This window comes from Pseudoliparis swirei, chromosome 16 (assembly GCF_029220125.1).
Source record: "Pseudoliparis swirei isolate HS2019 ecotype Mariana Trench chromosome 16, NWPU_hadal_v1, whole genome shotgun sequence".
Lineage (NCBI taxonomy): Eukaryota > Metazoa > Chordata > Actinopteri > Perciformes > Liparidae > Pseudoliparis > Pseudoliparis swirei.
The window spans coordinates 14,811,839-14,956,017 of NC_079403.1; the positions used below are offsets into that span (position 1 = coordinate 14,811,839).

At 42.0% G+C, this 144,179-nt stretch overlaps 1 protein-coding gene across 1 annotated transcript; it reads left to right on the forward strand.

The window, feature by feature from the left end:
- Positions 1–3,052: 3,052 nt before the first annotated feature.
- Positions 3,053–81,813, forward strand: ofcc1 (orofacial cleft 1 candidate 1). The gene is given in 16 exon segments (XM_056434709.1): positions 3,053–3,128; positions 7,655–7,721; positions 10,989–11,093; positions 11,714–11,797; positions 14,340–14,390; positions 28,351–28,392; positions 34,160–34,251; positions 36,032–36,140; positions 36,143–36,182; positions 47,647–47,898; positions 50,458–50,710; positions 51,157–51,320; positions 54,759–54,918; positions 73,299–73,496; positions 78,806–78,926; positions 79,149–81,813. Coding segments are annotated over 16 exon segments (1,830 nt in total). The 5' UTR covers positions 3,053–3,110; the 3' UTR covers positions 79,223–81,813.
- Positions 81,814–144,179: the final 62,366 nt, after the last annotated feature.

The following is a 144,179-nucleotide window of genomic DNA, read 5'->3' on the forward strand; positions in this document are numbered from 1 at the left end:
GCAGTTGATAAAAGGAGCTATTTCACGACTTTGATCGTTGTTTTGAACCCCCTAAAAACTGGTTTATGCGGAAAGCAGTTCTAGAAAGCGCCATGTGCAGGCATATTGCTCAGATAACAGCAATCAATTGACAGCAGTTGTGTCTCTCTGCGGTTAAACTCGAATCGCAGACGCTTATTCCTCGCACGTTGCTGGGATCAAACGAGGAAGCAGCTGTGGCGGACACGGGTCAGAAACAAATATATTTCCAAGGAAAGCCTGTATTGTGCTCCTTGCTGGCTGGTGTTGGCAGTGCACACCTGGTTGTATTGTTTAGTAAGTCTGTGAGAGCATTTCACACAGCAGCTAACGCAAACATGACTCTCTTTGGATTGGTACCAACTGAAGTCCAGCAAGTCCATCACACTGTGTGGGAATTTGGGGGGTTTGTTGCACGTACTGTAACAATCAGGCACGTGCACAGGTAGAGCCCTAGTGGTGCTCAAGCACCAGCCCTTTTGCCCTGGATGAGAAAAGTGCCCTTTTTGCTGGAGCCACTTTTTTTTCATTCATCAGTATTTAAGAATAAAAGTTACTCTCTCTGTAATCAATTCCCCTCAAATGTGTTTTGATATCCGACGGGGCATTTATTTGAGTTCTAGTGAGAATTTCGCCCCGACATGCTCCGCGACGCTCACAACCCCTTCCTCCCCCCGCCGCACTCCTCCCTTCTCCTCCTTCTCTTCCTCCTCCGCGCAGTGCTCCTCGCGCCACCAAACGGGTGCACCTCCTTCTCCTCTGACCCGCAGCATCAGACACACAGGTCATGACGGTGTTTGTCCCCTGACGTTGTTTTGTGATAAATCAACCACAACATTAGCGCTGCTGAAAACATGACGTCACAACTGGTCCGACGTTTCCTAAAAAAACAAAACAAATAAAAACTCACGAAATCTGTGATTTCAAAGCCTTGCAGCGTTTTACTGACGTCATATTTAATAGAGAGAGAGAGATTCAGTTTATTTGTAGAGCCCATTTTCACAAATTACAAATTTGCCTCAGAGGCCTTTACAATCTGTACACATCGACATCCCTGTCTCAAAACCTCACATCGGATCAGGAAAAACTCCCAAATAACCCTTCAGGAAAAAAATAAAATAAAATACACACACCAGTCATCTTCTTTGTGTTGTATAAATGCCGTTTAGACAATTTCGAAAGTATGTTGAAAGTATGTTTATAAGTCACGAGAATTCACAGCTAGAAAATAGCAGTTAGACTATGCTAACAATGCTAGCTCTCGGTGTCATGCTATCCTTGTGCCTCATTATTTTATGTGTTATGTATCTCTCTGTTTGGTCTGTTCCAGTCTTACAACGACCAATCTTGTAGAAAACGGACAACACGGCTGAGCAAAAATACATCTTAATTTTCAGTAAAGTAACATCACAAGTAATCCAAACTATAGTTTCTCGTATTCACTTTCAATAACACATTTTCGCTGCTTCTGAATTTCCTCTTGGCTGTTGACGACGATCAATATCGCTCATTTTGAAAATGACGTCAGAGGGCATTACGGATTTGTATCAGACCGGCGAGGAGGGCGATAGTGGCTGGCATGATGACCCATGAGCCAATCAGAACACTTGTACTGTTGTGGCCATATAATAATTCATCTTTATTCATAAAGAAAATGTAAGCTAGCGGTCTGATGCTGCCCAGAGGAGATGCAGGTTGAGGACAGCTTCATCAGTGTATTGCTGCTTATGCTTCAACTCTGTCAGAATTTTTTTTTGGCAATGGGTGCCCTTTTTTGGGGTTTGAGCACCTGCCCCCCAAAATGTCTGTGCACGTGCCTGGTAACAATCCTGCGAACAACTTTTTGACAGAAGGCCTGAACCTCCAGCTGAAAAGTGAGTCAGACATTTATGTGGTTAACAATGTTGTTGGCAATCTTATAGGTTACGGAGCTAGTATTTGGCAGAAGGCATGCCGTTTTAACAAGTAATGTACTTATTTTTCTCACAACATTTTACAGCCAGTATAAAACATTCACACACACACTCACACACACACACACACATGCTGACACATCCCTATTTAGCAACCCGGTAAACCAGTGAAGCGAATTAAAAACAGGAATTTAAGGCTTTCTTTAATTCAATAAAATGCAGATGTAAAGGAAATGCTCCAAAGTACCTCTTTATCTAAAAGTATTGTCCTTCTTTTGTGTCGCTGGTGATAAGCGCCATTGGACACAAATAGACACAGCTGGAAATATAGCTACGGCGTTTTAGTCTCCACAGTTGTTGACACAATCAAGTTTCTCCGTGGGCCGCGATAAGGTGCATGGATATCCTGTGGTCTTTGCCTAGTTACTGTGTACGGACCGCACACTGGCTCTGCTTTCACTGAGTTATTACGCAGAGTGTAATTTGAAACAATTACAAAAACACTGGCCCACTTGTTACAACACTCATTTCCCCCTCACATATACAAACCACAGATTCAATAGCTTTACATGTTTTTCAATCACACCCAGTGGAGCAGTGTTCAGTGTGAAAAAGTATAGCATTTCATCGTAGCTCGCATGGTATGGGATAATCTTTCACATTTTGCCTGGGGTTTGTTTTGCTATTTCAGCAGAAACTTGTGCTAGCCATGTGAATTACCATAGGAAAAAGACGATAAAAATACCCAATGATATTGTATCAGATGTAAATGAATAAACTATTTGAATAATCAGGGCAAATAATTTGTTATCTGTGATAATAAATGGTGTTTATTGTCCCATATTCTCCAAGATGCATTGCAGAGATAACAGGTTTAAACACACAAGCAGGGTAACGCTGCACGGAAGGAAGGATTTGGTGCTTCACAGAAAGCCATTAAAAGAGCTCTTTTGCTAATTCTAACTCTAATTAAATGAACACACTGTGAACAATAAGGCACATTTCAAGTGTGGGTTTTAAGTCGATACCATATTCTCCTCTAGAGCAGTTAAAATCATTGGAAGCCATAAAACATCACATTTATCTCCTATGTTTTTTCACACATTTTGTTTTGCAGGCCTTCTGGTCATTGTTCAGCGGGCAGACTCAGCCGGTGACGATCGTTTGCCGTGTGTGGAGATGGACACCGTGAGCAGTGTGAGTACAGTTTCACTTCTGGTCCCTCTTAGCGGGTGTAGCTTAGCGCTGAGAGGTCAGGCCTTCTACACCTCCGTCTCTATCACTGAAGGTGCTGGTGCAGTCTGACCGTTGACATTTAGCATTCCTCTGCGCTGCCTCTGGGATCTCAATGGGGGATTGAGGGGTGCAGAGGCCAGAGCCTGGTTCTCAAGGGTGAAAACAAAAAGGCTCTTGAAAATCCCAAGAAGTTCCCATGATCCCAGGAAAGACCTTGATCCGACCTGTGTTAGATTTCCATTCTGAGGATTAGGGCACACAAAAAAATACATATTTAACTGATATATTTTATCCTTTGCTCTGGATTTCGGACAATGAATTACAATGTTTTCCTTGACTGGCACTGACACATCTGGCATGGGGATATTTCCATAATGAGATTTTGTAATTTTCAGTTAAGTTCTGCTTTATTTTTCATAATTATTCTTCATTCATGGTCTTCACTGACATTTTAAGTCAGTGCAGAAGCTTGTTGTGACATTTTATGGTGGAAAGTTTTCAAAGTCATTGTTCAAGGTTCTTTTCCAGTAACATAATCTGTTAGCATCAAAGGAGCACACATGCATAAATAATTGACTAATTCACTTAAAGGGGGCCAGTGTAGATTAATTAAGCTTGAAGACTAATTATGTTTTCTGTCTACACAAACTGACGCGGTTGTTGTTTAATAAGAAACTGTTTGGTGGGTCACAATTACCGTGCACATATAAGGCGGCTCCATAAATTCAGGGTTTCACGTTTTAAGGGTAGAAGTGGCTTTGTGTGCCTTTGAAACAAAACGCTGACCTTATCTATCTTGATTTAAATAAAGATGCTTTGTAGATGTTTTCATTATGCCTATGACATTTTATTGTTATGGTCAATTCCATTATGTTGAGAGTAAAAAAAAAGACTTTAAAAGGATGAAAACAAAATCCACTTTTATGTCTCTTGATTTAGCAAGGCATTCAGGCTTATCTTTTCTATGTAATTCATCATTTTATTACTTCCCATTATGACATTTAGTCATGCATATATTTATAGTAGGCCGAGATGATTATATTCCCTTACACGTTAATTGACATTCAAATTCTGATCAATGCCACTCCACGAGCAGAAAAGTCTGAGAACAAACACAAACCAAGCGTGTTAGTTTTTTCCGTTTGAAGGAAGAGACAGAATAAGTGCATCTCTACGTAAAGCTCTTACAACTCCCGTCATGTCCAGAAACACTTAAGTCCTCGACTCCTGTGCCTTGAACGCGGGTCCAGAAACGGTCGGCGTAAGTCGCTCCGTGAGGACGAGGGTTTGCTGTCTGCACAGGGACAGAGGGAGGCAGCTCAAAGCTGGGGCCTTGTTTACAGCTGCGTGGGGGAAAAAACAGGCAGACGTAAATGAGGGTTGACGGTTTCATGAAGCACAATTGGTTGATGGCAGATTCAATGTGACTGGGCTGAACTGGGCGATGATCCGTACAGTATGCAAAATTCACTTTCGAGCTGGTCTGTGCCCACCAGCCCCTAGCAGCGAGCAGTCTTCCCCAAGCCCTTCTAGCTATGCCTTTGAATGCAACAAGAACTGAACAAGGCATTGTTGTGCTCAATTCCTTTTGACAACAATCACATTTCTTTTTTTTCTTTTTTTTTAAAGAGACAGAAAAGAAAGTCATGATTATTATTATTATTATTTTTTGACACCAGTTATAAATGATTTTTGTTCTCATGTTGACTGCAAAAGAAGCAGTCTGTGCTGCGCACAGTGAAGCGAGGGAAGTGAGACATCTTAAGGGGGCCTGCATGGATGCCGTCAGATGACACGAGAATGAACTCAGGGGCGATGGCGTTGTGCTACTGTATATGTATGTTGTAATGTACCCACATTTCTTGACACGTGATTTTGGCACAGCACCACACATCTAACATTAATGTGCAATGTTGACAGGGAATTTAAAAATGTTAGCTTCCACTGGGTCTGTCCACACTGCTTTTATCCCAGTGGCATTGGACTGCCAATGTTACCTCTGAAAATCTAGTTTATTGCATGAACATCTATGATCCTATTTTTTTTTCTTCTCCTCAGGATGGAATTGTTGTTTATCTTTTCAGAAATGCAGCATCTGCATGTTCCATCCGGTTATGGCACATTAAACCACAGTCCGTGTATTACAAGGAGCATGCTGTCAATGTCAGTGGGGTCTAGGGAACAAGATGAGAACCAGGCATTGTTCTTAGCGCTCTCTAAACAGAGAGGCTCACATGGTGCTGTGTGGATTAGATTTTTAGTGACAATGACCCAAAGCTTTGGGCCTGGGGTGTATGTACGGTACTCCTTCTGTGTACTTTCCTTGTGGGTTTTTCTTTTCTCTGTAACTGAACTTAAGGAAAGAATACATTCAGAGTAATCAGATGACCTATTGGCATTTGCAGGACATGGAGCTAATTTACTTTGCATTGTGAGAAACATGGGCACTGTTAGAAATGAGGCCACAACACAAACTGTGTCTAGAGGAGAACTAGTATGAACTGATATGAACATTACATAAGCGCAAACAAGAATAAAGAGGACTACAAAGTAAAACATCTTCATGAAATATTCTTTAATTCTGTTTGTGAGCTTTCAGGTTGAATTGTGTGTACAGCGATACGTAATACTTTTAAAGAGGAAGATGATATTCTAGATTATTATGTGCAGTAATTAGGGTGATAAACAAAATATATTTGAATAGCCTCAGATAAAACTTAATATGATTTCTCCTTTGATCTCTCCATAGGGCCTTTAGCCCTAAGGCCAGAAGCAATAATTTACGAAATAAGGAGCGTTATCCTCCTTCATTGTTCTAATTTGATGATTAATTACTTTGGCAAAATAATAACTCCAACAATACCTTTCACACAGTATGCTGTTAAGTGACTGAGCAACAGCAGTAAACATAGAATTTATTGTCGAGGAACATTATTTAAAATGTATTCTTTATGGTTTTTCAATAATAGTCAAACTTTAAATAACATTTAATGAATGCAAATGTCATGTAGCGTATTTAAATAACTGCTCCAGTTTACAACACAGTCGTGTTAAATTGGCTTGGTATCACACAGAGCAAATGGTGATTGTTTGTATTTTTTTTACCTGATTAATTTTCCTATAATTGTTTCAGGGAGTTTCTCAATTTGCATATGCACCCAAACAATATTCGTCTCGCAGAAAGGTGTGTCTGATGAAATTAAACAAAAAAAGTGAAGGAAAACAAAGGGAGACAATCACCACTGATGTCTCATGCTCCGCAGTATGTGAAACTCAGAAAAACTGATTGGTACCCAGTCAAAAAAGAAAATGGTTTTTAAATAAGTTACAATTAGATAAGCATTAATCTCAGTGGTATAAATGAATGTCTTGCTGTAGGGCTTCTTGAATGTAAAAACAGATTTACAAAAACTCCTCTTACCAGATTGGTCTGGAAGTAGTCCTTCTCCATTTTAATTGCTCTGTCATTTAGAGTTGAAATAAGCCCCCCACCCATTCTGCCCCTTGATTTTGCCTTTGAAATTAAATATTGTATACAAATACATGCTGTTCACGGGCATGAGCACAGTTCATCATTGAAATCTGCATAAAATGATGCTTAAAAAGCTCCATACGCTTTGAGCAACAGAGCTCTTTCATATGGTGCATTCTTATATAAACATATCCATAACAAAAACAACTACTTATGCCTTTTACCTCAGCTTTCTTATTGTTCAGCTTGTCCGTGGAAATGAGAGAAATGTGGGACTGCAGAGTTTGTTTCCACATACTCTTGATTTTCAAAGGAACCGTACTTGCTTTCATTCATTTCTCCTTTTTTTCTTTCCATTCATGACAATTTAGACCACCTACAAATCAAAATAGTGTTGACATAGCGTATCTATCGATATAAATAAAGATGGAAAGATAGATAGATGGATTGATTAATATTGACAGATAGATGGATGAATCCGTTATGTCCCACTTGTTTTAGTCATGCCTTACACGTGAATTATATATTGAAATGACTATATCCAAAATCCTCCAAGCTTTATATGATATAAGGAGGCCTGACACAGTGTTATTTAAAGACTATTTTTGTCTCTCCGTTGAGATTTTTTAGGTTGAGTTCATGTGAATGGAAGTAATGAGAAGTGTGCCTGGATTTCCATACTCATTTGCACAACAAGACTGTGTGCTTCTCATGCAGCCTGTGCAAAAATGCATAATTTTCCAGGAGAGAGTGTTGTTGCCCATTCATTTTTGAAACAAGGAGGAAGTATTTTAATGTGACCTTCATTACACATTCATGTCAACTTTTCTTATCTATTTATGATTAAATTCTTTTCCACTCCTGTTGTTCAATTAGTGCTTGACCCCTTTAGCGGCGATGTAAATTAAATGACATTTTAGTGTCGTCCCATATTTAAAATACTGCGTTAGTTGCGGATCATAAATGATGATCTTCATTCTGCAGCTAATTTATTCATTTAACAATTTCCCTCCAGAAGTTACAGCAGAAGGCTCTGCAGCAACCTAAGCAGAAGAAATCCAAGTCGGCTGAATTTCTGATGGGTGAGTCCTGCTTGATGAGTTATTGCTCATAATTTGTGTAAGGATTAATTAACTAATTACAGACAAATGGCTTTGGGCTAAATTTTGCTCTTGCTTGTCAGGGCGCAATTTGTAATTATTTTAATCATTTCTTCTTCTCATTTTTTGCTCCTCCTTTGCAGGATTCTGATTTAATTTTAACCTTAATTGTGTTTTAGTGTCATTCTAGGAGGATGCAAGCCCCTGCCAAAGAAAGAGGTGAAGCTTCATTCTTCATTAGCCTCAAATTTGTTGACAGTAGTTGTGTTCCGGATCTAACCTTTCTCTTGCTCCCTATTTCTTCTTCTTCTTCTTCTTTTCTCTCTCTCTCTTTCTCTCGATCGGTCTCTCTCCATTCGTGGGGCCCATGGTCCCTGCATTCCAAAGCAAGCGTGTCCTAACAAGCAACCTTCGTATAACTTCTTCCTCCGCTGGAGTACGCTACAGTCGTGGGTGTTCTATCTCGATCTAGAAGTACCCTCGACACAATCAGCCTTGACTCCCACTCTCGGCTACATGCCTTGTGGTGGGCTGGAGTCATAGGAGAGTGCATTTACATACGCTTCTCCGCTACCGAGCCGATCCACTGTCTGTGTGGTGTACTCACACCGCCCCCGAAACGCGGATTAAGGCCAATCAGGCATACGAATATGCCCCCTTATAATTCAGTATGTCAGAGAGAACTCTTGAGGAATGGGATGGTAAATTAGGATGTGTTCAAGGTTGCGAGCGTGCCAGTTTTCTCCGGAATGAGTCACATGTAGGATTTTTTTTAATTTAATGTGGGTTTTATTTCGCTTTTTGCTGCGCATGGCGAGTAATTATTATTAATTGTCATTATGTTTTATGCACCAGAGGTAAGATTGCCCTACATTTTTTCTATCAGGTAAAGAAATTCCTACCATAAACATATATGATATAGGAGGCTCATGTTAAATGTAAATCAGGAATAAAAATATGTTTTTTCATTGGCTGAAGATAATGGATAATGCAAAGCAATCAGTCATTCCAGAAGTTATCATCTTTGTTTCTGGTTTGTTTATGTCTGTGTGTGTTTTAAAGTCGGGTTCTATGAGGTACTTTTCCATAGTGTATAATCTGCAGTCAAGCACACTTCTCAAAAGTTTGTCCAACGGTGAGATGAAGTGGTGAAAATATTCTGAATACAGCATACACTGAAACATATTCTTTTCTTCTATAGTTGAGCCTTCTCTTTTAGGTAGCTACAAAGTTTAGCCACCGCCCCCCGTCCAAATTAGTATTTAGCTTGGTTCTAGTATTATTATCTTTTTCTGACCCTTAAACTGTAGGCATTGCACTGGTTATGGATATGTACCTCATACAACCCCACTTCCACAGATTAAAATAGGAAAAGTGTTCATCAAATGAAGAAAAGACAGGTTAGCCCAATTCTCAAAAGTTAGTTTTATTGGGAAAAGAACTGTCTCTTGGTGCACCAATATAGACTCTTTTCAAACATATATTGACATGCAGATGCTGATGAGGGAAGTTACAGATTTTCCTCTCTTCTTTTTTGTTCTATTAATTGGAAATGCTAATTAGGCCACTTACCATACCCTTAAAGCATACCAAATTAACTTAACCATATGGTAGTTTAATGATATTATAACTGAGGAAAATATGAAATATTTCATATGAGCACAGTCACTCTGTCATGTGTGTTTGTTATTAACAGGCTTCTGTCAAGTCCTTGTACACACTCTTATGACATGCATGTCTCAAAGGGTATTTTAAATATATCCCACAATGTGTTTTACAAGTTTAGAACCTAATTTGTTTGTGGTACTTACACTGAATATATGATTTACACAAACAAACTATGAATCACAAGCACAAAATGAGCAGCCCCTCTCCAGAGTGTGAATATGCAGTTCAGAGACTCGTGGGCCTTTATTGGAAGATCACAAAGGGAAATTGTTCCATGTTTGTGACACTTCTATTTGGCCACGATCAAAGTCTTACATTATCTTTCCTATTCTGGCTGCCAATAAGTTATAGTTACTGATAATGTGCATATGAGAACATAGCATGTAAACGTTCATTACAGGGATGAACTGCAGGACAGCCAGACTATTTAGGTAAATCACAGATATGATTCAAAAGGCGATCCACGAAGTCACCACCATTATGCAAATTTGTGTTTGAAAAAAGGGTTTCATAACCTCAGAGCTATTTGCAGAGAAATTGTTCAAATTCTTTGGTAACGATGTAGAGGGATTTAACGTGCACATTTCACAGTCAATTTATGCCGCTGTCGAGGATTTTAATAATGTTTTCAGTCTGAATCTTTAACTTAGAGTAAGGACAGTGGAAACCTCCTGCAATATACTTAATGTGAGCTTGAAATAATCCCAGTGAGCTTTTTTGGGTAGTGGCCTCGTGGGTCAGTTTTGCTGCTATGCAAACACACTTACTCATATTGTTATGCACGCGAGTGCCGATACCCACAGACTTCTATAAAGGCTATCTTTGTGTGGAATATATGACATGATATAATGCACCATGCTTCTTCTTTTTTTTTGCCCCACAACCTGAGAAATACAAGTAAAGCAATTTAGATTGGAGTGAAATATTCAAGGACTGTAATGAGAATGATTTGGGGTTAAGAAAGCTGCTTGGTGCGGTGTACCCTTCATAGAAAGAGCCCTGGAGCCATTGGATTCCCATAAACGCTGCAGAGCAGACTTGATACCCATAGGTCAATGATCGCTAATAAGAAGTCAATGAGACATGGGCTCAGGTTATTTTCCTTTGGATCTGCTCCTCCAAACTTGCCCGGTCCTCTGGGCCGCTGACCTCAGAGTATTTAGAAGGTATTGTCTTTGAAATTCCAGGTACTTTTGAGCTTGTAGACTTTCTCATTAGTTCCTTTTGAACACGGCAAACATATGGCAGTCGTATTTAAGAGATTGCCTGCCGTGACCTTTTGCGGCATGCTAATTAGGCCCCAGAGCACCGCAGGCCGGGGTAGAGTTGCACTGAGAGACCCGGCAGTGTCTTTCCCAGTTCTCTCTGTCTGCCTCTGTGCTCCCGGCTCATCATGGCTCTGCCTTATCTGGGAGCAGCCGCTGCCCCTGCCCTTCGACAGTGTGGGTTTCAAAATTAACATTTCGCTTCATGTGCTTCTAATAACCACTAACCTGAACCTGTACAACCCCCCCACCCTCCCCCTTAACAAACTCCCAAGCCCTCTTTCTCTCATACTCTCGCCTCTCGCACCTTCCACAGGAAATAGACGTGCCCAAAATGACTTTGACCCGGCGTCGGCTGAGCAGACACACCCAAGGCATTGCAGGATGACCGGGGTCAGCGCTGAAGATGAGCTGGAATTAAGTACGCCATTCTCCGTCATAATAGTTCTCCTCGGTTCATTAAAGTGAGGTGAGAAAGATCACCGGTAGCGGGCCGCCATTTGTGACGGCAGGACAGTCTATGTAAATACACCAGGTGATGGCGTCGCAAGATTGGCTCCCCGACTCGCTGTCATTGACGAAGGTCACGTATCATTGGTCAGCCTTCATTTCGCCATGGGTTTTTTCTTTCCCGTGTCAAAAGACACACGCAGAGCCACATCAATAGTTTGCAGCCCCCTCCTAAAGTAGGCCTATTAAAAGCAAGCTCCTGGGAGCCAAGTAATATGCATGTTATAATGAAACATGGCTATTAATGGAGAAACCATTTCACCTGTATCTTTTGGATATCACTGCCGTGTAATATCAAAAGATTGGCCAAACCAAATCTCATCACATGATGTTAATGCTCCTATTTCATTACCTCTCTGAATACACTTGATTTTCACCCCTCTCCAGCCACAGCTAATATCTCTGGTTTGCATGTTAAGCTGTGATTTAGATTGACTTGACTTATATGTAGAAAGTAATTTTTAAGCACACAAATACATGTTATTTTCCCTTTAGAGGCTGTACTCATTTTATAATTGTTTTGACTTGTAGAAATATTGAATGCTGATGAAAACCACCTGTATCAAAGAATGTCTGCATTTCTGGATGAGGAGGATACCTTTATAAATATACCTGGTATGTATACCTATATTAATATCCTTCTGTATCTTGGTCTATTTAAAAATAGCAAATATAGGATTTTTTTACCACTAACTCATAACAATTATTTTAACGTTACATTGCATTACTTTAATTTAGAATATTTTGTATCTATTGCATTACTTAAATTAAGAATAATAATTTATTGATTTTACATTTTTGGACATATGTTAATTTGATTCCTTGTGAGCATTGTTGACATATGGATAAATGTATCTGATTTTAAGTAAATTTTTCCCATATCTGGTCACTGCAAATGCTGTTAAGATTTCGTGTATTATTTACATTTCCACACTTTAGAACCAGATGTATATATTTTTTTTTGCATGGTTATTTACTGATACATTATATTAGCATTATAAAAATGGGCGTGATCAGAGTGTGTTACTGAACTAGACTGTTTGCTCCACACACACACCTCCCTCAACTGTTGCTAGGGAGAGATAAAAGGGGCACATACGGCAAAGTTAGTTTTTTTAATAACCATTGTGGCTAGCCAGTCGCCCAACGTCTTATTTGATTCGATTATTGTATGTAAACGCCCCAGAGAGCCGGATGAGTCATCAAACATTTGACACCATAACAGAAACCAAAGACGCTCTAACTTCCGTTCAGGTGGGATTTTAAGAGATAGTGTCTTGCGGTTAAGCTCAAGAGAGTGAAATCATAAACAACCCAGACACAAATAAGATGCTACTCACACTGAAAGCAGCACTAACTTAGAACAAATAACGAGACTAGAAATGGACCTTCACTTGAAGTCAGCTTTCCAAGCACAGCCATTGTCTCACAGTAGGCGTGCCTTTTCTCATTAGCTCAGTTTCAGTTAAATATGTAGCCAACCAGGCAACATTGAGGTGGTTTAAGCTGAGCATTGTTCTGGTGAAGACAGTCACACCAGATCCTGTTGACACGACGCACATCTTCCTTGTAATTCCAGCGCACAAGTGATGGGTTTAGGCCCGCTTCAACGCGGTAGAATTTAGTCAGCTTGTATTATTTGCCATTGTCTTGGATTTAGCTGTACCACCGAGATTATCAGCCGCATCCATTGTCTTGGAATGTTCATGAAATCCCACTGAAAAAATAAAGAGGATCTTGGATTACCAGTTCCTCCATGCAATAGGCTGAGAGACTGGGTCGAGAAGAGAGAGAGAGAGAGAGAGAGCTCTTACTTGTGTACTGTAAGAGTCCGACTGCGGTGCCTGCCAGTAAGCACTTCACCAAGCTACAATAGGCCTCATGACAATCACCTTATGCTGTTGTATGAATATACATGGGGCCTCCCACCGGTGGAGGCCCCATGTCTTCTTTGCAGCTGCACAGCCAGGACAGTGTCTGTCAGAACTGATCCTGATATTTTGTGACTGCTTCTCAGGCTTTTGTCTTCGAGTCTATAGCCCGCCATAAAGCACCACGCACATTTCACAAGAAAGAGCATGAATACGACAATGTATTAATGAAATGGACAGTGGCCAGTGCTGTAGACATTTTCTCAAAAAATAAAAGATTCCTCGAGAAATCCTTTCTGTCTTTCTAAGATCTTCAGATGTTGATGCGTTGCACTGCTTTGGCTTGAAGATGAATTAACACAGAATGGTATTCTTTTCGTTTTAGTTCTCGGTAAGACGTTAGGCATTGATGTCAGCTTCTATGTGAAAAGCATTAGTCAGTGGTAGCAGCTTTGGCTGGTGTGCATATAGACTGCACACGTTGAACACACAGATGCTCAAAGGAATGCCTCTTGCTTTCTACCTAGGCGGTGCAGCTAAACTGAAAAGACACAAAGCAAGCAGGTTAGACACTGTAGATTATGGTTCCCTGCTTCAGGTAATTAATTTAAAACTGCATCACATTTGGTCCAAAAGACAAACTTTCAATCAATGTATGGGCCCTTGCTCACAGTTTCATGAGCTTTACAGCTATATGCAACAAAAACACTGCATCTTCCTCTTGATTCCTAGTAACACATAAGATATCCATTCTCAGTTCTGCAGCCTCAGTTCAACCTTATGTATTTTAATATACATCTGCTCTTGTGTACTTCATTATTGCATTTGGTCAAAAATTATTGCCTAATTTCAAATAAATGTTCTGAGATATTTCTACTTAAAAACACAGACTTTTCTTGAATAACTAACTGTGTTCATATAAGCGAAACAATATCCAAACAGGCTATTGTGGTTTTTGTGTAAAAGCCCTTGTAGAACGAAGGTTGTGTCTCAATATGAACATTTAAAGATCAGGATTGAATGCATGGATGCTTTAGGAGTGGGCTTGAATATGATACCTCGGTTTTGTGAAGGTTCATATTGTGTTCTTGTGAGTTGCTGTCCACTGTCCACCTGCACATGTCTTTATGAACATACTCATCTCTGTGAGTGTGTGTCTGTTTCTGGATGTGGTAAGTATGCACATCCATCAGTATGTGTATGCATGTGTGTGCGTGTGTGGGTGTGTGTCTGTGTCCGGTTGTATGTGTGTGTATGCGCACACCCACTGATGCGTATCTCTCCAGGTACGCTGCCAGCCTCCAGGGATGAGGAGGTGTTGGAGGTGAAGGCGGGTGATCCGGTGCTTCAGCGGCGACTGCTGCTCCACGGTGGTGGTGATGCCTCGGGCTCCGGGCCCTCCCAGGCCCAGGCCATTGCCAAAACCCAGGCTGAGGCTAGTGCTGGGCTGGGAGGAGAGGCTGGACTCGAAGCAGGGAGGATGGTAATGGCCAGAGAAAGCACTGTAAAAGGTAATGCTATGCTATTATTGATGTTTTATATAAAATCTCCTATTATGTTAATATCACACTATTAAGTTTACTATCATACTCACATGTATTTCCTTTGAATATACAATCATTCATTTAAAAAACACTAGCAAGGAATCTTTCCAGGAAGTTGGATACATTTGTGTGCAAATCTTTGTCTCTGGACAATATCGTATTCCCTCTTATATTTATTGGTGGACACGATAAGACACATGACATTTCGATAAATATGATAGAGTTTGTGATGCCACTGTATTATGTCTTACAGTGAGCACAACTGAGGAGGTGATCCCCCACTACGCCCAGCAGCTGAGGGAGCGTGTGCGGCCTGACATGATCACGCTTGGCAGCCTTTCACTGCAGCAGGTCAGGGCTACAAAGAAGAATATCTGTGTCATCATCCCATATTCACCAGCACATCAGCCATGTCCATTATGCTGTGTATCAGTAGCTTTGGCTAATGGACATTGTGTGCATGTGTGTGTGTTTGTGTGTGTTGTGTGTGTGTGTGGTGTACGTTTATCCATTTTGTCTGTTTTTGTGTATGTGGGTGTGTTACGTACTCGCCGTAATACTTCCGTCTTTATTCTTCCATATTTGTTCGGCTTTCTGTGTCCCCAACCTTTCTTCCCCCACCACCGCTACCTTTATAAAAGTTCTGCATTACATGTTCAGTGCAGATGAGCTCAATCTCAGCTGAATGCACTAATTTGAAATCGCTTTTTGTAGAAAATGCTTTCATTCAACGTTAGATAACTCATTGATCATCAGCTCAGAATGTGTGCCTGGATTTCAAGTGTATAATCTATGCTACACGTGATATCCTCACACAATTAACTTATTTGTGGAGACAGTTTTGTTCTGTCTTTGAACTTTGTTGTGCATAATTATGCATATTTGTCTCTGACAGTGGCTGATTTCCTTCTTTCTTTACACGTCTTATGGTCTTTTCAGGAAAAATAGAGCGTGACTAGTTTTTATATTCCAACCGGGGAATAGGGGTATTGTGAACTAGCGTTAAGATCTGAAGCTCCTTTCAGAACAAGTGTTTGTTATCCATCAGAAAAGAAATGGGAGAGGACACAGAACATAGGGTTTCCCTTGTGTTGGCAAATCTAGATTGCAAAGAAACCTAAACATATGTGTTATGAGAATTCAAAACTTCTATCCACAGTATTTTTAGGTATAATCTCAATTGAAAAGAGACTCGGAGTATCAAATTGTATGAATAGAAGGTAAACATATTTTGGGGGAGAAATGGTTCAACAACATCTCCCCATCACTTAGAAGCCACAGCAACAGTTGTCTCATCCTCACTGACTCGATAATACCGTCTACTGTGTACTGTATCACTATTGGGATCAGTGTTATCTTATTCTACCATGATATGTATGCGCTCTCCTACTGTTTCCACACCCACCTCCCATTGAAAGCACATTATCCACCAGAGATTTCACATCTATTTTAAAAATAATCGTGTTTTTCTTCTTTCTCTATTCTGCCGCACAAAGCCTGTACAGGGCGAGACGCTGTCACTTAGCAGTGTCAATGCGTCTGAATGGGGAGTGTGAATGTGCTGACTGAATGTAAAACCGGCAGAAATACTCATCAAACGCTCCATGTCTTTAGGGCCTGGCTCAGTATCGATTGCCTGCAGATTGCATTACAGTTGCTCCTTGTGCTTAATTCTGCCATTATGGTGCACTGCACTGTTTCATCAAGCGGCATCCAAAGAAAGTGTGCATGTGTGTTTACACGGATTTTCAGCAAGTGGCTCAGAAGGGACCACTGAAGAGGAGGGAGTGGGCAAAGAGAAAGAAGAGCCTAATGGCCCTCTTCTCTGGGAATGTTAAGGTAAAGACCCATAGCTGTATTTATGCTGTATGAAGAATTCCTAGTTTTTTTAGTTAAAGGCAAAATAACCCACAGGACATTAACTAGGATACGGTATGGTGTTTAGAGATAATTGTACATGCTTGACATATTTCTCAAATTATTTTCTTTCTTCCCACATTTGTCCATAACATATGCCCAGTCTTATTCCTGAGCGCACATCTTTTTAAATGATTTCAAAAAACATTAATCGTATCTGACATTGTAATTTAGAGTGACGCAGCGTTTGCATGAAATTGTCAATTAATATTAAGATAATGCTAATGATAGTTAGCACAGTGTTTGTTAACATATCAGCTTTAATATTTAAAAGGAGCCTCAGTCACAAAGAGACGGTGAGGAGGAGGTGGGAGAAGCGCCGCAGCCCCGGCTGAACACACTGCTCCAGTGGTAAGTCCCGCCCTTTCCTTATTTCTCTCCATACGTACAATTGATGTCACATGACTGTAATCTTTAATTGTGTGAAAGGCATTTGTGATTCCACTGAAATTGGAGAAGGAATGAAATTCATATGTCCTCTGCGTGGCTTCCCCAGTTGATGGGCGTTGCATTGTGGGTAGCATGGCTCGAGGTGACAGAAATATGTCCATGTCATTGGGCTCCGAGGCGCATCAATTCTTGTTCCCTCCACTTTAGTCGGAGATCACACATCAAATCTTGTAGCGAGAGCGCCGCGGGCGATCAGCTTAGCATGTTTAAGTTTTAAGCAATTACGGACTACCATGCTGGCTGACATGATAAAATCAAGAAACTACTGTACACATCAGTATCTTCTCTTGTGTTTGGTTGTTTTATGGGTGGGTGGTAGTCGGACACCAGCCCTGTCAGATTAATGTGGTTCGGAGTTTAGCGAGATGACCTCCCCTCGACAGCCTTGAACCCTGTAAATTCCTTCTGATATCAATGGTGGGTGGCTATTAGACATGGGAGACTTTCCATGCATCACCTAGGGCTAAATCTGCCTGAAATTTAATGAGAAATGATTTCACTTTTTCTCTCTCTACGCCTATGAAAGGAAAAAAAAAAAAATATAGAGGAGAGACGGGGAGCTGACTTGTGGTTTTTGTAACAAATGTGTAATTCATTTGTTTCCACTGTTTCTGATTTAATGGAGGTCGAGTAATTGCATTAGGAAGCACATTCAGCCTTGTTGTGAACTGATGAAAGCACATGTAATACTTTTGATAGGCGAACAGTAAGGAGGGAGAGAGGGAGAGAAGGGAAAGGAAAGAAAGAAAGACCCAGTGTCAGCCTTTGATGCCGAGCATTTATTTGTTGAATTATCCTTCCTTTTACAAGCATCTTATCCCCAGTCACAGGCAGGCCAGGGCCCCTGTGATATTGCTTTATTTTGAGGAATTAAGAGAGGTGGCGAAGAGACAGAGCGAAGCAACCGCTTATTACATTACCACTGATAAGATTGAAAGGCCGAGAAAGGCTGAGAGAGAGAGAGAAAGAGAGAGAGAGAGAGGGACCCAGTGGAAAGTGTTTTGTTGTGTTGTTATTAGATTGAGCCTCAGTTGGCTACAGAGTGGAACAACAGAGAGTCCAAAATGCAGGCGGCTGTTAACAGGGTTAGCTCCTTGTATTCTTGTGTGTTGTGTACGTGTGTTTGTGTGCGTGTAGCAGCAGAACCATGGACAACCCGTCACTCAGAGCGCTGGGGGAAGGCCGAGAGGAAGCGATGGCCAAATACGGGCAGCTGACAGAGCTCCCAGAATCCTCTTCTTCAGCATCAGGGCCCCGGTGGCAGGTAGGGGCTCCGCTCAGACTGTCGACATTCATTAGAAAGAGAAATCACACAAACAGGAAGTGACACACCTTTAATCTCCAATCGGCTTGTTCCAGAGGAGGAGACACAAGAGGAACATATTGATCCCAAAGTGTTTACAAATCTAAAAATACATGCAGCGTTGTTTGTTCAAAAACAATACGTGATTATGTGAAATCATGTGATGATTGGGGAAATAATACAGCATATTTTTATTCCTTTTCATACCCCTGCACTCCATTCATTCCACTAATGGGTAGTGTATGGGCACATACCCACACAAAGACACATTCACACGCAGGCACCAAACAGATGAGCTAACTATTCAGCCACATTATTTTTATACAGTACACAAAGATCTTGTTTTGATTTGTATTCCTGCCTGCTTTGTGTGGATGTTGTTTGTGGTTTAAGAATCAAAGTAGGAGGAAAAAGGAATCTTTGGAGATGAAAAAGGGAACAGAGGGAGAGGAGAGAGGAGAGAACCAAGTGGGAAAGAGAGAAGGAAGCTGCAGCTTTAGCGGTAGCATCACCAGCTGTGGGAGGAGTGTGCTGTTGTGTTGCATCTGGGGATGAGGCTGCCATGCCACCGTGCTGGCTTAAAGATGTAATGAATCTTCAGTCGGGGGCTTTCCTTCCAGGGTGACAACTGGCTTTGAGGAAGGTTGTAAATGCAGGGGAGATTGTGGTATAATTCCTCAGACTGGCGTTTGTGCCCCCCAGTCACCATTCGATTATCTCCCAAATTGCTGTGTTTCACTGAGATAAAGATTTTTTATGGCTTGCTGACTTGAAACAACCGGCACAGGCAGAATAGGGGGCAAAGAGGGAGAGGGAAGAGAGAAAGAGAGAGAGAGAAAGCAATGGCCAAACCTGCCACGCATAGTAATTTCCTTTGGTAAATGACAAAATCTTTGTTTATATGACATTTCCCTAAAATTACTGCGGCGAGATGAATCTGAAATATAAAATGTCACATTTGGCATGCAAAACTATGAAAATATATTTCTGTGAAAAATTCATGGAGGCATTTAATTTAGAACGTGTTTAATAACTGCGGCAGCCTGCATCAGTAATCCTGCCCGGAGGTCCCAAAAAGATTGTCATATTTATTCTCTCTTTTCTTCACCCCCCTCCTTCATTCCGAAGCCAACATTTTTTAAGGGTAAATGTTCATTGTTAATTAAGATTTACTAATTAAAACGAAAATAATTAACGAGAAAGCTTAATCTCTGAATATTAGCCCATACTTAGAAAGAAAGGAAGTTTTTGTATGTGGCATTTCCTGTCTCTATTAAGAGTGCATTTTGTGTGATCAGTCAATGTGTGGAAAGCCCTGAAAAGATATTTCAGAAAAAAGGACGGCTGCTTGCCAGCAGAACCACGGAGGATCCCTCGCTGGAGCCTTTGATCTCATCTGTAGGAGTCCTGTAATGTTATGGCACTTTAGGCACAACTCAGGCTTGGGGCAAACAAACCACCTCTGATATGGAAAATTGGCTGACTTCACCTTTTACCTTCGCTTTGCTGTCTCTTACGTCGCCCATGCAAGCATGTGGGCCAGATAATAACAATACCTCATAAAAACATACATAGTGAAAATTTGACACCGGTGTGATGTTATTGTTTTTTTTCATTTTTTATTTATTTGCTTATTTTTGTCCTTTCTCATCTTCCTCCTCTTCCCTTTCCAGTCCTCATGCATACATCTCTTTCCAGTGTGGGGGCTTGGAGGCCTCCATCACCTCCCCCCAAATGTGAGATGTGTGGGCTAAACCGCTTTGCCACCAATTATACTAATTTCACTTCTGCCTAAATTGTTTTTGTTGTTTTGGTATGCAAAGATGTGCACAGTGGGGAGATTGAGGGGCATTACTGCAGGGCTCAGCACACACCTTCCCCTCTATCCACCCCCCTCACAGACTAGCAGAGCATTGGGCACAGCCAGTCGGTGTTTTTCGGTGACAACATTGCAGACAATATTCTGTAAAACAGTATGAGTGTGTGTGCATATGTAGCCTTCAGTGCTCCCATATCATTGATCGGAATTGAGGGCTTTAATTGCCATATACTCCAAACTCACCGAGGGAGTTAGTCAATTTGAGTACATAAAATGAATGTGCATTAAGTTGAAACCGAACAGGCATTAAGAGAAGCAACAAGAAAAAGAAATGGCGATATTTAAGAAAGGAAGGAATAGGCCAGGAGAACATAGGATATAATTGAATATGAGGGGATATAATGTGACAGGATAGGAAATGGTGGGATAGAATAGGATTGGGTAGGACATGATGTGATTGGATGCAAAGGTTGGATAGGACGGAATGTAATGGATAGCATAAGGTGGGAAAAGATGCGACAGGGTAGGATGGGATATGCTTGGACGATATAGGATGAGAAAAGAAAGTACAGGATAATATGGGATAGGAGGGTGGAGCAGGATGGGGTAGGATTGGGCAGTATATAATAGGATAAAATAGAATAGGGTGGGACACGATAGGATTGGATACAATAAGTTGGATGTATGGGATAAGAGATGAAAGGGAAGGATCGGAAAGGTTTGGTCAGGATAGAGATCTGATGATGTGATTTTTTTATTGCTATTTTTTTTAGATATTTTGAAGTGGAACCTTTGTGTTTGATGAAAGCGGTGGAATCAAGGTGAAGAATTCATCAGAAGGTATCACATTCTGGTGAACAATAATGTCAATATACAATAGCAAAGCAATCTGCCCGGTATAGTCTTAGGTGAACAAATGGATGGACAACATGTCCACAACCAGATAAGAAATGGACAAACCAACATTGCTTGTGAAGTTTTAAAACATATATACGGTGATGAAGACCAAGTGGCTCTGTTTAAGCCAGATTGACTTTTCATTCACTGCTATTCAACAGATGCCATAGGGGACAAAAGATTGAATATGTATTTCTATTGTTCTACGATTATGTTTCATAAAAATAAGATACAAAAACTGTCTCACCAGCTTACCCTATTACTCATCCTAAGCCCTAAAAAAGAGGCACATGTCACCAAAACAAACAAGCAAATAAACAATAAGTGGGCTGATTTAGCCTGAAGGTTAGTCGGATGAGCGTGCTACTAGAAGGTTGGCGTTTTGAAACCTTCATCTGAATGGGCAATGTGGCCAGGGGAAATAAGTACCACTCTCAACTTTCGATAACAAGGAATGCTGATGTGCCCTTGAAGCAAGGCACTTAGCCCCTAAATGGTTGAATGGATATCACCAGATGGAAGCCTGCAGCTGCCCTGGCCATGTCTTACATACAGTATATGACTGCTTGACTGCAGTTGGACAAAACCTCTTCTTTTTTTCAGCGAACATACCTGTGAAGTAAAAAAAAGATGCCTCCCCCAAAAATGGGGAATTACATCATACACAACATTTCGATGTTGTGCTACGACAAGAGCCAATAAGTTAGTGACAGAACAACGGTCTCCCTTCACTGTGGCCATGCTATCTTATCTACAGATGTGCATCCTGATTTTCTATTTATCATTTTGTGCAGCAAAGTCATTATATACGGTCATGACATTTCTCTCACTACACTCCTCTACCTAATTACAAACAACTTGTGTCTTGGTCAATAGAGTAGTGCAGGAATGAGTCCTAAAACCTTTAATGAGTGAGCATGCATGCACCTCCAGGACTTTGGGATGGATTTTTTGTTAGATGCTTGAAATAACTTTGTGTTTAATTCAAGCTAAGGAGATTTTTTACAATGTGTTCTACGACATATAAGATGTTAATCCCCCACTTTTGAATTGTGAAGCTTGTGCGTGTTTAAGCACTATAGTCTGCCTGTAGTGACTTGTGGTGACAGAAGGCATGCGATTGTGGTGGTGTTCTTTTATCGTCCAAGTTTAGCTTTTTACTTTTGGCAATTACTTCATAGATCATGAAACAAGTGGTGAACAAGACGTGTACAAAATAAATAATAATAATTTGTTTCCAACAGAGCTTATTTTCTTCAATAATTCAAAATCGAATAATTAAATACCATTGGCTTTTTGTTGAGGGAGCCAGTGTGACGCTAACATCTGGATAGGCCCACACAAATATGTCAAGTGTGCACTCTATTCCTTACAAATATACACTCAGTGTTCGCTCTATTAGTTCATACCTGTATTAGGTACACCTCGACAGTGTTGAACAACCCTATACAAACTTTAGTTTTATGATGCCCATAATGTTTGTCTATTTTGGCTCTGCCATGGAGATGTTGATTGAATGTTTGGCATTCAGGTTACAGTTAGTGGCTGTTGCTGCATTATATTGAGAGGTGCTAACTAATATAATAAGTAATATTATAAGGAAAACAAAACAATCAGAATCTTCTCTTAATATAACAGTCTCCAACCTCAAAATTGAAAATCAAATTGCATACATTGAAGACCTAAAATGTCTTTACAAAGTCCTATAAAAATCCTAAACTGCTGAAGCAAAGATAACATGCTATGTGATTGAGAGATTTCTCTTTTAAATAACTCATACGTATGAATGAGGAGGTGTAAAAAACGGAGCAAGTGAAGGTATAAAAAACCGGGCGAGTGAAGATGTTAGAAGTATCTAAGTAAACTTCATTGACATAGTACTTCAAACAGTAGTTACACATGTAAAGTAGCTTAGATAACATATCTGTTAAAAGCATTTACAACGGTTGTCAATATGGAAGCATCCCACTGTCAACAAATTGTTTGTTTTAGAGGTAGGTTGACTAATGACTTGTGTGTGTGACATGCTCGTTGATGATTTAGTGGTAAACTAACAGACAAACTGGCTTTTAGCTTGATACAGTTGGATCCTGGTTACCAGCAAACACTTACTGTAATTGTAAGTGTCTGTCAAGCTCTAATATTGTGTATAATTGTAGAGTTGTGTGGACGCTGTGCGAGACAATACAACATCCATATTTAGTTTTGTGAGGTATTAAAGTTGTATTTATGCACAACAAATGACAGGTATAATTAGGTTTATTATTGTTTTGTTTGTTCAAACATTAACATGCCCAGTACATTTACAGTTCTACTATTAATCATCTGTACATAAGTGTCTGTCATTCATGAGTTCTGTCCTTTACTTTGTGTATTACAGGTGACCCAAAGCACAAGCCCGCAGCCTGTGGAGGTGTGTGTGTGCTGCCTCAGAGCCACCAGAGACAAGCTGCCAAGGGGCCTCTACACTGTCAGTGTGGCCCTACACAGCCGTCTCGGGGGCCCAGCTCTGGCCTGGTGCAGTCAGAAAGAGCAGCAACAGTGGGCGGGGTCCACCGAGCCGATCGAGCATCGGGGGCGCTTCTGGGACACTGACCTGCACTTCAACCAGAGCCTGTTCATGGTGAGGAGATGCTGGACAAAAGAAAATACAGTTCACAAGAAATGAAAATAGTACTAACTGAAATTAAGATAGATTTATTGAATATTTATTATAAATTAATCATGAGTCATGACTTTTAGCTTTATTTAAATGTTGGAGTGTGGCAAAACCTAAATGGGACAATTCTATAAAAAAAAATTTAAAAAATAGTTTAAACTCCAAATGTTTGGTTTGCAGCTAGCATTGATATTCCAAGTTAAGGTTGCAGATTTACAAGAGAGTATGACTATTGCAACAGTGCCTCTATTGACACTAATGTGTTTTTATTCAACGAGGAAAGGACAGAATCAGCCTGTGACTGGTGACTGTGCATTTAATTTCATAGGAATCCCTTAATTCATGCGTTATGTGGGAAAGCTGCTTTGAACATTTTGTTTTATTTCCATCAAAATATTAGAATAAATATAAAACATCTTTTATCTGAAAGCAATTTTGACATTAAGGGAACCTGAATTAAATCACGCTTAATTCCAATGACATGAACGAAGCCTTTGATGTGAAATTCAATGGAAGATTTTTGTAAAAATAAATCTTAAAAACCAACAGTCCCCTTAGATAAAAGCAAAGAATAGAACATGCTTTGCTAATATGACAGAACTTGTCATACTGCGCTTTTAGTTAATTCCAAATTCCTCTTTCTGTTTCGCTTGGTTTCATCAGTTGCAGTGAAGATTGAAAGGGTTATGAGAAGTTATATTGCTGTAAAAGACAGCATATGAAAATATGCCACACAGCCTCTGGGTTTTTCTCCGGGGATCTCCGTATGAATAAAACAACAACTTTTCAAACATGACATTTAATCCATGCATGTAAATCAAACCCAGGATCAATTATTCATTTATATAAGGAAGTAATGTTTTATTGGAATGAAAATGTACAAATGCAATGAAAAATGCAGTTTCCTTTCTGCATGCATTTGAGCGTCTGTAACGGAGACGAGCTGGATACAAGAAGAAATGGAAAAGTTAGGCGGCATTGACCTTAAAATAGTATAAACTTCCATTTCCAATGCATGGTCAAAGACTAAACCGAAATATGTTTTCACATTTGGTTCTTTTGATGAAACAACACAGCAGATTACGTTTGATAAAATCAATGCACATTTCACAACCACTTTCTTAAACCTCTTGATATGAGGGAAAACATCCTCAATAGGCTTTACTAATCTTAAAAAGCTGCACACTGGTTTTGGATGGTTGATATTGACCAGTGGATTAGAGATCCCGGTTTAGGTTTAGTCATTGATGATGTGTGCACAGTACGTACAATTCACAAGAGAAAGCTCAAAACAGAAGCCACTAAATCCAGTGTCCCCCTGATTTCAGTTTCATGGGCTCAGAAAGGGTTCAGTGTTCTGATGGCAACTCTAAAGGCCTTCGCTGGAGCATTAAGCACATGTGGACACTGCCAATGTGCTCGTGGGCATATTCACTGAGCGAGAGCGTCCTGATAATATTGTCTGCAGCTCCCGTCGAACATAAAGGACGAGATAAAAACTGGCAAGAACTGAATGCGGACCTGGGATCTGATTCAGAGGTAAAAAAAGGTTTAAGTACGGCATGGTAAATGCCTCGTGTCACTCTTCCTTACCTCCTCTCCTCCCCGAACGCTCGGCTGTGCTTGACAGACAAACCTGTTGTTGTTGTTGTTGTTGTTTTTCCAATTGATAGTCTCAGACAAATCTGATCAGCGTTTCCACCTCTCTCTCTCTCTTTCTCTCTCTCTCTCTCTCTTGCCCACACTGTAGCGTGCAAGTTTAGGAGTGCTTGCAGTGCTTTCTAAGAGGAAATGAGGAATTAGTGATGGTGAGGGGAAGCCAGGAGCTTATTTTCCTTTCCTCCCTCCCGCTCTCTCCTTCTTTTTTTTCAATCACCCTTTGCTTTGTGTGTCTGGGTTTGGATTTAGACAGAAAGAGTGCAGTTTAGTTGGAGATGTCTTGGATTTGTTGGCAAGCGGGAGCACACAAGAGGATTCGGCCCCACGGTATTTGTGCACCGAAATGTGCAGGAAGAAAAAATAAAAATAAAAAAAGGTCAAAGGAAGTGTTTTTGGATAACCTTGTTAAATATCTTTTATTCTATGTTGTGGTCATTGAGGAGGTTTAGTGATTTGACAAAGAACTGACAAATATTGCACAATAATAATATGTCCTCCTTTATTTTGTGAACACATGTCCTCTTTACAAAAGAGAAAACATTTTGAATTCAACAGGATACTTTTTATGGTTTGAGCAGCTCCTCTTGGTCAAACAGGAAGTGAAAAAAAGCCTCTTAAGCACATCCTCCAGTCTCACAAACCTCACAGCAACACCTCCCACATACACACATATGTATGTCTCCTTCACACAGAGGCACTCGCACATGCACACAAATGACTATTCATGCAAGTCATATTTCTTACAGCAAATGAATAATAGGAAATATCCTCAATATCCATAATCCGTGATATTATGCCACAAATACTCATCATTCCACAGGTGCATACCAAAAACAGATTATCTGGGGAGTGGGATACACATGATTTATGTGTTAAAACAAGTCCCCTGCATTTCCCATGACAACTAATAAAGGGATAAAATATTTCCTCCAAGTGATGGATGAAGTGGCACACACCTCACTGTCAGTTCATTTTTTAAGCAAACCCACCGTTTTCTGGGTAAATAAGAATGTTTGCCATCGACTGCTAACCGCTAACACCTTTTGCCTCATGCAAGACACCCTTAATATCATCAGTTTGATTGATGGCGGCCTTACTGCGTCGGATATTCAATAACTGTCAGCTCGTAGTATACAACGGCAATGTCAACTTCTCCTCCACCCTGTGGTTGATGCCGACAGTCTTTATCATTCCAACATCTCCTTTTTGGCAATTGCCTGAGTTGGACGGGTAAGAATGGCAGTTAAGAAGGCTCCAAAAAGAAACCGGAAAAAAGTTAAAAGAGGATTCAAGTCTAGGATGTAGATTAAGTACCTCCCTGAGGGCTCCTGTCCTGTTTGTTACCATCCGTGTGTCTGTTTTTCATTGGCCTCCTGGTTGTGAGCAAGTCTACGCATGCTTAGTCCTCTAGTATTATATATGGCGTGTGACGTGTTTGCATATGTGTGAATAAGTTAGTGTGTGAGCCTGCAGGCAAGTGTGTACCACTGAGTGGAACTTTGTGCTTCTTCCTGTGTCTGCAGCTCCTACCTGCAGCCTGTGAGGTCGTGCCCTCCATGGTCCTGGTCTTCCAACTGATCGCACTACCGGGAGACCGCAGCCACGTCAGCTCTGTGCTGGCATGGGGGGCCTTTCCTGTTTGCGGGCCGACCCTCGGCCTTGTCCACGGCAGGTGCGTCAGTGGCAGATCAATGTTAGTTGTTGGACCTTAAGGATTATGTATTTAGAAGAGTCCATTCGTATTTTAGGTCACTACACTGTAATGCCCTAAGCAAAACACCACATGGATTGACATGAAATTATATATATATTTTTTTATCCCATCAATTCAAATCATCTTTTTGCACAGTCACAATTACCGGTTATGTGTCATTAATCCAGGTTCAGAACCCCTCTGCTCAGGGGGGAGCCGAACACACGACTGGACCAGTTTAAAAAGATTGAAGCCGTCATCTCCTCTGATCTCGACCACTGGCTGTGCAACCTGTACTTTCAGGTGTGTGTGTGTGTGTGTGTGTGTGTGTGTGTGCACGATGAGGAAACATGTGCATGCGTGTATCTGTTGTTCTTGTTCATGTTATGTTCATCATAAGGTGCAGGTATGAGTGATGGTAAATCATATGCTTGTGTGTGTGTATATCCCCCACCCTGATCATCCCCTATTGTTTGGGAGGCAGGTTGGAGGATCTGAGTCGATGGGGGTTGCATTTTGGGGTTTTCTATGATAAAAGCAATTGGAAATTGGCCCCAGAGAGCAAACAAGAACCACATCTTTACCCAGCAATTCCGGATGCATTTGAGCTGATGCATTGATTAGATTAGTAAACATCTTAATTGAATTAAAAGCCAGAACAAAGCTCTCTAGCTTGGGCTGGTCTCTTTATTTGTCCCTTCTACTGTGACATGTTGTTTGTGTTACTGCAATTATCATCACTGCTTTCATTTACGAGGGATGAAAATAGAGGTACTTTTCTACATCTTTGTAATAGGATGTGCAATATTGGTACTAGGCACACGTATGGTCTTAATTAAAATATGTAATGCCATAATGGCTCACTATGACAAACGGTAATAGTTAGCTACATCTACAGTTTGATCACGAACACCTGTAGTGTAATTACACACTCATGCTGTTTTCCCCCAAAACCACAGTGATGCAATGGAATGATAAAAACATGACTGCAGATGACATTAACTTGTCGAGGTTGTATCACTGATCACCGAGAACTCAAACACGGAAAGACCACATTTCTGTTTTGGGTTTTTCAGGTAAAGAGGCTCCCTACTGGAACGTCTGGGGGACCAGAGCGCTGCATCACCCTGTCAATACCCCCACCTGACCCCTCTGTCATGTCCCAAAGTGAGGTCCATCATGACCAACCGCAATGCAGACTGCCACTCCAGTCCCAGCCCCAATCACAGACCCCGCTAACTCCTCAGCCCATTCATCCCCAGTTCCAGTTATACCCTCAACAGCAGCCGCATGCGGGCCCCAGCAGCAGGGCAGGCGAGCCCGCTGTGGTGCATTCTCAACGGGGGTCCCCTCTCCACCTGTCAGCTGATTCCGCTTGCTCTTCCTCATCTCTTCCAGGTAGGGGTCCAATGTTAAAACCCCCGACTATGCCACAGTGGGGAGAAAATGTCACCGTAATGTCACAAGCACTGGGATGAGAAGAATGGCAGGCCTCACTTACACAGTTCTCCACTGAGGTGAATGTGCTCGAGGGTAGGGTTGGGTATGTAGACAGAGGGCCAAGTTTGACAGACAGAAGTTAAATCAAACAAAGGTGGTTTTCTTAATCACATGCAACACTTTCCAACAGATACACTGTTGCATTAGTGAGAGTAAAGGCAAATGTTTGAGCAAGATCAACACTGATAAATCATTTTGATAATGTAACCACCAAAATTAAATAAGTAAACAAACCCTCCTTGGCAGGATGACATGGGAAGCATTATATATGATAATAAAATGACAGCATCATCCAATTTAGATTAGAAGTTTCCTGTGTTTCTTTTATTGTTGAAAAAAAATAAAGAATGAATACATGAATATTTGGTGCCCCACATAACCTGCACATGCTTATAGGGCTGGTCCCAAGCAATTACGGAAAAATGTTTTGTCAATGAGCGGTCAGTAATACTTTTAATCTTTCAGATAGTTTAGTAGTTAGTACAGTACATAATACAAATATTAGCAGTCGTTGAGTCTTACATTTACGCTGTACAGAGTTATTCATATCCATGTATCGTCTAACTTAGCAAAACTAAACAAAGCATTTGACCTGGCAGACAGACACATGTTGTTGTATTACTTCATCATTACATAAACATGTATATCTTCTGGATAATACTAATACAACATTCTAATCTCTAAATCCCATTATCCATCAGGAAATGATTTTAGACAGCAGATAAACTGTTGCAGCGACCGCTTCTTGGCTCGGTGGTTCGTGCTGCTTCTCGGCCGGAATGCTCTTTCTGTGGGAAGCTCGCATGCTGCTTCCTCGTGTGTGCCGGGTTGTGGTTTCTTCTTGCAGTCCGAAGATATGCAGAGCTAGTTTATTTGAGACTTACATTCCAAGGTGTGAATATGATTATGTTTCCGTGTTCTGAATGGGTGTGAATGGGTGAATGATGACAAGTCGTGTATATTTTTATGTCTGTGATGGACTGGCACTACTTTGCTTTCCTTTCCATGCGCCTGATATGATCCTGAATGTGCATACATGTGTCCATCAGATGCACTGATGTGTTTGCTCAGCTTATCTGGTGTTCCGGGGAAGGTCATATCACAATTGTTACCACATCTAGAGGTGACTAACGACCTTGGTTAATAGCAACGAGAGTCCACTTCCTCATTTTCAAAAACAAACTATTCTTGTTTCCCACCGAAGTAATCCAACATCCTGGCCTTTGCCAGGAATCAAGTCCAGGCTCATTTGTTATTGATCTACTACAAAGGCAGCGGTCTAGCTTCTTTGTTAATAATACATCCCCCTTTTTTTTCCTTTTTTTTTTTTTTTTTTTTTGCACGCACAGCTCATCTTTATTTAACAGTCCTCAAAAGTTTCTGGGGTGCTCTGCTTTAAACATCACACAGGCTTTTTAATTACAAATGAGTTGTGACAGGTCTGCTGGGTAGCACCCTGGCCCATTTTAAACGTGATGCCGGCTGACAGCTTGGCAGTGTTCTCCCAGCACTGAAACATGTGGAAGAAATTGGTCTTTTACATTTCACAGCTTGTCGCTTCCTCCGCCTACTGACCTGTGACCCCCCACAGAGATCCTAACACCCACAAGGGAAGTGTCCCCAACGAACTGACTGATTTTCCAGAGAGAGGAGAGAGAGAGAGAGAGAGAGAGAGAGAGAGAGAGAGGGGAGACGCTCACTATGGGAGATGTATGTTCTGCCAGACAAAAGGTACCAGCTCTCTTCAACAAACACGGCGGTGTACTTTGGCTCACACGCAGACATGAACGTCCACACGCACACACATTCTCGCAGCTCGCTGAGGAGGTTGCTTGGGAAGTGAACCTGATCCGTAAGTGAAATAAAGGATCAAAAGGTGTCATGCACAACACCTCACCCGGGCCAATCCCTAAGCCGAGCTGACGTCTGCGCCTCATTTGCATACAGATCTGTTCATTTTGCATTACCTCTGGAGCGAATTATGGCCTTCAGATGGGGAGATTACGTCAAGGTTGAAGGCAGCGATCGGACGGACAACTTTAACCTATAGCCAAAAAATGGAAATCCAATTCAGCGAGGAGGAGAAGAACAAATTATCCCCTTCCTCAGTCCCGTGTCAAGTCTGGGAGTTTCAGACATTTCCTTCCCATTTCTTGCCTCTCTGTTTCTGATGTGTGCTGTGTGGCTCTCTCATTACCCAGTTTGTCTCAGGATCGGGACAAGTATTTGGAGACCTCTTGTCACTGCGATAACTTACACACAGCAGAGCTTAACAGTGAGACTGGAAGTTTTTATTCCTGAGGCCTTAAGTTAATTAATCCCCTTTTGAAAAATATGTGTGTGGTGAGGTGAGGTGTCTATTACAGCACTCAAACCTGACATCCCAATCTAAGATAAAAATTTTGATAAAAAAAACCTAAAGATTACTTGACTTGGTTGTGTTTGCATCCACATTTGTGTTTTTCTGAATAGTGAGCCATAGGATAATAATTCTCCTGATTTACCTCATTAGACTCGAAGCACAATGAAGTGTATTTGGTGTTTTAACGTAGCGATAAGATAGAGGCACACAGGGTTAAGTGACCTTTCACATTAACTGAGTGATCCAGTTACATTGCGTTTGCTTGAACCCATAAGTGACTAATGAGATTAGCTTCTCCTTTCATGAACACGCCGAGGATTCGGCCACAACTGCATCGCTGCTTCATTCCCTTGCTTTTTTCCAGGATTCCTCATCTAATGTCCTCTTTGGAGCGCTTCCCCTCCACATTCAGGATGTGCTCCCCTCCGGGCCGGTGCCAGTCATCAGAGTTTCAAACCACAACGTTACATCATACAGTCTCAATCAGTCGCCCTCTGCATCCCGCCGATTATTTCAATAATGTCCGGGCTCCAAACGGTTGGATTCCGCCTTTGAATCCTGTCTGCAGAGATACTCATGTAAGCCCTCACAGTGGGTGTGGTAAACAAGTTTAAAGGGTTGCATGTGGGGAGCAAGTAGAGCATGTGGGACAAACACAACCATAAGGGACAGTGTCTTGCTCACAAAGCACGCTGACCAGCATGTTTTCCCAGTTCTCAGAAAAAAGACGAAGGCAGGCTATGTGAACATGGTCAAGACATATTTGAATTTCACGAGCAACAGACGTCCCCAGTGAGTGTGAAAGAGTCTCAAAACGGTAAAACAGTATACATCCAGCGCCTGTAATTGCCATTACAATGCTGTGGATTACAAGAAAATAAACTCTTGTGCGAAGCGTCACCGAGTCCTCGCCGTATCATAGCAACCTCAACAACGAGATCCGGACATGGACTCAGGGGTAATCCGTGAGTCAGTGACCTCCGATCCCGCTGTAACCTTGGACCAGTCATCAGGCAATTAGGGGCCTAGGTGAGCAAGAACCGCCATCCCAGCCTGGTTGCATCTCACCGGTAACACAGCGGTGGGGTCTCGACAGTGTTACGGCCCCCAGGCTTTTCTCTTTCCTCGGCCTGTTTTTGTGTGAAAGCCAGTGAGAAAAGAGGTGTGTTGAGTTCTGCAGTGGTGAGGCACACTCATTTGTATTTCCACCCTGGACAATGTGTGTTTGCAAGTGTCTACATATTAATATATTTGTTTGCATGCCCCCCTGTGTGTGTGGGTGCGTCAATGCAGTGCGCTGGATGAGTATGCGAGTGTGTGTGTGTGTGTGTGTGTATGTCTGCTAGTCTTAACACAAGCTCAGAGCACGGGGGGATAACAAGGAGTTTGTTGTTGGCCTTGAGTGCCCGGAGAGGCTGGAGTTGTGGCAGCTCCAGCGCTCTGAGTTCACAGACGTAGCCCTTAGCTGTCGAAGCTGTCGATTCTGCCTCTGCACTCATTCTGGTTCCACAGCGTCTGCGCATTAGCAAGTGGGTTCTTGTGCAATGAGTGTGTCTGTGTGTGTGTGTGTGTGTGTTGTTTTCCAGTCAAAGAAAGCATCTTTATCCACCTAAGTCCAATTCTGTGAGTCCATGGTTGCTCTTGTTGTTGCTAATAGAGATTGTGAGTGTGTATGTGTGTATGTGTGTGTGTGTGTGTGTGTGTGTGTGTGTGTGTGTGTGGGTATGTGTGTGTGTGTGTGTAAAAGCAGCTGGCTTTGCTCTGTCATACTGTTTAACCAGCAACACACACATACTTTGCCTAAGTGCACATACTTGCGATATGTAAAACGATGCACTACAACTTAAATAATCAAAAGCTGATTTGGTTGTTGTAAGGTAGATATGACACATTCAGTGTATTTCCCTCCTTCGTGCTTCTTTCTACTTGTGATTATTTGATACAAAGGGTCTCTGACATCCGCACCTGTGTCATTTTTCAATACACTTAGAGAGTGTGTAAAGTTGAGGCATTGAGATATCACTACACCATGTTCTAAAAACATTTTACTGATGTGAGATTATGAGAATATTGACACTAAAGTGAGTTTACAGTTATGTGATATCATGCAAATGTAGAAATATAAATAATTGCATCCCTTGACAAGAACAAATATAACCTTCTTAACTTGTAACTGTAGGCACTCCACATGTTTACCAGCAAAGCGGTGGTAATTAAAAACTACATCTGTGTTCGGATGAAATCTGATTTCAGACTCGCTTAAAAATAGCAGTGAGCAGACTCTTCCAGACATTTAAGCTGTCAGAAGGATTTCTGATGTGTCGCCTATATTTAAGTTATTATCACTGATATATTTAATCCCGCAGCTAGAAGAAAAAATATCATCTCAGAGGTTTCCATATGTATCATATAGATGTGACTGGTTCATCGGGGGAAAAAAGATTCACATCGTGAGATTCTTACATGTATCAAGCTAAGGTTTACTTAATTACAACCTCCAGGCAATGCAGGAACCCTTTTTTAAATTCTGTGAATGTTAATATGCTAAATAATGCAGATCTCCAACTCTTCAAGCATGAGACACACATCTGGCAGCTTACCATTTAAATTACAGCAAAAAAAAGAGTGAGACAGATCGAGAGAGAAGTGGAAAAATAGAGGGTAAGGATGAAAAAATACTTTAAAAGTAATTTTCTAAAGAATAGAAGAATGGGAAAATGTATTACAACCGAACTTAATTTCTTTTTCGATTTTTCATCATTTCTAATTGCATACATTAGAGCGTTGAGTCTGGGAAGGATCAGCTTCAGATTGTGTGAGACAGAGATGATGTGCTGCGAGAGCTCTTTAACTCAATACTCCTACATATTTCTTTCAAGAGTCAAATCAGAGTCACCAGAAAAAACACCTTACAGCCTAAACATACTGCCTCACGGTAGAACAATAACAACAACAGATATGCTTCTTATTTTAAGTGTCATTACAAACCTAGATTGTTCCGCATTTTAAACCGTTAAAAAAAACAGAACAATTTTTTTAAACTTTTATTTTATTATATTTAATTATTTGTATTTAGAATATCTTTTCTTTCGGCAATTTCCATTATTACATACTTGCTTAATATTTATCATCATTACTTCAAGTGTATACCCGTAATCATTAGGGTTTTTCGTAATATAAATAGCACTCAACCACCTTTGATCCTCAGATTGCCAGATGTGGTTTGCAAAGGAAAACAAACATCAACCTTTCTGTCTTTTTCACACTCACTGCACATTATTTCTTTCTTTTTTTGGGATGCAGGGAAGAATTCCTCCTCCGGAGCCATTTCTGAAAACACGGGAGAGAAAAGTGATCCATGCGGGGAGAAAGCAGAGGGTGGGACTCATGACAAGGTAACGTTGGGATTTAAGGGAAAGTGTTCCCTCCCTTGCAATGATCACCCTCTTCGCTCTCTCTTTCCCATCCCTCTCTGCACCCCTACACACACCTCCCCGGCTTATTATCTGAGATTTGTCAGAATACATTTCACACTAACAGGTATTTTTCAGCCTTCAAAGACAGTTTTGATCTGCTTGACAAGCCAAAGCAGCTCAAATTCTGTGAAATCAGCAACGGCAGCCAGGCCTCTCTAAACACGCCTCTTCCTGTGCTACAGAGGACTTAAGCTAAATTAATCAAAGCCTGCATGTTACCTGCCATACTTTGAAGTGGTAATTGCAAAATGACTGTCTGCTGATCTGGCATTGCTGCCTCCCGGTCCGCCTTGCCATTGTTCCTCAGCTGCGGCCTTTTGTTGTTGTGATGTTATTATTGAGGTAGTGAAAAGCCTATGAACGGCATCATGCCTCCGTCTGTCACACACACACACACACACACACACATATATATATATGTACACATCCTCCCTTCCCATCTATCCCTCCAAGTCTTTATTCTTACTAACTTCCCTGCACTGATGTACAAGAGGCTCTCCAGCTCTCCAGACCTCCATTAATCAGTGATGACCTGTTAAATAAATGAGTTTGTTGATATGAGGTTTTATTTCTCCGCAGCCTCTGTAGACCGTGTTTTTTTCTTCTTCTCCTCTTGGCCTTTAAAACCTTGCTAACTCTGTCAAATGTCGTGGTGTGGAACCCAGTTGTCTAATGATTAAGTGGAGTGATCTCCAACCTGCAGCAGCCTGGGAGCGCAGGGGATCAGATTTCAACCCTTCAACCTGCAATGCAGGCCTAATTAAAATGAATTTTCTCCAGGCGACCACTTTGCCCACAGGGCAGGAATCCAGCTATATACGGAATCTGCTCTTAAGGTATTGCATTAAATTTATTGTGGGGAGACACTGGAGAACATTGTGGTTTATATATCTCCCGCATTTCTTTCTCTGTGCTTTCCTTCCCGCTCCGTTCCACCTTTTTATTGTGATCATCACTCTGGAATCCAAGCTTGCTTTGGCAAAGATTGCCCTATGAAAACGGATGGAGTTTTTATGGGGCCCTGCCCATTTACTACTTCCTGGGCCCAGTTCATCTGGGAGGGAGAGAGGGAGAGAGACAGAGATGGAGGAGAGGAAAAGGGGAGAAAAAAAAGGGAGAGAGGCAGAGTGAGACAGGGGCGGAAAGAAAGAGAGAGGTGGCTTATTCCAACTGTGGATCTCATTAACATACATCAGTGAGTATTTCACAACTTCAAGCCGAAAGGCACTAAGCCCACCCAAGGGCAACACAGGCAGGGCTGACAGGGCCAGGGAAAGCACGGCGTTAACATGTTGGCGGCTTAACAAATAATATCTGCTCCCAAGTACCTCGGTGAAATATTTAAAACCCCACTTGCTAACTCCATTTGACTGTTTATGACGATGAAGGTAAACGACTCGCGTGGAAGAAAACAGTGCCAGCTGCTCCGATATCACATAATTTAACATCACCGTCACCGTGCCGCACGCTTCTTCCCAAATGAACTCGACTTGAACGATGGCGTGCCGCACGCGATTTTGCCGCCACTCACGTCTCGTGTCAATTTGAGGCGCGGTTGAGATATAGGAGAGGCTCCAAAGTGCCGCGCACACTGTCACTGTCACCGTGTGCATCCCCCAAGATAAATTCAGAGGCCTGTTTCCTGCTTTGATTACAAATGACATCCGCATGTATTCCCTCCGATCCCTGCTCCTCACAGAAGAAGCCAATCAAGAAGACAAATAGCTGCGGCCCCAGCATGAGCGGCGGCGGCTGCGGCGGTGGCAGCGGCTGCGCACCGCCTCGGCAGGCAGACAACGGAAGATGCAGCCTTCGATGGAGGCGATGGAGGAGTATACATTCTCCCTACAGTAAGTCTTACCACTCATGATCCAAAATGTGAATGTTGTAAATAAAGATAGAGAAAAAAGAGAAGAAAAAAAGGAGGTGACAACAGACGGACACAGTGATGTGCACGGCATCAACCAGATGTTCCTATACAACCCCTCCCTTATAGATGCAGTTACAGTAGCCAAGTGGCATCCTTTCAATTTAGCTTTACATCTGCTTTAATATCGCATTGCTTGATTTTAATTTGTGAACATAACTATGTCTTTGTGGGAGAACTTTGTAAGAATGTGGGGACATTCTACTGTTACCAAGAGCTACCATTGTGTCTCCACTTGTCATCTTCAGAATTAATACAGACTCAAATGCAAAGAAAATATCATACTATATGATTTTGAGACACAAAAGGAATGCCCTGTTATTCAACTAATTTGGTTTGCAACAATATTTCTTGCAGCCAAAGCAAACCTGTTACGTCACTATGTGCTTTTATTTGTTTCCTCCGCACAGCAAAATGCAACAAAGGAAGTTTGGGAAAATGTGTTTTCCTCTTTGCCGTGGCTCACAGCATTTGATTTTAATGAGAAAAACGGGAATGTGTTAAATATAAACAAAGCAGGAAGAAAAGCATTTCAGACACCTTGGCCAAACGTGTTAAGTGCAACAAGGTGCGCCTGCACCGCCTATGCCCACGGAGCATCACAATAGGCTGAAAGCGAAATTGCTTATTTCAACAAAAAAGTCACAGGTATTTGTTTTTATTTGAACGTCAAGTAAATTAAGGGGAGGGATTACCACACACACTACTACACTAGGGGGGAGAGAGAGAGAGCCTATGTGTGTTAGGGAGACAGAAAGAGAGCTCTCTCTCCCTGGAGATTTAAAAGTACCCGTGTTTCCTCATTTCTGGGAGTTGGTAATTTATAGCTGCTGGTCACATATTAAACAAGATCAGAGACTACTCCCTGACATCTTCTGAACATACTGGGGGAATTCAAATGATTACCAGCGTATCCTGCCAACAAATGATGACACAGGGACTATCTTGAGGGAGAGTGCATACAAAACGAATACAGAAACCCAGGCAGGCTGCACACAAAGGGACACAATTAAACGGTTTTCACGATTATTCATAGTGGGAATACCTCTGAGCAGTCGCCGGGCTCCGTGAGATGAGACGTTTCCGTCAGTTATAGGTACGGATGGTATTGAGTTGGAGCCCTGGCGGTTCCCTGGTGCCCTGTGAAGGTGCTGCTGCTATTGATTTTATATTTACAAGCACACACATTACAGTATCTCTGAGCTCAGGGCTGCTTTTTTGGCCTCGCCTAATCAGAACATTAGAAAGATACGGTGCCAGTTTTGGCTTTCACAGGGAAGTTAAAGACACTGCAGTCTCAAAGTCAAACCCTCACCCGTCTCCCACTGTGCTGTTTGACTTATTCTGGGATTCTCTACATCACCTGAGGACTGGCAGAGACGCAGACCAAAGGAATTGTTTGCAGATCTTTTTTTAAATGTTATTTGCCGTAATGATGTCATCTCCATCTCCTCTGGCACAGCTATGTCTGTATCTGTGTGTGTGTGTGTGTTTGCGTTGTGTGTACATCATCTTTTGACTGTCTGTGTACAGTATGTGCGCGCAGGTATGTGCTTCATGTAGGATCAGGATTCAGACTGCAGTGATTGAGGGATATTACTGCCATCTATTGAGCCACAAGAGATTGAGCTCATTGAAATGTTCACAGGGCGTTACAGTACAAATGGGCAGATCGGATGCTCATGCACTTACTAACAGTTAGATTCAGTTTGGGATAGTCTAAGAATCACAGACAAATATTTAACATAATGCATCCAGAACATCACAGTGAGGAGCACTTTAGTCACTAAGTAGAATAAATGTAAAGAAATGTATTAGAATGAAGCAGACCGAGCTCAACAGCATGCACAGGACCCATAATTACGGCATAAGAGGAGTACATAACAAAATGATATATATATATATATATATTGTTAGATAACTCATTTGCATCAATTGACATTACAGTCAGTCACATACAAGTCGGCACAATTTCTAATAATGTTAATGTATCACCAACGCCATTTTTTTCTGGCCTCAGAACAAATAAGAAGTACATCTCATAGGGCTGATTTAGGGCTGTTTGAATCACCTTCTATCTGCATTTGTGGAGTTAGAGTATTGATTATGTTCCTTATAAAATAATTGTCATTAATGCTCCTGGTTGAACCTCAAAAGCCCCACTATCCCTGTAAAAAGAAACAACTGAATGACATGTGGAATCATAATAACCGTAAACCATAAATTACAATTTCAGAGACAACACAGCATACTTTTTACTGCAGGTATTGACTTGGCAAGTACATTCTGGGCAAATAAAAAAATTGAATGAAAACAAGCCAGGATTGATTCTTCTCTGTTTTCTCTGCAATCTGTTTGAACTTGCATGAAAGGATCCTGCCGACCTTCCATCATATTTGATGACTACAAATGTCTTCCTAACAACCTTTTTTCTCACAGAACAGCACTGAGAAAAATCAAAGAACCTGATTCAATACAGCTGTTGTCATTCGATATGGCTAATTTATTGCGTTTTGAATGGTGCGGCAACAACTTCTCTAAAAGGTAAACATACTAGACAAAATGAATTTCACATCTACAAGGTACTTTAGCAGGACTTTACACAAAGTTTACTCCACAGATAGGTTACTTCTGGTAGCTTGCATATAGGCTTTACAAACAAGTAAAAAAAAAATGTTATTACTTACTTACTTACAAACAATCAATTATCAGTTTTTGTCTTTAGGAAAACATGTTGCTCCTATTGGTTGTTACATATAGAAAGTGTGATTTTCATGCATCCTTGATTATTGCCAATTAGCATTTTGTCCTACCAATGTCACCCAACTATTTTTTTTTCTTTCTCTGGTTTTGAGGAGAAAAAACTGTTTTAATCAAAGTCATTCTCACATAGCAATTAGATCTAATTAGTCCAATTATCAAGATTCTAATTACATTGAAATATACCCCCTAAATCTCATATCAATTATAGTATGTGTGACTTGTCCTGATCAGGAGACATGAAGAGAGAAAGTAAAGACAAGGCTGGATGGGAGGTAGAATAAAAGAAGAGCATCCACATCCTCTGGAGGCCAAATGACTGCAGAACTAAATCTGTCCCAAAAGCTTTTATTTCAAACGACTCTATGGCCAATTGGGAATAAATGTCACTTAACTTTTAATATTTTTTTTTCTTCTTTCATATTCAGAACTATTTCATTACTTGCAATAATGTCATGATTAGTTACATCCTCGTGATGCATCAAAATAAATACAGTTAGCAGTTAGCTTTAGACCTATACGCGAAACAATATTGGTAAATCATTTTATTAAAGCTGTAGAAGCAAATAAAGTAAAAGTAATAATCTCCTGTATTCAAATCTGGCCCGAAGTGTGGTGGCACAGTCACTCATATGCCAACGTGTGGCCGGCAGCAGTACACAATGACACACACACACACACACAGACCTGCACAGTATGCCACTGTGGCGGTGCAGTGTGCCGCTGTCGGTGCACCGGCAAAACACGCACCCACGCACACATGCACAGCCTGTTCTTGTTGCGGAGTCGGAGGGAACACACTGACCTAATTTCCCCCAGTTAGCTCGCCTCGTTGGGGACCAACAATCCTCTCCGCCCGTTTCCCCCAACCGAGCCTATCAGAGCACTCACTCACTCAGTGTCTCTGTCGCTATCTTCCTGTGCCCTCCATCTGTTGGAGTCTGCATACTGTCATTGCCCGAGTGTCTAAGGTTAGCGGGGAAGTCCGCGGTTACATTGTTCATGGCTGCTCGGCTACACGGTATCGCATGTAGAACGCACTGATGACATGCGCCCCGCAGTGTCACTCCTTTCCTCGAGAAGAGCTGCTCACTATCGTGGCGGGAGAGAGAGAGATCGGCCTCCAGTAACAGACGGAGGAGGAGAGAAAACCACCTGAAATAACAGCCAGTTCCAGGCTGTCAATCCCCTGCATACTGCAGCTCAGAATCACAACTCGGTGCAAGGGTCAATCAATTCTGATGTAACGCTGGTTGGAGAGGTGGGTGGAGATGGCAGCACGGTTCACCCCTGGGTCTCCAGTGCTTTCCTGTGCTGAAGGGGGCACGGACGTGTCTGAGTGAATGTGTGTGTGTTTGTGCACAAGTGCGTGCGTGCGTGCATGTGTGAAAGAGAGGGCCCCTGGCTACCGCGGCCCTGAGTGCACATGTTATGGTTTTCTGCAGCCAGACGCGCCCTGGGTCACTTCGGATCCCACAGACACACACACCCATACACAACCTACGTGCTGCTTCCTTTATGGAAATCAGAGCTGTCGGCTCAGTGACAGGCTCATGTTGCAATATGATTGGTTAATCTGCAGTGATGTGGCTGTCAGTCAGAGCTGACTGTAGTCCCATTGGTGGTCTGGGTCATATGTATGCCTTTCCCACAGACACGTAAGAGAAAGTAGGTGTGTGTGTGTGTGTGTGTGTGAGGTGGGGAGACATTTGAGTGATTGCGATTTGTGCATGATTGTGTGTGTGTGTGTGTGTGTGTTTGTGTGTATGTTAGAGAGAAAGAGAGGTAGACCAGAGGTGACACTTTCCTCACACTCTTCTTTTTTCCTCTGTAATCACTGGTACCCCAGTCCGACATAAACATCTAAAAAAGATTCAAAAAGTCAACAAACAACTGCCCAAGACCTTCAAAGTGGATTTGTGCATGCAGATTCATGTAAGCTAATGCACTGTAGCACAAACATGCACTAATGCCCTCTGCCCTGTGCAAATAAATATGAACTTTTAGAAACACATCACTGACTGGCAGCTCTAATAATATAACTGACGAGCCGTAGATGTGGTTGTAATCAGAATTTGTATTGTCACATTTGTGTATACATGAGCATGATGTCATCAGCACCAACTGCAGCCACCGCTGGTTTAGAAGCCGAGCGTGCTCGATTGAAAACTGAACTGACACCCCAGTTAACAGTTTGCGTTTGTCTCCCACTTTGTTTATTGTGAGACACACATATACGACATGAGAGGGACTCTGTTAGAAACACACCACGTTTTTTTCCCAGCCTCATCAGAAGTTGTTGGAGCCCATTTCACCCTGCAATGACACAACGGATGCCTAATCTGCATTTCAAGTCAGAACAACGTTCTTCTTGGCCCATCAGCCACTTAATTGCTCTCCACAGACACACGCACAACACATGGTTCGTCTCTCTGGCTCATAATTATATCCTCTCTCTCGATAGTTCTTTCTCTACCTCGCTTTCTCTGCCTCTAATTTACTCTGTCTTTGCCTTTTTACATTCTCTTCTCATTCTCTCGCCGTCTCTAACTCTCTGGTGACAATGTCCTGCAGTTATGAGGCAAGGTCAGAGAAGTGAAAGCCATTTAAATACTGATGCAACTCTCAGGAGGCCCATACTCAGCCTCCGCAGCGCTCTTCTCTATACGCCTCAACCGAGTTGCTGAATGGATGGATCCCCTTGGAACATTATTTGTTCTGCATTGATCATTCAATCTACTGGCACAATGTTTTGAGTAGTTGTGCCCCAAAAAAGGTCTATAGAGAGAAAAACAACCCGTTTGTCATTGTTGAGGACTTTGGTGGTATCTGTGGTATCTGCGTGAGTAATGGATGCCTGGGAAGTCCCTGTGTATTTGTTGATCCCAGGTGCATCTGCATTTGAAATGTTTCCACCCCAGTTTATGGCTCACCAAGGGACCTGCCATTTCCATGTTTTAATCCCCTCTCGTGCTAAGTCAAGCGCTCCATAAAAACGCCACATGTTGCATGGCAATGAAACAGCTACCCCATGTACACTGAAACTATTCCAAGGTGTGCAAGGAGGCCAAAACACTTTCTTGCTGGAGGGATTCGTTTGGCTGGTGCAGGAATTGCAGAACTAGATCATCGTATCATCAAACGTGTGTTCTCGTAGGGCTAGCTGCTGTTCTTTTATCATTTTTTTCTTCTTTATTTTAACTTTTTTTCTACATTTGAAATATAATTTTGACCACATTAACTTAATTTTAAAAAAATCTCAGTCGATACTAAAAGGCAAAAACAACTCGAAAAGCTTGGCAATAGTTGGCGATCAAGACTTCCTTAAAATACCAGAGAAGAAGAATCCGAGTATGCTCAGTGAGTTTATTTTTCTTTGGCGGTGTTACCATAGTTAATAATAATGAAGCAAAAGCCAATTATTTAATTCTGTATTTTTATATTTGGTGCATGGTACAAAATAATAATTGTTTTTAAAGATATGTTTCAGTGATCTAAAACTCTGTTTGCATTTGGACAAGAGGCCAAAAGGAAGAAGAAAACATCGGTTTAACAAAAAGAGACCTGTATGAGTGTGGACAAAGAGGTTTGCCAATAAATAACGCATATCAGTGTCTTGGACTGGAGAGAGCTAGCCTGGCTCCTTCCAACCGTAACAAAATCCTCCTCCCTTCACCTCTGAGATATTACATTAACACAATTGCTGAATCCATAAAAATAAAAATAAAGTATAACTGAGGTTATGTCTCGGACTATTTCTCAATTCAGTACTTCCTGCCTTACCTCTGTCGTGAGGTTGGCAAGCGACTCTAGGAAGTTACTACTCAACGAATGGTTGAAACAATTGCATGTCACGGGTTGTCACGGGGGAAGATCAGGTGCAGAGAACAGACAGGACTTCATTTTAAAGATAAACAAAAAATCTCTTTACTCGAGGAAATACAGGGATAGGCGACACTAGTAAATACAATACTAGGAAATACAAATAAAGACCACAAAGCAACCAGGGACAAGGGAAGGACTGGGAGAATATATAGAGGGTAAAACACAGGTGTAGGGAATGAGTGATTAGGGAGGCAGGGGCGTGGCTGAGGGCAGCAGGTGAAAGGAATGAACAATCAAGACACACTGGGGAGACACAGAACAGGGCGTTACATTGCAGGCAAAATTATTGATCATAAGCAAAGAGTAGTAATTAGTATTCTCATATGAATTTATTACATATAGATCAGTCGATAATTTTTCTGGTCATTAAATTACAATATCGCCCACATTTGTTGTCCACATAAAATGCCCCACATCCTACCTTCCATGGTACCGATGTGAATGCTTCTTTCCAGTCCACTTGGTTTCACATTAAATGTGATCTACTCATAAATGCAACATTGTTATGAGCTTGTGACTTTGTGCCAGTGTTGCATATCATCTACTGCTACCGGATCAACAGCACAGAGCACTTGTGGCCTTTTCCTTTGTCCTCATATGCTTGCTCGCTTGTTAGAACCTCCCTGGTATTGTAAAAATTAGCAGCTAATTATTAGTAGAACATGGATTCCTAATTTCATGGAACATTTCTTTTTTTCACTGCTCCTGAATATGTTCTCCTCCACTCTGACAGCTGCAAATCATTCTGATAATTTGGTGTTGCATTGTTACACTTTTTTTAATGATAGACTCCGGTTCTGCAGCTGAGTCACGATTCCACAATTCTCTTTTGACTACACCCCAATACCTGCCACTGTGGTCCCCTTTTGTCAATAATACTCAATTATATGTATTCTTGCTTTGCTAGGGTCTCTGTAAACATCTGTGCTTTTAAAGCACCCAAATGGTAAGGTAATTGTCCTCAGAACAAATACAATTAAAAAATAGAGAGACAGAGCATGCACAAAGTTCAATCTGAGCCAATTTTTTGTGTCCTTTTGTAAATTTTATTTTCAGTATAAATAAAACTGCTCACAAGATGATATAAAAAGGACTCACTTATCTAAAAGCCTTGCAGGCATATACTGCTGCTTTGTTCAACTTGTTTTTATGCACACACATACTCAAGGTGCTTTGGAAAACGATACCAGCTTAGTAACCAATGATTATCATTTAATACATCTTGTGGGAGCGGGTTTCTTTGTGATTTCCACTTTGTGAGGTTTCATAGCTTCCTGTATTATATTTGCCCCACCTGTGCAAAGCCCCGCTAACATTCCAATCATTACGTAAGCTTATGCCTCTGCGTAAATGCAATAAATAGGCAGTTAAAGTTTCTACTGTGGGAATTACCCTAGCATCTGCATATGGTTTATAAACTTGGATTGGCAGACAGAGTGTGCATTTGTTCATGTTTATGCAACACAAAGTTAACCAGAAATGACCACTGCTATCATGATGGACAAACTCATTTTCTATTAATTAATCTATTGGCCATTTTACAGATTAATCCTAACGATAAAGACGGTTAACTACGAAATCAGCGAAGGCTGTCTGCGCTCTGTTAGTGAGTTGTTTGTACATTTGTTTACAAATTGCTAAATTAAGTTTAACATGTTTTATCAGTTTTTTTAAAAGTCTAGTCCTCCTAACACATCAGTAAGGAGCCGGTTGTGTAACCCACACAGATGACTGATACTGTCACAATCCAAAACAAATGCATTATCAGTATTCTTCAAGAATGACATGTAAACAAATATGTGGTATCTTCAGTTCTATCATTTGACACCTAAGATAATCACACTTCCATAATCACTCAAACACTTGTGCATCTGGGCCACCGAGAAAACAATCACGCTATCCGTCAATCTTTGAAGTCTATTTTCACACTATTTTGCCTCTTCCTCGGTTTCCCCAGCAGCAGCAAATCATTCTTAGACTATGTGGGAAAAGATTTGTGGTTTTAGTGCATTCATAAACAATGCCGGTGGCCCAAATAAGAAAGTGATAGAAAATAACGTAATCCTCAAAATAAAGGGATAAGTTCAATACTTTAAGTGGCCTTGGAGGGTTTAAGCCATCAGGGCAATGCAAAGGTGTTCTGAGGGTTACCTTCGCTCTCCTCGGCCCTGGAGCCTCCTCAACATAAATCTGCTATTTAAAGTCTAACACTCCGCTGTAGTCCCCCCCACCCCATCCCTCCCTCCCCCGCCCCCGTCCGCGTCTCCGTCCCTCCATCTCTCATTACCCATGTCTGTACTTGCTCTTCACTTTGCGTTATTTTTAAAAGCACAGCTCTCATTTGTTGTACAACGGGACACAGCCTGGGAAAACTAGTCCAGGAGAGGATTCTTGCTCCACTGGTTGACAGATACACGCTAGTTAAATCTGATTTACAGGCTTTGGCACTATGTGGCAAGGTTTAAGGAGAGCGATGAGTCCTTTTGTGGCGTGCTTTGAGGACATGGGAAAGAACAACTCACATATCAATACTGAGATAATGAGGGAACTTCTTCTGGCCCAGATTTCCCCTGATTCGTATACTACAATTAAAATAAAGTAGTATGTGCCAATGAATGCCTGTTGAAATGGTTAGTCTCATCTCTGGGCCACTATGCCACAAGCTATCAGTCTTTCAGGGGACAAGCTGTGAAACATTCTTCGTTCCTGCAAGATAAATATAAATAAAAAAGACCACCTTGCCTTACCCTCTTTTCCTGTACTCTACGTTTGTAATTGGAGGTACCATAACAAAATTAATTCAGTGGTGATAACAGATTTCACATCATGTTATCGGTTTCCTTTGGAGGACGGCCGTTACACGAAGAAGGGCTAAAAATATTCCTCTTTCATGCATCATCAATACCTTCATTACATGAAAGTTGTATTTGTTGTTTTCGTTTAATGTCACTTGACAGGGTAGCGTCTTACCTTTTTTTTCTAGTCTGTAATTCCACTTTCGCAGACATGCAGAAAGCAGTTTGTTTAGCAACACACATGTGAAACGAGTCGCGACAAAGCTTGGAACAGAATGGAAGTGCTTTTGTCAAAGTCATAACAGCGACACGCATCGCTCCAACATTATCGCCCTTTGGTTTGCGTCACACTTCAAAGTCTTGTGCACTTGACTCCAGAATACAGTCACAGCAAAACTTATTTTTCTTACAGTGGCCTCAAAGCCGACATATTTATGTTTGCAATATCTTTTGTAATCGGCAAATTTTTACTCAATATACAGGGGAGTGAATTTAAAGTGATCTGTATTGCCAGTGTCATTCATTAGTATGAAGGATAGGGCATGACATTATACACTTTGTTCTCTTACCACATACTGCTGCTCTCATCTAACATTACTAGTAGAGATAAATAACAACAGTAAACAAGGCCTTCAGATGATTTCATTTACATTTCATGAAAAAGCAATTGATGCCATGAATTCTTCCGACATCCCTGTTGCATGTATTATCTTGAATGAGCAGCATCCCACTGACCTCACACAGTAAATCTACAGTGTACATGCAGTGGGACACGTGAAACACATGCTGTGTTTCATAATCTCAACCTGTAACTGACTTTTATGCCAGATGTTTATCCTCTCCGCTCGAGTTTCTTTCAGCCCAGCCATGAATATTTAGCAGCGCAAACTGTTGACTGAGCGTTTTCTGAATGAATCTCGAGTTCTCCCGCGTGTACCCGAACGCTTCACCGCCGCTCTCGTGTGTGTCCACTGAGGAACTCGATAACTTCAAATAATAATTGAACACTTCAGAGAGTGTACCCACCTCACAGGAACAGGAAAGACGATCTCTTTGTTTTTCGATGCAGCTGTGTGACGGTTCTTATTTCAGCAGCAACACAAGCTAAAGACGGCACAGCGCTGCATTTTGATTTAAGTCTAGCCTAATTATTTGGCAAGGGAAGGGAAGGGGGGAGGGGTAATACAAGTATACAATTGATTCTGGTTTTTTTGCTCATTTTTCGTCTTTAGGCAGTGTACCATTCTCCGTAGACACACACTACAAAGTGAATTCCAACTGTGCTTTGGGACATGGTGGTGAGATGCAGGGATGTCCACAGGCTAAGGCCTAAAGTCACACTGTGATGCTACCCATCGCTCTACACACCCACTTTAGCCTCCGTCTAATTACTGCCAGCCAGACGATCGGAGTCCTCAGTGTCTGCTTGTGTTGACGTCTTCAAACTATAATAAATAGATTGCGACGCACGTTGTACCGATGCACGCTAATTCACTGCACACACAGGCACACACTGTACAGTGTTGCATATGCTGTGTACGGAGGGTTTTATGCTCGGCTGTTGCCAGCCCATTGTAACATATTTAGAGTATTTCTCTCCTCTCCACTGTTCCATCTGTGCCCTCTATTTGAAAGGGAATAGTTGAGCAGGCCTGACAAAGTGCGGTACAAAGGAGGCAGAGGTGCTGGGGGAAGCTGAGCACTGCTGGAAGGGATTCCTATCTGTTTGTGTGTGCATGTGTGAATGCGTTTTCAATTTGACTACGACATTACTTTACCTATTTTTTTATTGCATTGATCTGATGATCACAAACAAATGCTTTTGAATCCTGCACGTAACTCACAGAAAAGTAAGTATTGGCACGGTGAATTGCAGCATATGTAGAAGAATGAAAAGAGCGACAGAACGCATTACTTAAAGTCTGATTCTTCTCCGATGACAAACAGATCAGCACGGACTGGATCTGGGTCCTGCACGTCGCGCCTGTCCGAGCGAGCCCGTCTGGCCCTCCGCATGCTGCCGTCCGAGCTGGGCCTGCCGTTGCCGCGGCAACAACAGTTGCATAGTCGCTGGCGTTGCTCCGTTCGGCAGCTCGGCCTCATTATGCTGCTGCTGGCTTTGATGTGGTTTGTGAGGCTCTACCTGCATTACTGCAGCCAGTGGCTCTTCCTCCAGGCCATAGCAGTTCCTGTCAACAAGTGAGTTTGCTTGCTTTGATATCACCCTGCACGCACACACACGCACACACACGCACACACACACACACACACGCACACACACAGACACACACGTTTGGTCGTGGGGGGTTGGATACACTCACATAGAGCAGGACTACATGAGCACACACATTGCTGCTGACATAGATTATTTTACAGGGAGGCCAGATACACACATGCAAAATATAATTTAAAAAAAAATAAAAATATTGCATATGCACACACAAACACACACTCTCACCCACAAAACGTGCATAAAAGCTCAGAAGCACACACACATGCAAAGTGCGTTCGTGAAATGGGATGTGGAGGGGTTATGGAGCACAGGAGAGAACGAGGATGTGCAGTGTGTGGGAGTGTGTTGACAAACACGCGCACACACTAGATATGCCTAAATCATCTGTTTGGAATCCCCACATTAACATTTTAACAAGACTCTCTCAATATTAACCAACCATTTGCTGCAGGAGTTTGTTGATTTCACTACGCGGATGTAGGTCCCAAAAGGCTACATTATTTGGAAGGAATGTATTGTTATTATTTGGTCCACATCATTGATAATAAACAGCAATAAGATACCACAGAACTGGTAAATCCCATCTCAATGGCATATGGTGCTGATTTAATTCATCACAATAAAACAAGCTGGCTGCAGACATGCAGACAACCCATGTTTTATTACAATAACATGGGGGTGCAAACATTGCACATTAAATCATGGAAAGAGGGAGGCTGAGGGAGAGAGAAAAAAAGAATGGCGGAATAAAAAACAAAAGATGGACTGAAGGGATGGATAGGGGCAAAAAGAGGGGTCAACGTCGGATGACAACTTCCACATGTCCAAATCTGCTGCTTTCCCTCCGAGCACTTCTCTCTCCATGCAATGGCCAGAGCTGGTGGTGCCCAGTGAGAGAGAGAGAGGGGGGGGGGGGAGAGAGAGAGAGGGGCCATGTGACAGTCAGCGTGGCTAGTGTGATGACAGGCCTTCCTCCCTCCTTTTTTATCTCACTCTCTAACTCCCTCCTTCTCTCTCTTTGACACCTTCCTCCCCACCCTCGGACATCAGTGGACAGCAAAGTGTGCCCAGGGGCCTCGATGTTGCTTCCATCACCTATAAGCTCACCTTACTTCCTCTCTTTTTTTGTTGGCTTAACGTAATTAAATGCAAAACTACTCATTATGCACCCAGGAATATTCCCTTGTCAGTGATGTACAGTATTTTATATTATATTATTGGCCTTTTATTGCTTTTGCATCAATACGCAAGCAACATTCATGTTTTTAAGATCTGGTCAATAACTTTAAAATGATTAGTGTGATGTAAAAAGTACACAATTTCTCTGGTGGATATTGCATGAAATGAAAATTCTCACATAAATAACTAGTAACCTGTTGTTTTTGAGTCAATAGTTTCACCTCCGATCAAGGTCACGATAGCTCTGCATGTGCTTAGACCGTTACATAAGTACCTGTCCATGTACTTTTATAATTTCTAATATCACATTTGAAGAGACCAAATTTGATTTCATATGTAATGATGCTGCCAATGTCAAAACGCTGTTAGAATTTATTGGACGAGAGTTTTATTGTATTATATCAAGATTCCCTATAAATGAAACATTCCCCTGTCATACTTAGAATTAGATTTGTCAGTGCAATTTATCTGGAAAATATAGCTCTACAGTGTTAAAAATATAACATTGCACTCTGCTGTCTGTACCGATCATTCGGTAAGGTAATCTCTGTTCTCCAAAGGGACTTTTGAAAGAACAGATTTCTGTGTTTAGGAATTTTTTCTCAGATAAAACACAAATGGACCTCCACTGTCAGATTAATGGACAGTATCTGAGAGAAGCTTGACTGCTGGAGCAAATCAGATGGAAATTAATGAGCAAAAACTGGACTTCTCTCCTCCCACCACTGGCTCTACCTTCTCCTGACTGATGGGGAGATTAAGAAACTCATGAGGCTTGCGGTAAACGGGGAGTCTAACTTACAATAGGGTGCTTAGATATGCTCTGTCAGGGAACAGCACAGGTGTCAATAAAGTTACTTGTAGCTGTGTGTTTAATTTATATAAATAAATATATATATATATATATGTATGTATAATTAAAATAAAAACATAAACAAATATCTCTCTCTCTCTCTATATATATATTTTTGTTGTTGTATATATGTATATATATATATGAATTAAACAAAAAACTAAAAAATTTAGATACAAAATAAAATTATATATATATATACAGATTATATTGTATTATTTAGTGTTCTTACATATTCCATGTGACCAGAAAGGCAGAGCATGCCAGCACAACAGCAAATTACAATGTTAATGGTCATCAGACTAATTAACTATGATTATATCAACCACAAACAATAAAACAGTGTGTGAATCGCTGGAACAAGTTGCCCTTGAGCTGCAAAGCATCACAAACACAAATATACGAGACACATATTGACACATACACATATTTCACACTCACATACCCGCATCAGAGCACATCACCCACCTCCATCTCCCCCCCACCCCTCCAGATTCCAGTTCCACGCACACACGGTGGACCTCGTTTACCAGAGTTCTTTGCTCCACACCCGGGAGGAGCTGGCTATGGTGGTGGTGGGTCCCCTGACCTTGAACGCCGTAACGTTCCTGCTGGTTCTGATCAGATGTGGCTGTCAACAAATATTTGGCTCACTCCCTTCCTTCACGTCAAAGTTTATCATGGCTCAGGGAGTGTGGACAGTCCTCGACCCTCTGGCAGTCTTTGCAGTGGACGCTGTCCTCGGGGTAAGTCACTTAAAAATAACTTGGACACTTGCGCACTTTAAATAGGAGTTCACTTTATCTTGGCAAAGTGACTTTAGATTACAAAAAGGGGGGAGGGGAAGAGGGTGAGAAAGAAAATATGCAAGGTTGGATGGGTGTTTTTTTGTTATTGGCTTGGATTTTGTCAGTGAGGAATACTGAATGATTTGGACACAGTTGACCAGAGGTGATGTCTTCATCAAATCCTAGCTGAATGTCATTGTCTGAACAAATCACTCTTTATATGCAGTGCTAATTACTAACCAATTAATCCAAACCTTTTGTTAACTTTCTGCTTTTGAAAAGTCAGCAATGGAAGTGAAACGTGTGTGAAACCATGTGAAACGTAGTCCTTGGGCGATCATGTGACGGGCCAGTGCTTGAGTGTAAATGTCCAGCCTTCTAAAAGTTATACATATTTTTCTCAGCGTCTCGCCTACAGCCCAGACACACCAGTGGGTGACGCAGCCAAACTTTATTGGCACTTCCATCGTGTCGACCAATCAGGTGCAGCGGGAGTGGTCATCACTCTCTTTCTGTATGCCGTCCTCTTCCTGCTCTCCATAACCATCCTCTTCATTAACATCCTCAGGTGAGACACAGAGGGAGATGCTGACCTGATCCAATTCTTATCATATGGCAAATTGTGAATATATTTGCTGGTGATGATGAATGACATCTTTTTACATTTAGATATAAATATTCAAACATTACAAGAGGAAAAATAGCAAAATAGCATTATTTTGATACCTAAAAGGGATTTGGTCCATGTCTTTGTGTCACTCTAAGCAACAGCAAGCTGACCTGCTATGAGCCTAATGTGGCTCTTGCTGTAGGAGCAACCAAAATAATGACAGTATTGAAAAAGTACCTGAGTACCTCAGCATGTTCATGAATCTATTCTGGTTCCAGTGGTTCCGGTTCCCTCTTTAAACTATATTGCTCATTCCCCCCTAACTTTGAGCTCTTACTTACCTTCCTGATGACAAATTAGGATTTGGATATTTTTGAATTGATGCAGCTTGTCGGAACAGGACCAATGAAAGGGGAAAATCTTTTCTGAAAGCACTCACCGGCCTACGACTCTCAAGCACCGGCTCAGAAATGACTCTCCACCTCTCACCCCCGCAGCCTCGTGCCACGTTTCACCCAGTCCACCAATTCCTCCTCTCCTCCGTCCACAGGAAATAAAAAAAAACAGAAAATGAAAACAAATGTTGATCTAATCCATTTTGATTTTATAGTCGCATGGAATTACTTGTGCAGCTATGCATCAACCTCACACATCCACACACACACACACACACACACACACACACACACACACACACACACACAGAGTCACCGGACACAAGGACACAAATACACGCACCACACAGTTGCCTTTTTTGAGTGCACCATACTCTGCAATTGGTTGGAAAAACCAAAAGCGTTTCTAATTCAAAAGTTAGATGTGTTTTAATATAGCGTGGATATATAACCCCTTACATTATCCGGTTAGCCATGGTTTTGCATGGTTGGTATCATTGTAGGTTTCATACATATTGAAATGGACTGCATCTACATGGTGGTGCACACACCTACTCTATTTTACCGCACTGTTTGTTCCAGTCACATCTCGCAGACTGAGGTCACACATTTTTGTTTGTATTATATTTTAGCAACTCAGATTTTTTGAACACATTATTTCTGCTAAGGCCGTGTGACCTTTTTAGAGTTGTTAGAAGATTTCAAATAACTGGTCATTAACTATTCAGTCAAATGTTTTACTTTTGTTCTCTGTCTTAGAAAATGATAGATGATTGTCACTGCATTGCAATGCGAGGGCAGATTTAAACATGCACAGCAGAACCACTTATTTAAAATGTCCAGCTTAATGGATGACTATTGCACTTTTTAAATAATAGACGGATATCATTTTTTTCAGGATGGAAGTAGCAAAAAGCAAAAGGACAGATAATAAATTGCTGAATAATGTAACTCAGTGTTTATCCAAGGTGTGTTTTCCCACCATCATATGAGACAAAAATCCCATTAACGGCTCAAAATGTAAGAAAACGCTTATTGAATTAATCAGTTTGAGATTGGCGGCCGAGGAGAGGGTGCCATCTAATTTCAGTAAGCGTTACGCTTATCGGGCTCCAGCTAAATGGACAATATTAAAACAGCAGCCGGGAATAATGACTTCTGCCACTCAACCGCCACACGGGTTTGTATTGAATGTAGGCCACGAGGCTGAAGCAAGGCTGATAATTTGATGGGTTACAGTTTCCTATTCGCTGCAAGGAAGGGGCTCTGACACAGAGCGTGACCTATTTCTAAAAAAATCCCTCAGGCTATATGTATAGATAGAATGGACTGTTATCCTTTTTTAATTACATTTAGGCAGCCTTTATTCATTGACTGCAAATATACACATCAGTGATGTGTTTGGCATCTCTCTCCTCTTTGAAACTTCATGAACACCAAGTGAGTGATGTTACATTGATATTGGGGTGGTAACATTCAAATGATTACAAGGTTCAAAACCAAAAGAAAAACATATTTGACTTGCATTCCCTTACGTAATGTCTGTGTTTCTCGAGTTTGCATGTTTATCAATGTAAATACAGCATACAGTCTCATGGACTACAGGTGAGGGGGCAGGAAGACCCCATAGCTATACAATAGCGAAATAATTTATTGATCATCATAAAAAATGCACTGATTGGCTAAACTCATGTGTTTTGGAATGTTGGACACTCTTTTAGTTTTTGCAATAAAAGAGTTATGATATAAAGCATCTTCAGTTTAGTCAAAAACACGCATGAACCTGGAAATTCATTTTTTTTAATGTACGAACAATTCCAATGCAAAAATACCCTCCACCATGGTCATGCCAAGATGAATTTTCTGTTAGGATATATTTCATGAGTTAACACATGTCCTTAAGGTGACCCCTACACCGAAGAAGAGCCGATGAGAGCCTTACCATCCAGGTCGAACCTCAGATATAAGTAACACATACTTACATCCAGGGCACTTCCAACACCGAGGAAATGAGCCTGTTTTGAAGCACCAAGATACAAAGATGGTGAATTCCTCCCAGAGAGAGACCACATAAATGAATGAGAAGCAAGATTTAAGTGTAGGATGAAAATGAATACATGCTATTCCTGTGTCTGAGGTCAAGATTCTACAAACAGCCCTTTCCCAAGAGTGATCGGGAATGATGCTGAGTTCAAAGCTCCGTACCAGCTTCTTGTATAAATCCCTGTCTCCTTGATGTTGGTTTTATTTGAGAGTCGATTACCCTCTGACAGACTTGAATCTCTATGGAAGGGTGCAAGGTCTGGCGCTTTTGTTGGTCAGCCAAGGCATTTGTTTACAGATATGGTGATTCTTTTTAGGTCTCGGCTGCATGCACCCTTCTGTGCAAATGAAAACTAACACTTTGGTGATATGCGCTCATCTGGAGGTATGAATCAATATGTTTTCTTGTGACTCAAGCCGGTCTCTCCGGACACATCTGCAACCAGCACGTCCATTGTATCTGCCATCTTTGAAGCTCGGCATTAACACTGAAGAATATCCCGGGATCTGACTCCCACACAGTAACAGATGCACAACCACGCAGACCAACAGCCAAACACAGCCATTGCTGCAGCTTGTATTAACAAAGTGATTCCCACTCACAGGCCAATTTGTTTGATTCCTTTTGCTCTTTCATTGTGTTTGTATTGATGTATTTAGACTTTTGTCGAGCGTCACGCTGCAAATATGCTGTGTGAAATCAATAGAAGATTCATATTGTGTACCAGCCAGTCGGGTCCATTGCGATTTGAGCAATTACATAAAAGACTGCTATTGTGAAACAGAGAGGACATGTACAGTATAGCATCATCCACAATTATCAAGATGTATGTTTTGTCTTGTTTTGCCATTTGACCCCACGTGACCTTTACAGGCCAAATACAGTGATTCAGGATGGTGTCACACCTGCTACTACTCCCCCCCCTCCTCACTTCTTCTCTCTCACCTCACCTTCCAGATTCCACAACGATGGTCGCATGCTGGACATCTTTCAGCGGCTCACAGCCAAGGAGGGGACGTACTTCCTGCCTCAAGACCTGGAGCTGTCCAATCAGGAGCTGAGCTATGTTGTCAAGAAGGCGGAGCAGTGGAGAGGCTTTAATGGGGAGAGACGCAAGGTAAGCATCTCACCTCACTGCAGCCCCCTGTCTCTCTAGAAAATGCTCTTCTCCTCAAACCCTTGGCGGTTAATTGAGCTAATGGAGGTTTTCCCCATGAGTGAATGAGCCAGAAGGTCACTGATACTTGTCCGTTAGATTGGACCGAGTAATTACAGCGCCGTGTTGTGGCTCTAAAGGAAAGACTGGCCGAGGCTAGATGAGTGCGATACTAGAAGGAACATTTAACGGCATCACACGGTTCAGTCAATGCCGCGTCCCGACTGGTCACTTAAACAAAGACATTAGGTCCGAGAGGATGTATAGGATAGGTTCATTTTATATCATTACAATTTTCTTTAGTTACATTTCAGAAAGCTGAGAATTCATCTCAGAGGTCTTTAGCTTCATTCTAATTAGTACAAGATAATTACCAAAACAGAAACTCGGCTAGCGGGCTGCCTGATTAGTCGGTGGAAACCAATTTCCGAAGATATTTCATTAAAGAAAGACTGCTCAATCAACACACACATAGTGGGGTGCATGGGCATATAAGATGGACAACTTGGTGTCATGGGGGATGCAGGCCTCGAGTTTGCATAAATCCATGTGCCCATGAAATTACTATTGCTTGCGAGAGATGTTTGACAGCCCAGCGCAGGTCGATGGCGATGACACAGGGAAGGGCAGTGCATTAGCACCGAGCCTACACCCGATGTGAAATCTTTGCATAGTGATTGAAAATGTGACTTGTTGAGATAAGGGAAATGGAACACAGCGATCAAACTGCAGCACCCTTTAATTTATTCCACAGGATTTGTTTGTGGCACACATCGCTCGGTGTTCTCCATGTTCATTAACACCTTTGCTCTTTGCTTTGCATTCGTTTATGTGGCTATAAAGTGGTCGAATGGAACCACAACCCAGTCCATTCTTGTTTTCCATTGTTTTTCTTCCTGGGGTAGTAAAAACTTTCCACATAACATGTTTTGTGACAGTTAAGGTAATTCATATTTGTATGATTGCGGAAATGTGAAACTTCAAATGAAATTCCCTTAGGACTGGTTGACAATTTTCAATACCTGATTTCCATTAATAAATAGTGTATCTCATCCGTTAGTTTTGCACAGTGTGGATCTGCTGCTTTATTGAGCACTATGACGGTAGATTATAACAATCGTAAATCATCATTTTGCTTCAACATAGTATCAAATGTTGACCTCATGAAATAGACAGAAGATGATGCATGTCGGTGCTCGAAAAGCGCACACCCATCTTACTGTTTTACAATTTAATATTACACTCACAAGATAAGATGTTTGTTATCTCGAACTTACGACACATAACGTGTTGAACTGCTCTTTGTCCTTTTTTTAAAGAATCATTTTTTTAACACCTGTCTTGTAAGCCTTGACTAAGTGCAACCCGTGCTGCTAGAGGTGACTACACTGCTGCTAATGGGATGGTGATGGACCTGTTTATTGGGAGAAAATTGAACCACCCAATGTTTGGAGACTTTGAAGGAAATTACACCCCCAAAGTTTGTGATTAAGAAAATGCTTCATTTAGCCGCTGATGGCCTCTTGCGGTGGTGGCACTGCTAAATCATCCTCGCATTACTGCAAATCTCCCTCCAAAGCAACAATTACAGCATACTTCATACTGTCCCTAATTTGCCGTTATTAAACTGATAAAATGCTAACACGTTAACACATTCTCCAGCATGATGAAAATTTAGGGTTATTGCATTTTATGATTTTTACATTACTCAAGCCGGCCATTTTTCATCAAAATAAGATGGGCCATGCCATTATTTCATAATTATTGTAACACTTTCTCCTGTAAATAGGGTCAATTTCCTAACTCAGCAAAGACATATCCCTATTAGACTAATTTGCCTACATGCAAATTTTTGTCATTTTTCCCTCATTAACTATTTATCATAGACAGGAACAAAATATATTCATGAAGGCGAGCAAAGGAGCAGCTCGACAGAGCTGAAGCTAATATTTTGCAACTCTAATGATTTTTTGCATCCTTAATTAGATAGAATAAGGTTGATATGATTAGGTCAGGATGTAGTGTTTTTCATTAAAAATACATTTCAGAAACTGTATTCCAAATGTGCCCTTGCAATTAAATAATGAAACCGACCCATTCCTTATTACGGACCCAATTAATATCACAGGCAAGGGCGTAATTTTAATAACAGTAGGCCACGAGGCCGTCATTAGCCGAGTGAGAGAAAGGGGGGATGAGGAGAAGGAAAACAAGCTACTCACAGGAACAGCAGCAGGCTGATATTGAGCCAATTTTAGAAAGTTATTGAACAGTACGCTCTTGAAAAGAAAAATAATGACATTTTCAACAAATCAGATCTGGGGCAAGCAGGAAATGCAAATGCTTTTTGTTTGTTTTAGACTAATTTGATACCGGTTATATGTCAGGTGCCAGACACGGCAACTGCAAATGGAAAATGATTAAGAGAATCACAAGTGCAAAGAATTTTAAGGTTCATTTCGTAGTTGATGTAGGTTATATAACGTGCTGCAGTCCTTTTAGAGCCTCTTCTCTTGAACCATTTAGCAGCATTCCTGATGCATCGGATCACAGTTCTTAAGTTGTTGCGTGCATCAGTCGGGAAACCTTTTTATAAAAACATTATAAGTTAGAAATTTGTGAGCCAGTTAGCCCTTTGCTTGATCAGCCAACCCTCTTTTTACCTGAAATATCAGGTCTTATGTCCCTGAACTGTGAAAAAAAAACAAATGAAAGAGGATTATAATCAACTAAGTGAAAAGCAGTTTCCCGGATGTGCTGTAACTCAAAAGTCAGGAAAAATGTTCCTTCCGAGTCTGTATCTCCCTGCAGCACTGAAACAGTAAAAAAATTAAAAAGAATCCACATTCAATAACCAACTTGCAAATGGTCTATTATTATAAAACTTGTAATTCTCACAAGGCAGTAATAAAACATTATCTAATTTTACTTTCTCACCAATTACATTTATAATATAGATTCATCCATGCCATATGATCATTTGAGTTGCTTGAAGGTTTAAATATGACTCTGGGGTTAAGATGTCAGCAGTGAAGTTTACCAGCTCAGCAACAAGGTGTGAATGAGTCAAGGGTCTCTCTACCTGCGTGTTCTTTTAATCCCAGGAAGGAAAGAAAAAGAACATCAAAGCTCATTAGCTTTGTGGATAACAGCTGAGAGTCGAGGTATTAGGTCACACAGCAATTATGACATTTTTCATAATTCATATTCTTTCAGACTAGCCTCACACTTTTGATTCCCCACTGCTATTTACACAAGTAGCAGAAGTCACACCTTGTACTAACTTTATCTACATCTTTTTTTTTTATTCATGTAGTTTTTAGGGTTGTATGGAAATATTTTGACATTTCCATTCTAATTCAACATTTATATTTCTGCACAGCTTTTCTATTTATATTTGTTCTCTTTAAATCTGGTATTTCGGTACAGTTGAAGATGAAACATGCACTAATATTATTGGGAGGCTATTTGTATACTTGGACTCTAGAAGTGATGTGGGTCGGGCGGGTTTGGAGAAGCTTATTAGAAAATATGACTATTTCGGTCAGGTGGTCGACTGACAGAAGAAACTTTGTGTATAACAGTCCACCTTTCATCCTCTCGTACCCTGTCTGTTACCTGCTCTCTCAAACACACACACACACACACCTACACACACACACACACACACACACACGCTCACACACCAGCGCTCAGTTTGCACCTACATATTTTATGTGCCAAAACTGACTAGTCTTATTCATCAAAGAAAGTTCATTTAATGAGAAAAAACTACTAACTCATTTAATCGGATGAATCACTAATTGTCTTCAAGGTTGTTGATTTTTAAAGGTGGTGATGTTTTTTAAGAGTGGTGAGATCTCAAAATATGATTATTTTTCATTTTCATTTCCTTTATTATTTAAATTCTTAAATGTAATATGCCCTGCTATTTTATTTCATTGTATTGTATATATTGTAAACATGCTTGCTGCTGCTACAAAGAATGTCCCCCTGGGGATGGATAACGTATATCTAATCTAATATGATACACATCCAAAGCCTGATTCCAATCCCACAATAAAAGCTTTTAATGAAAAGAAAGTGTTATACATAAATATAATATATGTTCTTATATCCTCCTTTATAGTGAAGTGTGATTGAGTAAGTTGTTACAGCTATTATATAATGCAATAAAAGTAAAGTAAACAGCTTTGCTTTCACTTATTGGTAGCAATAAGAAGTATTTAGTTTGGAAACTGCAATCAACACTCGTACACTTTGTAAAGGATGAAACAAACAAACAGAAGTTTTCACTTTTCTACTCTGACGCTGTCGCGCTCTGAGCTAGTGAGTGTGCTAGCACGCTCCACATCGTACCAGTGGTTCAGTAATGAGCCCCATTAATTATGTAAAGGCAGTGATGCAGATGGACCTAATTAATTGTCTCCCGTCACCCTGTTGATTACTGTACCTGGAAGGGAGGTGTTCATTTCTGTAATACTTAAGCAGGTACGCAAACTGTTTTGTCAGAGCCACAGCCATGACAATGACAGAGGAGAGCTCTGTTCCTGGTACATCACCCAAAGTTTCCCGGTGGTGGTGACATTGTGATAATTGAAGGAGAGAGGGAGAGATTAAAAGAAGTGGGTAAAGGAGGGAGAGAGCAGGGTGGTGGTGGGAAAGGAGGGGGGCGGGGGGGTGCGTGGTGGCCCTGGAGATGTTTTCGCAACCTGATTGCATCAACATTTGCGTACCTTCGTGCCGTTTGTCACCGTATGTCTAGGTAATGGGTTACCGGCGGGCGAGTTTGGGAACACCCAAGGTGCTTTGCAACAGCAGCCTGGTTGGTGGGGAGTAAACCTGTTGAGAGTCAAACAGCACAGATTGGAGTGGTAATGATAACCTGAGTCTGGGAGGCTGGCTATTAATCATGTCAGATGTGTTCTCCATGTTAATGTATGCAGCAGCGTCATGACGGCACCATCTAACCAGAGAGATACTCGGGTCATTACCATCTGACTCAAAGGATCGCCCAAAATTAATTACCATGTGACAAAAAAAAGAAAATTTCTTGCTTTAATCTCATTTCAAAAGTTAATTCAGAAATATTCTATATTGCCTTGCCTTTCAAAACATTATGATTGCAACATTATTGCGAAACACTAAATATACCCTATTTACCATAAATTCACAGGCATCATAGTGGCCTCTTAACTCTCTGCAGTAATCCAGTTTAAACTATATTTCGAACGGCATCACACATCACAAGACAACAATGCCACGTCGCACTTTACCAGCTTTATTCATCAGTCTTGCTTTGCCAATAGTACAGTAAAGTGTGGATGAGGTCACCCGAGACGCAAATCTGAACTCAAAGCAAAGGAAGAAGAGACGTTGGAGGAGAAGGCGGACAGAGGGATCAGTAAGCCGTGACATGATACACAGGAACCGCTGTCACACAACAATAGAACCCTCAGCTCCTCAACAGGAACCATAACAGCAACACAGGAACACCAGGAGAGGAGAGGAGGAGCTGAGTGCTTTAGGAGGGGTCGTCTAGAGTCAGAGGGCAACTAATGGTCTGTGTGTGTGTGTGTGTGTGTGTGGGGGGGGCATTAACATGGGATCACCGGAGTCCTAACCCCCCAATAAAACTCTGCCAAAGAGCAATGAGGTTTGTGTGTGTGCATGTGTGTGTGTGTGTGTGTGTATGAGTTCAAGCATGTGCACGGTGTGCATCTATACAGTATGTCTGTCCATGTGTGTCTTCCATCATGCACATTTGGAAGTGTGAGTACATGCATGCAAACCTTTCTGCCAGCCCGCACATGTGCATGTCACATTAGAGTGGCTTCTTCAATTACAGCGGATGGGCTTTTTTTTTTTTTTTAGTGGGCAGCTCTGAAGGCCCCGATGGCCCGAGGCGATATCGAAGCAGGCAGGCAGGCAAGGACAGGAGCGACGTAGCAGCAAGCACAGCATCCACAGTCAGAGCATTAGGGAGCTCAATATGAGATATGACTGCAAAGGCTACATGCCTGTGTTCATGGAAAGGTCACGGACTTTGCTGGGCAGTAATGTGTGAAGACGGTACGCAGCGGTTAAAAAAAGACGGGGGAAGAAAAGACAGATAAAGATCAAACACATGTCCCCTCTCACCTCCTTTCCAGTTCACACGTATGAGATTGTGTGACAACAAATTACTTGAAGAGGAACTTTTCACACAACAGTTATTTTAAGGGCTCTTTGTGCACATTTAACATGAACACACCTCTTCCTTAAGAGCTACGGGCGCTGCGCTGCTCTCCATCAGTCCGTACTTGTTCACTTTGCACAATGTCGGCACGTTACATTTTCTGTACGATTAGTCTTTCTTTCTCTACCATCTGATTCATTCATGTCTGTAGACGGTTTGTTTTTTTCACTGCGAAAGCATCTCGATCGTACAATATCGTGTCAATGTGTCAATGAAGCCACCAGAGAACTTAAGAGAGACTGTAGGAGAAAGGAAAGAAAATGGAAAAAAACTGCTCTGCACGTATTTTATCAAATTTGGAAAGATGCATTGAACAACTACCAAAAGGCAGTTAAAGAAGCAAGAACCTCCTTTTTCTCCAATTTAATTCAAGATAACCATTCAAACCCCAGAGTTTTATTTAAGGTCATAGACACAGTCATGAACCCCCCCTCCTTTCATTTTATTGATGCCTCACAAGAGATGTGTGAGAACTTTTTCATTTATTTTAATAATAAGGTAAAGGAAATAAGACATCAAATTACCCCCCCAACCCGTATTTTACATGCCAATAGGGACATTCAAAACTATTTCAGTCATTTTCAACCAGTATCTATGACCTTTTTATCTCAACTTATATCACAAATGAAATCAGCCACATGCAGCCTTGATTTTATTCCGACAAAATTCCTCAAGGAGGTTTTTAACACTATAGGGCCAAGTATTTTATTAATTATTAATAGCTCCCTAGCAAGTGGTACTTTCCCATCAACCTTTAAACATGCTATCGTACAACCGCTTTTGAAGAAACCGAAGCTTGATCAATCTGTTCTTTCTAATTTTAGGCCAATTTCAAAACTTCCTTTTTTATCAAAACTTTTAGAAAAAGTGGTTTCAACGCAACTTTTAGCTTTTATGAATCAGAATAATTTATTTGAGAAATTTCAGTCAGGTTTTAGAGCACTTCACAGTACAGAAACTGCCCTCCTCAAGGTAACGAATGACCTTCTTTTAGCAGCAGACAGGGGGGAGAGCACAGTTTTAATTCTTTTAGACCTTAGTGCAGCTTTCGATACTGTTGATCACGCCATTTTAATCGATCGCCTCAAAAACTGGGTTGGCATCAAAGACACTGCACTTGGCTGGTTTTCCTCGTACCTTTTAAATAGATCTTACTCGGTCACCAGAGGTAATCACTCATCTTCCACTTCTAATATTACCTGTGGTGTACCACAAGGTTCAATTTTAGGTCCACTTTTATTTTCTATCTATATGCTTCCACTTGGTCAAATCCTCCAGCGACACAATGTATCTTTTCATTGCTATGCAGACGACACACAGATATACCTTCCGCTGAGACCAGGTGACCCAGAGAGCCTAGCTGCTGTTTTAAATTGTCTCTCTGACGTTAACTGCTGGATGGCACAAAACTTTCTCCAACTCAATAACTCAAAATCAGAGGTGATATTCTTCAATTCCCCAAACAATAACACTGGTATCGTCGATAGTGAACTTGGTCCCCTTGCTGCCTATTTAACACCTGTTGCAAGAAATCTGGGTGTCATGTTTGATTCGCAATTGAATTTTGAATCACAGATTTAAAAAATTGTCCAGTCCTGCTTTTTTCAGTTGCGAATCATTACAAAAATTAAACCGATACTGTCACAGTCAGAACTGGAAAAAATCATTCATGCACTCATTTTTTCAAGACTAGACTACTGCAACTCCCTCCTTTCCGGCATTAATCACAAATCTATCTCCCGCCTCCAACTAGTCCAGAATGCAGCAGCTAGGCTTCTTACTGGTTTTAACAGACGACATCACATTACCCCAGTCCTGGCCTCTCTCCACTGGCTCCCTGTTCGTTTTAGAATTGATTTTAAGATTTTGCTGATCACTTTTAAAGCACGTCTAGGTCTGGCTCCAAGCTACATCATTGAGATGTTAGCCCCTTATGAGCCAACACGCAGCCTTAGATCCTCCGGTGGGGCCCTTCTGGCCGTTCCGGAGTCGAGGCTTAAATCAAAGGGTGACCGTGCTTTTGCTGTTAGAGCCCCTCGACTTTGGAACGACCTACCGGAGGGGATAAGGCTCGCAGAATCAGTAACTTCTTTTAAATCACTTCTTAAAACACATTTTTATAGAGCAGCTTTTGAGTGATCCATTTCATTTTAAATTTTTAATATACTTGTAATGTAATATTGGTTTCTTGCTATTCCAATTGTTTGGCTTTGACTCTTTGTGGAGCACTTTGTAAACATTGTTTTTAAAGGTGCTATATAAATAAAGTTATTATTATTATTATTATTAAACTTTACAGGTGTGTAGCTGAGATCAAAATGAACCGATATAATTTGGGCATGTTTTTGCATAGAATAAGGATAGCAGTTTTGTATTAATTTGTAATGTATTCCCTAGCAATTCATTTGAACTTTCGGTTCACATACAAACAGTATGAAGGAGTGCAATGTGCAATCATTTTATGTTTTTCCAGCAATTATCAACTACATGTAGATTTCTATACATGAGCTGAAAAGTAACAGGAATTTCAAAGAGAAGTGAAAGGGAAAATGTTTAAAGTCCTTCATGGGGTTTTCAAAGTGAATATTTGAACTAAAAGTGCAAGAACCATGAAATAAAAACAAGTTAAAAACAACAAGGTGCTTCTTAAATGTGCTTTGTTGCAAATTAGTGTGTGATGTGACCAAAATAAGTGTGTTCGTGTTGGATGTAGACTTGAGGGAGTAGAGACTGATTCAATGAGGGTTAGGGTGCTTGCCGGCACCTGAAAGACACCACCAGTTTCATTCACTCTGCCTTCAGCCTCGCTATATCTACCTTGCTTCGGCACTGTGTCAGCCATTTTTGTAGTTTTCGACGGCATGCTTCCGATGTGGTACCTTGTATCCCGAACACAGCAAAATAAGAAAAAAATAGAAGGCAGAGGGGTCTATCCAGATCGGGCGCTGCCTCACACTTGTGAGTCATTATTGATGATTTGGAGGGGTTCTTTTTTAATGAGTTAATTTTGTATTTATTTTTTCTTGAAGATCCTGCTCATTCTGCCTTTAAATCCCAAACAAGGGTGAGGTCAACCTGTAATCTGGGTTTATTATTCTGGTCAATATGTTTTTTTTCAAGCTCAGTGAACACAGGTGATGCACTCCCTTTCCCCACAATCCCCCCACTACAATGTTTCCTTCTGTTTCTAAACAGGCTAACAATTCCAGCAACAGAGAGAGAGAGAGAGAGAGAGAGAGAGAGAGAGAGAGAGAGAGAGTGTGTTCCAGTATGAACTCGTCGGTGTGAACAGTTTAATTACAGGGAGTGTCAGCCCCATTGCTTAATATGTCCCTCACAATTAATCCAGGGAGAGGATGTCATTATCTACCAAAGTCTGGGCCTGGGCAGGCTTTTCTGTCTGAAGGAAAAGAAGGAGAGAGCGAGGTAGTGAAAAAGAATAAAGGAAGTGCCTTTGGTTAGCAGCCAGTGTGGTCAACCCCTGTGTCACACAAATGAATCAAGACAAACTTCTTGGAGACTATATTTCAAAAGATTGTGTTCTTGGAATGTTTCGGACACTCGCCTCTTGTGACTCCGTCAGGGAGGAAGAGGATTTGTTTCTTCAATTTCTTCATAATATTAACTACGCCCGTCAGCTGTCAAAACATGTCCATCTGGAGGAGATTAAATTGACGTCAAGGTTTTCACCACTTTGAGATGCTTCTTCGTCTTTCCTTCTTCCTTCTCATCCTCTACCTCCCCTCCTTCGTCTGTCCTACAGAGCCCTGCCCTTTCCCCCCAGCCATCCCATGATGTGAAACAGAAGGCAACAAATCAGGTCGTTGGAAAGTGAGAAAAGATTCACAGACGTGGACTAAAGTGGAGTAAGACTTAACCACCTTTGTGTGGATATAACATGTTAACGGTTTTATTGATTAGTATCACATTTGTAGATCAATTGGCTATAAGTATTGTGGAGGAGTATTAGGTCAGCCGGAGAAATGTTACAAGAGACGTACCACATGACATCATACTTTGCGTCCACACAGCGGCAGTTTTGTACGTACCGCTCACTCAAAGACAAATAGCAAGATGCAGACGCGGCCTCTGACTCCACCGAGGTTTTACAGCTTGAACTTGACAGATCTGATTCCTTGTGACTGTCCGTCGTCAGTCACTTCTTTCCCCCTTTCTCCCTTCCTCTCCTTTAAAGAGTCTGACCTTGGCCGCTTCCTGCGGCCCGCAGGGGATGAGGAAAGTCTGGTGATTGTGACAGGTGTCGCATCTTAACAGACCCACATGACATCCCGAGGAGGAATAGACATTTGGAGATTTTTTTTTCCACAAGGGTTTCACTCATAACCTTAAAGAGACAGTATGTGTGTGTGTGTGTGTGTGTGTGTGTATCTGTGTGTATAGGTGTGTTTGTGTGTGTGTGTGTGTGTGTGTGTGTGTTTGTGTGTGTGTGAGCGTGCGTATCACAAATTCTCCAGCTCTCATTTCGGTTATTGGCTTGGATACTTATCACCTTCATCCTCCGAGGCCTGATTAGGTTGAAGCTACTCCAAAGTCACATTTTGGATATCAAAGGCAATGCTCAGCTTTGACATCTGTCTGCAGCATCTTAATACGGAGCCGGGCTGCTGAAATGTTGAGAATTGAGCTCAACGTCTGAAAGTATGTTGTACCAGTGAAAAAAAAACATGGATTTCAAGAAGTCTACCAACACATTATTAGTTTCAATCGAGAAATCCGCTATAATTTTCATGGCTGCATATGCTTTATTTATTCTTAAATGAATCCGTAATCCATCTTTTGGCTAATATTTTAACTTCTACAAAAGTGTTGTCACTTCATATTGCTTGCATATGGCTTGTGTGTGGTAGGTAGGGTGGCAGGTTTGAGGTCACATATTTGCAGATTGAGTCATTCATTTAATCTTGTTTTAAGCATCCATATATATTATCCCTGAGCAACACATACTTTCCTTCATTCAATAAAGTTGCAGGTAAACTTCAACGGGCTCCAGAACAAAACCTGGAAAAGTGATCTCCTTAGGGCCCAGGGTGAGTCAGACATGTGAGAAGTAGAATGGGTGACTATCCGAGTTGTTTACTGTAGACTGGAGTAGGCTTTATTTTCTGCGAGGAGATTAGTAACAGTGAATTATGCATATCTTATTTTCTGGATTATCGCAGGCAGTCAGAGATATAATCTCACCGGATAATCACTTTTAACGTTATTCAGCGCTGACTAAATATAGACATTGTTGCTTGTTTATCTTTTCTCAAAGTCCAATTTGGTCCCTGCTACTTTTGGATGGAGTGTGTTGTTGCACACAACCGTGATTACTCAAGTTGAAATATTTATAGCCAATGATCTTTGCTTTAATACGCACAGTAATGAGAGGAGGGTGGATGAAAGCTACTGTAGCGTACAAGCCGTGTTGTCACTCTGTGTGTGTGTGTACATATGCGTGCGTCCCTGCATGCCGATGTGAATGGGTGGCCTGTCTTGTCCAGTGGTGCGGTTAACCAGATGCAGACCTTTGCTTCAGCCAAATCAGGCCCAACGCAGACAGTGTGCATCCATGCCATTTTCAAACTGCTCCAATTATATCTGCCGACCGTCCACATATTGGCCAAATTTACAATAATAGCGTATCTATTTCCATTCTAATGGCTGACGTTGCTTGGCTTATCCATGCATGTATGTCGTGGTCTTTCATGCTTTGGTCTGTTCCCAGCCATGTGCAATGTGCTGTGGCCTGTCCTGACCATGTATGTGTTGCGTGAAGCCAGTGTGTATGCATCCGTGTGTGTGTGTGTGTGTATATTCACACATTCATATCTCTGTGTATGAGCATGTGTAGTTGGGCAATGTGACACCTGACGTACAAAGTATTTGCATCTGTACTACAGTATATGTGCCTATTATTTAAAATGTGTGTGTGGACCCAGATTATGTGTGTGTGTGTGTGTGTACCTGGGTTTATGAGCTTGTGTTGGCATTTGTGTTTTATGTGTGTGTGCCTCCATGCAGTCAGTGTCTGTGGTGTGAACCCAGTGCTCAGCGAACAGGCCTTCAGCCGGGCCAGCTCTGACAGACAGGTTGGTGGTGGTAGTGGAGGTGGAGTGCAGTGGAGGGATTGTTCCTCTATAGCTCAGAGAGCATCTGCACAGTACACACTCCTCACCCCCATTTCCCCTCCCTCCCTCCCTTCCTCCCTCCCTCCCTCCCCCACTCCCTGCTGCCTAGCCCAGAGCGCCCGCAGGCACTAGCGATGCACGCATGCGTTGCCTCGCACTGTGTGAGGCTTTGTCTGTTTGTAAGCGTGGATGTGTGTGTGTGTGTGTTAAGATGTAGATGAGTGTGTGTGTGTGTGTGTGTGTGTGTGTTTGTGCGTGTGTGTATGTGTGTGCGCGCATGTGGATGTGGATCTGTGGACAAAAGAAGCAACCATGTCTACCTCTTCTCTCACTTGGCAATAATCATTGATGCTCCTCTCCTCTCTCTCTGTCCTAGTGTGCCCACTTTATGTTCATGCTACCACTACTTTTTGTTTTGGATTGTACAAAAAAAATCTGTGTCAAATGGAAACGCCTAAATATGCTACAGTGACTAAATAAATACAACAGATAGAAAACGAACGGTCTGGTTTCAGATACAGGAGTTCCATGCATGTTGATGGAGTTGTGATGAGCATATGCACCATTTATAACAGGCATACAACTCTGTGATCTGTGGTCACAAAACCACATTTAGTTTAACAATTCATCATCCCTGAATAGTTTCCATTATCCTGAGATCATTTTGTATTTACTTGATACAGAAGAAAGTTCCTTTCCCTCTTCCTCCTCAGCCAATCATTAATGGAAAGCATCATGGACACCATGAGGCCTCATCCGTTGCCGTGTGAGTTGACTACCTGGTTCCTCCAGCAACAACCAGAACTCCTCAAAAACATATCTCAAAGAGTCTCAACAGTGTTTTAATGCAGGATGCAGACTCAGATTTGCTTCATCTTTGGCAAAACCTTAAACATGGTTAAAAAGCAGGTGACTCTGCCCCTTAAAATCTCAAAATGAAGCTGTACTTAAGATCTAGTCATTAAAGCATGTGAGTACCAGCCTATACAGTCCAAAAACAGATAGCACCCAATCAAGCACCGTCTAAATACCATTGTCCAAAGTCAGCCTTCCTTCACTTCCTTACTCTAAATCCGGCCTCCTCCAGGTATTAGTACTTTGCCGCATTCGTCCCTCTCCCTCACGACAGCAATGAATCTGTCCTCAGCCACATGCAGCACAAGCTGCACATCCAGCACCGTTGCCAATAGTGCCAGCAGAACCAGCCACAGCCCCATCCCAAGTACCAGGTGCAGAACCAACACCATCCTCTGTGTCCTCCAACATCCCCCACTCAACAGAGCTCCAATCTCATCCCTAGTCTCAGTCCCAGCCGTAGTCCCAGCCACAACCGGGGCTTCCATGTGCGACTGACACATAAATAACCAAGCCTGTCCGCCACCCAGGCAAATTCAAATGCACCTGTCAAAGTGATGAAGCACCCGCCCGCAGGGAAGCATTGTTTACATTTTCACTCCAGTCTTCGCAAAAGTGAGATTCTAATTATTTTCACACTGTAAATTAAAGCCAAGTGGGACAGAACTACCAAAATGATCACAGCCGTAAAGGGTTGGAGACTGAAGGGAGTGTGTGGTTGGTGGACAGAGGGAGGCTGCTTCTTTTTTTAAAGAGAGAGATGGCTTGAGATGGCTTGAGAGAGAGAGAGAATGGAGATATGGCATTCACACAGGCAGTGCAGCAAGTCTTACTTCTGTTGTGCTCATTACAGACATGGTCTAGAGAACTTCAACCAACTGGAATACATCACGGCCTCACATTTCATACATAATAATGTGCTGCATTATTTTTCATACCAGTGGACACAGAGAGAGAAAGAAAGACAGAGAGTGAGAGAGGGGAAGAAAGGTAGAGAGAGAGAGAAAGAGGAAAGATTTAATTAGTCCATGGGAACATGCAAATTGAAGGTAAAATTAGACAGAGGAAGGGAGACCTGGGGAAGAGAGAGAGAGTGCACGAATGGTAATGATGGCTATCTCGTTTGGATCAATCATTAAAGGATCGGGGGACTGACAGGCCTGTTCGTGCCCACGCCTTAGGCTCCTGTCCTGGACAGTCGCCAGCCGGGCTCAGTCTGCCTGGCCATAGAGACTTCTCCTTCTCTCCTCCCTTCAGTTCAGTCACACGCACACACACACACGCACACACACACACATAATCACATGTACATGTACACACAGTGTGTACTCATCACACACAGATACATTCAAACACGCATGCAAACTCACACTCCCAATAAAAGCGTAATATGTAATGCCTATGGATAGCTTACTCTGGGGCCTTGTTAGTTTGTGTTTATTAATCAGTGGTGCGTCCCCACTCCTGTTAGTGTTCTCCAAATGGTGGATTAAACGTGCATGAGTTGACGACAAGTGAGTTTGCTCTTGAGGCATGTGAATGAGTCACATTTTGACAAGTGTTTTGATTGCGGTTTGGAAAATAGCAAAGTTTTCCACTCATGGGGTCAAGTTTTGGAACCGTTGTGGTTGTCAGCAGGGACATGGCGGACGGCAGAAATGTCCTCTTTTTTAAATGGTCAACTCTCGACACCGTGTTTATGTCCGACATGCAACAAAATGGAGGAAAATGTCAGACATTGATATTTGTGACAGTCAAGGACGTATGAGACAAGTATATAAAATACGCTGGACTTACCCCAGACACAGCTATACTAGACCAGTCTGTCACCCAGTAAAAAATGTGGTTTAATTCCATAGAAGCTGTCTGCCCTCTTTTTAGCTGTTAGTTGCAAGCTAAAATCCTAATTTAGATATGAATATGGGTCACTTTATATATATATATATATATATATATATATATAACACAAAAGAATATCCTGTTTTAAATGTCGTGCATTTATCCTTTTATCTCGGAGGCAGTGTTGGCCTCAAACTAACAAAAAAGCAAAAGAATTCCAAATGACTTCATATGTGCACACACTTCAATTAAAATGATTGACAGGCCAGTCAAATGTCATTACAAGTCACAGAGCATTTAAAAAAAAAAAAAAAGCTATCCATGACGCCTGTATTTAAGTATTGATTTGTTTTATTCTGCTTGCATATGTGGTATGGTATGATTTGGTTGGTGTGAAGTCGCATCCTCTCCCAGAAAGACAGGCAGACTATATTTGTGAACCATGGAGCCACGTCTGCAGCTGTGCCATCTCCACTTCCTGTGCCCCTGTCCCTCCCTCCCATTCTTCATGTGCATTTGCGGTAATGCCGACAAATCCTGAAATTGATGTCCCTGCTGGAAAACATGGTTTGCCGTTTATAGTCCTCCGCTAAAACAAATAAGGCCCCGTCTCTCTTGATGCAAGTCAAGGGACTGATTCAGACTCTATCAGATTTATAAATACAGACCCCAACAATAAATCCCGGCTTGATTGGGTTTGAATTGGGTTAGCTCACTTGAATGCTATCTGCTTAACCCACAGCTGGCCTGTCTGCTCCATGCAGGCATTGGACCTAAATCAGTCACTTAGTGGTATCAAATGGAACAATGGTGGAGTGGAGAGAGCACTCACGCTAGGGCTAGAAGCCAGGCTAGCACCATAACGCAACACAACAGACCAGAACAGAGCAGACAGGCCCTCGAATGCTCTTTCCTTTTTGTGTCTCAGCAATGATGCATCCTGAGAGCCATGGTGCGTTGCATGAAATGGCATCACCCAAACCGAACACACAAACACCTTTTCAAGCTTTTGTTTAGTCTTGTCAACTGGATTTCACGTGCTAATTAGCGTAGGATGGTGGCGTGGCTAACATTGGGGGGAAAAAAATCTATTTTCATGGAAGCCAAAATATATACATATGCACACCGCACTGGGGTATTTAAGCAGGTGTGTTTAACCAAAGTGACTTTGAGTACAGAGGCTGGATCCATGGTGTTTCTATCACCACTATACAGCTTGGTTCATGAAATCCAGAACTGGGGCCTTAACCGGGTCATAGGCACACTTCCTGTGACCAGCATGGCGGTAAAATAAATATTTTTCGTCCTCCGTTCTCTCCACTTTTGTAACTTTAAATGTTTATGATTTCTCAAAGTATCATTGACAAGCTGAGAAGCAATATATAGGAAGAGATCGAGGCTTTTCTACACATTCTCCTATTTGTGTTTCCTGAGGAAGGAAAAAACGGCAAATAAATGTACACACTATCCAAACAGAGTGATTGCTGCCGAGCAGAGGTGCTGATTACTTAAGGAATTCAGGTAATCAGTTTCCCCCAGTGTGAGCCGAGGCCAAGCTAGAGGCAAGGCACAGTGGAAGCGATTTCCCTAATGAGCGTCTTAATTAGCGTTGAAGAGATGCATCCCCGCGTCCCCCCTTACACACATGCAAACACACCTTCTTTAAATGTTCTCAGCTGCTCTTCTCACTCTCTCTCTCTTTCTCTCTTTGCACTTGTGACTCTTTGACATTTTGACAATGAGGTCCTTTCTGCTTATGGGGCTGTCTGGTTTGGAGTGTATGCAATGTCTCTAATTACGAGTGCGGTAATGGCTCCCACTGTTTTCCCGGTGAAGTGCCTAGAGTTGTGTTTGGCTAACCGTTTGTACGTGTGGGGTGACAGCGATGCACCGCCAAATTAAACCTCTCCTTCAGCTTGACCCTGCTACTCGCGGCCCCGTGAATGAGTTTGCCTTTTTCCTTTTTCTGTATTTTTCGACAAAATCATAATTACGCAGCCAATTAGAGGGTCACCTTGAATTTTAGAAACTACTTGAAAAACGTCCTCCTCTTTATTACACCAACTTTCTGTGCATGTGTGTGCGTATGCGTGTGTGTGTGTGTGGGGGGGGGGGGGGGTGCGTGTACATGTGGCCTAGTGGTTGTGTGTGTGTGAGTGTTTCACTGCTCTGAGTCTGCGATATAACGGTTATAGTTTGCATAATGGCCCATACATATGGCTGCGTATCGCAGATGCATGTACACACACTAACACACACTGGTAAAGTCTTTCACTTACACACACATGAAACCATGCTCTCACTCCATTGAAACCACTGTATTGTGAGGCCTTAAAACAGGGAACTACCTCTGGGACGAAGCAGTTTTGTCATGTTTTCATTATATCGACTCTTGGAGCGTATGGATTTACAACTTTGTCTTTGAGTAAATACGATGATGTATGAGATCTACCGTGATGCATGCATCCGCACACATTCAAGCCTTTACCAGCAGACACTATCAGAGAGGGAGAGGGCTTCCATGATCTTCACACATGGGTGACTTCGAGTTACATGACCTATATAACACGTTACACGCTCCGCTTGCTCCCCGTGTCTCACCCTAATACAGAAGGGCAGCGCATTACAGGTGTGTAAGCTCCCAACACACACACATACACAAACAAAGAGTCACAAACAAGCCTGCCAGACGGATTACCCATATGTATGCATGATCACAAACACAACCTGTCTCCTTACCTGCCACAGATCAGGCCCCATAGGACTCATGCACTACTAGGAATTAGTGTGCTGATGTACTGTACGTGAGCGTTGCTTATCTGGTGGCTGCAGTTGTATGTGATTAAAATGAACATCTCAGCAGTTTTCAAGGTAAGGTTCAGGCTGATTTTGATATGATTTACATGGATTTTTGATATCAGGTTTTCTCAATAAAAAAATGAAGTTACTGACATTTATTTTTGTGTCGGATTTCGACCGAATGTGCCGACTGTATATTTGTCACACACACTCGGCATACACTGTCGTCGAGTGTCTTCCAAGGGTCTTCACATCGAATGGGTCCTATGTTCTAAAACGTCCCTCATATTTCCATGATCCCCTTCAATTTGAATGAATTTCTTTTATGTCTTCACAGATTTTCCAACAACATAACTAGCCAATGCAATGCTTGTCAGCAGCCTTGCATATTAGACCTTTAGACAAGCTGCCTGACAAACCAACTCTACAACCACGCTCTCAATGTGTCCTGATCTTCCTTCCTGTTTGTGCATGATTAGGTGGCAGTCTATGATTATATTTGGACCGTGGAAGACCCACCGGCAGGCTCTGCAGCCCCTGCCGACCTCCCAAGAGAGGATGCAGCTCTACCAGAGGGCGAGACCAGCACCCACGTGGCAGTCTACACCCTCTACCTCAGTGGGCTGAAACAAAGATACAGGCACTTCCTCCGACAACCAGATGGGGCTATCATTGAGGTGGGATATGAACATCTTCTTTACAAAACATTTTGACATCATACATGAATGTACAATAAACACGGTATTAGGAATGTTTGAATTACAGAGCACATATCAACTTAAAGGCTGCACAATCCTCGAAACCAGTTGTTTTCATAAAAGAAAATAAGCTTTCATTTCTATCTGGATTCTGCATTAAACTGAGGTATTTCCCTAACTGGAGTTTGCATCTTAAGAAAGAGAGAAATGAAGAGTGACGGACAAAGAAAGGGAGCGGAAAAGGGAGGAGAAATGAGTTGGAGGTTCTGAAAACACTCCCTCCTTTCCATCTCGGGGAAAGACGGGGAGGGCAGACATGGACGCAAGTAGTTCCTTGTTCTGCTTTCAGAACAATAAAAAAGACAACAGTACAGCTCTGTGGTCTGAAAGGGTGAACAACCATGACAGATTAGATTTTCTTTCCTCTGGTAAAACCAGATTTTAAATGATTTCTTCTGAATGTCTGGATTTGCTCTGAGAAACAAATCAAGACCTAGTTCATCATGTGAATTCAACTGTTACTTACGATAACTAAGTCAACAGAACTCACATTGTTTTCTGTCTCCTCTCATAGTAACAATCATTTACAATATTTAGATGGTATGTGACAAATCCCAGTGCCTTATCCTGGAGAACCCTTTTGATGAAATGTCATTTTTGACAGCAAAGAAAGCACATAATGCACCCTCACTTGCGCCGTGCTTTGTAATTATTGGACACATATTTAGGTGCTCGTGCTTCAAGCACCTGCAAAACAGGCAGGTCAGAAACACGCAGACTCACCGATTGTTGCCTAATTAAAAGTAGCGCTTTGTGACTCCTGCTGCAGTAGCAAGAAGTCATTCCTTTCCTCAATCATTCTGTCAGTCGCCCAGGAGCAACCTGGATCCTCCCAACAATATTAATAGTTTGATGTTTGAATGTGAGAGGAATGAGGGTGCAGAGGGGTGGGGGGTTATAGGCGCTAACAATTAGCTCTGAGGCTCTTTTGCGTTTTAATGGTTCTCCGTCATAATTTGAGTGATGGTGAGCTTATGTGAGTAAACGCACAGCATGGTATATTTATTACTGGTGTCGCACTGTCTGCATGTGTATGTGTGCACACGTAGCCTCTAGACCTGTGCATAGCAGATGAGACATCTGGGCGGATTGTTCGTGGCCAAACAGCACACATTCATTGTCACAGACAGACGCGCACAGATCTTCACTTTAAAAAAAACAACAACATCTGAAATACATACGTACACACAAAAAACACAAATGCAGTTGCAGACGCAAATTGAGTACACCCATAACCCCGGCAACCGAAACACTACCTCACTGAGAGAAAAACCATGGATGCAAAATCATTACCACCGTGCTGACTCTCCATTCTTTAAACTGTGAAGAGAGTTTCACAGAGGCCACCTGAAGTGAAAGATAGGTGTTACTGTCCTTGAAAGAAAACACACACACACACACACATACTCACACACACTCACTCGATCTCTCTGTTGCTCTCTTTTCTCACACACACTGTGTCCCTTGGGTGTTGCTGTCTGTTCCTTGCAACTTAACAGGCAGGGACCTCCAGTAGCAAAAGATGCCGATGGCATCCTCTTTCACCCGCTGGTTGTGGGAGCGATAACACCGATGCGCAGCGTCGCCGAGAGAGCACTATGCCATTCCCCTTCGCCTCGCAGCGCGGACCCCCACTTTACATATTCAAAACTAATCCTCTCCTGAATATATAGACTGGTTTTATGTATAGAGCCAGATCCAGGAATCACCAAAGGGCATCCCCAGCACTCGGAAGAACACTTGAGCTGATTTTATTAGTGCTTTATATAATTCTGGCAGCGGTACACACACTGCGACAGTGTGCTGTGTACAAACTGGCCTTTAGATGTAAGGTGACAGCTCCTCAGAGAGAAATAACAGCCGAGCAGCCACTTCTACAAAAATTAAATAGATCAAAAATATTGAATGAAGTAGAAAAATGCTCTACTACTGTGTGAGATCCAGTGGCCATAGTAATGTGGAGAAGATGCTCTCTGTTCTTTATGACATTTTAAAGCAATTTGTATGGGTTTTCCTGTTTAGGCTTATTACTATATTCACTTCTCCAAATAAAAGCATGCTTTATGGTGATGTATTTACACTGCAATGTTACTAGACTAGAAGTATTATATAGCATGAATTCAATGTATTTGGGCAATAAAACAATAATTTAATTTGTTTTACTTTAAGCCAAATATGCTGAGGTACTGTATATTTGACATTTTCCCACCGGCTTTCATGTACATGCATGTCAGTATCATTATTTGTTATCAACATGTCAAATTAGAACATGTAGCCTTCAATGAAACAACATGTTTTCCTGCTTATCATCATTAGTAGTATCTACAATATGTTTATTGTTTTTTTTAATATTCTGTATTCAAATCTGCGTAGATGACAGGAGGATGACATTGACAAAAAAAAAACATATTTCTGCTGTGTAATAACGTGACTTCCCTGTCTCAGTTAGTTAAAAGAGTAATCCCACTTAAGAAGTCTGTTTCCATTTACTGAGGAAATATTGACGGACGGCTCATTTCCTTTAAAGAGCTGTGTTGTCTCAGGCAGTGTCCTGGACACCAATGCCCCGAAGGACTTGCTCCTCCCTTAGACTAACATGACCACCGCTCCAGGGGCTAGCTGCTCTGCAAAATACACGCAAATTTATTTCCAAAATGTGTCTAAACGAACACATTAAAAAGCAAGTCCTGGAAGAAGTGCCCTGAGCTATAGACACTGTTAGACACTGTTTGAACGTAACAGCGAGGTGTGCCCTGTTTGATTTGCTAGAGAGTGAGAAACAGAGCAAGAGTCATGAGAAACTTAACATTTCTGTTGTTTATTCAGACATTATTGAACTCGCAATGTTGACTGGAAGTTTTTTTTTCTTTTCGTTCAGTGTTGCATCGTTAGCGAGAAGTAGGGAGCGGAGTGGAAGGAGTTGTGGGGTGTGTAGTAAAAGATATAACAATAATGAAGTCTTTATTGACTTGCATATTGAATTCTGTTTAAAGAAAGTTAATATTAATGATCCATCATATGCTCCCATTCAGCGTGTTGCCCAGGGCAGGTGTTTGTAATATTGACCATGCTGAAGGAATCTTCTCGCTGAATCACAACAATACAAAAAGTTAAAGCGACGTTCCCGTCAGTGTGCTCCAATAAAAGACATTAAAGGTAAAGTGAGGTGTAGCTTTTCAAACACTCATTACCTATAAACAGATGTTCCCCAGCTGCCAACTCGCAAAATGCACTGCTGACAACAACTGTTCGGGCCGAAATTATGCAGGGAAATGCATCTATATAACCTAGGACCTTCAGAGAAGGCCTCATAACCACTCTGTCTGAGGAAACAAGATGGCTGATGTAGAAATTAATGCAGGCAAAGTCATTATCTTCCCTCCTAAAACCACAGTGGGTTTATGTCCCCCTGTGTCGTTTTTTCTCCGGGGCTAGCATTTAAGTGTCGATGGACTTATAAAAAGATAGGACAAGCCAACTGTGCCTCTTTTGTCTCCTTTCCTCCATCTGGGAGGCAGCACCATATGCAAGAACTGGCTCAGCTTCTGTAAAACTTCCATTAAAGATGCACAACTAAGGCTCTGCCAGCTTGAATATTACCTCTCTCCGCAAATTATTTATGGCTCGGAAAAAACGCTGATGATGAGCATCTCCAGCGACTTGTATAAATAAAAACACTATTTTGTGCAATTTCAGCTGTGCTTTTCCTTTTTTCTCCCATTTTAGGGGGGTGGGGGGGGGGGGTGCAGTTTATTCACATAGTAAGGTTTTTTAAGTGTATAGCATTTCATTATCTTAACCTCGGCGGGGAGGACTGTGCTGTGTTATGCATGTTTTGTATAATTAAAGAGAGGATATCCTCTTCCAGTTTGTAGATTTTTATAACAACAGTGACAAAGCTGATAATTATGATGACAACTGTGACGGATGGAGATGATCAGAGGATGTGAGAAAGGGAAGGCGCAACGCAGAGGGTTGCGCTTTCACGAGGGACACTTCATGATCGGGATGTGCCATCAAGTCTCTCATTAACAAAGAGCCTTTGTCTTCTCTTTGCGTGACTCAGCCCGCCGTCCGTCTGCACATGTCCACGAGTCTTCGCCAGACCAATATTGACCTAATTTATCATGCGGGGAATATGAAGAAGTTAACCTTTTGGAATGAAAAAAAAAAGCACCTTGCAGCAACATTAATTGACAAACCGTATCAATTCTCCCTCCTACCTCTCTTTTGTAATTACTCTGACGCACATTTGATTGCCGCTGCGGAGCTGAGGACCCACGCTTCATTTGCCGTGAGGTCATCGGCAGCCCTCAGAAATATGAATATGATTTATACAGGAAGTGAGTGTGCTCTGTCTGCATTGTGAGAGATGTCTTTTTGTGCGTGTGTGCGCGTGTGTGTGTGTGTGTGTGTGTGTGTGTGTGTGGTTACGAGAGACACAGAGAGGGAGAGAAGAAGGGGGGAATGTCCTTGGCTTCATACTGTATGTTGCATGAGGAGATTAATGCCTCCCTGGCAGCCATATCTGCTTAGCAGGAGGACTTCTCCAAAGTGCACTGCATGTAATTATCTGGCAAGTTTATACTAGTTTTAGATAAAGAAGCACTCTGTGGCACATTTTTCAAGTTTGCTCAATTGCGGCTCTTTCTGTGTAATTTGCCACATTAGAAGTGCCCGCCAACCTTTTTGACTGCTTGATCACATTTATTGCTGAAGATGTGTGGAAAGAATGCAGACGTCCGTTTGACTTAAGCCGTCATTTTTTACATTTCTATGTTCAAGATTTTGTAATTTACTTCTTCTTAGGTTTAGTGTAAAACAAACATTTAGTTTTTTAGAATCTTTAATTTTATCGTGGCTTAGAACCAGTGAGATTTAAGTTGTATTTCATATCACTGTACATAAGTAGGCCAACCCAGAGTTGTGAGAGCTGTTTTCCCTCTGGGACTGGAGGTAGTGTGTCATATAAAGTCTCCATTTCTGCTTCAGCTCCAAGTTCACTCTCAGCACCAGGACAGCGGTAGAGACTGTGCATGACAACACCACTCGCAGGCCTCGAGGAAAATAGCAGTTTGCCTGCCAATCTCTGTCACTGCCATCCAAGTTCAACCTGTACTTTGAGATACTTGATGCATATATGGCCCCTTGGGTGTCCTGGAACATTCCATGTACTGTTCATTTGTAGTTCTGCATCACATTCACGTTGCCTTGCCGACTCTCTGAAGGTGATTGGTGACGTGGAAGGGTTGGTGCCCTGCCCGGGTCGGGGCTCGGCCAATCGGAGAGAGGACAAGGAAGGTGCGAATGCTGCACACCAGCTTCGGAAACGGAAGAAAGTATTTGGGCGTGAGTGTTACATCTAAGAGCACACAAAGTAAACATGCAATAGTCCTTGTCGCCTTATCTCTCACACACACACACACACACACACACACACACACACACACACACACACACACACACACACACACACACACACACACAGACTCTTACTTGTGCAAACCTTTTCTTACCTGCTGTTTGTTTAGCAGAATTTACACAGTTTCATCGGGTGTTTCGTTCCCTCAGGGTCCAATCGTGTGGAGCCAATAGGAGGAAGTGGGTGTGGCTTCAGTTTTGCACTGCAAGACCTCAACCGATGAAACCAAAGCAAAGGATGAGATGGTTGGATCCTAAACTAATGTAAGTCAGCTTATCAATCTGTTTGACTTTAATCCTCTGCAAAATAGTACAGTAGTTGGTACATGTATTGAATAGTTTGTGCTTTTTGTGTTGTTGTAGGATTTAAATATTAAAAACACTTTCACACCAAAATGTGGCGTGAAAAGATCTCATTCACTTTTGCAATAACTTTTTTCTTAGTTCTAATGTGTGTACTGTATTTTTGGTTCTCAATTCCTGAGTACTATACCTTTTCATGACAAGTTTAATTACAGAATAACGGCAACCAAAAACAGTTTTGTAAATTATTTTGTTCTGGCATCCCCCAGCAAGTAAACACAAATATTATTAGTGAACTAGTTATAACCAAACAATGTCCAGCGACACCAAGGAATGCAGTGAGGTCTCAACACGTTGAAAAATGAAGATTCTAAAATTCCCTAATCAGAACACGAGTGATAAAATATCAATATTGGCCTCACATAAAGCAAGATAATATTCAGGCCTGTTTGATTTGTATTGAATATGTGTCTGCTAGCCGGTGCTCAGTGTAATGAAGTGGCTCACAAATCAGGCCATAATGGCTGCCTACTTACACATATTGCTTAATTAAAGGTTGTGAGCTTATTAGCATGTGTCTCTGGCACAGGGCGCGGCGAGATGGGAATCGGGTCTGATGTCGTTGAGGGCCAGGCTTTAAAGGTTTTATAGATGTCTAACCTATCACACTAAAGCCATAGCCCCCTGTCCCCAAGATCGGATCTTAATAACCTGTCATTTTCATTGATGATGATTCGCCTTTATGGGCAGCCATTACAGATCAAGTTCTAAGTCGTGTTGGATGGCGATAGCGACCATTCGTGCCCGTCATTACCAGAAGACACACCTTACCTCGGCCTTGATGGTGCTTTTCACCTCCATGTTTAAAACCATCTCAGCCAGGGCCCAAGGGGGGCGTGGTGCACAGTGTTATATAGATACACACACACACACACACACACACACTCTCTCTCACACACATAACGAACGCAGGCCATCTGCAATACGACATGAGGAAAGCACAACATGTAGGCCTAATTATACAGGGATTGCATTGATTGTTTGTGTCCACTGTGTGCCAACTCTCACCAGATCATGACGTTTTGTCTAATTTGGTGTGTTTTCAGCATTGGCAGGATGTGTCAGACTCTGGTGTTGCGTCCTGTCCTTCCGTCTGCCTTTGACACTAGCCAGAACCTATAGAGCTAATGCGCTCCAATTAGAGATCACTCCATTAACAGTGACAGTGCTACACCCCCCAATTCAATCAGCCCCTTAATGAACATTAAGCAGAGACGCCGGCTCTTAGAGACGACAGGATGCTCTCTCTCTCTCTCTCTCTCTCTCTCTCTCTCTCTCTCTCTTTGTCCTACTTTACTCCCTCTCTACCGATCCGTATTGTTCTCATCCTCTCACCCAACTCTCCTGTTCTTTTTATTTCCCCTGTTTGTCTGTTTTCAATGGTACAGTATTGGACGCAAAATCAACACAGCTGAGAAGCATACAAATAGCTCTGTTCTGTTTTGATATGTTAATAATGATTTATAAATCCATACTATTTGATGATTTTTTTAGACTCCTGCTTTTTCTCTTGTTTGATGTTTTCTGAAAGCAGCACCAACTTTTCAGTTCATCATCAAAACAATGCCCTCTGCAATATTTTCCAACGGAGGGCGGACGGTGCAGATACAGGCGGGGGTGGGGGTGCAAAGGTATTTCAATGGTTCAAATATTTGATTGTTAATGACAAACACCATTTCACCACAATTTAAATTTAAAATTGATCCCTGGGAGCAATTATTTCTGGGGGAGAAAAACACGCCGCTAGGTCTCCGCTCCACACACTTGCTGATTTAAGTTAAAAGAAAACCTTTTTGCAGAGCTATCATAAGGGAGCTGCAATTTTTTGAAGTAAGTGCCTGCATCTGCTTAGAGCCAACCCAACCTGGGGATGTTGCTGGAGAGTGAGAAAATAGAGGAAAAATAGAACATAAAAAGAAAAAAATAACACTTTGTCTAATTCTATATTTATGTAGCCCTCAGCTTGCGGTGTTCACATAAAACAGTTTGTATTCAGAAGTGCTGCGGTGATCGTAATGCTGCACGTAGAGATCGGCGACTCTTCTGGCACGGTTGGCGGGTGCAGCTCAGCCTGATTCATTTGAATTAAAGTTACCAACTAAATAAAAGGGATTCAAATTCTCACTTTTGCTTTTTTTCTTCTTCTATATTTTTCTTTCCGGACCTTTTCTGATTTTTTTTTTTTTTTTTAAGGCAAGCACTAATGTATTTCTTTTGATGAAGAACTTTGTACATTTACTGTGTTTGCATATACCTCTATTCACCTGACTTCATTTATGGCATCTTTTTGTTTGATGTTGAAATTTCTTTATGTCTTGCACAGAGCTTGTTGTTCTGATGTTTTTGGATCAGAGAAAAAAGAAGAATATCTGGCTGACAACTAAATGTGTGTGAACCTCATGTGTGTCCACTTCTCATCTATTAAAAATGTTTATTTTTCTGTAAAAAATCAGAAAACTCTTTTTTTCCCCACAATAATAAAACATGTTTAAAAAACTGTAATTTGTAATGTTCAACCTTTGACTGAATACATGTGTGTGTTAGGGCTCTCTTCAACACCTTTTATTTTACAAACACTATTTAACATTTTCACAACAGAAACTCACCTCAGATTTACGACTGGGCCAATCAGCTCAGCAACACATGAAAATAATTATGTGTTACCTGCAACACCAGTACGGTGGCATTTATGTTGCTGTGGTAGAACAATAATATGCTAAACAGATTTACTTTCCAGACCTCTGTCAGGTTTTTCCTGCCCAAACAGTATTCTTCTCCACTGACCCCGAACATGATTTCCTGGTGCTTAAGCCGTGGAAAAACACACACGGTCGGGGTGCGCGGAGATGTCAACACCGTGCCATATTTCTGTGGCATCTGGATAGATCATGTGCCTCTCTGCACACATATTTATTTATTTTTACTCTTCCAGAGCAGTGTCAGGGAGGCAGATGTCCTGCTCACGGGAACAACATAATTTGTGGTGGAAAAAAAAGGGGGGTGGGGAGGTGGAGGGAAAAACTATATGAATATGCAAATCTTGTCACAGTGTGGAACCTTGTAATGAGTGGGAAATGTTGTCGCCATCTTTCATTATGCAGAGGTCATTGCTTAATGCCAGGCAGCTGGGCCCAGCTTCTTCTCTCTGCACTCCCCCAACCCCCCAACCTCTCCTGTCATCTCACAGCAACTTGAACCAAACTACAGGCTGGCACGAACCAACGCAGAGGTCACACCGAGACACACGCACACAACACCTGCATATCGCTGTTGAAAGAAACCCCTCCGTTCTGTTGATTCTTATTGTCACTTCACTGAAAGGATGGAGGAAATGTCTTATCAAGATGAATACAAAAAAATCGTCTTTGCACTGTTGTAAAATATATGCCACGCACATCACTCGTCACGGAATGAATGTTCAGTAGCACTTTGTGAATAACATCTCCCTGAGGAGGAGATGACATGTGAGAAGTTTAAACAAGACAATGGACTCACATCAATCCTCCCGGTAGAACTTGCATGCATGGGCTGTGTGAGTTGTTTTTTGTTGAACGCTCAAAAGTAGGCACAGCCATCATGTTGTGGTTGTTGTTGCTTCCTTCCTTTTGATCAACCCTTTCGTGTTCTGTAGATTGCTGAGACAGCTCGCTGCTGTTCTGTCTCCTCTCGCAACAGCTTTCGTGAAATTTCCGCTGGCGTCTGCCCGACAGTGAGCTATGGGGCTAATCACTAGGTAAACCCGTCTCCTTCTCTCTCATGCACTCTTCAAATAATCCCGGGTTTGAATGCTAAAAATGTAATGAACTTCACGGTTCATTGTGTTTGACATTGCTTAATTAATGGGTGCATTTAAAGTACATAGGGCCCCAGTAATTGATTTATATGCATGATTTGCACATACAGCTGTTGGTTCCTGTAGGAGACTCATCACTCAACAAGAGGCTGTGCTGATGATAGGCTGGCTAGGTAATATCAGGATGTTCTGTTTGGCCTATCCAGCCCTGAGAAATCGGGCATTTTCATTTTTTTTTTAACCAAACCTTTATAGCAGACTCAGCCCGGCAGCAGGTTTTGATATGGAAAACAGGTGCCTCCTGTAGCATAATTGAATAAATTTACAAAATGTAGTTGAGAGCCGATTTTCACCCGGCTATGCCCGATGGTGAGGGTCGGGCACAAATAGTTAGAACTCTCTCTCTCTTTCTCTCTCTATCTGTCTGTCTGTCTGGTCACTCTCCACAAGGACAGCTCGTGTTACTGCACCTGCCTGGACCGAGCTGTGCGCGGTCATCACCAACAAGAATGCAGACCGTGTCTATGGATCTGTGACCTCCACACATTGTGGCTTAAAACACACATTCCTCCTCTTGAACAAGCGTTCTTTATCTGGTTTATTCATATTCATCGAGTAGAAGTGCTGCGTGCAGCTCTGTTGCTCATGCATTGTGCAAGGTGCTGGAGGGCCAAACTGGTGGCTACTGCAGCCATGCATACGTGCGTGCATACCGAATACTCATTATGTAACCAGACGCTGCTACATCATGACGAAGGTGGGTTTTGACTCATGTGATCCTCATTCTAAGAGGACATTATAGTCGTCTGTGAATTTATGGAAAAAATCTCTGGGATTAATCACTGAATGAATCAAGTGAAAAAAACAGTTGAGTAGTCTTTGTATTGATTATTGCTTATGTTAAATAGGTCTGTAATACAATGGTGGTCATTTATTTAGAAACTGGAACTATGTCTAACTTTACTTCAGCTACCAGGACGGCCGCGCACTATACAGTGTAGACATTACGTTTCAAACTAGAGCATTGACTTGAATATATGTCCTGTCACTGGACATTTGAAAGGGTCATTAACATGAACAGTGGTTGTTTTATTTGCTGCAAACAGAAGTGCGTTCTGTCAAAGAAATGGTTACGCTGTGAGCATCACAAATTAAATTCCATTCATCTCTGTTGTACTGTGGTGGCATGTGGACGAAAATGGATGGATGGATCTAAAAAAAAACAAAATACCTGCATGACAAGTTAAACGCCAAGAATCCTTTTTTTTGTCATCTGGGTGAACGAACCCTTTACAACATCAATCTTAACAATTACATTGTGGACCTAAGTGTTGTTAAAAGCTCAGTTTGTATTAATGCTGAGCCACCACCTTTACAGTGTTAGCATTTAGCCTCCATTGATTGTGTCCTTTATGCTTAGTTCAGGCATACCCGGTGTGGTTATAATTATTGTTTTCAGGAGAGATTCTGGAGGTCGCTGGCCCCTAACCATTATTTGGTTTTGGACAGACCCTCTGTGGAGCTCAGATCAATCTCTCACCTACAGAACATTCGAGCATATTTCTATCACCAGCATATTGATTTTTCCATGAGCAGGCCCCCGTTGTGTGTGTGAGGTGTTTTCTCGCACGGCGCATAGGGGATGCAGCCTGCAGCGTGCGCAAACACACACACTAGCATGCTCTGTACATGGGCCGACACAAACAAACACATACACACTTACACACACTCACACATGCTTTTTCATTTATTCATTTCTGTAGACACCCATAGGCACTTCTTTGTGTAAAATGCATGCATCGGCATATTTAGTGGCTTCAGATCTCAAACACACAGTCCTTGTTAAAGCAGACACCAAGTGAACCATGTCCTCTCTGGGGCCAAGTGTCTTGCTTTCTTTATTACACACACTAATCAATACGGACTGGCCTGGTGTTGAGGCCTGCCATCTTTCCATCTTCCTCTGCAGTCTCCTTCTCTCCCTCGTCAACCCTGCTTCCCATCACTCATCTCTCCCATGCCTTCCATTCATTCATCCAACTTTCTGTCTCTCCACCACTGAGTTCCATCCACCAATCTGTCCATGCATCCATCATCACATATCCCTTCACCTTACGCTCCGACCGTCACTCCATCTTTATGATTGTTTTAGTCCCTGGCATCTCTTTGATTCACAGGGAAAAGAGAGCTAAAGAGGGCAAGAAAAGGGATACAAGAGAGAGAGAGTGTGTGTGTGTGTGTGTGTGTGTGTGTGTGTCTGTTTGTGTGTGTGGGTGCGGGCGGGCCGGCGGGTGTGTTTGTGTGTCTGTGTGAGAGGCAGCGTCATTGTCATCTATAACATGGCCGGACAAGGGAGGGTGATTTGGATTTAAATAATGTATTAGATTTTCTGAGCTACCATCCACAATGCCTCACACCACTATGAAACATAATAACTTAAAGGTGCGTGTGTGTGTGCGTGTGTGAGAAAGAAAGAAAGAAAGAGAGGCACACACACGATATGAAATTGCATGTCTTTTAGATGCAAATTCAGTTGCGTGTAAAATGGTTTGATGCAGACGGATCGGTTCAAATTGTTGTTTGGCAATAAAGAAAGAGTCTTTTATTGTCCAAGTGCATTACAAACACACAAAGTCAGGCTCAGAGTGGAATTGGAGCTTTGGCAGCGGTGATTTGAGACAAAAGACGCGGCCGGCAAAGCACGTGATGGGGAGTAAAAGATTGTTCTGGAATTTGTCTAAAGCCAGTAATCATTTTGGTGCAGAAGAGGAGTACTATATCAGAGCGCCAAATCAATATCACATTACTTTGAGTATGGGAGTATATACAAGACTCATCAAATTGATTATTTGTGATGCTACAATAGCAGTTTCATTTGCCCGAGACCTCGACAACAACTACTGTTCAATTACCGGGGCTGTGTGCGGATTGAGAAAAAAAAAGGAGAAAAAAAAGAACTACAACAAGACAAATGGATATTTATTTGACAAAAATAAAGCCTTGCCTGGAATAGAACTGAGGAATAGTATGTCACAGTCAAGCTCTGGTTAAAAGATGACTTATTTCATCGGACATTGTAATTTCATGAATATATTTTCCGAGGGCCCTGGATAAAAACAGAATTCATCATGAAGTTTGTACAGGCCATAATGTCACCGCGATGATTAATCAACCTCCTAATGTGTTGTGCATGTAAGAGTGGTGATGTTAAACATGTACGCTCCCCCTGACGTGGTGGTTGGAGACAGACGGCGATGGCTTACGTTGTTTCAATTTTCCTTTTTTAAAAGCATCATTAAAACTGTCTCTCCTCCGCCCAGGAGGAGAGACAGACCTGACCCCCGGAATTCGAAAATCTCAAAGTGCCGGGACTAGTATTACCCGGCACTTCGGACCTTCTCCAAAGCCCTCCTCTCCCACACCCGTTCGGAACCGGACCACCCATCCATCCAACTACTCCCGCCTAGGCAGAAGCAGCAGCAAACAACCGCTGTGAAGGAGGTGCAACGCTGGTCGGACCAATCGGAGTCTATGCTATGCTACTGTTTTGAACGCGCGGACTGGGATATGTTCAGGGCGCTGGACAACAACAACAGTGATGGTCCTCAGTCACAGGTTCATCATTCATCAAGTTGTGCATGCGGACCGTTGTATCGGTTCAGTTCGGTCCGGATTTATCCCAACCGAAAACCGTGGATAAATGCCGATGTTCGGCGCTGCACAGCACGCTGACTCACGCGCGGTTCGGAATGGAAAGAATATGGCGGAATACAAAACCTCGCTTCCCCCATCAAGCACCGGAACTGGAAGAGGGAGGGAGTTCATGAGAGGGTGGAGAGAGGGTGTACAGGAAGGGACGAGGAATGTGCGGACTCACGAGACATCCACGGACTTCAGAGGAGAACAGGCCTCCGAACTCCTCTACCTCCCTCCCTCCTAAACCTCGGCAGCTTCGGTTCGGCGCCGAAGAAGCGGCAGCGCGCCGAAAACAGCGCCGCCGATCTCAGAAGAGCCTCCTCGGCGCAGTTCGGCGGGGGCGGCGCCGAGCCGCCCAAGGCGCCGCCCCATCCCAGCCAGCAGCATCCCAGCATCAGGCGGCAGCCCTCAGGCCACTTCAGCGGGGATTGCGGACATCTGTTCCCATCTCTCCTTCAACCTCTCCTGTCGTGTGTCTGCATTGGCTCAATGTCAACCACCTGCCCCTGTAACCTGCCCCAATGACTCCTGCCCGTAGCCTCGATTGTCAGTAAATGCTTGAGAGGTTGGTCAAGGACTATTTGTTCCATGTTGCCTGCCAGGTGGTGAGGATGGGCGTACCACTCAGAGCCGCTGGACCCAACACGGAGGAGCCCCTCAGGCGTGGCGGAGCTCTCTCCTCTCCTCCTGTACACCCCCACTTGCGGCCATGCCATGCCAAGCTCTCCAATCATCAGGTTTGCCAAGGACGTGGCAGTGGTGTTGGGCTGATCACCCTACCGACGACTACAGCACAGGAGGAGGAGGAGGATGTGGTACCAGGAGAACAGGGAAGAACAGCACAGCTCGTCAAGAAAGCAAGAAGACCAAGGAAGGACATGAAGAAGGAGGAGCTGACGAGAGAGCACCATAGTCGGAGCAGAGAGCGAGTTGCAGAGTCTTCAGCAGGTTCAAGTCTCCTCATCTCCGGACCCACACATGGACACACTTCACACCACCACGCTGGTGAAAGGCCAACAACGCCTGTGTTCCGACCGACTGAGATTCCTTTAATTCCTCCCGCATTCTACACCACCATCTACACCAGTACCATCCAGTGTTCTGACAGGTTGCATCACCCAGGAACTGCAGGACCCTGCACCGCCCCTGGAGCACTACAGAGGGTGAGGGTGGCGCGGTCGGGTATATACATCGAGCCTTGGCCAGGGCCAAACGGATGCTGAAGAGAATAACCACCCCGGCACAAAACTGTTCACCCTTTCTACCGGCAGGCAGGCGGTATCAAAGTATCAAGTGAACAAGACAAGGGACTGAGGGACAGTCAGGCCATCAGGCTGCTGAACCAGAACATATTCTGTGAATATCTATGGCCATGGTGTATATTTTATTACATTGTTTATATATATATATATTGTATATATATATTGTATATATATATATATATAGCCTCAAAAAAGTGTATATTTTATTACATTGTTTTATATATATATATTGTCATGATGTACATTCTATTACAGTGTTTTATATATATATTGTTAACTTTTCTTTTTTTGTGTGTGGATATTGTATAGTTTATTCTCATTCTTATTCTTTTTTGTCTGCTACTGCTGTCGGGGTGTTTTGCACATAGAGAATTTCCCGAACCGATTTATACTAAAAAAACAAAAAAAAAAAAAAAAACTTGAAATTGAAAAAAAACTATACATTGTATGGGGATCTGGGTGTCTTGAAGTGGGGTTGACTGAGGTATTCTCCATTGGACAAAAAACACTTACAGAAACGTAACATCTGTATCGAGCAGTAAATGATTTAATATCATTGAAAAAAACTGCCCTCTGTTCAGTTTGGACTTGTTGCCCTAAAAAGTATTTTAGTAACATCAGTCCAACTGTTGCTATGAACGGCCTCCACCAACACTCGTCTTAATGACTTTAAGTCTTCAATATGGGGCCATCAGGAGAGACAAGGCGCAGCGGCTCCTTGGATGATTAAAAAGTCATTTCCTTAACTGTCCTCCCAGGATTTGCAAGCTTTTTTTTTGGTTCGAAAACATTAAATTGCTCCAATCAAGCATAAACGTCTCCTGCTTGTGGTGTAATTTGTACTGCTGTTCGCGTGGTGGGCGCTTATTTGTCATCCTTTTCCTTTGGCGCTTTTCCCAACCGCCTTGATCAACAATTAATGGTTGAAATTGCTTCCTTGTTACTTATGGCTGTGGAGACAGATGCAGCAATGTAAAAAAAGGAGAAAAAAAGAAAGATCGTTTAATTGAACAGCAAAAATGTGTTAAGATTGGTTCAACTTTATTCATACAGTATTGAACTCATTTCTACTTGTCCTTTTACATCTTCTAATGCTTTTATGGTGCACTCTCACAGCATGATGCATTGGGTTATTACATACATAGTATCACAACAGCAGTAGTCCACTCTATTCTATTCCTCTCTGCCTCTCAGCTCTTCTGTCTCTCTCCCCCACTCTGTTCTTTTACACAATGACCTTTAGTGCTCTTTCCTTCATTGCGGGGACAGGCCTGGGCCTGGCATCTGATAGAATCAATATTCTATTATGATAGTGCGTGGAGCGTGTGGGGCTTTACAACTCTGCTGTAATAGTCTCTCTATTTCATCCCGTGGCAGCCATGGCCTGAGGGATCATCCAGGCCTCTCCAGGCTCTATGCTCCCAGCATCGCCCCATTTCCATTAACGTCGTAGGCCTCTGCCGACCAGGGGACAATCTGTGTGACCGATGGATGGGGTTGAGAAAGAGTCCAACCCGGGTGCAATGTATGTCAATAGACTGTGTAATGGCCAGACCTGGGTGAAATGTTAGTTAAATGGCTTCCCAGTTTTAAAAGAAACAAAAGGGATACTTGTGCCATTTCTCTTGTTTAACGTTGTGCTTTTTCCACGATTTCTGGAGGTGAAATCAAACTAAATCAAGTGATATTTTAAAATCCGATACGAAAGATAGTTGGGAAATATCTAACTCAAACGTAGACGTTAACTCACTGGAAATGTTTAAATAAAAAGTTTCAGTTTTTTTTGCTTTGTCAGACAGACAATGAGGCACGAAAGTGTTTTTTACTCGGACCTGAGTGCCATGCTGCCCCCCGCATCACGCTCCAGCTTGTAAAACAGTTGTTGATTAGACGAGTGTACGAGCATGGAGGGAGTGCTCAAGTGAAATGTTAAGCTATTAGAGATCATGGCACCAGGCCGAACCCCATAAAGAAATCATGCCGTTATAGCCGCCTTTCTCGAATAATTAACTCATGTGAGTATTTTACTCAGCCAAAACGCAGTTACGCTTTAAAGATCCATGCATTTGAATGTCATTTGGGCGTGGAGTTTAGATATGAATTCTTAATCCCGGGAAATAAACATTACGAGGTTAACAGGGCGCGCTGAAGATGGCAAAGCGGTGTCGTCCTGGGAGTCTTCCATCAAACCTGTGTTAGTATCCATTTCATTCTAAAATGTCAGCCGTCGTTGTAAAATACATTACAGATCCTGTCGAAGGAGTTGCTGGAATGCATAATATTTGTAAAGTCACAGAAGTCAAGAACTGGCCCTTCAAAGCTTATGGTCAAGTGCAGAAGTGCACTTTGCAGTCATTGTAAATGGCCATAGACTCCCACTTTTGGAGAGTACCTGCAGTTTCCATCCTCCCTCGGTCCCATTAAGTCTTGATGTACGTCTTTCTTTCCTGCAGAAGGGTTGTCCCTGACAGCATTCATGTTCCTCATTCCCCCTCAACTCCGCCCCGGCCTCTCCCTTTGATTGAGAGTTGGGCGACTTGAGGTGCGTGATGAGGCCCCGCTCGTCTCATATCCATCATGATGTAACCGTGAGCAACCCGGATCTAAATTACCTTCGTCTGGCATCATTCCAGCACATGCTATAAATGAGGTAATCGTCCTTGACTATAAAATTTGCATTTTCAAGACTTAATTGCTATCATTACATTTTTTGCGTAATTCTATTAATTTAACAGAATGGGGGATCAGAGGCTTTTTATGGTTATAATTTGCAGTAAAACAATGCATTTGCAAAGTAGGAAAAAAAAGTATTGAGTGGAAAAAGGGTGAGCCGAGGATCAGGACCACTCTGGCCTCTCATCATGAATTCCCATTATCCCTTTGCATTGACAAAATGGTGAAGAAGAAAAAAATACTTACAAAAAAAAGCTTCCACTAAAATGCAGTCGGACACAAGGATGCTCGAGTAGGCCAGCATTAAAAGCTCTCTCGGGATGAAGACAAGAAATGCATCAATTACGTCCCGTCATAACATTGTGTGGGCTAACTGAAGCTTGTGTCTTAATAATGCCTTGTGTCTTAATAATGCCTCCTTTGTGTATGCATGGACATGATGTCAGCTGCGCTCAGTAGTGCCGTCCCCAAATAGTATGGTGTTGAGCACGGCGGATGACACGGAACAACGGAGCCATCAACTCCCATTTACGCTTCCTGCGGTGAGCTTGCCACAGACGTCTACGAGGTTCAGAAGTGCGGCGAGCTAAGTGCCAGCAACATTGTGCAGCGTGCTGCACTTCCTCGTACTCTGCTGACCTTAAAAGTGTGGCCTCAATGTGGAGGAAGGCTGAAAACACACACATGGATTCTGCTCTTCTTTATCTTTTGCACTTTACTCACATTTTTTTAATTTCACAATGTAGATTTTCGGCAGATGCTAGATTCAGATTGAGCCAGGAACAACCGAGGAGAGAAGAGTCCAACAGATACATACCGTATATACAGTGGGTACGGAAAGTATTCAGACCCCTTTAAAATGTAAAAATCCAAAAAGTCAATTTTATTTCTCATTATTGTACATTCAGCACCCCATCTTGACAGAAAAAAACAGAAATGTAGACATTTTTGCAAATGTATTAATGAGTAGCTCAATAAATGAATAGATACATAAATCCCCTGAAGGCATTACATGGCTCTGTAGCCGTTAGTGTGCAACCATTTGACAACAACGCATCCCAAAAGAATAAGCAGCATGCTCCGGGGACGAGTGCATCTCATCGGGGCTTTACCTCCGACGCGTGTCCCAACACCAACTGCCTCTTGGTCCCTGTGCACATCGCATGCTCCAGGTATGAGGCGAAGAACTGTGCTAAATTAGCAAACTATTTATAACTCTAATCATGAGGAATACATACATTAAATACACTCACATTTAATTCAACAATTATTTGAATAAAGTGCAAAGGTCAGTGTTTTGGACAAACTAACGTGTGCCAACAGTACAGCATGTACAAAATAATCAATATTTGTGAAATGGACAGTTTCCTGGAGCAGTAGAGTAGGAGTATACGAGGGTAGTCCGCCTTTCTTCCAGGTCTCCCTCTCCCTCGTTGGGCCGTGTTCCTCATGCTGACTTCTGCCGACACCGACGAGGTGGCGTCGTCACAACGGGTTTCCATGGAGCCTTCAAGCAGGAAGCAAGTAAGGCCCGACACTCGAGCCTCGATGCCTAACGTAGTGGCGGGGAAACACTGAGCTTTGTTTTTGATCATGTCAAGCGACATCAGCTCAAGCTCCGGCGCGAGGCGGCGAGCACCGCTTCCGTCTTCGGTCTGTTTCAGCAACTCGGGCGTAAGTGTGTGTGTGTGTGTGTGTGTGTTGCGTCTCCATTGCAAACGTGGTTGGAAGAAGCTGTCAGGTGCTTATGCACTGTACATACCTGAGCACGACTGACAGGGGCACTTTAGTGTGTCTGTGTGTGTGAGGAGAGGTGACTCACACTTGGACAATGCTTCATGGCTGAGGTACAGTTAAAAGCTGGAGCCTCAGTGTCACGACTCCAAAATTCAGGGCAATCAAAAGGGTTTATTTAAACATAGAAAGTCCCCAAAAATTCCAAAGAAACAAAGTACAACTTCAAGTTGCTGCTGAGCAGGAAACTAAGATTGGGTTTAGAAAAACAGAAAATCACAGCTATGCTGGGAAAAAAGACTTGATCAAAGTACAAACAAAAACACAACGATGCTGGAACTGCAAACCAGGACAAAAGACGACACGAACATGAACACGAGAAGACGAGAAGGATCAGGACGAGACTCGAGACAAGACGATCTGCCACAAGACACAGGTAGACACAGGCTTAAAATACAGGAGGAAATGGGGAACAGGTGGACACAATCAGGGGTGGAGCAGACAATCAACGAGGAAACACCGGGGCAGGAAATAAAGTTTCTGAAACGAGAGAGGACAGTTACTACAAAATAAAAGCGGACATGGAAAACAGGACTAAAACCTCAAACTTAACATAACCGACGAGACATGACACTCAGTCTCGTCTATAGATGTTAAAACGCTCCCACGCAGGATGCCGGATCATTTAATTTTTGTTTTAAAGTTATTAAAACTAGTTATGATTTTCTACCGACAAGATCAATGAATGTTTAAAACGCAGTAAAAAAAATGTTAGCTGGTTTCAATCCCCGTTATATCGTAATATGAGTAGGATAAAAGTCAAAAGAAAAGTTCAGTGCAGGAGCCTTGCAGGCTACAAAATAAAGCAGACAAAGAGAATGTTCCATAACAATCACGGCCTCCATCGGGCATGACTGAGTCTCTGACGCTGTTTGAGTTTTGAATTCTCATTCATGTGTTGAGAGGTACAACTGTTCACGACCGCTACGATAATCTCCATCTGTCAGCGCACTAAGCTGGCCGTATTCAAAATGTTTCATCTCCAGTGATTTGGTTTATTTTGTGACATTTGTCAATAACGGGTCAACACTCCTCAACGTCAACACTGGCGCCGTGTGAGCAACCGGCATTCGTCACTTCTGGCCTGTGGCCAATTCAAGCTGTTTGCCCAAGATTAAGTTATGAACAGAAAATAATGCCGAGCAAATAGAGACATCTTGAGTTGATACAAGAGGCAGATTTGTTTTGATGATCAAGTGTTGAGTACGAACTAGCAAGTTGAATGGAAAGGTGAGAAGTACTATATATAGATTCAAGATTCAAGATTCAAGATTCAAGATGTTTTATTTGTCACATACACACACAGGGTGTGCAGTGAAATGAAAGTGGCAATGTGTCTGTGTGTCTGTGTGTGTGCCTGATGGCCTGAGCAGGCTGTGATGCTCACCAGAGTGACAGATCATGATGATGGTGTTGGAGCGAACCCTGCCACACAGTCAGTGTGTGTACAGGAGTACAGGGGGGGCTGAGGCAAACCTGGGGGGGATCCTGTGTTTCAGGGGAGGATTTGAGGTGTCTGCCCCCACCCTGACCACCTGTGGCCTGGCGGTCAGGAAGGTCCAGGATCAAGCACACAGGGGGGTGTTCAGTCCAAGCAGTCAGCAGCTTGCCGGGAGGGAGGGGACTATGGTGTTATGAATGTTAATCAATGAACTATAGTCTCACCCCACAGCCCCCATAGCCCCCCCAGATACTCTATTCTTCTTCATCCCCATCCTGCTGGTGGCCCTCTGTATGAATGTGAAGCGTGGCGTTGGAGAGGAGGAAAACTTTTTAAAAACTTAAATATAAATGAGCTTGAGGTCTGTTAATGTCAAAATCGAGAGCTCATTCGACGTGGTGCAAACACAGCTCTTTGCATACTGAAACAGAGGGGCATTTTGTTGATGAAGCACTGTACTTGACATTCATCTGTTGTGCAAATTAACATTTAATAGCCATACACATTTGAATATGTTCTTTCTTGACACAGTGAGAAACCCGCGACGTCGACTACATGCACAAGCGGAGGAGAACGAGAGATGGGTTTTGGCCGCGAGCGGTTTTGCCCACCGCGAGCAACATTAATTGTTTTCGCAAAAGCTAACCGCGGCGCCCATTTTTCAACATTGTTTCTTGGTTTTTTTTGCTCCTGTAAACAACTCCCGCCTCGCTATTTGTTTGTCATAAGTCGACGTTGGACGGCGGGTTTTTCCGTGCCCCGCAGTAACGACCTTGAAAAAGGGCGAAATAAAAAGACCAGAGGGAGGATGATATAAGCAGAACTTGTTGGTGCATTTGTCAGTTTTATGACTTAAAGAGATGTTTGTTGAGTTATGGTTGCACAGCGAACCAGCAGAGACTGCCAACATGTGTCTCTGTGACATACAGGTGTGCATGTTCTCCAGCCAAGTCAAGTCACTGGCACTGCCATTGAACACTGGAGGACACACACATCAGACTTACAGCTACTAAAAGTCTGTGGACACACACACACACACAAACACACACACACACATTTCCCATGGATGGTGTTATACCATAACTGGCAGCCCTGTTTTTTGGCTGTGCCTCACCTGCACTTCAGCTCACCAGTGTGACGCCATCTGTCTACTAGGTGCTGTTTATTTGGTGCTGCACGACTTCAGCTTGAGAGGAAGCCACTCTGCCACTCCTCAAGTGGAGCACACCATGAGTTGTCACGGGGCGTGCAACAAGTGGCGTTAAGCCAAGGTGATGCCCTCGAGAAGAGGCCTATAGCGTTATGTCGATGTGTTCCTCTAAACTTGATAGCTCCCTCTTCTTCAGGTGTGACTGATGTGACAAGCGAGTCGGAGCAGTATTTAGCGCTCGCAGATCAGGAAGCGTTAGACTCAGCAAACCCCTCTCCTCCTGGTTAGGATCAGGTGCTCTCCTTGGGGATGAGACTTGTGGAAACACTGATACAGCACTGACCCTGTTTTAAGTGGTGTCTGTGTGTGTGTGTGTGTGTGTGTGTTTATGCGTTTTTTGTGTGTGTGTGTGTGTGTGCGAGCGTGCGTATCACAGAGGGAACATCTCCTCCTGATTGAGACTGATGCGTGCCGATTGGTTGCCAGGCCGTGCTCAGCAGCACTCAGGCAATGTCAGGTGAAATTAGCCGCCGTCAATGAAAGACCCTCAGACCTGGGGGATTCATTAGGGACAACCTCCCCCACGTCAACACGGGAGCCCTTCACACTTACACTCTTGACACACACACATGCACACACAAACAAACATACACACAAACACACAGCAGAGACGCCATTCCCGTCTTATTCCAAAGCTCCAAAAGATGACTCCCAGCTAAGTCTGCCCCAGTCATAAAGAGTGTATATTCATGTGTGTGTTTGTGTTCATCGGTGCATGTGTGTCCTTGCCCTCACATTCTTTTTTTTGTGCGGATGTGAGACGCTCACGCTGATTTTAGCGAACCCAGTGCCAAAAATAAACCAGCATTCACAAGTATCTTCTTCCACCATCCAACCCGCTTGCTGTCTGCTCTCAAAAAACTAAAATCACCAAAATAAGTTCTCATGCATATTATTGTATAGCATTTTTACCAGCACACCAACACACTAGAAGTGAATGGACAAGTATAATCCAAGCCATCGGACCAGGTAGCACTAGAGTGAAGTGAAAAATGTGTAAACTTGGAGCTCTATGTGTTTTGTGCACATTCCTGCTCATGTGTGTTCCCTTTGTCTCCTTTACTCTCACAGGTAGCCTCTAGCCAACGGTGGCACATTGCACAGCCCAGCCCAGTTATATGCTCAAGGACGGTGTATTAAAACATTATTTGCATTAGAGGGGAGCCCGCTGTCTCCAGCTGGACACAGCGCTCACGCTACCTGTGAGTTTGGCTTTATCTCAGATTTCCTCTGGCAGGAGAGAAACTACTTCCAAATGACGAAGAAGACTCAGTCACCCTCCTAACTTGTGTCTCCTCCTTTCCTTCTTTTTTTTCAGTGCTGAATTTGGTACATCTCCCCTTCCTCACACATTATAAATGTCACTCTTATTGGAAACGTGTCAAAGCCATATATTCAAATGTGCCCGAACATGCTGTGGCAAATTTCATGACATTTTTAGTTTCTCGCAAGTATTTTTGAGCGGATGAAAGGGAGCGTGTGTGTTCCACCACACACAGACAAAGTTAATCAGCGGAATGGATTGATACAGGCTTTTGTGCCAATGTGTACATCTGCATGCCGGATCAGAGCCAAAGACTTTGAACACCGGTCCATTTGCCCTCGTGAGTACTTTCTTAATACAGTGCTTGCCAGTTTAGGAGCATGTAGCTGCAACACAGAAGCTCCGCTCATTAGAATTAGAGACATTAGTTACGACCAAAGGAACTCTATTTCACGCACATCTCCCCGACGGACTAAATGAAGCTTTGCAAATCCTCCACAGCTTTTAATAGCTGCCACTAATATTACAGGTCACAAATGATTGCACCCTCAGACTCAGATTTGGCTGATCAAACACAGGCTGAGATTATCAGTGTTATTTACGCTTGTGTATCACTCTGGCATAAACACGCACTTATGGAAATGCAATCCCTCTACGGTAATGCACTTTATAATGATTTATGCGAGAACGATTCATGTAAAATGTGGCAGCGCAAGCCGCATCAGCCCACAATCCAATGTTGCTGTTGTTTAGTTCTTTTTACCGTGGCATTTTTCTAGTGTTTGCAACACTGCCTGAGACATTTCACTTGTAAATGTGTACATTCGCATAACATCACTGAAGTCACGAAGCCTCAGTTTGTGTTTCGGAAACACAAGAGCGGTCTGCACCAAAGCACGACAGTTCCACCTTTAGAAATCAATTATAAAGTCCAGAGTAAATAAAACGATGAATGTCTAATTATCCAACAATCCAGAAGCTTTTCGGGGGCCTTGCCAAGAAGAAATGAAGCTAACACATGTATTAACAAACACACGGGCAGACGCACAAACGGAAAACATGCATGATGGCATCCACACCGGCACACGCACCTTTAAAACTCAAGTAAACATGGAGTCACAGGTACTCAATGGATCGACCAATTAAAATAAGGGATTAGTATGTTGACTGCACGTGTGCCTCTGTGTGTGAATGTGCGTGTTAGCTTGTGTGTGTGTGTGTGTGGGCACCACTGCCACGCACGCAGGCAGGCCTCACATTGCCCACAGCTACTCGGTAAGGATTCCCGATAAGGAGAATTAGTCAAAACTTGGGAGCTGCCAGTCAGCGCCAATTAAACTTTAATCTTGGGCTGAAACAGGCACAAATAAATTAAACCCTTGTGAGTGGCAATGTGCGCCCTCCTGATAATAGGGGATTGAAGTCGTCTCGGAGCGAGGCTGCATGTTCCCCGGCTCTGCCGTGGCAGGCAGCGGTGCAGGGGAAGCAGCGGTGGGGCTGGTGACAGAGTGAACTGAGAGGAACTCTGGAAGTTGACAGAAAACAGACATTGATGCAAACATAAAGGGCCGGGAACACGTCAATTACTAGAGTCGTTGTTGCTGGACAGCAGAAAAACAGAAATGACAGCACTCGATTCTCCTTTTCTGTCCTCGTCTCGCTCGCCAGTTTCAAAAGGAGTTGGGCTGTTAACGTGCCTGACAAGTTGGATCGCAATATGAAGGTAGTTGAAAGGTGGGAGTAACATTTCTAATAAGGCTTTTTCTGTACACACTAGCCTCCGGCTTCCATATTCACAGTCAGACGTCTCGATACCACGCATTCACATTGTAAATGCATCTATGCAAATATCAAATGCATATCGTTATTCCACGATCCATGCCTAAAAACAATATATTTTACTAGAAATGCCAGCCGGGCATTCAATTGACCTCCGCAGGACTTTTTTGATAGTAAACTCTGCATAGACCCAGCATGTTTAATGTAAATGACTTTGGACAATCTTGGGGTGGAATCATATTGGACCTTGCAGTGTGTGTTGGAATTTGATAACCAAACCATGCATGACGCTCCCAGTACCAAGTTGAAATGATATTTTCAATCATGCTCAGGCATGGAAAGCGGCGCACCAGTATCAACCAATATAGTATTAATAATAAATAACGATCTACCCTCCATATCAGCCAGAGGAAATACTTTTAATGTTGCAATATTCAAAAGTATGGTTGTCTCCACGCAAACTATGTAGAGGGGGATATTTCATTAATGTTTTTTAATGAATTAGCACCCTTATCTCTATTTCCTGGGCCCGACCTGTGCTAGCCTGGTGTTTAATTTCAAAGTAATTTTCTTGCTATATGAGCGTGCCGTTTATGTATTAATGTCATGGGCCTCGTCAGCCAACGCCATGATTTATTCCAGAGTAGCGGTCACATACATCCTAATAACTTAAAAATAAGCCCCAGAGAAATGCTGTAATGAGAAAACAATAACATTAACAATATTAGCAACAATAATGAAAATAATTGCCGCTGAAGCAACAATGGTAATCACACATAGAGAAATACCTCTGTGTTTGACCGAATCGTACACAATTATCATGCATGTGTATATAATATAATTAATTCTATGTCTGAGCCTCTTAGCCCGAGGCGATCAGCATAGAATCAGTTTTGTATGTATAATAGATCAGAGCGCAGTTCATGAATAAAACAAACGTGGGGAGTATGCAGCAGTGACTGTGAATGTTTGTCTTTGGACAGCAGAATCAAAGTGAACATGTAATATTGTGATAATCCATACTTGATGAATTCAAGGGGCTGACTTGCCTTAGCTAAATTCAGCTAATTTCCAGACATGGCTTGCCTCCGTAATTGAGTTTCCAATAACATTATGATTATTCCAGCCCACATGATAATTGAATTCAAGGTATTTTTTTCTTAACATTGCAATATTGTAGATGTGTGATTATTATGCATTTGCATGTAGATTTCAGTGCCTTCCTGAAACTCATCACTTTTCCCCTAACTGGATTTCCTATATTGTAGCATACATTTGGCTCATAACAAATGACGGGATCCCCTCTCGTTATGAGCACACAGTCAATTATTCCAAAAAGTTCATTTTTATATCAATTTTACCCCCAGTAATGATATTGCAAAGACGATTCCCCCACTTACCCCCACCCCTCCAACAAAAAGTCTCAAAAAATCTACCCGGCACCGACCTGTTTGTCATTCTTATTATACCAGAAAAGTGAATATTTTTACTGTTGAACTCATCAAATTCACATCACTGCCAACACTCCTCCCGCGCTTCCAGTTTGATCCTGCTTAAGAAATGCTATCAAACTTAGACACCCTGGCCCCAGTGCTCATCTGTTGCATAATGTAGACTGTATAGGCAGAAGTGGCGCGGGTGTGAATGTAATTTTCATTAGGCTGACAGAGCCTCGACAGATTCAGCCCCTGCATCGGGGTACAGTCGGGCCACAAAGCAGAGCGAGGAGCTGACTGCTGAATATGGGAGTACCGCAGCGTTCTTCCCACAATGCACCAAATCCCCTTTCCTCACAGCTCTAGGTGAAAGAGTTGGCATCTTCTCTATCCCTGCATAACATACATTTTTGACGACGCAACACAGAGAAGTCGATGCATTCATACATGCATGGCAACATAAGTTAAGACGACCCCCCCACGGGCCTCCTCAAAGATTGAAATAATTTCCATAAAGCCTTGCTTCTAGTTTGCCTCAGACTTGCCCTAAAAATAAAAAGCGCTTTTGAATGTGAACATCATCGGCACAGACAGCGCGAGTCTCTATCGCAGGAGGTGGCTGGTGTTTGAGCGTTAGGCGCTCGGTCTTGAGTTGTCACATTGGGGGATGACTGGGCAACCAGTCGATGCTTTGAGCTACTGGGCACACATGGATGGCTGTGAATGGAAGCTCTATCCATTCTCATCATTTAGAGTAGCCACAGGGCCCGAAAGAGTGAGGATGGCACCAGCCAAGACATTATGCCAGAGTTTAGCTGTTGTTTTGCATAAACGTTGAATCATGCCAACGTCCTTTTAGAGTTCAACAACAGCCTGCATTGATATTGATTTAATGCTCACTAATATTTAAACTGCCCTCAGGAATCGATGCCGTTGAACATGATTTAATATGGCTTACTAGTACAGATATTAATATGACCACATTACACCAAAAATCGATTATTTGGTGTTTAGTTTGACGTCCTCGGAATGTTGGTTAAACAGACATTAAGTTATGAGTTTTATTTCACATTAAAATGACCTAAAAAAGTGAAAACTTACAAAATAACTAAATACATTATTAATTGATCTAACGAATAAATCTGTGTTTCTAAATGTTTTAGTTCAATAATTAATCTGTGCACATTTTTTTTTTTTCAAAGCGAATACATATCATTCTGGAACTGAACCGTATACTCAGTGATGGGGAGGGCCAAAGAAAAGCCAGAAATGAGTAGGAAAGAAAGGTTGCAACAACTTTTAACAAAACATGACACGCGAATGAGGGCTGAGTCCTCATTTACATACGCTGACATTTTACGGAGAATATTTCAACGCAGGGCTGAGCTGTAATGAACTCCTGCCAGGGAGCAGTCAAGGAATAATGTTTCCATAAAGGTAACCTGTCCACTGCTCCGCCAGGAGAACGATGTGGAGGAGGAAAAGAGACATTTCCCCCTCTCTCCTTTTCTCTCTCTCTCTTCCTCTTCATTGGGTGTTTGGTAACAATGGGGTATTTTTCTTCCAGCGCGCTTCATCCATCTTGGCCGATACTGATTTAGTGTATTTTTCCAGCCTTTTTACATGCTAATTGCACACAGCCGCGGTGAATTTGTTAGTGGTGACACCTTGGCGACCCGTTGGGAATGCATCTCATTACCGGACGCGATGTCCAGGAACATCAGATATTATTAGCTGTCATTAATCTGCCATACATAGTGAAGGGGGAGAGCTGGGGGGCGGGAAGGGCAACAAAGGACACAATGAGACAAATATGATGGCTGGCGAGTCCCGTGTGGTAAGGTCACAGTTCACAAAGGTCAGCAAGAACCCAGGTGGACAAAGCGAGGTGTAGATTATGAAAGATGATACGACAAAGAGTTGAATAAGTAGACAGTTCAATGACTTTTGGTTTGCTTTGCAACACCCACTAATTCCTCTTTGAACGGATGATACAAGGCTCGAAATGTAATACACTCACACATATTGTCCTCTTTATTTGTGCTTTTAGATGAAAAATATATAAAATATATATTTAAGCTCACAACTGTTATACTGATAACATGAATACCAGTTAAAGAAATTGACAAACATTTAAAATAATCTTAATGAAAATGATGAGGAAAAATAAATATTTGCCGAGATCTACAGATTTAATTTACCTTGGTCTGATCAGTCGCAAAAATACAAATATATATAATTGGCCCAGTCAATATATGACTGAATTCAAAATTCACATATTGTTTCCCATATATATTTAAAATGTTATTATATTTAAATATGTATGTCAATAATAGTTAAATAAATGGGTGTTTCATCCATATTTAAAATGGTCTTTTCCTATTTCATTTAAACCGCTATGGACTTTTGATGGGCTTTGATAAAGGTCCTCGTATTCACAGTGAATATTGTTTTTGTAAACAGATCAACTATCGGGTGTGTTTTTGTCATGTTTCGTACTGGGTTTTGTTCTCAAATCCCATTTGACTAAAATGAATATGACAACCTTAAACTAGATTTTCAGAGGAAATTCATTCTCTTTCAATGCAGACTGATTGTTGCTCAAAAGAGTGTGCATTTTTTTCTCACACATATGTTTAATTTGATACAGCATCTTTGGCTGTTTTTCCTGCACAGCCCCGCCTGAAGACTGCTACATGCATACTAGATAGGATTACACCTTCTAAGCAGATTTCGTTGTGGAAGGGTTAACATAGATCCCCCTGCTTTGCTGAACAAACAGGACACCATCTGAAGACACAGGAACTAACTGGGCTCTCATTAAGAGATTTTTGTTCCTTCTCTGGAGTGTGTAGGGGGGGGGGGGGGTTCTCTCCTGCTTTTTTGTAGAAGAAGCACGTTGTGGCCTCCTGCCGCGTCGCCTGGCTCTTTGAGTGAGATGGAGTATATGGCCTAATGACTAAAAGTTCCTCTATAAAAAGTATACAGCGCAGCTCCCTGCAAATTGAGTTTCCTCTTTGTGCCAATTGAGGGTGGTTTATATAGGCTGCGGGGAGTTCCTTTGAACTCTCATTCCAAAAACTCCAGATTCCTGGGTCAATCCCCCCTCACTCCTTTCCTTCTTTTCTCCCACCAATGGCTGAGATAGAGGAAGAGGAGGCTGCTGTCTCAGACGCACAAATTCATGCCACATTGCACATAACGGTTTCTCCAGAAGGAACCAGAGAGAAAAGAAAACACGTCTCAAAATGAGGTTAAGGTGGCATGAAGCAGGTGTTTCTCCTCTCCTTTATTGGTAATAAATGAGTTTGTAAATTGGACTTTATTAGATTAAACTTTCTAATGGTGTTTACATAAGGCCATGGTAGCATAAAGTCATTAGACATCGGAGCACTTTCTTTATTTAAAGTGGCATCTTTATAGAAGGCCAATCAGGATGCTTTAGTTTCTTTACTAGAGAATTATATAAGACCCTAAATGTTTCTTTCGTTCTCAGATGAAGGCTATAAAGTTGCAGACTTTAGGGATATAACAGGAAACGCAAAATCTAGACAGAAGTAGAATAGTTGGAGAGGTCCTTCACTTGAGAATAGAGTAGTTTTTTTTCAACGAATACAAAGAAAGAAAATCGGAACCCCTTTTTTTATTTTTTCCAGGTATGTTGTGCCCTGTTGGGAGTGTTGACTTTAATTTATCAAACTTTTATCCTAATAATGTCAAGTACTTGTTAGAGGTACCTTTATTCGCTGTTATCCCCCGACCCCACCCACCCGCACCTCCAAAACATGTCCCCTTGTTAAACTTTTCACTTCTAAATGCTCTTCTTTCTAAGGAGGAAAAAAACAACAACAACTACAAATTAAGAAGACCTGCTTGCAAATAAGAATTTGCCAAGAGGTACTTGCTGCCTGTCTTTTGTCCTCAGCTATCTTTATTGCCAAAAGCGAATGTTGGCGGCATCCCATGTGGAAGCAATGGGGGCCTGGATGCCCAGGACTCAGCCAAGTGGCAGCGATTGTTTTCCATGTCGGGGGCATGAAAGCTGGGCTCATTCTACACTAATCGAAACCCCCAAAAAGGTCTCAGTATAAATCCCGAGACTTCTTCTTCTTCTTTTTCTCCTTCCTCTTTTCCCCCACCCCATCATCTTCACAATTATGCACACACATTGCCATAAATCTAATGCGCTTTCATGATCAGTGGGAGCGGAGTACATAAAACGTGTTTGCCGGATTTGCATACAAACATACTTATTCTAAATCCCCCTCAGAAGTTGTAAATGATTGTCTTTTCCTGAAATACATCTCAGCAAATTGTATTTGGGCATGTTTATGAATCCTATTATGGCATGGGTTTTATCATATTTTGTGGACAGTGATGGCTTCTCAGCCTAGCTGTTAAGAAGAGGGAGAGAGGGGCCTTGGGCGATAGACTTTGTCATTTGTTTCAGATGGGCGCTGGATTCCCCTTCATTGCTCCATGACAGGTTCACGGTACCAAGATGGATCTCCGCTAAGTCTTTGCAAGAGGAGTAATTCAGTAACTACTGTCTACTGAGGGAAAGAGGCTGCTCTCAGTGGTAATTTTGCTCTTCGATGCAACACTTTTGAACGCATTATTTGGATCTTAACATGGTGCAGTAACAGCAGCTGAATCTCACTTTGATTTTGGCCTTTTCAATTCTTAAAAAAAAAAAATCTTTACACCCTGAAAACGTAGTGACATAATGGAGTGGAATGTTGCATAATAAGGCCACAATAGAGAAGTATTTATCAAGAGCTGGAAAGCAGCTGGGCAGGGAAGAGGAGGAAGACTTTGTTAGCAGTGTCTGTGAAGCCCGGGCCGCCAACCAGATTATAATATCTCAGGCAAGGATGGCATGTACACCAAAACTCAGGCAGGTGGTAATCGTCTCACCTCGATTATAGTAGGAGAATCTATTCAATTCACACTTGAGTCTGTTTGACAAATTTATCACAGGCATTTTGGCAAATATCAGACAATTGTTTTTCTCAATCATTTCCTTATTTTTTTTGCCTGTAGGACCAGCTGAGCTCGCAAACTCTTGTCAGAATCAGCCATCAACTGGTGAGACAAGCTGCTGAGTGGGTAGGTCATAAACATTTCAAGAGTTATACAACTTTCATTAAGTTCTCACGATAACGCGCCAGTGAATGACCCTCCTGCTCTCTCCCTCTCTTTTTTGTCTGCGTGGCGTTGAAGAGGGGAACGATTGTGAACAAGCGGCCTCTTTGTGGCGGAGGGAGCCTTTTTCAAACTGTCTCGGCCTCTTGACTCGTCCTAAGCCAGAGATCAGAGCTTGGAAAGTGGCAAAACAAAGGGCCGATTTAATGAGATTGTAAAACAGGCTGAGGAAAAGGAGGGGGTTACCAAATAGCCAGACTGCCAGCTCTGGTCCATTTCAAAAGGTCTTTTCAGGATCTCCTCTAAGCCGTCTCAATATGAGCAAGAGGAAGAAAAAATATCAAAGCACTCGAAATGCTCTGACAGATTTTGACATGAGGAAGATGTGGATATTTGTCTGCTATTTTCCACACAAAGGGGTTGCATTCCTGGAAAAAAAAATGTGTTCCTCATTTCACATGTTGAAAAAGTATTTTTGTTCCCCTATGGGATTAAAATCCTTTTGATTTAAATCATTGTGTATTGTAATTTTAAAATGCTGACAGTCAAATATCAATTACTGCAATTTTTCTCCAACTGATAATTAATCCAAATGAAAAACAAATGATTGAATCCCTAAAAATAGATAAATCCAAACAAAAAACAATTACTGCTAAAACAAACTTAGCCTCAGATTCATGCACTTGGCAAATAAATTATTTGAGAGATTAAAAAAAAAATTAACAGGTCTGGATTGTGATCTTGAATAAATAAATAAATAAACCTTCCAATTAAGATAGTGATAAGGTGGGACTTCTGGTTGTTTACAAACACACAACCCTATAAATAGTACTGGCACACATCACAAAGGGAACAACATTCCCATTATTGTCCCCTTCTGAGTTGCTCTTACTAAGTAACGCCAGCGTCACGTTTATCGCGGTACATCTGTCACGTATCTTCTCCCCCCCAAACATCTCTGTGGAATTGGACCATTTAACCCCGTCGTTAGAGGGAGGGAGAGAGGACAGAGGGATGGAAGGAGGGGCAGGGGAGAAGAGCAATGAAAACAAGCCCGAGTTGAGGAGATAACCATCAGGGTCCTTAACCCATTATCTGGCCCCTGTCCACTGTTGAGTGTCAGGAGTCACACCCAGGTCCAAGTTAGCCTGAAGCTGTTGACCCGACGGTCTCCGCTGACATTTCCATTCAAATAAATGTTTCTTTGCTAGGAAGTGTCCAGTTTGACCTTTACCTGCCCCAAGATTCCCTCCCTTATTAACTGGGCTGTGGCCCTCAGTGTAAGCTGTGCTCTATTGCCTACAACCCCCCCTCTCCACCTCAGAGGCTCTGAAGGCCGAGCCGTCTTCAGTAATAATGGAGAACAAATGAAGCCAGCCAGTCCTAATGGCGGTGTTTTTTAATGACACTGAGCTTTTGTGCTCTTCTCGTTTGGACAAGGACTGAGAGATGAGGAGGAAAAGCGCTGCAGCACTGCGTCAGAATAAAACTGCAGCGGGCGGCGTGCTCTCGTTTTAAGGTTATAGGACACAGTTAAGTCCTTTCCGTGGCACAGGCAGGCGTGTCAGTAATGGGCTCGTCGGGGTACGGTGCTGTACACAGCTGCTTCTTTTATGTTCTTTAATTTGCTTCGAGGAGAAAATAAAGCGTGTGAGTGTGTCTTTAAGGAGGCCCGTGAACCTGAGAGACCAAATACCAAAAGGACCTTCATAGGTGCACTGTAGTTAACCAATGTAATTAGCAAGAACACAAGTAATCAGTCCAGGGAAGTGTGTCATTAAATGGCATCCCCCCATGATTAATTTGCCACTCTTAACGACAAAATGAACCTTCTCGGTGTCCTTAATGACCCTGGTTAATCTTTTAAAGAACCAGGGAGGAGAGGAGACAGCCAAAGAGAGATAGGGAGGGAGCAACTGACGGGGAGGAGGACTACATCTAGAAATCAGCTGCTCTCATCAATACTAGTGTTTGCAGTAATGTAAGTTTTCCACCATTACCAAGCTAAGTGAGTTAAGCAGCAACTGACACACAAACCGATACAGCACAGCATTATCCTTTCTGTCGGATTAATCCCTTTTTAGAGCTATTAAAGAACAGAGGCAGCACATGGCGCCCAGCATCTGACACCATGCTCTCTAAAGTGGAGGTGGCGAGGAGATTACTGCAAGGAAAAGAGCCCCTATTATACGCCCTGTTGCATTATTAAAGACACTTCTACGTAATTCATTCTTCAGCGGAGTACATATTTGTCTTGGTAATTTTTCGTAAGCCGTGATAAAGCTGAATTAACCGTTTGAATTAATCATGGGAATTAACGCTTTGATACCGGGCCGGAGCCCTTGCGTCCAGCCAGCTGCACAGGCCAGGGCCCGCCTGCTTAACACCAGAAGTGCCAAGCATATGCTAGTTGTGAGGAGGAGGGCAGATAGGGAGGCCTGGGTGGGCAGGGAGGAGGTCCCTGTGGAGCCCTTCACAATGAAACACAATATCCTCCTCCTCAGACGCGTGCAATGACTTAAACACTCCATTGTATTAAATATGAATGAGGTTCCCCATTGTCCGGGTGCGGGCGAGCGGGGAGACAGTGTTGTCGATTAGCCACATGATTAAGCAGACGACACGGTAGGGGCCACAGAGGTAAATAAAGGCCGCCTTCTGTCATTTCCTCGTCCCCAAGGGGCCTCCGTTGATGGCTCCTCACAAAAGTTAGCCCGGTTAAATCCAATTGACGGAAAAAGTGATAATGTATGACTGTGAAAACAGCTGAGCGATAGAAGGGAGAGAAAGGGATGTAGGGAGGAAGATTAACAGGCCAGGAAGTGGATGTGAAGGGAGGAGAGTGGCGGTGAGGAGTAAAGAAAGAAGGGAAAGTGTCAAAAGAGATGTAAAAACTAATAAGAACAAAGAGCAAAAGAAATATGGAGCGGGCGATGAAATATTATGGAAAGAGGAGGGAGCCAGAAAAAGAGGGGCAACAGAGGGTTGGGAGCTGCAATAAGCAGCGCCTTTGATTAAACAGGCAGGGTAATTCAGTCATGCTCCATGTCAGGTGTTTATTATCACATTGTAGCATTTGCATGTGAAAAAGACACTAGCGTTGGCTTCGCCCGGCCCTCTTTACGGCCTTGTGATTGGCTGACGGGGCATCTGCCGCTATACTGTTACAAATCCCCCCTGTTAGGAGTGCGTGAACCCAGTCACGGCTATTCACTGTGGGCCCAATGTGTCAAACGGTTATTATAAGCAGCATTAGCCAAGAAAACAAATAGAGGCAGAGAGGCTCATAATGAAAGGGAATAGATTGTTTTAATCAGTTCTCCTCATTAATCAATTTGGAGCAATATGTCAAGGACACAATCTTAGTTGATATTACTGACAAGTCACTCATACTATTGTTCCTTACCGATTTAATCACCAGGAATCATCACAGTTTTATATTCACGCTGTCTTTGATTGTAATTTTGAAAACATTTTGCTCATTTATTTATTCATACATTTTGCTACGACTATTACTGATGCTATTATCAATTTACATTGTACATTAATTTAAATAAAGACATCATTTTTTAAAAACAATGACTATTAACACAACATAATTTAGACAGAAAGGAGAAGACCAAACTCCATCTTTTTTTTGTTGCAGATTTCCCTCTGAACTACTTTCCTACTCTTATCTGTCCTCACCTTGAATCCCCGTGTGGTTGAAAAGTCGTCTTTAGGGGGAGTTCCATCACATTGCTGTAACTATGATCTCTCCCACTTTAATGATGCTCAGCATCGAACCTTAGCCAGCTCTCCTGCCAGTGTTCCACCCTCCCCCTATACTCCCTCCACCCCACCAGCCCCCTCCTATTCCATCGTGGGACATTCAGGTAACTAATCTGCCTTTAAATATGTCTTGAAGGAAGCGCGGCTAATTAGTATCGGAATTTACTGCCTTCACTTTTATTGACTTGTCCTACTTCTCCGATAATTAACTAATGAGTAAAGTAATGAGCTATGTCGTTCAGTCGTGCTGTTCAATTAGAGTGTGGAATCAATTATTGAAAATAGTTTCTGATGCCAACGCCGCCCGGTATTGTGAGTTAGAGTGCAGGCAAAGAGGGGGCAGCACTTATCTGAAGGGAATGGAATAGTTTTAATGTTGATTGGGAGACCAAAGCCTTAAATTCAGGCTTTAACTTCCACCGTGTCAAAGAGAGCATAGAATACAATAACCTTACTCCTCTTTCAATCATAACCCAGTGGAGCTGGGATGAGGACTCCCAGTAAACAATGTGTCATTGAGGTATTTCTGAGCTTAACAAAAACATCGGCTTCATTATAGCAAATTAATTAGAGTAACACACTCCCAAGCGTTTTGGCTGATAATGAACTCTCTATCTTGTCAGGCCAATTTAGTCTGACGCTCTTTGATAATTATGTTTACATCGAAATCAATGCCCCTTGTGATGAAATATGCGAGAATTGATCATGTAATTTAATATTATAAGGGAAAACAGTGAAGTTGTGTGTCTCATAATGACTATGTTTTCAAAGTTTGCATCTGGAATTAGACAAAAGAAGTTACAATTAAAGGCCCTGAACAATGGCGCCCAAGACATGTTTGCTTTGGTCATTTTACATGAGAAATGTCCATATTTTTCGATGCAGAACTCAGGTCAATAAATAAATCAAAATGCAATTGCTATGGGGTTGTTTATATTGCCAGCACTTTCAATTTAAATGTAATCAATCTATAGCCACACAGTCTTGAGGAAGCAGATTAAGGTTTTGAGTGTGAACATGTTTGAATACCTAAGGAGATTTAATTTCTAACATTAGCTAAAATTGTTGTTGATCAAGTCATGAAGATGAGTCATTACTCGCACTTTATGGAATGCAAAACAAGCCTGGGAAAGGAAACCAGCATCAGTTAAGTAATTTTAAGAGCGGATCCCATGAACTTGTGGGGTCATGCCAGTACTGGGTGGCGTAACTGTACATGTGAATAAATAGAGTTGGAGGAGCTCCCAGTTTCTTCACGGCTGAGTCATTCTTTTTAAGAAATGTCCACATGAAAGTACATGCACAGTGTGGCTTGTGCAGCAGCAATGACAGTGATGCGTGTGTGTGTGTGTGTGTGTGTGCATGCATGCATGTGTCTGTGTGTGTGTGTGTGAATATTCCGGCCTCAAACCCTCCATCCAGTAAGCTCCCACAAACTGCTGCTGATAATTGAAACATCAAACACACCTGTATTTTTGTGCTCGATTAATAATTAATTTGATGATGAGAGGCAGTAAAATTAGTAATTAATCGTGTTTTGCATAATATTAGACGTGTACGGTTTTATTGAATTAAGAAGAAAAAAAAGGAGAGCACAAGCATATAGCGAGGGGAGGAGGGCTGGGGGTGTAAAGACCTGCAGAGAGAGAACGAGAGGAGAAGACATGAGAATCCCACCGCAGTGTTTTGGCGGTATCAATATTCTATTAATATTCACAATGCCAGAGGTCCCGGCTGGTATGCCAGTCAGTGCTGAGCCGATGTGACAGGCTCCCAGAAAGACGCTAAAGCCAAGGACATTAAATTCCCCCTGACAGCAACCTTGGAGACCGTCCCAGGCACGCGTCGCTTCGACTGCGGTAAATCAGAGAAATAAACTCAAAAGAACATAATGGAGCCGGCTCTCATCATTATTATGACAAGCAGGTTTATTTAGTGTACAGTTGGCTCTCCTTCTGCTTCTATGTGTGTGTGTGTGTGTGTGTGACAGTTGACACTCCTGGTTTCTCTAGCTGAGCTCCAACCAGACAAACCAGGGGTGACCGTCAACTGTCAAAAAATCCTGTTAGCCAAAGCTGCTGTTGGACTGTACACGATGTAAACCCAGAAGATTCGAATGAAATCCCTTCTAATTCTGTGGGAGAACCACACTCGTGAGCGGCATCGAGAAGCACGCTGGCCAAATGCAACTGAATTGTTTACTCACGGAATATGAAAGCGTGGAGTACAAATTGTACATATTCAGCATCGGGCCACTCAATGACAACCGGAAGCCAAATGGAGCGACCCAAATTGTTAATTTTGACAGTTGAGAAGTCCATTTAGTATTCTGTGATTATTAGATACAAAATGTCCAATCTACTATTGTTGTATTTTCTATTACAATATTTCAGAATATGATATATCATATATTGATTTATACAGGTGTGGATTTCACAGCTGGAGCTGTTGGAACAAAGTTTTAACCTCTGGTCATATTCTTATGCATGGATCCAAGATGACAGTTCTCTATAATTCCTCATATAGCGTACAGTATGTAGATTATGTGCTGTATGATTTCAGAGATGGGGATAACCCTCACAACTCCCTGCCAACTACATACTGCATTTGTTCTTCTGATTACATCCCAGAAAATGAGAAATAAAACAACAGCTTATGGCCCCACAGGGGAGATGAAGATGTCATAACATTTTGTATTGATTTTGTTTATTTTTTGCTTGTTGTCGTCATACATTAATATCACCAAATAACTGTACGGCTCTTGTTTGAGCCCGGCTTTTGTGGAACGTGTCACAGTTTCTTTTTCCTCCACCCTCAATATGTCGTAACAGATTCCGGTGACGTTATCTTTCCGGTACAGCGTGACTGATCCTTCTGCATCTTGTCAGGCTTCTCGGAGAAAGGCCTCTTTGACACACGCAGCCACGCTTGCAGCAGCGTGTGTCGTGCCATGATGAACATTAGACTTTTACTGTGGGTGACCTCTGTGAACCGCGGTACAGTCCGTGTACTCTACGTGTGTCTGTGTCAAGTGTGTGTGTTTGGTCAAGTGTATGTCCCGATGTGTGTGCAGGCCTAACTGTGTGTGTGTGTGTGTGTGTGTGTGTGTGTGTGTGTGTGTGGAAGCTGCGATGTTCGTTAACGACAGATTCACACCTTCCCGGGACAGCACCAATGTCCACACGCTTAGGCCGTTGTCCCCGTTCCCCCGATGCCTCCTGTTCTTCAATGCACCGTGGCGTGAGCAGGTGACAAGCTCTCTGGAGGTGTTGGCATGAGTGTGTGTGTGTGTGTTTACCTTTAACTCTAGTCACACACATTGTGTCGGGTGTCACTCACATGGACTGGAGACTGAGGGGGAATGGAAGGACTGCAGTGTGTGTTGGTGTGTGAAAGATGATTAGTCTATATTTATATATACATACATACATATATATATATATATATATATATAAATAAATATGTATATATATATACTGTATATATATAATAAATATAGTGTTTGGTTTATATATACAGACCAAACACTATATTTCAGGTTGTGTGTTCATCCATGTGCTCAACAAGTGAGTGTGTGTGTGTGTTTGTGTGTATATATGTGTGCGTGTGTATGTGTGTGTATCTGTGTGTGTATGTGAGCACACTTTTGTGTAGGTCACATGGCACGGCTCGGTCCCATGGCTTCCTGTCTCTACTTTTGCAATTGAGTACCGAAATTGCGCACAAAGGCCAACACTCGCATTGTTGTAAACACACAAGGAACAATTTCTCCTACACTGCACACTATACAAGCAACCTCCCCTCCCGCCCCCACCCCTCTCAACAAAACTCAGCAAAAAGTCGTCACACAAAGCTGCACCAATGAGGAAGTCAGTACAAAAAAAAAGAATCGGAAGGGGTCAGCATATGTCCAGTCAGCGTAGGACACTTCGTAAGACAACTGTCCAAACCAAGCAGATTGGGTCTCTCCTACAGATTCGGCATGGTGTGGCGTGCAACTGTGTGTGCATGCATGTGGTGCACTTTACTGTACAATGTGTGTATGTGTGTGTGTGTGTGTGTGTCACGTACAATACCACACAAGTGAAGATGGGGCAGAATAGCAGGAGAGCTGCATGAGCAGATTTGGGTGTTGCCCCCAGGGTGTGTACTGCAGCCTCCATAAGTAGTGACATGACAGGCCTCGGACACGTATTTTTGGGGGCTTCGTTTTACTTCCAGGTAATGAGGTTAGAAGGCTGAAGCGTATCTTCAACGAGAAGCTGGTTTAGTTCACATAGTAAGTTTTAAAGCCTGAGTCGGTGTTAGCGATGCATCTTGCATCAAATATTGTACTAGAAACTCGTATTAAGACCAGCTACACGTTGTCCTTTGTGCCTTCTAACGTGTGCATTTCTAACCTATTCTGTGATCCTGGTTATTACTCAAAGGGTTGCCAAAATAAACTCTAACCTGAGTTTAACCTTTTTTTATTTCATTCATCATCCATCAATAAATTGGCTGATGACAACAAGTTTAAAAATGAGATAATACGGGGCTGTGGAGTAAGACTTCTTGGAGCAGAACGGACTCAGATCTCCGACCGTACTGTCAGCGTTATGAGTGAAGCCGGCACCAGGGCTGACAGGAAGGAGAATGTGTTGAATGAATGAGAGCATCTCTTTGGTTCTGTAGTTTTTAAACCGTCCATAAGGAGTATGACAATGTTATAGTGCAATATTCAATTGTTCTTTTAAGATATATTTGGCTCACCAAATAGGGTAGAGCTATAAAATTAAATCAACAATATTCTACAATGTTAACAAAAATATGTAAGTCCCGGTAACTGAGGTGATTGTATTATTTAATCCCGTTTGTAATTTAGCTTGCGCATGCTCTGTAGCAGCTAACCTAATACACAAAGGCCAAAACCAGATGAAACCACTAAAAACAGATAAAAGGAGTAAGAACGTATTTGTATTAGTATTATAGTTTGCAGGACACTTACCATTATAGTCGTAGTAATATTATAAAATAAAATGAATGTCTGTGTTTTGATAGCAACATCTGAATCATTATTTAGGAGCTATTTATTTGTTCTTTATATTTGTTCTTTTACAAATAATGATTGTTTGATTGATTATTCTAGAAGTTTGCATTTTTTTAATTAGATTTTGAAGAGTGTTCAGTTTATTTAAAACATTTTCATATTTAGTATAATTCGTTTTCTCATCGTTCATATTAAGTTTTGCTTTTGCTCTACAATTGAGTAACTTTTGTCAAAGAGACACAGGCATAGGACCAGCGTGCACCTGGGTGAGCCTCTTCTTATTTAATTTTGTTTTTTACAATAGCATGAGAGGCAACACTATCCATGATGCCTTTGTTATTTCGTTTGATCGCTGGTTTTTAGAGGAATGATTCACAAAAACACGACATGGACGTTGGACTCTGGGTTTGTCTGACAAATGGCCAACACAACCATCTTCGTCAGGGGCTCAGTGAAAACATAATATCCATGACTGCAGCACACGCATGAATATTGTTCCCGTTTGTGTTCTGCCTTCCGCCACAGCCACTGATCCATCCAAAGTTAATCACTCCAAGCAGCATTACAATTAGTGCAGTTTGGAGTCAAACATCCATCTCCTGGTCTATCTATCACCGTTCTTTTCTGTATGTGGTAATATTCCCCAATTAAAGCATTATTGTAGCCTACTTCATCAAGGGCTAAAGTAATCAAGATTAATCTCAGTGAGCTGACACGCGCTGTTTGCTAAGGAACACACAGAACAATTGCTCTGGGCGAGCATCATTAGGAAACGCAATAAAATTAGGCAAACTGATTATATTTCAGAACTGGGGAGCAAAATAAAAACACAATTTGGGGAGGGCTTCAATTATGGCGGCTGCACTTGCTTGTTTGAACATCAGCTATTAAACCACTTTACAGTTGTACTGCTTGGTCACAAGTTGTGTGTATGCGTATGCATGGATGTGTATTTGTGTGAACACCTCTCTGCATTCCTGACGAGTGTGTGTGTCTGTGTTGGTGTGAGGAAGGTTGATGTTGATTGGGGTGGAGCCACATACTCAGGCTTCCAGCCAGCTATTGACACCAACTTGGTCTTAGCCAACGGCTGCTGCAGCAACCATTTTAGGCTCTGTTGTCAATTGGTATCTAATAGGGGTTAAGTGTTTTGAAATATGTCTTTTGGGGGAGGGGGGGAGACACCGGAAGGCAGGTTTTCATTTAATTATAGCTCAGATGGGAGATATAATATACTGAATGTGTTGTATGCTCTGTGTTTGGCATGTATTTGTGAAAGACGTGTATGTGATTGCCACACTGCTTTTGCATGTGTGGAATTTCTTCGGAATGGCACATGCGCTGTGCTTATTTATTTGCTCCCGTCTTCAAAGGCTTGCTGGCGAGGTATTCCCGGGCAATCTATTTATGTCATTCATGGCCACTCAGTAGTGAACAATACTCTGAAACACACACTGTGATTTGCCGGTTAGCAGTGAAACCGTTTTAAATGCTTATTAATCTTGCCTGAGGCTAAACTCTTCCTCCTCTCCCCAAAATGAGAAAATGAATGAAAATACATGGAAATATGAAAAATACCTTATCTTATCACCGCGTGGAGGTAATATTGTGTGATCCCGCACTGAAATAGCACAGAACATTCCATGAATATATTTTAAATATTCCCTTCTTCGGCATTTGAATTGATGTAGAGCGGGGCGTATATGCATTCATGTCGTCTGCCCCGTGTCACGCATCAGCCGGATCAAAACATTTTCCCAATCAACTCGGACAAGAAGGGCCACTTTCCATTCATTTAGTTTGCATAAAAGGAAATACACAAAATGGCCTTCTTGTTTTGCCTTACTGATCCGTCTCTCTTCGGTATCTCAGTCGACTTTACCGGGACATGGATAGAAGCTCAGCTGAACTGACTAACAGAAGCAATAACAGAATAGAGGTACAATATGTCTGTATCCCCCCTTGGTTTCTGTCAGGTGTGTTACCTGGGACGTGTGGGGGGGCGGGGGGGACCAATAGATGGAGGCTTACTTGCCAGATGACTCTTTGACCTAAGAAAGAAAGAAGGGGATGGCGTTTTTTGGATATCAAAGAGCTGAATTGCTGTCTCTCACACCAAGTAAGAGGCCTTCGATGTGTTGTAATTGTACAGTAATATATCATGGAAATGTGAAATAGTAAGAAATGTTTCTGTAGCGTTAAAAGTTAACACAGGAATGATGTTTTACACTTTCTTGAATATGGAAACAACCCATTTATTGGGACCACATTTGATATTTGCAGGCCACATATGGATGAGAACTGCTCAAATCAATACTATAACACACACATATGCCACAATGCGGTATTCATTGTTCTGAAAACATAATCAATATGCTCATAAAAAAATCAGGACGACCTTTTGGCACTCTGTGACCCTCTTGCTTCTGATTAACCTTGTTCACATTGCGCCACTGACCTGTGCTTAGAGACCATATGAATTATATATGCACTTCATTATCATAGTCCAGTCGTTAAGGGATATCATACCCTGTGTGTAAGTCTTTGCCTCTTGTCCCATGTTCCGCCCTCAGTGTTTTACCAGGGTTATCATAAGCAATTCGTCCTCTTTTTTTCTCTCTCTCCCCCTCCTTTCTCATCTTCCTTTTTGCATAATGCCAGACAGCCGAGGATGGGGCAGCAGAGGAAGGATACGAGGAGGAGAGAATAGTTAACAAACTGCGAATGATTGATGGGCTAATTTCAAGTCCTGAATAAAGCAGTTTCCTAAGTCTGTTGATTCTCCATTTATTAGGTAATAGAAACATTTATCAAAAAAGTCAATTTTTTTGCTTAAGCAATAATTGCATTTTTAAGCTCTCATTAGGCCTTCCATGCATACATAATCCAATTGAATAAATACAGTGTTGGAGTGAAGAATTAATACTCCTCCCATGGTAAAGTGAAAGTTGGTGATTTTGCAGCTTGACTCCCATTCAAATGGAATAGAGCAGTGAGAAGGGCTTGAGGTAAAAGACTGATGTGCCACCACAACCCTTCCAGTGGCATACTTCAATATGTACTGCTTATATAATTTTACTTGTTGCAGTGGTCAGGACACAAGCATACTTTCAACTGATGGAGGGTGAACTCACTATTATTTAGTGTACCCGTCTTTACAGGCCAGCATTAATCTACAGTATGGAGTTTAATTAAATTAATGTTATACGTCACAGCAAATATTACATTATTTAACCTAGCAAACATTGTCAGGCTTAAAATGAAATCCATTGCATCTCTGGTCTCTGTGAGTACATATGTACTAGTCCATGGATACTAAATGTGTCTATTTGTGGAAATGGAACGTGGACCCATTTGTGATAATAAATCATATACAGTTAATGAGCCACATAATTCAAATAAAACATTGTACTGTCCATCAAGATGTGGCTTTAAGGGGGAAGCTTTTATAGTAATAATTGCTTTTTTGAAAGTTAGTTTTCATTTATACGGTTGGTTCTTTGTCTCATGATGATCAGAGAGGAGAGATTTATGGGATTTGTTGGCTGCTGCATGTCATTGAGTAGCTGCATTGTACATGATGTGGATGAGGTGTACACCCTCAGCATTGCCTGGCTCGGGACAGAGGTTTCCACCACTTTATCCCCTCCCAGCCCGCTGTAGCTTTAGCCCTTTGCGTATGTAGCCACATCAAAACAGCAGTCATGTCTTGTTACCTGGCAACGGTCCCACTAGCCAGCTAACGCTCCTGTTCCAGCAGGGAGAGACAGTTTTAATCACCTAGCACATTTCCAGCACTGAAAACAGACAGGGCCTCAGCTTAATCTTGTTAGCACGATGAGGCAGTTTTCAGATATCATTGCTAATCAAATCATCCCAAAGGCTTTTAGCCCGGCCTTTTTTTTATTTATATGGGAGACGAGGTTGTAGTTGTGGTGCTGGTGGACGTAGCAGATGTGGCTGTGCGTGTGTGTGGAGGGGGGAGGTGAAGAAGTGGGTGTCTGAGTGTGTTTGTGTGAATGCATGTAAATGTGCATCATAGGACAGGGGACTGGTATGTGGTTTACAAGTAGTAGAAAAGAAGGGGTACAAACAATGGACTTGTAATGATCTCCATCATCTGCATTACTTACACCAATACCATATACCCTTTTATAATAAGAACATGCATACTCATTATCGAAACCAACATCCCCCTCTCCGATTTTCCCTCCAAACTCCTTTGGTCGTGAGCTCTCGCTTCAATTTGAAAGGCTCCTCTACTTCTCCCAGTAGATAACCTGCTTCTTTTTTTTTAATAGCCCAGAGCCACTCGCCAGCACCCAGAGAGACTCCCCAACCCAGGGCCCAGGAGAGCCCGCACAACAGAGAGAAAAAGAGAACAAAGCCAACCTGCAAAGTCTTAAAAAGTTAAAAGTGTACTTTGATAGCCTCGGCCTACCTATTGCGGCGGCGCTGATCCGACCCCAGGGAGACTGACAGCACCGTAGAGAAAGAGGGAATACAGAGGAGAGGGGGAAGAAGAAGTGGGCCACGGCAACCCCAAACTCTTCTCTTCTTCTATTTTCCATATCCACACGAGCACACACACACAGTAGTTTGATACAGTATATGCCGAGATGATGGCTTTGCAACTGTTTTCAGCAAGTGCATCGGAATAGTAGCAGAACTACTTTCTCCATTAGCATATCTATCTTTGAAGAGTAGTTAGTGAGACACCGGAGCTGTACGATACTGTACACTGCAAAACACAACATTTAAATGTAGTGATTGTGCCCAGGGATTTGCGCTCGTCACAACTTGAATTTCCCTTTACAAATCTCCCAGAGCACATTGGCATTGTGTAAGTTGCAGTGGAATATCTTAAATGCCTGGTTGAAAATCACTGATGGCATGATAACACTGTTGCGTATTTGAAGTTTGAACAGTTTCCCAAAAGTCAGAGTAGGCAGTTAGTTTACAGCCGTTGTACTTTCCAAACCTCTGTCTTTCCTGATGAAACTTGTGAGGACCAGTTTCAATCAGATTTTGAAGAAATTATTTTGTTATCCAGACAAAAAGTGCCTTCAAATCCTCTGATTTTTTATTTGATGTTTTTAAACTTCGTTGTATACCTAAGTTGAGCTAAAAAAATAAAAAGGTGAACTTGGACATCATTTAGAGCTTTGGGGCTAGGTTGAGAGGATTATTGGGGAGCTATTATGTATGTATATATTCAATATCTATCTATTTATTTATTTCAATTAGTTTCATAATGAATTAAGGCCCCTCCACTTCACAATGTAGTTTACTGTATCATGTATGTATGTTTAATGTGTATCAAACACAGGAGACACAGGAGTTGTTATGTATAAGAAATTGAATCCATTGGGAAAAGGTCTGTGATTCAATTTGAGACCATACACCAGTATGTAATACATTGCAAAGAAATATTCACTTCCCTCCCCTACAGCTATCCCCAGTTTGTGCCTCTCAAGAGGGACATTTTGATTTCACAGGGGGACACAGCTACTAGTACAATTACAAAAACCTCAAAAAGTCCTTCAGTTGTTCAGGTAGCCCGACCAGAGGTATAACACAACACAACCATGTTTTATCATAATCTTAATAATGATGATGGTCCTAAGAAAAATATACTTTTTTAATAGCAAAATATGTTAAAAAGTAATGACATTTATCAATGTATTGACTGACCCCTCAGCAAAAGAGTGCGCAATAAAACCAGTTTAGAGATCTTTAACTTATTGCTGAAATTTAGTTAAGATGTACACTAATAGTTCCTATATATCTGCCCTGCAACTCAAATAAATATGAATATAGAAATCTGCATTTATTATAAAAATAGTGCCGAGAGGCTTTTAAATACAAGGTTGTCGAGGCTGTAAATTTAACTTCTCTTCACTCTTGAAGAAAACGATACTTCAACCGGAAGTAATTATGTTGGAACAGATTAGACCATCACATCCTGTGAAGCCCTTGTCCTATCCTTTAAAACCCAAAAAGATGCAATGAATTCAGAAAAAAGCTCCTCAACAATGAGGCATACATGCATACTTCTCCTTTCAAAGGTAAGACACTGAGAAATATGATTCCATTATAAATAAACCTATTGTGATTACCATGCCAGAGTAAATAGAGTTATTGTATGCTTGTTTAATCAAAATATCAATATCAATATCCCCATTAAACTTAGTGAACATTGATTAATATTCATATATGACTAAAGAGCTCCACGTTATACAAGCAGATGAACGGGGAATGTCAACATGTCAAAAGTCACACAAATGTAAGTTTAATTTTGTTAAAGTCATTGTATAGAATGTTGAACAAACTAATGAAAAACTGATGTAAAAACATAAGTAAAAGCATAGTATAGTATATTGAAAAAAGTCATAGAATAGTATTAAAATGGAAAGTAATACAAAATAATTGGATATAAGGTGGAACAAAGTAAATAAGTAAATAAATAATAATAACTCATTATACATCATGTTAAATGACAATGTAGTAAAAAAGAAAAAGAAAAAATCTCTTGAATTTCAAAAACAAGAATTCAGACTATAGTAGGCTATGTATTAAAAAAAGGCATAACAAGTCATAGGACAGAATTTGTAAAAAAGCCAAACAAAAATTCAAAGTAATACTTGGGATGTAGAAAAGACCTAAAAAATGCATAGTATTGTACGTCAAAATAGTCAAATTATAGTATGAGGAAAAAAACATGAAAAGTCATCGTGTAGAATATTCAAAGTCTAAAAGGTCAAAATAGTCAGAAAAAGATCTCTAAACAAGTGTGCGGCCTGTGCCAAGATGCTGCCAGCTGCTTTCAGAAAGACATGATCAATTAAAAAGCAGTGCTTAAAAGTGCTACTACCATCAAATGTTATCATATATATATATATATAGATATATATATATATATATACATATATATATATATATATATATATATACATTTTACAATATATATCATCTGATGATAAAATCAGAATCCTTGTTTTGGAAATATTGAAATCATAAAATGATCAGCCTCATTTCATCATCTCATTACTGGGATGAGTGATTAATCATTTCCCCTTCAATACAATATAAAGTTGAATGTGTTTAATGAATCTTTTCAGACGTCATCAAACCTCCATGCGGAGAATCATCATTTATGGTTTGTCACAAACCACAACTTAGATATACTCCCATGCTGAGGACTTAACATAAAATGTGGCAATTTATTGCCCACATTGTTGAAGTTTACTGCCCTCACTAAAACTGTTGTTGGGCCTTAAATCATTGACCTTAAATGTCAGAAACCCCTGTTTGATGAGTGTCAGTGGTGACAACAAGCTGGGAGTGTTCCTCCTTTACAGCAGCTTTAAGCACGGGGTGGATAGAACTGGTGTGTATGGATGCAATCCCTCACACACACACACACACACTCACACACACACAAACCGCTATGTTATTAAATGTGCCTGTTAATTTTCTCAAAGGCATTGTTGTAATTAATGGACCAGTTTAGAACGGCCAACGAGACCAAGCCGCCGTCACTATCCTTGTCCCCGCGGTCAGTCATAAAGGGCCACTCCAGAGGCCCGCTCGGGTCCCCTCAGCGCCGGCGCCATGCCCTGTCAGTCACTTGCCCAACCTGGGACTGGGGCCTGTCCATCAGGAATGGAGTGATGGAAAGGTGGAGGCATGGAGGAGAGCATGGCTGGCTATGGCAGTGTGATTGTGGTTTTGCTCTTTACTGCGCTTTTACATTTTATCAGCAGGCTAGCTAGCCCTGCGCTGTTAGCACCACCGACTCATTAGCACCAAGGGGGAGGGGTACAAGGAGGGAGGGAGGAACAGGGAGGTGTGCAAAGGCCTCAGGCAACCAGGATCTGAAATACACCAGAAAAAGAGCAGAGAGAGCGAGGCAGCCAGACAGGGAGCGAGAGGTCAGCCATTGTGCCTGTCTGATCAGATAAAACAGAGAGGAAAGGAGGAGGATTTTAAATCGCTATGTAATAATGTCCAGTGCTGTCTATGGTCCTGCCCTTTCCTGGACGAGTAAGAGCAGGAGAGTCCCTGGCAGTGGTTGGCTGCATTTACACACAAACAAATTATCTTCATCGTGCACATTTTTCTTTTCCGCATGCCCATCTGTGGAAATATCATGTCACGCTCCAGTGAAAAGTGTGTATCTGTAAATCTCATCTTTCAAATACACCTAATAATTAAGTTCTCCTTTCGGGCTAAGTGAATACTTTTATGGTACTTGTTAAGCTAAACAAACCATTTAAAAACAATCATAATTTTGAAGCTGTAATGTCACAAAGCTCCAAAGGGGCTTATCTCACAGTAGCTAATGAAAAGTTAACAATGGACTAGGAACAAGGACAATAAATACATAAACAAATATCCCTCTGCTCTATGTCCAAGTAACACCGATAAAGTCACTTCTATGACAAAAATATAAAAATATGATGTTATGCAAGTGCAATTTTATTATTAGATTGTAGAACTATTTGTAAAACATTTGCAAGAGAGACACATTTAACAGAACCCAGAAATGGTACATAACCTTTGACCTTCTAACTGTGTGGGTGACTCTCTACAAATACAATTTATAAATCTATAGGTGTCAAACCATGCACTGACTGACTTTCTATCAAATCAATGTTTCTTATTGTTTCATCAGATTGAATTCGTTTTTTTTGTGAAGTCGTCTGTATGTAATCATCGTGCACAGATAACACAACAAGTGTTTTTAACTTCATCCGGTCAAAAAGTCAACATGAATAATATTTCAGAAATCAATGAACAGTGCAGAGAATGTTTGTTTATCAAGAAGAGAAGTGTTTTGCTCTCTCCCAGTGTCCAGTCATTCACCCTGCATACCCAGAGACTTGGCTTAGTGGGGGAGTGGGGTGGATGGGGGACAGGAATTCCTCTCAACTACAGAGAGAGAGAGAGAGAGTTACAGAAAGTGAGGTGGTGGGGGGGGAGAGAGAGAGAGACTATAAGGGATATGAGATTAAATACAGTATGTCTGCCCTCTTCTGGTCACCACTGCCACTATTCAAACTGACAGTCCCCACTGGGGGGGGGGGATTGGAGTGGGGGTGTCTGAGAAGGAAGGAGAAGATGCTAGAGGAATAGAAATGTAGAGACGGAGGTGATGAAAAGCAAGACGCGGATAGGGGGAGGGATGAGGAGGAAAAAAATCCCAGAACAGAACTTGGTGTTCGCACACAAAGCTGACCTATAAAACAGATTATAGATTTGTCTAAAAATGACAATAAAATCATGAAGCAATTTCCATCACTATTTCTTATCTCGTGAAACTATCATAACAATTGTTTGTTTGTGCTGTGGTTATTAGCCTATTCCCTTGTCATATCCCCGTGGAAATTAGGATTTCAAATTATGGACCTCATTTACTTTTAATATTAATCTAATATCATATGAAATGACATTTCCAAGTGACTAAAAACTCCATGATATTCAAAATGTAATTAAACAGGGCTGCCATATCCTCCTATTTTCATGATTATTAAACCAATGGCGTGATTACGGGGAAAAAAGAAAATAACAAAATGGAAATCGTTTGCCACTGTTTCTTGACTGACAGCATTGTTTCTAATCTCATTAGCGACAGGAAATTGACTGCAAATGATGAGTGCACATTCATAATATTGCTAATTTACTTTCGCACGCCGGGTGTTTCTTCAGCTACCCGGTGTGTATTTGTAGCCAATAATTGCAAAGGCTCTGACAAAAGGACAGTCAGTGAATGGAACATGTACTGTGTGTGTGTGTGTGTGTGTGTGTGTGCCTACGAGTGTGTGTATGTGTGGGGAGGTCTGCGTGTACCTGTCTGAGAGGGATTGTGTGTATGTGCAGGAGCAGCTCATGAGTCTCTGTGTGTGTGTGTGTGTACTAAACATTCTCAGGCTTATACATACAATTGTGTTAGTGTGTGTGTGTGTGTGTGTGTGTGTGTGTATGCCCTCTTGGGGCCCACTCCTGCCTCTAGGTGCAATTGGGGCAGGTGTGTAGCCAACAGGCAGCCGTGATGGCTAGTTAGCCAACTCAGAGGTGAGAGGTTTAGTCTTAGAAGAGCTAGTTAGTGGGAGGCAGGATTAAGGTATTTATGTCAATAGCAGATGACTCCTGATTCTTTGGCGTTTATTTGGAAACAAATAAAAAAATTGGTCCCACTGAGGTACACACATTGTGTGGTTCTACCGAAGCCTTGGGCACCAATCTGAGACAACGTACTTTAGATGAAGAAACAATGCTTCTTTTCTCACCTCCACTTCATCAGAACGTTAGCCTGAGTTAGAATTGTGCTTATTGCTATCACTATAACAATGACATTATTTTGGAATAAAACTGAACCTTTTTTAAGCCTACATTTTCAAACTGTAACGATAGTGCTGAAATAGACTAACTCAGATTAACTGAACAGGTACTTCAACTCCACGTATGAACTTGTAATATCGTTTTTCATTCATGCCAGTTCCCCTGTAATGTCTCCTTGGCCAGAGTAAAAGGGATGTCAAGCCCATTGTGACATACGGGTAAAGAAAGATTAGAAATGAACGGAAAAAAGTGAAAATATCGATTAGGAACCGGGTTTATTTCTGAGAGCGCAGTTCCACGTCTGATGCGATAGCGAGTTGCCGTGCCAGGGAGTACCAGCGGCTCTGCGTTTGTGTCGGTTGACTATGTTTTTGATAGCGTGCCAGTCTGTGTGTACGTGTGCCAGAGAATGAGTGCATCCACCTGCTTTTGTGTTGATCTGTCTGTTTGCGTGTTCACATGTGCACTCTACATGTCTGGCCGATTGTGCATGCATTTGTGCTCGCCTGCCTCTCTGTGTGTGAGTGTGTGTTTCCCCTGGGCTTTCAGGGTAAGCCTCCGTGGCCTCGTGCTCCTCATCACTCTGTGTCTCGGGGCATGGCTGTAGGGTGGGCCTCCACCGCGGGGACCCTGGGACCGATGGGGGACAATCACTGCTGCTTCATAGCTGCAAGGAAGGAGACAGACAGATACTGCATGGATGAAAAGAGAGAGAGAAAAAAAAGACATGAATTCTGTTTGCGCTACCGTTTTTTTCCTTTCTTTTTTGTTCTCCTCTCCATCCTTTTTCACCTAATCCTTCCTTCCTCTACATACAAATCTGCGAGGAGTTTCACAAGGTATCAGCTTTCACAAGATTGCATTCTGTGTGTGTGTGTGTGTCTTATTAGATGTGTATTTTGTAGGGAATCTTCTGTCAACACTTCCTCATCTCCCCGGTCACATGATCTGGGTCTGTTAAGGCTTTTTTTCCTGTGAGAGCTCCGGAAAGATAAACTTAACCTTTAAAAAAACAAAACATGTTCCACTGAAATAATGACATGGTGGGGGAAACTTTACATATTGTTGTTAACTGCAATATAAGTTGGAATATTCAATGAGCTGCATTATGATTACATATAATATGAGATTTAAAGAAAAAATATTTTCTCTTTCTAGAGTTTGATAGGAATGATACATTTCATCTCCACATTGATCCCCACTTGTTTTGTCTAAAAAATAAACAATCAAGTTAAATATTTTCATTTGATGTCTTCACAGTCGTGTTTTAGATTCATGAACTGGAAGTAAATGCAATATTCCTAAAAATAAATTGACAAATTCCCGATTTGACCTCCCAATCACTAATAGTTTCCCCGTTGTTGTTTATAAACAAAATAATCTACAGGCAGTTGTTCTTACTCTCTGGCAGGAGAACCGGCCATTGTTGCTAATGATCTTCTATGCAAACAATGTAATAAGGAAGGTCAATCACGGCGGCTTGATTTTCTATTAGCTTTGTTTACTCAGTTCTGCGAGGACTTCGGGGGCTGGTTTCATCTCAATAACAAAGGCTCAGACTCCGTGCTCTGACATTTGTTGCTGAAATCCACGATGGGAGCCAGACCCTGATGAACTGCAGCGAGGGCTCCTGCTCTGCCGAGAGCGCCCGTGCCAGTGACAGGCCCCTGGGTTTGAGATATAATCTGATCTCAACAAACATCTTGCCAAAAAAGTGTTACGTAACACAATAGGTGACGATCTGAATGAGTGAAGCGTAGTCCTGAAACGACTGCATTGAAACCAAATCTGGGAAATGATTGCTCTGCATTATACGAGCTGTCATAATCTAAAAGACGACTTTAGTCGATACCCTGACTGTTTCAATATTCACTCTTATTCCATGACCTCATTTAATCATCTGCCTTCTCAGTGTCTGTCTTTTGTTATGTGTTGGACGCAGCATTTGTTGTTGTTCTCTTCTGAAAGTGTTTCAAAAGTAACACAATTACAAAGCGAGCTGCTCTCTGACAAATGACCGATTCAACCGCACACTCATCAATTCTTCTCCACACCGCACCCTGCCGGCTTCACAATGGATTCCATATCTCAACCGGTGACTTCACCTTGATCGGATTACCTGCTCCCTTCCCTTCAGTGAGAAGAAGAAAAGTATCTTTCACCTTTGACCCTCTTGCTCTCTTGACAGGTGTCGGTAAGGTTCAACTTCATGCATAGTTCTGTGTTTCTTTTTAATTCCAGAGACAATTACCATGTCAAAGCTGCAGCAGAACAGGTTCAAAGGCATGCTTTTAATTGCAAACGTTTGCAAACGTATACATATTATTCCTGTGCACTTGTAGCTTGAAGGCAGATTTGTATCACCTTCAGACAGAGCCCGGCAAATAGCTTCTCCATGCTCAGCTAAGCTAACGGCTGCTGGCTGTAGCCTTATATTTAACAAAGATGTGAGAGTGGTATCGATCCTCGACCTGAATAAGTGTACAACTCAAACTATTGCTTTACAGACTGCTTTTGGGGATACAATATATGACTCCAACACACTCGAAATGTGACCTATATGAGCCTAACATCATTCCCACTGAGTGAAGCAACAGGATTTCCTGCATAGCCTGTGTTGTCAGGGAGAGAGGGATGAGAGTGTGTGGGTACGCATGCATGTGAGTGGAAGCGTAGGGGTGTGTGTGTATGTGTTGAGGGGGGGGGGGGGTTCTGTGGCTCAAAAGGGTGTGTCATGTGCCATAACTACGATCACTCATCTGCTGTTGGAAGTTGGAAAAGAGACAGCAGAGACAGAGACGGACAAACTAAGAGAAGGAGAAGGAGAGAGAGAGAAGAAGGGGTGATCAAAAGGATTATCGCCATAATGATGAGGCCTCGGACTGTCCGGACGTTGTCTAAATCCAGTTTGCTCTCATCAATGTCAGCGGTCCTCTGACAGACGCCTTACACTCATACACTCCTGTCTGCCCACACACACACACACACACACACCACACCTACACACACACAGATTTTGAGATCACACCAACGCATGTCTGTATCAGCTAACACAAAGCCAATCATGGCGAACATACATTTTTTATTTCTCTTTGGTGTTGTGTGATTGATTACCAATCTGTTGTAAATGCAGAAAAAAATGTGAACTATCTTCTTTTAAATTTTTATCTCATTCTTCAATCTCTGAACTTTTCTTTCAGACAGGTTAGCAGTCACCAGATCTGTGAGTGGGGATGACACAACCCGGTGTCTTTCACCTGATCCTCAGATCCATGTCAATAGGGACGAGCTCTGGAAATCCCCGTCACCCTATACTATCAGGTATGCCTGCAGCGACACTTCCACAGCCACTGTCACACACACACACACACACACACACACACACTTCTTAGTGAAAGCAGTTGTCAAGGATTTGGAGTGGACTCTGCATTTAAAAATCAAAAAATATGACAAGATTGTGGGCTAAAACATTGAAACATAACATTGCACTTGGATTCACTGTACTTTGTATTGCACTGCAATAGCTTATCCGTAAGACCAACACTACCTAACATATTTGTAAAGCTGATATTTTTCTAAACCCCTCCAAGCCTCCATAAGCACTGGCTTGCTATTGTGTTTTATCAACCAGAAATATGTTGTGGACTCCTCACAGTATCAACTCAATCTGCTTGGATTCAGGCTGTTTAACTGAACGGCTTTTCACAAGGAGATTTTCCAGCTCTGATAGACACCGTCAATAAAGTGCACTCCCATAATGAAGTGCTGTTTAGCATTAACCATTCATAGCTTCAAGTGGGAAGCATAACATCCCACGGGTCGCTTTCACTCTTAAACCACAATAATGGCACTTTCATTTAACCCCTTAATATATGTTAATCCAGGGATGTCAATGGGTTCTCTTAACACTCATGCACAGGCCGTCGGGGGCCGAGAGGCCGGCAAGGATTGAGCTGAACACACAGACAAAGGCTGGCTTGAAAGACGGCCCTGATATTTGATTTAATAAGAGAGCCTTCGTTAAAACAAAGGCACATTGTTGGTTCTTGGCTCTGTGTGCTCTGTGTGCTATGTTTAGTGTGTGTCTGTGTGTGCGCGATGGAGCGGGGGTTGCATGTATGACTTCATGGGTGTGCGTGTGAGTCTGTGAGTTTTATCCACCCACTTGCTGTTCTGCCCAGGCCCTCTGTTTGTTTCACTTCTCCTGGCTGGGTTGCCAGTTTGGGAGACTCCGTGCCTCAAACTGCCCCGCAGAAGGGTTTAAAGATAGGGTGGGGAGAGAGAAAGTGATGAATATGTAGGGGCCATTGAAATGAAAATCCCAGCAGCCCCTGGAGACCAGGGCTTAGAAGTCATTGCCGAAGCCCGGAGGGATCTCCATCTGCTTTACCTTTAGCTTCTATCTATCTATCTATCTATATATCTATCTATCTATGTTTATATCTATCTATATATCTATCTATCTATCTATCTATATCTATCTATCTATGTTTACATCTATCTTTCCAAAATGTGGTGTGTGCATGCCGGCTTCACTGAGGGGGAAGTGAGACACATTCACTGAGACAAAATCAACCTCAATCCAGCCTCAGAGAACCCTTTATAGCCCCAACCACCAAGCAACCCACCCACAAACACAGGTTGTCCTTGTGAGTTGTTTGTCTGTAGATGGGTATGAGGCTTATTGTTTAATTTGCTGTAGGTATGTTCGACTATTTACTTCGGTTCCAGTATAAACCAGTTTAAACAGATGACGGTAGGTGATGTTACTGTAATGAGACAGGTGCACACATCTTAACCACCCCCTATGGTATGGTGCCGTTTTATTCTTAGTCTTTAATTTTTAGACTAAGACAACTGAGCGACTAAGACCATACATTCATGTTTACATTTAAATAAACATTAAGAAGTCTATGAGAAAATGACTTCATAGACTCCTTTAAAATCTAACTTATTTCTGCAACCAGAGGAGTTGCCCCGTGCTGGCTATTTGAAAGAATGCAGGTTTAAGGATAAATTCATTAGCTTCACTTCTCAGACCCGGAGGTTGCCACCTGACTAAAGCTCTCTCATGCGCTGTCTGTAAAAATAGAAATAAAAAATAAAATGCTGTCACCCAGACATGATGCAATTACGTGGAAACATGCCGATATAAGAGGCTTTAGATTAACTGTATATTCAAGATTTCCTAAACACCTGCAACAATACCTGCTTTCCCTGGAAATGTGTGGAGGTGTTTTGCAAGAGCAGCATGGATGCTGTGGACTGATATCTTTGTTCCTCCTCTCCTAATACTGACGCACAGTTTGGAAGAAGGCAGACATGATGCATACAGGCCGACGGATTGAGCTGTAAAGGATGCATTTTGCTTTCAGAAGCAAACGGAGGGCTGGATGAGTATGTTGAGACACACTCTGCAGGCTCATTGTACAGCTTAGTACTTGTTTGACTGCCAACTGAACAGGTTCTGCAGTTTCCATCCAGCTGCTTTTGAGTTTCCTTGGCACCAAAGTATCAATGTATCCCATCAAAACCATAACAGCCGGAATCCTTAGAAGTCCTTCACTTTTCTTTGATGGAAAAATGCAGTGTGTGCTTTCTAAGATCTCATGACAGCCTTAGATTTTAGATGAAATAAAATGAAATGAATCTTACGGAGGTTGTGTCTGGTTAGAAAAAGTTGTAAACTTGGGTGCCATATTTATGTGTCAACAACACACATGACAAAACTATTAAAATCAGATTGAATAAAACTTCAATAGGAATAAAAAACATATTGTTTATTTTAAAAAATACAATTAATATTTGGGTGTGATCTTCTCAGATAGATAGATAGATAGATAGATATATACTTTATTAATCCCCAAGGGGAAATTTGTCGTGACAGTAGCAGCAACACACAAGAGTAAAAACAAAACACAAAATGTAAGAAACAGGGATGAAAGATATAGAAGTATACAAGTAAAATAAAAGTAAAATACAAAACAAAATATATATGTAAATATACAACACACATGCATACACAACACACATAGACTGTACATCACTCTCAAAACTTGGTGTAGCTTACAATAAAGTGAATAACCAGCTGGAGGGGGGGGGGGGAGAGATTAAAACAATGCTGCTGTGAGCCAACGTGATTGCTATAGCACTTTGATAACCGCAGATCAGTTAAAATGTTGACATGTAGGTATTTACCACTCTGAAGCTAAAGGCCGGAGCATATCTCCTGACGTGGTGGCGCCAGTTTGTCGTTTCAGTCGGGCATCATGGTTTTTTTCAGCGAGCCAGGGGCCATGTGGCAAATCGGAAGGGTCTTGTGTTCGCCGGCTACCTCTCTGCCAGACACGGGCCAGCCCAGGTCACCGCCACTCCACAATTAATCTGTGTCATCACCACCACATTCGCCCACTTTCCTGACAACGTGTTACAGCCCGCACCCCAATTTGTCCTCAGTCGCGCCTCCCCCCTCCCTCCCCCTCGCTTCTCTAAATCCCCACTCACTTTTCCTTTCATCCATTTTCTCTCCCTGTGTTATCCTCCTCCTCACCCTCCTTTATTTTTGTAACCCACTTTCTCCAATTCACTATTTTATTCTCCTCTTTAAACCCCCTCTTCCCTTTTTGTGTGGTGTTTCTCTTTCTAACATTATCTCATCTCTCTTCCTGCTCTCATTACTGACCCCTTTTCCTAATGCTCTTGCTATGCTTCCTCCTTCTCCACTCCATCCCTCCCATTCTCCAGCGCTCTCCTCACATCAGAAAGTGTTGGATTTTGACATCTGCCTTCAGGAGCACTGACCCATGAAGTAATTAGAGGAGGAATCTCGCCTTCTCTTTCTCCCTCCCTTCCCTCCCCTCCATCTTCTCCACTCTCTGTCTGCTCTGAGCTGAGGATCATAAAAAAAGCTGGTTATGTTTGCTCCCTGATCCATCTAATTTCTGTAACGAGGGCCGAGCGGGCCTCATCTCCTTACCGCGCCACGCTTAAGCCAAGGCGTTGGGCTGGAGAGGCGCCTCAGGCCCCCGCAGGGCACTGTGGAGCCTCAACCACACCGCTTAGCCGCGAAGACGAGCCTGGGACCTAACCGGATTAACTCCCAACCAGCACAGGTAGAGGGACCCGGCTTCAAACACGCACACACACACAAACATGCATACATGTGCACACAGAGGAAGATGCACTTTTACACCATTAAATGTATCATCAAAAAATGTGCTGGGATGAGACATCTATGTGATTAGATGTGTGTGTGTGTGTGTGTGTGTGTGTGCTGCAGAGAAAATAAATAAAATAAAAACTTCAGCTGCTGCAATATGAGATGAGAGAACACAATTATGAATTGCTCCGGAGCTTACGGCCACTCCGGTGATAACTCTCAAGTGCTGTGGTATCAAATTGCTAAAGCATAGAAATCCCCCCACACACCATCGCCTTCCAAACACACACACACACCCACACATCCCAACACACAATTGAAAATATTTGCCTGTGGATTGCAGATGTAATATGTAGGGTAAGGGTTGATGTATAATGCAACAAAGTGAAGTCTGAAGGCCATTCCGAAACATGACAGGCTTGGGATGTCAAATGTGTTGCTGGGCATCATTAGTGTTTTTCCATGTCCTAATTCAAAGATTATTTATTTAGAATAGTCTTGAGGGATTTTTTCTGGTTAGTTTGTGTCAGTGCTGCTGTTAAACATGGTTCAGCATGCCTCACATGTCAGAGTGTTGTAGGGAACACAGTGTTTATTGCAATAATAGGGTGATACAAAGAGGGGCTCCATCATCAAACATGATTTGGGTTTTAAAAAGTATGTTTATTTCCTAACTATGTTAATTAGGTGACTCAACATTTCACCTTGGTGAAAGTCCTGTGTTTGTTTGAAAAACGTTACTTAAAAGCCCACAGTGTCTCATTAAGACGTATCGGGTGCCTTATGAGTCGATATCAAAAAGGCCGTGACAAAACATTAGTGTTTGAAGCTCTTGTAATGAGAGTGGGCTGAAGGAAAAGTATGATTAAATGATGATTAAAAGTATGATTAAAATACATATGTTTAAAATACATATATGTTTAAAATACATATATGTTTATCATGGATACCATTTCCTACAGTCCCAAAACATTTGCTGGGGAAAAGCCACCTGTCGAGTGCGGCAGCCAAAAACTATGGAGGTTTTTGGAAAGATTATAAAAGAGAGCATATGACCAGAGAGGCCTATCTGGAAAAAACATGTATACATAACCATAGATTACAGGTGGAAAGGTTCCTACCACTACTACTCTGATTCTAGTTACTAGAACCACTACGAGAGCATTACCACACAATGTATGACAGTAACTCCACCATCTCCATCATCACAGTGTGCTCTGTTTCCTCCTGCTGTGGTCCAGAAACAGTTTACAAATCACTGGCATAGCAGCATAGTGTGTGTCTCAGGCTGTCCTTCCGTGTGCCCGTCCCCCTGACAGCTTCAGGCCAAAGACACTGGCCAGAGCGAGGCCACTCTAACCCAATTGGACCATCAATTACTACTGATTAGCCTCAAACTAGCATCTGTCTCAGGAAGCATTTAACCAATATATTCTCAATAGTGGCATACGGCAACAGAATTATCTGTCATATGTCAATGTGGTTTAATAGGGTTATTACATTTTTGACATGTTCAAAAGCTTGCGACTTGACTAATGGAATGGCAGACAGACTCCAACAGGGCACCTGTCTGCCGCACTGGTACATGTCTATTTTCATGTCGTAAGGATGCTGTAATCAAATGACAGCTAAATCTCTCCCTCTCTCTCTCTCTCTATATATATATATATATATAGTTGCATTTTCTGCCACTAAAGACATGACAAAGGGAAAAAAAGCAAATAAGATTTGAACTATTGTCATTGCCTTGATTTAGCGGTTACCACCTGAGTGCCACCTGAAGGAAAAGTCAGGTCTTTATTGAAAAACAAAACTTGTTGGATTGTATTTACCCCGTAGAGCAGAGAACTGGGAGGATACCCAGGAGAATAGGTGTCAGTCAAGCCTATGGAGTTGGTTACACAGTCTGTCAATGTGATTTGGTGTGCATGTGTGCAACTGTGTGTGTTTTTGTGTGTGTGTGTGTGTGTGTGTTTGTGTGTGTGCACGCCTGCTGCTGCGTGTTTCCGAGTGTGTATGCATGCACATGTTGGTAAAACAATCCGTCAGTGTTTTGACAGCCATGTCACACGGCGGGGATCAGTCTCGGGGGATCCTGCGATGAGAACTCCTGATTACCCCTCTATGCACGATTCCTATATTTAACCCCGGCAACCGTGACTTACACGGAGCACGGATGACTTGCTTTGCAGGGGGAAATTGTTTTGGCAGCAGGTGCGGTGGGTCGTACGGGGCATGCACAAAAAAAGTTTTCAAGGTGACACAAGGCACAAGGCACAGCGATGATTTCTTCTGCCATCTGTCTATCATTAAGGTAAGTCGCTTGGAAAAAGCGTTGCTCTGCCACAGTGAGTTAAGTCACTGAGTCAAAAAAAGGGTTCCAAAAGGTAGCTTTTCTCACGGAGAGGCTTTGAATATGAATGTGCTGCTACAACGGCTTAGACCTATATTATTATTATGGCAGTCGGGATGTTCTTGGTTCAGTTAATTACGCAGGTGTCCTCACATAACTTATATAAAACACACTGCAAGCTGAGCTGCCCAGTATCACTACAGTCTTATATAATAACCCAATGAGCAGTTTCACTGTAGCTATTGGAGGTCAAGTGCCTTGCTCAAGGGTATCTTTTTAGTAACTGTTAAAGGGAGGTGAGCGCATTTCTTAACCCACAAGTTGGGAACCGAAATGAGCCAGGGGCCGCCTTCTCGTGGGTGCCCTGACCACAAGAGCGCTGGTAAGTTTTATTAAGACTTGGGCCCATAATGAGGATGAATTTCTCAAATTCCAGTTATGACCAGAGTGCTTTCCTGATGGAGGGTTAGGGTCCAGTTGGGGATGCACAGAGTAATATAAAACCCTATGTGCCGTGGAAAAAGGAAGAAAAAAAACTGTAGTGGTGTTCTCTTGTGTGTGTTAATGGCAGTGGCATAGTGACATAACATAACTCTTGATTTATAAGGCTATTTGAAATGCCATCGCTCGCGGGGCTGTACCCATAGAGCGGGCAGGGAGGATCGCTGACAGCTCACTGACTACAGGATGGTGAGACAGAGACGCCTGGTGTGTCTGTCTGCTGAGCTCTCCCTCCTTATCTTCCCCGTCGACCATCTTTTGTTCTGTCTCATCTGTTTTTTGCAATCTTCTGCGAGTCTCTCATCTCGCTCTCCTACTTGCTTTTCATGCCCTTCTTGTATCCATTGTGGTGGCAAAGGGCCACTGCACCGTGGGACTTTTTTTTTTATCGTCTCCAACAGCTCCGCTCCTCAGCACCCATTAAGTTCAAAAGACACACTGCCCCCGTGATGGGAACCTTTACACCAGGTGGAAACCAATACCTTTGGTCACCAAAGACGTTAAACCTCTTGAGGGGAAGTTAAAAAGAAAAAAGAAGGTGGGCAGCTAAATAGCGATGTCTTTTCAGATCACCTGCTCGGCTGTCAGCTACAGGGCATTTTTGGAAATGTTGCAATGTATAATCCTGACATTGGGTTGATTGAATGTGACATGTTCATATAAGCAATTTGGGTATTGTGAGTTAAATGCACTAAGTAATGGCTGAAATGAGGGTGGGGTTGGGGTGTAGGTTGAGGTCAACGTGTGTTGGTGTGTGCAGGTATGAGAGTAATGTATTTAAAGACACACACCTGTTTAGCCCCCAGGACTAAAACGGAGTGGAGACAAGAGTGAAAGCAATCCTTTAAGTCCATTTCAAATGCCCTATAATTATCTCTGTGTATGTGTGTGTGTGTGTGTGTGTGTGTGTGTGTGTGTGTGTGTGTTGGTGTTGGTGTCACTGCAAGTGTGTGTACGGGTTTTGCCTGTAAACTAAGCCGCGTGCGTATTTCTACAGAAAGCTTCAGAAAAAAGATGGACGGGGGAATTTTAAGGGTGACACGTGAGAAGTTGCACTGTGAGACGCCAAATCTTTGTAGCAGCTAAGACAAAAGCCCAGGTGGGGTCACCCATTGTCACGGACACAAGTGTACATATACGATACCTGTAGGTAAGCATGTTCACATTACCAGAGACATTTTGAAAACCAACTGCTGAAATGCGATCGCTGAAAAATAGTTGGAAACACAATATGAGGCACAAGCGGGTTTGACTGGGTGGGAACTAGAGGAGCATCGGTGCTCGGAAGGGGAATTCCTGAATGAAAACAGATCCCGAACAGGCTTGGGTGTTTGTGTATTTAGGTATGTTTGAAGAATGTTGCCACTGTGCGTTGTCATTGTTGATGGGGAAACTGATCGCCGCATTAAACAGCGAGGGGAAAACAGATAGGAGTATCAATGCATGAGGAATGTGGCTCCTGAAAGAAAACTCACAAGAGCACCTTGAAATGAGCCGGTTTCTCCGCATCTCATTCTGACACATCACCAAGTCAGCTTGGGAAGACGTCAGGTGGTTTGCGTTTTCCACTCACAGGTCGCCTCAATATAACCATCAGACGCATTTAAAAAAAAGATTCTATCGATTTAACCCTTGTGTTGCCTTAGGGTCATTTTGACCCGAATCAATATTACACCCTCCCCCCGCCTTTGGATTAATTTGACCCCATTCAATGTTTAATGTCGGTGTTCTTTCGGTAGTCAACAAACAAACATAAAGTGCCTCACACTTAAACTTGGAAAACAATATTAATTCTAATAATTTTCTGGAGGTTTTAATTGCTGGCGTCAAATTGAACCCAAAGGGTAAAATATATTAGTAAATATAAAGGTAACAGGAGGGTGAAACATTGAATCGGGTCAAAATGACCCAGAGGCGGGGGGAGGGTGTAATATTGATTCGGGTCAAAATGACCCTAAGGCAACACAAGGGTTAAGTATTAGCAATTCAAGAAATTATTTCTTACTAATAATAAAAAATTCATTATTTCATTATATTTATATATATAATTTGTGTGTATTTCATTTATGTATTTAAAGGTATTTATCACTGCATAATTGGTTCACCCAATCAGACTGGACGGATAACCGTGTGTTTTGGTGTCAGTGGTTGTACGTATGTATATGCGTGTGCGTATGTGTGTGTGTGTGTCAGTGTTCCTACAGCTGCAGATGAGAAATTGTTCAAATACAACAAAAGTGAGATATTAATATCAATGTATTATAATCTATTTTTATTAATAATAATAATATTCATATTTTATATTGTTTGCCATTATTGTGAATAATGGCCAATGCATATCTTGAAAATCAATAAAATGTGATCACAAAAAAGCAACCAAACCAAAAATCAGCACCCTCACTGTGAACATAGAGCCATAATTGGCATGGGGCTTTAGGTCCCCTCAGTCATTTTACAATCTCCGTTATGCTGAAAAGGGAATGTTCCATTTGTGATGCAATAAAAAAAGAAAACACAGCTGCATATTGTTAAGCATATTTTTTGTTTACAATTACTCTTATTCTTGTGGTTTTTCTAGCAATTTTAAAATACAAGCAAACGTTGGGAAGCAGCACAGCTGTTGGTCCTATTGGTTAGAGATGTTTGTAATATACAAACATAAATAAAATGCCTGGACCATAGACTTTGGTTGAAGCAGCAACCTGTGGGAACAGAGTGTGTAGCCGGTAACAGTGACTCATGCAGACTGCCATTTCTGTGGTTAGGCTAACTGCTCTGACCCCAGCATCAGTCACCATCAGCCCACAGACAGGCTCTCATTTTACCGTCTGAGGAATGTACCACCCTATTCACTGCTGGGGCTGCTGTAAGACTATACTGCAGTAATCCAAATCAACAGTAATCCTTAATTATCGACATGCAAAATAATAATGTGAGCTGCTGATGAAAAAAACATTATTTTTTTCATTTGAAGCGTATATATATATAAATGCATGTGCCATATTTTTAGCACCAGTAACATTAGTCCAGTATTAAATGATTGTTTAAACTGGGAGCCACAGCCAAATCACAGTGATGAAAACAAATCCCTCCACAGCCAGAGACAGTGTTAGGGATTGTAAAATGGTGTCGTTTTACCGAAAACTATGTCAAAGGATTAAAAAGAGAAGTGCAAACCAAACACATCCTTGATGGATAGGGTAAGTTTGCAACATCCTGATGTTAGCGTCTGCCATGAGTCATGCTGTCTGGGAGGTCATGTTTCAGTCAGATTAACAGTCATCTCATGAATGCATGTTTTCCCAGTGATTAAATCCTTTAGCTTTTGACTTTATGGACTTCATTAAAACCTCCATGATCTCTCCTGATTAACGTGAACTTACACCATTAAACCTCTTCTTCTCTGTGTCTTTCAAACTACCAGGAACCCAAATAGTGTCAGCTCTGGTTTCTCAGTTTGTGGCCCTCCCAAATCTACTTGTTTCCAAACATCTCTCCCCCTTGTTTTTTTTCATTTTTAAACACACGGCCCTGTTATCACCCTTGCTTCCTCTTCCCTCCTTCCCTCACCCTCCTTTATTTTTCAAAGCATGAGAACGAGGCTGGGGCGATTAAGGAATCCTAGCCCCGGCTAATCACCCCGGACTGGAGCACTTCCGCCGCGCTGATTACCGAGGAAACCATTAAGGAGAAGAAAGTGGCTGGATCTTTCATCCTGGTCGGCCAGGCTCAGGGGAGGTCAGAGAGGGGTGTGTTTGATAGGCCATTTACCCTTCCTGTTCTTATTATTCCAGCATTTCCTCTATCTGGACTCAACACGACTGCAGCAAGGTCTTTCCCTCCCTCCCAAAGGGCTGTAATCACTGCCATACTGGTGTCCTGGACTCACTGGTACGTATGCATGACACAACGTTGATTCACAGCCGCACGTAAATGCACACATGCACCCTCTCATCACACATTCCACTTACTTTCACACCCTCACATTGCACTGGTAAATTGGCTTCACTAATGCCCCCAACCCCACCCCACCCTCTCTCCTCCTCCATCAGTACAAGGTCTCGTTGAGCAGCAGTGACCCTGGAAGAAACCCATATACAAGTAGCTCCCCTTCCTCCCTCATTTTGCACCCCTTCCCAAAAAAACAAAAAACAGCGTATCTGCGCGCATCAGGGCCTCATGGGTACTGTCACAGATGGTGCTAATGACGTATGCCCCAGCGGAGGCAGCGCCCTCGTTCGCGCTAGACTGGTGACATATGCTCGGTCGCAGGGCCGTCAGCGGAGCACGGCAGCCCCCAGTGTCCGAGAGACACCCCCGTAACCCCTCGACGACGGCGACACAATGACAGAGACAGACCCTAAATAAACAGAGAGCCCGGCTCGGCCTCTTCCTCCCTCTCTTCATTGTATTTCAATCTGTTTCTTTCTCAGTCCCCCCCCCCTCCCCCCCTCCTCCCACTGTCTGTTTCTGTCGCTCCCTGTTACTTCTCCCTCCCCTATCTTGTTCATCCCTCCTCTGCCTTTTACCCTAATGTCCCCACTGAGTCGGACTTGATGGATGACCCTTTGCTTTGGCGATTAGGGTCCCCATGGGGGCCCCTTCCCTCCTCTGGAGGAATCCGGGTCTGGCGGAGTGACAGAGCAAGTTCAGGCCACCGCCTGCCTCCGAGTGTAAGCACGTGCATAGCGGATATCGGGGGGATTTGTAGAGATGGGTGACAGGACATATCAGTATAGTGGAGTATCATGGTGGGTTTCGCCCAGAGCCCGAGCTCGGCTCCGTGTCCCGTGGTCTTCGTCCCTCCACCCAAGCTGCTTGTGCCCATACTGTCGCAGAGGGACTGAGATGAGACCAGATGTGTTGCAGTATTCTGATTTTATTCCTCCTCCAGGCTTTGCAGGCTTTTAGTAAAAAAGTCATATCAAACATATAAAACAAGAGTGGAAAAAGAACTTTGAAAATTGGATTAGATTATTAAATTTGGTGGTAAATGACATGATCTCTTATTATTTTTAGGTTGTTTAGGTAGTGTATTGTTCGAGTGTCCAAAGGTGATACCGATGCACAGACACTTTGACAAAAAAGCCCCAGAATGGGGGAATTCCTTGAACATGAGGGTGACCAAAAAGAGCACTGGTAGCCATTATCCCTGTAACCCAAGCTTCTCAGTATTACTGTGAATCCACACGAATGCACCGTGGTGGGTATGAATAACCCGGTGGATACTTGTACCGTACGGTGATGCCATGCCAACCTTTTGTACGACAGCATTACTTTAAAAGTGGTAACAATTCTAAAAGGTATAGCTGTGGAAATAATTACCAAATTACAGCGCAGCCCTCGATAAAAACAAAGTGGAATCAGAGGAAAGTGTTGGAGGAAAAACACTGTGTCATGTTTCTGTAACCAATAAGATGTAACCATAGACACCTTTTGTTCAAGATAAAGCAGAAAGACAGTTGTCTCACCATTTGTTCAGAGGGGATGTTTAGTTGATGAGCTCATGCCTCGGCTATAGGACGGATGCAGCATTTTATTTCGGCAATACAATATAATTAAGCATTAATTTATTTATTCAGTAAAACATTATGTGTAGCACCTATCATACTAGTTTGTGCAGTTCAGGTTCCAGAAGACTGGCATGCCATAAATAACACAGAGCAAGTGTGGACTGTAAAAAAAACTGAAAAGACAAAAACTATTTGATACCAATGCACTTGAGATAATTTAAGGATAAAAATGTAATATAATAGAATGAATCCTAGTAGTGTTAAATAGTGTTAAATAAAAACTAGATTCATAAAAAATAATAAAATCATACAACTTTAATACAATAAAATAAGTGATTGATGCAAAGGACACAAAAGTTATTGTTGACTCTGTTTTAGTGCTTTGCCTTTGTGCACTGCCAAGAAACCGAATGTGACTTACTTGCAAGAATGAAAACAGCCCATAACAAACAACAAATGAGTGACATTTGGAAATGTAATTCATTTATCTGGAGATGATGTATTTATGGATATGAAGTTTGCAAGTTGAAACATACATTGGAACACGTCTTGTGTAATTGGTAAAATCCCTTTGCAGAGACATTCAACTGTTCACTGTGGGACCTCCAGACTTTAAATAAGTACACAATCTAAAGCACATGGACAAACGGGACTTGTGTACTTTCTGTTTCCAGAGGGTTGTTTCTTTCTGTAGCTTTGTCATTAGTTTTTTGTTTACTTGGGAGAGAAAAGAGAGGATTTACTCCCAGCGCAACATATTTAGAGGGCTAAATCAAGGAACGCCACATTCTTTAGAAATCAAGCTTCATAAGCACATTGAAATATATTTAAAGATGTATAAATCATAGATTGTTTTATATTTATATTGGAAAAACTCATATTGTACAAACAATCCACATCAATCAAGATATTACAAAAGAAAATAGTAATTATGGTTAAAATGTGCCTTTACAGTGGGTGCCAATAGCCTCGTTCCATATGTAACCTGCAGTATAGTCACCACTTCTTCCAGAAGCATTGTGACAGAAACCACATTGTTGTTGGATGTTTTGCATGTTTAGGTGAGTTACTCATTGTAAATTTGTTTTCTTTTAAGATATCTTTATTATTTACTCCATGTGACTATAGTGACCATAACATTGTGGTGCGAAACATATATCTAGATACCTTACTTAAGTGTCAGTACAACAATGTAAAATGTCCTACTGAAGTAAAAGTACAAAAGTATAATTCACACATTTCATTAACAAAAAAATGCTTCTAAATAATAGATATTTTTAAATATTTGGGCCTTGAGAAGATATTTAAACGAAATCACCTGAGAAGTTTGGAGTTGAAATATCTTTTTGTTCACAACACCAGTGGTTTAATCTTTAACGATACAATGTTTAGGCTGAAAACACAAAGAATTACTCATGGACAAATAGAGTGCTTGAGTAGATGTACTCAGTTACTTTCCACCACTGCCAAAGTAACATGATCGTTGCTCCAATGAAAACCAAAAATCAAATGCAGATACAGTATTTCAAAACTTATGCGAAAAAAATTAACTGTTTGAATTTTACCATTAAATAAAAGAAAACAATGCCCACAATAAGAGGAATGAATGTCAGTGGAGCAAGACAAGAAACTATCTTGGCATTTCAACTACTGTCACAAAGACTGTTTTATTCCATGTCCTCCAAACAAAGACATATACTGAGTGTTTGCTCATGTTTAAAAAAAACAGAACATTTAAATTCCTAATCGGCATAACATTATGTAAAAGACAGAATACATCTAAATTCCACTGCCAGTATGAAAAACTGCCCTGGTGGTCTTAAGCGGTCATCATCCCGACCGATAATGGACACCATGTGAGGAACCCCTGGTCCCACAGACCAAGTGGTGGGCTGCATGAAAAAGAGTAAAGAAGAGGTAGCATATTGATGTTTCCCAAAGAGCTCACATCCGGACATAATCTGCAGTATCCTTAGATAATCTTTAGTAGTTTATACGCACCGGCTGAGCCGTAATTAATGACAGGGAAGTTATGCCATGGTGACCCAGGGATGTTTGTCCTATAGCAGTAGAGGCTGTTAATTAGCACAAGCTGGGACCAGTCACATCTCCTGCTTCTCATTTAAAGTCGGTACGGTGGAGCAGGAAACATATCAGCAGAAGATGCTCAACGGGACGACGTTTTCATCTCACAAAAGAAAAATTGGAGGTGGTTTTAATAGCTTCTGTCTAGAGTTTTCCATGTAAACAAGTTGAATCTCTCTAAGCCGACTTGTTTTATAGCCTGAGATATCTCATTACAAATGACCTGAACGACACAACAACAGTTCAAGCAGGACTAGGGATGGGTATCGTTTGGGTTTTTTCCGATACCGGTGCTAAACCGGTACTTTTAAAACGATACCGGTTTCCGGTACCCAACCCTGGGCAGGACGAGAAAGACGCAGAAGTTAGCAATTGAAATGCTGAATTGTAAAATAGGTTTGACCTGAACTGAATTTCTAACTCACAAAGATCTATACGCTGGTTTTGTTTTTTTGAGAAGGGGTGTCAAGATTTTATTTTAAGCTACAACTTTTCTTTTGATGAAAACCATAGTTATAATGCTTCCTGCAGCCAAACCTTGAAGTATCACATAATACGTTGGTTTGTGACTTTTGTTTCTTTCTGTCGTCTTTGACCTGAACTTTTTGTACTGTTTATTTGCTTTAGAAAAATAATAATATATCTATTTCTTTCTTTCGGAGAAAGAAAAAACAAACTTACAAAAGCACAATTAAGGAATACTATTACAACAATAAAAGGCAAATAAATAATCAAAGGAAATCAAATACTCACGGAAATAGAACTAAAAAACAGAAACATCAGATGAATCAGTCTTTTAACACATAGAACAAGAGAGGTGTAATATTGGCCTCCAACCCATAACCAACAAAACCATATTATCAGAACCACTCCATCATCACAATCCTTTAGCAATTCTTAATACATTATTATGCATCACAACCACTGTAATCATCACCATTAGTGAGTGACAATAACAATAACAAGTCCACAGCATGACACAGAATATTAAATTAATCATTGTCCTTTCGGACCCCGAGTGGCTGTGAAATGTTGCCACCTATCTTGCAGGCTCGAATAGTGTCCTTCTTAATAATATGAATTACCTCATTGATCTGCTCTTTGCAGAGTGTATGTGTATTGGTAGAGTACAAGGACACATTGTATACATGTATGCGTATTTTAAATGTGTTTGGTTGTAGTGTTTTTTCAGTCTATTATCAACACTTAAGCATTTCATCCATAATGAACACAACTTCATTGCACTGAGAAATTACTACGAAAATGATGTTGCACAATAACCAAATTGTCACCGTCAGAAGTGAACCGTCTGACGATCTTTCCGAGTGTGTATCATGGATAAATCGTGTATAATGTCACTCGTGCTGCCACACTTCCACAAGGTGTGAGCCAGACCAGTGGGCTCTGGATGAGGTCCCTTCAGCCTCTCCCTGTGAGACGTGTGGGAACTCAGTGCTGCCCAGCAGCTCTCCTGTCATGCCGGCTCCAGTGTCTGGCTTCGTCATTTTTCACCCCGCCGCCGACACCGCCGTGGAAGAGGAGAGGATGTGTGTGTTTGTGTGAAAAGCACACCTGGCAGAGACGGAGACCTATGACCCCACCCCTCCACCGACTGACCTGACGCCCCCTCTCCCTTCCCCACCTCTTCTCTCTCTCTCTCTCCGCCCTCCATCCCACCTTTTTTCCTTCCCTCCTTCCCAAGCCCCCGAGGGGAGAGATGGATCTGTGTCTGGTGCAGTTGATGTCACTCTTGGCAACCTGAGGTTTGAGAGTTCAGAGGAGCGAACTGGAGGAACTATCTCCCTTATGTTTACAATGAATGCAGAGATGCAGCATATGGAAGTTGAAACACTTTCTGTATACAGGTCATGTATTGCATACAGCTTGTGGTCAAGTCCTTTTATCATTTGCTTTGTCTTCAAATGTCTGTTATTTAACCAGACTTTCAAGACGGTTTTGCACCTTTTGGAGCAAGATTTTTTTTTCTTCATTTACTTGAACAGCAGCGATGATGATGAGAGGAGGATAGTGGAAAATAATACAGGCAAACAAAACTTAATGAAGACCAGGAAGGACACATGTTTCCAGAGGTGGGGATTAAACGTCTGAGAATCAAACCAGCCGAGCCAAAATGTCACTATAAGAGCCAGGTTAGAAGAAAGTTCTATCAAGTCAAATAAAATAGCACGAGACAAATCAGAGGGTCAAGTGGTAATCAGACTATTAGAAGAAAACGCACACAATCTTTATATCCTGTTCCATGTTTTATAAGTCGATCCTGAAAAGCAAATGGCAATGTTGACTGTTAATCGGTTCAAGATATCTCAAAGTATGGCCCCTCCCAGAGAGGAGTCCCAAAGAGATACCGTATGTGGTTTACATGTAAACTTCCTATATGTAAACACAGACATGAAGACAAACAATGCCCAAGATGCTTTATGTGGCTGGATTCCTTTCTGAGGATTCAGGCCTTTGTGTTTTACAGTCGAGCGAAGACACGCAAGAGAAGAAAGAAGAGCACATGTCATGAAAGTCAGTCCGGATGAAAAGACTTGTCTCTCTTTCAGTCA